The sequence below is a fragment of the Globicephala melas genome, chromosome 14, assembly GCF_963455315.2.
Source record: "Globicephala melas chromosome 14, mGloMel1.2, whole genome shotgun sequence".
Taxonomy (NCBI): domain Eukaryota; kingdom Metazoa; phylum Chordata; class Mammalia; order Artiodactyla; family Delphinidae; genus Globicephala; species Globicephala melas.
In genome coordinates, this window is record NC_083327.1 from 15,663,039 (window position 1) to 15,807,217 (window position 144,179).

General features: G+C 37.6%; 1 long non-coding RNA gene across 1 annotated transcript; it reads right to left on the reverse strand.

The window, feature by feature from the left end:
- Positions 1 to 305: 305 nt before the first annotated feature.
- Positions 306 to 52,816, reverse strand: LOC132593393 (uncharacterized). Its single transcript, XR_009558843.1, has 4 exons — positions 52,654 to 52,816; positions 13,164 to 13,396; positions 2,094 to 2,225; positions 306 to 1,078 (listed from the first exon to the last, which is right to left on the reverse strand). It is a non-coding gene; the product is annotated as an uncharacterized lncRNA (long non-coding RNA).
- Between the last annotated feature and the right edge of the window lie 91,363 nt (positions 52,817 to 144,179).

A 144,179-nucleotide genomic window follows, 5' to 3' on the forward strand; every position in this document is an offset into this window, starting at 1 on the left:
AGGGGTACCTCAGTGACCTTTCTGGTTTCGCCTTTTCTAACTCGGGATTTGGGTATTTTTTCCCTACCAGCTCGGACTCCACCTTGGCGTCCTCTCCCTCCAGACTGTCCCCGACCTGGCACTGATTGTGGCGGCTCAGCTTTTATCATCTGTCCTGGCCAGCAGAATGTTCCCTCTCATGCTCCTACCTTGGCTGGCTGGGGTTCCCTACTTTCATTTTCATCAGGGGACCAGCCATGCACCAGCTTCCACTGGAAACATTTTCCCAGACATTCCTTTAGGATAAGTGCCATTACCATTAACTGGCCACTGGATTCCATCACTCTTCTCTATTCTTCACTATCCCCAAATTTGTCTTTTTCAGCTTTACAGTCACAGTAAAGAGGCTTCATTTTCATTGTTTCCTTTTTCTTCTTATATGAAACAATCATTTGTATTTTGTTTGCCCTTATGTCAGAAAACATATACTTTAAAAAAATTTTTTTCCTTGTTTCTCTTCACATTTCTCCTGTGATTCTTCATCGAGACGTATGTTGATTTGACAAAAGTCTTACTCATGAACTTTAAATGTGAAAAATACATTTACTTAGCTTCTACCACAACGATAAGCTCTTTCCTCTTTTCGAGTTGAAATCCTTAATTTCCAAAAAAAAAAAAAAAAAATAGGTATGGCTCTAAGATTGTGAAATTTCTTCAGGTTTTGAAGACTGATCATCTTCTTTGGTAGAAATTCAAGGTCAATGTTGTCCTTTGATGAACTTCTTGTCTTTGCCCACATTTTTATTCCCGCACAGAATAAAAGTAGGTGTGGGATAAGGTTTGAGTTGCCCCTGGGCTCCATCTTATTTGAAGTGTCCTTATCTCCGTATCTTTGTTTTGGAAACATACCCATTTTTCTTTGAATAAATCGTCTACTGAAGAATCCTTCAGAAAGCCAAAGGAATTAAGTTTCACAAAGCAAGAGAGTATTGTAGAAAGCATTGGAAGAGGTTAAGATTCTCTTTGATCTGTGTGTCTTATGTGCTCTTGGTGTAATGAGTCGTCTGGCTCGAGCTGTCTTGTTCCTTTGCTGCTTCTCCTGCAAGAAACAGGAAAGAGCTTGAGGACTTTCTAACAAGGTATTTATAGGAACATGGAGTTTCTTTTAAATAGCTAATTTCCCTGATGATATTTTGAAGCTTTCAGTAACAAGACATTTTATAGTCTGCCATTTTAGGTTTATAAAAACAGATGCTCAGTTGTAGGGAGGTAACATATCTCAAACCTCACACAGGAAAGCGATTGCAATGTTCAAATCAGAGTTTTGTAGAATCATGCTTTTGAGTTTCACTGTTATCTATTCCTATGGAAAATGCTACCATAGAAAGTCTGAATGTTTTCTGAATGTAAAAACTCCTTCGTGTACTATTTCCGTGATGTTGGATGGAATAGTACTTCATTTATGGATACTGGATTATGTTCTTTTTAAAAAAAATTTTTTTAACATCTTTATTGGAGTATAATTGCTCAACAATGGTGCGTTACTTTCTGCTGTATCACAAAGTGAATCAGCTATACATATACTTATATCCCCATATCCCCTCCCTCTTGAGAGTCCCTCCCACCCTCCCTATCCCACCCCTCTAGGGGGTCACAAAGCATTGAGCTGATCTCCCTGCGCTATGCGGCTGCTTCCCACTAGCTATCTATTTTACACTTGATAGTGTATGTATGTCCATGCCACTCTCTCACTTCGTCCCAGCTTACACTTCCCCCTCCCTGTGTCCTCAAGTCCATTCTCTATGTCTGCATCTTTATTCCTGTCCTGCCCCTAGGATTTTCAGAACCATTTTTTTTTTTTAGATTCCATATATATGTGTTAGCGTATGGTATTTGTTTAACTAAAATCTGTTCATTTCATTTATTCTGCCCTACTAAATTTCATCCTAAAAACAGTCCATTTTAATAATGTGATTGTTCTGGGATGTCTTTCTTCAAACAACTCAAACAACTTCTATGAAGACTTTAAATATTCCTATGAAAATGAGGTCAAATAATTTGCTGAAAATTCCACTTCTCTGCCTTTTTTTTTTTTTTTCTTAAAAAGGTGTTACCTTATGAAATTCTTTCTTGGCATCAGGAGAAGACCACGACCCATATAATGAGTAGATGTCTGTGTGTCTTTCGGATGTGAAGGGGTCATGCTCAGTTGAATTAGCAAGGCAGCAGGGAGGGCAGCTGTCCTCCTGTGGAGAAAGTATTGATAAACTAAGGCTCACATATATTTAAAGAGCCAACCATACATAAAACTTGACTCTACTCGTGGTCTTCCTGTGAGAGAGAACATCTTTTAGTCACAGTTTGTACACAGATGGTTGAATAACCCACTGCATTTTTATAATTGTTTGTGTGTGAATTGCTGCAGCCATAATGGAAGACGATGGTGACAAAGTTGGTAGTCAAAGCAAGACTGAAAAAAGAATAATGATCATCAGTCTATGGAAAGTTTTCTATCCCAGAACTAGGCAATTTGGGGTTTTTAGACCATGGCAGTGAGTCCAGGACCTGAATGTAGGCTGAGGATTTTTGCAGAAAACTACAACTAAAAGTGAAAGCTAGCCGAAGCCTCAGGGATTTGCCCCACCTCTGGGGAACTGGTGAGTAGATCAGTTTAGCAGTGGATTTTGCTACGAACCATATATAAGATTGCTAGCTCCTTATTTTCAAAATCTACCCATATTTCGAGTTGAAAGAACTTCAGTTGTGGTTAATATTTGTATAGTGAGCTTTGGTTTCCAAAACCTTTTCTCATCAACTATGTGAACTTTGTGGGTGCAAAGACCTTGTCCACATCATTCATAACTGAGACCAAAGTGCCCACAGAAAGTACCTGGCACATAATCAGTTCTCAATAAATATCTGTGACCAAGAAAGGACTCAACAAAAGTGTTTCACTCTCTTTTTTTCTCTTTCGACTCAAAATATGGGTAGATTCTGATAAAGCGCTAGCAGTCTCATACGGCTCATAGCAGAAACCACTGGGAACTAACTTATCAGCACTTGGAAAATCGTGTCTATTTCTTCATACCAAAAGCTATTAAAGTTTGCGGAAGTGAAGAATGCGATTAAAATTAAAATTATATATGTGTGTATGAACTCAGCATACTCCTCATGTTTATATTTGAGAACTTCATAGTAACTAATATTATCTTCTAAAGCTATCAGACTGTTTTACTACCGCTTTCTCATGGGTATTATTATTTTTCACATTGACTAATAAGGAAAGCAAGGCCAGGCTCGGTAGTAGGACTTGTTTAAGATCACGCCGCCAAAAAAGTGGCCATGTTTCTACTGGAATCAATATTTTTTGGTCCTAGGGCTCCTGATGTTTCCACTATCCACGCTGCCTCCAGGATAGGTACGGATGACTTTTAAAATGCTGAAGGAGCATCAAATGCCTGTTCTTAATTCATTAAAATAAAGGGCATACACAGCAATGAGAAGCCCACGCACCATAATGAAGAGTAGCCCCCGCTCGCCACAACTAGAGAAAGCCCGCGTGCAGCAACAAAGACCCAATGCAGTCAAAATAAATTAATTAATTTTAAAAAATTTTGTACATTTCATTGAATGTAAATTTCAAATCAAAAGAAAAAATGTAAACAAATATCCTACTCTCAATAATTACATGCACGCTGATGTATTTTAGGGCAGTTAAAGGATGCCTGCATTTGAAATGTGTCCAAAAAAATAAGAAGGATTGATGGATGGGTAGAGAAATGGATAGATGGATAAATATGTAATAAAGCCAGAAAAAGTAAAATGGTAATGGCCAAATCCAGGTGGTGGATATACGGGTGTTCACGGTAATATTCCTTCAATATTGTTTATTAAACTGTCATAATCAAGTGCTAAAGGAAAACCAAAAAAAGGTCATACACAGCATATGCTTTCCTTACTTGGAAAGAGCTGAAGTCCTTTTGTTCTTCCTCCCTCTCTTGCCCCAAAGAAAGTTTACACTTAGTCAGACCACACAAGCAAATTTTCAAGAAAAACAGGCATTTTTAAAGAAAGATTTAAGTAGTGGAAAGCAAGGATAAGAATGGAAACTATCTTTAAAAGTAAGTATATCACTTAGCCTTTGGTAAGCTAGGGTATACATACTCACACCCATCGCATCTGACAGTTTTCAGGCTTAACGGAATTGCTTGTAAAGCAAAGCTAAGATTCAAAAGCAAGTTGGCACACACAAGTATATGAGAGTACATAAGCTCTACTTAAATCTTTTCATTTTATTATTGCCTTGTAAATTGTTGGCCCCGTAATCCAACTTACAAAATAATGAAAAGTGCCATTCATTCTGTCTTGTGGTTTTCTTAGAGAACTGCGTAACTCTTTATAAGACAGTTTCAAATGACTGCTGATTGAAAGTTCATGTTCTAAATCAAGTATATACTACAAGAAGATACGGGCTGCAAAATTAAAAAGAAATATGTTATTATGAAGCCTATTATATAGAGTGTATATATTTTCAAACACTTTCACATACATTTTTTTTTTTTTTTTTTTTTTTTGCGGTACGCGGGCCTCTCACTGTTGTGGCCTCTCCCGTTGCGGAGTACAGGCTCCGGACGCGCAGGCTCAGCGGCCATGGCTCACGGGCCCAGCCGCTCCGCGGCATGTGGGATCTTCCCGGACCGGGGCACGAACCCGTGTCCCCTACATCGGCAGGCGGACTCCCAACCACTGTGCCACCAGGGAAGCCCTCACATACATTTTATCCTCTCTTATTAAATGAAGAAAACACGTTTGTTGAGTCTTCTTTTTTTAAGTTCTTTTCTACAATTTCAAAGGTTTCTTTCCATTTACAGTTTTTACAAAATATTGGCTATGTTCCCCGCGTTGTACCATATATCCTTAAGCTTATCTTACACCCAATAGCTTGTACCTCCCACTCCCCAACCCCCTATATTACCCCTCCATTGTTGAGTCCTTTCTTGGTCATAGATATTTATTGAGAACTGATTATGTGCCACGTACTATTTTTAGGCACTGTGGACCCAGTTCTGAATGATATAGACAAGGTCTTTGCATAAATAAAGTTCACAGAGTTGATGAGAAAATGTTTTGTAAACCAAAGCTCACTATACAAATCACAGTTGAAGCTTTCAACCGACTCCCTGAATTATCCACTCTCTTGATTCTCTCTGTAGTAATATAGTGATAGATGCCCATGGTACCCAGATAGTCTTGGTAGTAGCATGTTCACTATGTACTCACATCCCTCTGCTACTGACAGCTGAGCTACTTAGTGCAAATTACTTGAGTTTCTTCTCCAAACTATTTACTCCTGTGACATGTGTCTATAAATATGTTTGTTAACATATATTAATATACAATTAAATATTTTAACTAAATTCTATGCAAGCTCATAAAATCAAAGTGCAAATAGAGAGTGTTGCTTATATTAAAAACTAACTTGAATGCTTTGGAAGAGCTTTCTGCTCCTCTAACTGGATAATTTCATTTGCCCTGTTATTAACTTTGCTGATTCTTTCATCTGTCTGCTCAAATCTGCTGTTAAACCCCTCCAGTGGGTTTTTTAATTTCAACTATTGTATTTTTCTGCTCCATGATTTATATTTGATTCCTTTTCACAGGTTCTCTTTGTTGATATTCTTTGTTTGCTGAGCCTTTATTTTCCTGTTTCCCTTATTTATTTTGTATTGTGTCCTTTAACTTCTTGAGAATATTTAAGAGAGTTGATTTAAAGTCTTGTCTAGTAAGTCCAATATCTGTGCTTTCTCAAGATAGTTTTTGTTCAATTCTTTTTTTTTTCTGTGTATGGGCCATATTTGTTTCATTGCATGCTTCATAATTTTTTTGTTGAAAAATGGACATTTTGACTATTATGATGTGTAAACAATAAAGCAAATAATGAAAAAAAATCACTCAGCAAGTCTTTTCAGATTTGCTCTGGGCTGTGGCTTTCTTTCAACCCTTTCCCTGGCTGTTTACAGCTTCGTCTTAGTTTACACTTCCAGCTTGCCCTGAGCCTAAAAGTTGGCTACATTTGAAAGCTTGTGGCCTCCTCAGGTCTTTTCTGAATATGTGTCCTATCCTGAGCATTTATGTAGCTTTGTAGTTTCCTCTGCTTATGTGGTAATTTTTCAAAGTCCTTCTTCCCCCCACCAAAACCTCACTACTCAGCTTTTCCTCCCAGGTTTTTGGTATATCAATTGTTTACCCCAACTGTTATTTTTCATTCCAGGCTGTTCAGCCCTGAAAGAGTTCCAAGTTAGGCAAAACAAAGGGAAACTCCACGCAGGAGTCCTTCAGGAAAACCCCAGTCAGATAAAAACAGATAACACAATTCCCTGGAAACCATATCTACTCTGTGCCCACACTAGGAACAGGCTGTCATCTCCAAGACCACTGATGCCTAAGGGAAGGGGTGGATCTAGGTTAGCTAATATGCTGCTAAGATCTAAGCTGTTTCAGTAGCCTTTCTCCTCCTATGCATCCTTTTAGTTGATGTAAACATTTGACTATCTTTCTGCATTTCAATAAGGTTAATCTTCACAGTTTTTGATAAATTTTTAGGATTTTTCTGGGGAAGGACAGTCCCCAGATATCCCTACTCCAACATTTTCACTGACCTCATGCCTGTGAGTGTTTTCTATGTACAGAAGAGTCTGAATGCCAGAGTAGACCTTTAGCTAAAGGAAAAGCTTTGATCTAAAATCAAAGACTGAAAAATAAATATAGATTAAATTTTACACTAAATAAAATGTGTACAGTTGATATATAATCTTTATTCCCCCCAGACCTCATTTTTTCAATTTCCCAAATTTCAGTCTTCATTGCATGAGGTGAGAGAATTTTTTTTTTTTTTTTTTACTGAATTATCAGTTAATCCTCACAAGAGTTATATGAGGTTAGCAGAGAGTTAGAATTAGGACCGCTTAAAAAATAAAAAATCAGGAAAAAACAAAAACAACAACAAAATGAATCATGGACTCTAAATTCTTAAGTAATGTGCCCAAGAAAACTTCTATTTCAGGAAGCAGTAGAAGGTGGAAGAAGAGCTATCAATTCTGAGACCCTATTACATTTCAGGCTTTTGTGTACATAACTCATTTATCCTTGTTTGGTTCCATACTACTAACATATAAAATAGTTGATCACCAAGAATACAATTTGTGACTTCTTGGTATGGTATTGATTTATTTCTACCTCTTTTGCTAAAACAGATTAATTCAATTCACAACCATAATATTTTATGCTAGTTTATATAAAAATAATGCTATTGCAATACCACATATGCAAGAAACAAGCTTGATTAAAATAGCATGCAATTAGACTAATAGCTAAAAGTTTGTATTATTTTAAGTTGATAAGACCAATCAATACTTTGTGAAACCACTAATTAATGGAATTTTCTTATTTGAAGCCTTTAGCTCACTTTCTTTTATTAATGAACATATATCATTTCTATGGCAACTAAGTATTTTTCCTATCTGTGAATGGATTCCATTCCTATTATTAAAAAGACATGACGTGAAAAGAAACTCGCAATTATTTATTCTTTCTACAGTCCTGTGTAATGTATTCTGCATTAAGTCATCTTTTACCAATATTGAAAACTTCTGTGTCAGTATGTCAGGCAATATTTGGCATGGGTGCTGTAGCAGGAATCCAACATATCGGTGTCAAAAAATAAGGGAATGTAAAGTTCACTAATGTTCTGGATTATTTCACCACGTACTGGCTACAGAGACAGTGGAAAATGAAGTATCTTCTTTCTGGTTCACTTCCATTTCCCTATGGCTGCATGTTTCCATAAATGAGTAACAGATATTATGCTAAAAGGAAGGTCTGTCATCTGTCATCTAATAAAACTGGGGAAAACTGTGTTGAACAAAATATAAAAGACTTACCAGTGTCTTTAATCAATTAATGTACACTGTAAATCTCTAAGAGATTTACAGCAGTTTCTAAGTTAATTTGACCATGGAAACTTTTTATGAAATAAAATATTTAGAACAAGTAGAAAACAGTTTACAAGACTTATTCTTTGTTTATACTGAAAATGGTTCTTTATTATTGCCTTTGGTTTTTCTACCTTAACAAAGTGTGTTTCCCTCACACATCAGTTTTGTATGCTAATTCATAAAGAAGATAAATGTAAACTAAATTTAAACTTTCAAGAAAATTGTGGTCTTTCAGCAGTTTTTAGTGGTGGAATTAAAATAAAAAGAAAATCATAAGTGAAGTTCCAAAATGTACTAGAATAAAGTGGATTTGCCTTTTTTGATGTGAGGATTAAATCCACCACCTAACCTTCCACTTCCCCCATACCCCACTATTCACCATTCTGAGATTTTTATGTGGAAACCTAGATTTCCAAGTACCAGGCCAATAAAGCAATGAGGTAATCCAACTTCTTCAGTTTGGGTTTAAGGAGCTCACATGTTGAGAGTGACTTGCAACCTGCATCGACCTGCAGTTCCAAATGGAAAATATTAATGGAGAATCAGGACCCCAAGGAAAGGAGATCAGTTAAAAAGCCTGAAACCACTTTGGGAAGAAAACAAGGGGAAGAGACAAGAGAGAATATACAGATCATTGGCAACTAGGTGGGAAAAATAATTACAGTATACCATGACTCAGGACTGTCTTAATAGACTAGTAACAGATTGCACAACGGTTGATGACCTGGTCTGTATTATTATGTCCAGTTACGCTACTTGCTCTCAGCTTTTACAATAACCACACGCAAGTGAAAGCGCTACTTCTGCTTCTAAGTGTGTTAATGTTGAACTGAATGTTGGAAGACAAATACTTCTCATTTGAAATATTGTTTTAGGCAACTAATACACCCAAAGGAATTTAAACCATCTAGACAGAAAAAGAATAAAATGCTAACAGTTTCTTGCCGCATTTGGCAGAAAGTTTTCAGTTTGGTGGAAATGGATATCGCTGCCCCTGAAAACTATTTCATTATTTTGACACTTTATTTGCTCTTTCTCCTTCTCTTTGCTCTTTCAAAGACAGTTTGTCTTTTTATAACCTTGTTCTTTTGTGGCATTTCTCTTATAATTTAAATTGTGCACTTTACTCTTCACCAGAAACAAACTCTCCATCACTATGGATGTCATTTAGTTATCATCTCTCAATATGTTAAATAACTACTGGTCTTGAGTTTCCCAAGCACTCGACTTTATTGAACTAACTCTGCATAATATTGGGTTTTTTCATTAATAGTGTTATACAAGTTTATGGTGTCTAGGGCAAATTATCTTTAAAGGAATAAGCACTATGATGTGAAATTTCAAAAATGAAATTTTTGTCATAGTAAATGTCTTAATTTAACAAAATGGAGTTATAAACCTAACACTGTGCTGAACATACAAAATAATTAAATTGTATTATTTTTATACAGTTGTATAGAAAAGCAATTCATACTGAAAACAATAAGATCCACTAAAAAGCCATGGGAAAAACTTCTTTCAAAGATCTAATTCCATTATAAATGTATAATTAACGCGTTTTTAGAATTTGCTAATGCAAGATAGTGTTTTGTGAAAGTTACCTGTAAGTTTGCTTTGGATTGAGATCTTTTTTAGCATTATATTTATTATAGCATGCCAAATGCTGAACAGGAGATTATTTGAAAAACCAATTCCTATTTATAGCTTTCTCAATTCTATAAACAGTTATCTTCCACACTTCAAAACACATTCTTAGAAACTCAAAAAAGACTTCATATTTGGGATCTTGGTCTAGAATCATGACTCTAAAGGGACTGTTACCTGCATTCTACAGCATTAACTATTATCTTGTCTTCATATTGAGGTAAACTGAAGAGAAGACTTTTCATTCATTCGTTTACTCAAGAACAATTATGAGAATATATTAAGTGCAACGTATGAGAGAAATCCAAAGATAAATAAAGTAGCATTCTTGACTCAATAGTAAAAGAGCTGAGTCATGAGCATAATAATCCTGACAAAGGGTAGAAGATGTTAACTGCTGTAAGGGATGCAAATGCCAAGCTCTCTGGATGGTGGGGATTGTTTCTGGCTGAGAGTTTCAGAGACTACTGCCATGGAGGAGGTGAGGTTTGCGGAAAGACATCAATAAAGACAGAGGTGGAATGTTTTAAGTGGAGAGAGGTCTTGAGCAGAGTCACAGGGACAAAAGACTTGAGAATATTTAGGAAAGAACAAATTAAAAAAAAAAAAATGTCAAGGGCTTCCCCGGTGGCACAGTGGTTAAGAATCTGCCTGCCAATGCAGGGCACATGGGTTCGAGCCCTGGTCTGGGAAGATCCCACATATTGCAGAACAACTAAGCCCATGCACCACAACTACTGAGCCTGCCCTCTAGAGCCCGTGAACTGCAACTACTGAGCCCGCACAACACTACTGAAGGCCACGTGCCTAGGGCCCATGCTCCACAACAAGAGAAGCCAACGCAATGAGAAGCCCGTGCACTGTGACTAGAGAAAGCCCACGTGCAGCAACGAACACCCAACGCAGCCAAAAATAAATAAATTAAATAAATTAATAAAAAAAAGTCAAATAGTGCTTTGGGGTTATTAACAGCAGGTGACAGATTGTATCTAGAGTGTGGAAATTGCTAAGAGGTAGCCTAGGGAGAATGAACTTTTACTTTTCTAGGTAGTAGGGAATGACTGAAGGTTGGAGAAGAAGTGGGAGAGAGCTGTGCTTTAAAAAGATGACTCTGGCTGCTGTGGTCTGGCACATAAATAAAACCATGTCGACCCTCTGATTTGAACACTCCAGGGGCCTCCTGTCTCCTACCATGCTCCTCTTTACTCACTCTCCTCTTGATTCAGCCATACTGACATGCATGCTAATACATCAACACACCTGCTGCACTTCCAGCCCAACAGCTTTTGCTCTGGCTAGTCCCTCAGTCTGGAATGTTCTCCCCTCTTATAGTCACATGGCTCACTATACCTATTTGCAATTTTTTGCTCCATTACCTCCTCCATGAGCTACTCTGACCACTTTATGAAAATTACAACACTCGTCCTTACAGGTATCCCTGTCCTTAGGATCTGTACTGTAGAAGGCCCCACATATCACAAGCACATGCAAAATAAATTTATTGAGATGCCCATGAGTGTCTCTGTCACTCAGAATCCAGCACTATGGCTGGTACACTCTGACCCATAACTAGCACAATTCAGGCTAGTAACTGTGCCAGAACGAGAGCTGAAAGTTTGTGGGTTGTGTCACAGAAAACTTCAGATACCAATGTTGCTTCAGAATGGGAAGAAGACTTCAGCAGATGTCTCAATAAAAGACAAGACAAGTTCACTAACTTGTCAAAGCCTTCCTTATAAACAGTGTGAATGCTCTTTCTTGCATAAGAAACCAGCATCCGTTTAGTTTTGCGTTTTAATTTGTGGCTCCAGAGGTACTCACAAATTATCATGATTTTAAAAAGGGCAGCTGAGAAACAGGCTGCAATACTAGATAATTCACATTACTCTAAAATTTTATGTATGTATTTGTACAGATATTTTATGTACATATATATAATCTAGACAATATATTTGAAGTGTGACACTTCTTATATATAAATGGAGACACTGCTTTAAGAGTTTATGAAAATCAAAGTTGTAGAAAATTCTATGATGCAATCAAAATATCTTGTAGTATTTTCTGCTTGCCAATAGTTTAGCATCTATGATCCCATTATCAAGACTGAACACGACATCTAAAATCCTTTGTTTATTTCAAATTTAAGTGTGGTTTTAAGAAATTCATTGAGAGGGGACTTCCCTGGTGGCAAAGTCGTTAAGAATCTGCCTGCCAATGCAGGAGACATGGGTTAGAGCCCTGGTCCAGGAAGACCCCACATGCCACGGAGTAACTAAGCCCGTGCGCCACAACTACTTAGCCTGTGCTTTAGAGCCCGCGAGCCACAAGTACTGAGCCCACATGCCACAACTACTGAAGCTCACGTGCCTAGAGCCCGTGCTCCGCAACAAGAGAAGCCACCGCAATAAGAAGCCCATGCACCGCAACGAAGAGTAGCCCCTGCTCACCACAACTAGAGAAAGCCCGTGCAGCAACAAAGACCCAACACAGCCAAAAACAAACAAACAAACAAAGTTTATGTTTTTTTAAATCACCTTAAAAAAAAAATTTCATTGAGAAATCTAGCTGCTTCTGTTTCAACAAAGGAAACTTTCTAAAAACAGAAGCTCATCAAAAAAACTATCAAAAAACTTCAAAGATTTAGTAACGATTGCCTAATTAGGCATTACTATCAATAGAACAGAACATAAATTATATAGAAATCTTGATTTTTACCAACATAATTAGCGATTTTGTTGAAATGAAGGCAATAAAAATAAATTTTATGGAACAAACATATAATAAACTATGAATTACATCTCTTTTCTTTAATTACTCATCCAAACATCAGTACCTCATCAACAAAACATGCAGACATGTGCAATAAAAATTAAATTCAGTAGTTTTTAACATTGTCCTTAGTTTTAATCATATAAAATCACTGGTTAGTGCATTTAAAAATTTTTTATTATGAAGATATTTTATCAAGGCATGAAGATAGAACATAATTCTTATAACTGATTGTTGGTGTTTATGAATTTTAGATAGTTAGATATAAGGTATGTAAGCTTCCATTTCTACCCTTGCACTGGCCTTGCCAAAGAGAGAGACTGGTCTGTGTACCTCCTAAAGAATTATATTTCATTCCTAAGAATCTTGAGGGATATGGAGGTATATGGGGTCTTGAGAAGAAGTCATATAGCTACAAATCCACCAAGGCAGTATATTATCTGTCTCTGTGTTTCCTTTGAAAGAGAGATAAAATCACAAGACTCCACAAAGACTTGAGCTTTAAAATAAGTGAATATCACCACCAAAGGTAGGCAGATCAAAAAATGAGCATTTACTGGGGAGAAGGGAACTAATATTTATTGAAGCACCCAGTACAATTCAGTTCTGAGTTATTATGTGATAGAAATAATTCTATATGCAATACCCATGTTATCTACATAATTTAACATCAAGGAAACGCTGTGAAGTAAGAGCAATTATTCCCATTTTAAAAAAGAGGGAATTCAGGCTTGACGATCGTAAGTAATTTTCCAGGGGCACAACCTATTAACTCACATGAGCCTTGTTATTCCTTGGTTCCTTTCCTTTCTTTTCTTTCTGTTTCACAGACTGTGATGACTCATTTCCTTCTCTCCTCCTCCATGTAAGTGACTCAATCCCAAAAGATTGCTCTCCTCCATGCCTGGCCGTTGAAATGGAAAGATGTAATATCTCTGACTCCATTCTTTCTTCTTGTTCTCCCAAGAGACCACTTTCTTTTCATGTTTTAAGGGCTTAAATGTGAATCACTGTGGAGAAATAAAAAGTTGATAGCAAAATGAATAAATGTGGGCTGTCTACAAAATTTATTAAGATTTTTACTATCTTATTGTCATAGTGTCTGGCTTATAGTTTTTGATATCCTATAAGACATGAAATATTAAGCATCTGTCCTTTTTTTTTTTTTTCCTGAAGATGAACTTCAACATTCTTGTCTTCCCTCACACTGTTCCCGTAACCTCCAATCACTGCTTTTTGTTTCAAATTTAGTAGGAAAATGAGAGGGATACTTTGAACTGTTAATTATGTTTTCTTCCTTTTAGAGGTAAGGTCATTAAGTATTTCTGTGAGTAGCTTTTTTCAATAATAAAGCCAGACTATAATATAGTAAAAACAACAAAACACATTGATTCAGAGAGGCCTCGGTTGAATTTCTGGCCCTGTTCTTATTATCTGACACTGTGTAACTTATATTCTAATGAATCAGTTTCTGTAGCTATGAAATGAAAATTATACAATGAATGGAGATTTTATAAAATAACATATCAAAGTGCCTAGTATTCTGTGTCTAGTAAACATATTAGTCAAGTCTGAATCTGACTCTATTCTGGAGATAAATTAAAATAAAATATTTATAATGAACCAGCATGAGCTAGGCACTGGGGTTCCAAAGATGGAAAGATCGTGTTTAATATCTTGAAGTTCATTACAGTTTATAATGGAGGGAAGACCTGTAAACCATTAACTACAAAAAGGAACTACAAGAGATGAAAACTATAGCAGTAGATAGGGGCCAGTTCATGGAGGTTTGGTATGCCTTGTCAAAGAATTTAGAGTTTGTCTAGTGGGCAGAAGGACTTACTGAAAAATGATAAGCAAGCAAAGGATAAAAGCAAGTATGTATTTTATACAGACAAGCTTGCAAAAGAGGGACAGGGACAGGAGGGAGCTGAAATGAAGACAAGGAAAATGGTTATTGCTATATTCCAGGTTGAAAAATCTCGAGGATCAGAGCAATAGTTAACATTCTGAAGGTCACAAAGCTAGCCATTTGCAGATCCAGGACTTACATCCAGTTCTTCATGATCAAAAATTTTTTAACTTACCATGAAGTTTTCAAGGATGAACCAACATCACTAAAGATTCAACTATGGTGGACTTGACCAAGAAGGAGTGGGGGGAGAGACAAATCAGTAGTCGACGCATCCCAGAACCATGCAAACGTGGAAGACATCTTTGACTTCTTCCTCTGTTTCACTGTATCACAACCCAATCAGTTACTCTTTCCTATTAAGTTTACCTACTGCCAAGCCATGTTTTAAGAGAAAGGATGATTGCCTTAGACCCTGTAGCCTGGGAATGCTACTTCATCAGATCCTATGGAGACCGAGGCAGTAGCTGACCTTCGCAAGGAGCCAAGGCTTTGCCCACACTGTGTTGACCCCTCTATCAGCCAGCTTAGGCTAAGTGATGCTTGATAGTAAACAACCGCAAAGTCTCAGTACCTTACGAAAACAAAGTTTCTTTTCTAACTCTTGTCTTTTGCGGAGCAACTTCAGCTCTGTTCTTTATCTTTTTCACTCTGTGATGCAGGCTAAGTGAGCTACACCTTCCTGCACATGGTGGTCTTGAAATAGGGAAAATAGATCTGACTCCTCAAACTTCTAGTCCAGAAAGGCACCTACAAATTCCTATTAAATTCTATTGACCAAAGCTGGTCACGCGAGCAAGCATGACACCAAGGGGCAGGAAGTATGGTCATTCAGCAGGGGCAAGGCCAATAGAGAGAGGGCCAGGATAGAGCAGCAGCAAATCTTTTCCAAAATTCAGTCTACTAGAATTATTGAAATTCGGGCTTGGCTGGGTATTCATGGAGATGCCAAGGTGGTTCTGTTTTACCAAGAATCTATTTTCCTGAGGGATTGAAAGAAATCATATTAAGAGGTGAGAGGTCTCCAGTAACAGATTACCTGGAACAAAGCAGCATAATTGTTCAAATACAAACACACTTAATTCAGATTGCTAGCTGTAAATCATATCTCTTGCACTTCCATGCTACGTAATCGTTGACAGTTTACTAAATTACACAATTTTCTTCTGTTAAATGGGAATTATTTTAAAGGAAGGAACCTCTTCATGCAAAATTTTTAGGAGATGGAGGATCCATAAAACAGTCTTCCATTTGGTGCCAGAACAAGAGAATGTAGTTGCTGTTCCAAGCTCACTGGTGGCAGAGGATGGCAGTGTGGCATCATGACACAGGGGAGCTCCAGGGAACAGCCACGCTGCCTCCTCCAGACTTACTGCAATGCTCCCCACACACACTTTCAGAGTTTTAGCGGTGGCCGTATTGTGGTCACTCTGATCAGCACATCAATAGGGGCTGTGCCTACGAAGGAATTTTGCAGAGGAAGCATAACTAACATGGCAGATGAGACTTGCTGTTGCGCCTATGAAATACATCCTAGGTACTCCAAAAATAAGTCAGGGTGGGGCAGGTACACAATTTCTAGAGAGATCTGGAGATTCAAATATTTCACCAATGTCAACCTCAGTGAGAAAATATGTTCCTGAAAATTTGAAATCTTTCATGTTACTGAAACGTTGTACTCTATCGAAACGTTCAGCTGAAACATGGTTGAAACTCATTTAGTTTCTATTTTAGAAAGATGGTGCCTGCCATCTTCACCATAGAGGCACTATTGAGCTGACAGTCAATTAAAAGTTGAGGAAGTCTTGATGCTAAAAACAACTTGATCCCCACTGTCAATGAAGCAACCATCTCCCACTAAGGCATTCAAAGAACAGATTGTTTTAAAATTGCATTCTTCACTCATAAACTGTCAGCTTCCCAGGTGTCTGGCCTGGATCTCTTGACCAGGGCCCCTGGGGTTAGGCCACTTTGAAAACAAGAAAGATAAGTTCTGAGAGCCTCTTCTTCAGAGTTCTAATCTGTCCATCTGGTCTATCAGCCCCTGTAGGAACCTCAGTTCTGAGTTTGGAGGTCACCTTCTTTGACGATATTCCCTTTGAACCCAGCCTGACACTGAAATCATCCTGGTTTAGTTCTTCATCCATCTACTCTGGTCTCCTTCCCACTATTAAATGGCCAGCCGGGTTTCTTGGACCCATAACAGAAATCCTGCTAGGAAAGCCCTCAGTTCCCCTCTCCTGAATCTTGGCTGACAAAGCATCCAGCTCATTCTAAGATTAACTCTTTGAAAGGTGGCAGCCCCTGGGATATACCTGCTGAGACTATAGAAGATCTTGACTGTCATATGTTAGAATCTCCAATTCTATTCTGCCCTGCTTTTAGGATTCTAAATATATATAATGGAAATATAAAAAATATATATTTTATATATATATATATACAACTCTAAAATATATAAGTATAAAAATATATATATATATTAAAACAACTCTAAAGAGACAAATTTTCAGCATAAAAACAAGGATATTTACAGAGCAAACATGAAGGCCATTTTATTGGTAACATCTCTCAGGTGCCATGTCCATGTGAATACATAGAACGTGCAGAGGTTAATGATTACGATGATTCTATTTTACTGACTGGTCTGAATTAATTGTGTATATAAATCATGTGTCACAGAAGGGCCTCAGGCTCTAGTAAATAAGCAGTCACTGAGAGACCATTATGTATAGGATGGTTGCTAGTACTTTCTGAGCTAGTAAACAGAGCACATTAAGCTTCACTTCATGACCAGTTTTCAATTTCAATGTAGTGATATACATATATATCCTTTACAATATGGAACGTGTCCTTATACTTATTTGTACTCTTTTAAAATTGTTTAAATTTACCAGTGTGGCTTGCTTTAATTAAAATGTGCAAATCAAGAACTTCTGCTGATATTATTAATTCCCTTTACAATGCCACTAAAGTTTAATTTATTCGGTCATCATCTTAAACCAATAAATCCCTAAACATTAGCAGCCATTTCTGTTCCATTAATTAAGTGCTTTATAAATAAGAAACTGCTCTGGGCTGAAGTTCATGAAATAAGTCACTTAGATAATACATCCAAAGGAGCAGAAGACTGACTCAAGGACAACATAATTATATTTGGTGTTTATTATAGGTCTAACGTCTGGATTTAATGTTATGAACTTTCATTTGAAATTAAACGTTAAGTATAGACATTTGATTGGTAGGGTGTGCTATTTATCTGAGCCTTGAAAATGGCCTTTCTCTTGAAAAAGCAATAAAAGTAGTCATTTATTTAGAAAATATGTAACAAATACCTATCATATGTGTTGTGGTATATATTCAGGAATAAAAGTAATCATAATCTAGTTGAAAGGATAGGAAATAACTAAAAATAAAGATCCTGAGCCAATCTCTGAAAAGTATTACTCTCCATGATTAAAAGCATTTTCCTTCTACCATGATCAACAGGAATAAAATCTATCATATATATTAATGTCACCACAGTTTTCTCATTAATCAGAATAGCCCTTTATGATAAATAATATACATTTATAACTACTAACATAAGAAAGGAATGAATAAGACTCGAAAGTGAAAAAGGAAAGAAGGAAAAAGCTCATATCTTGCCTACAGTGGACATTCCACAGCATATGTTAACTCACTTATTCTTGCTTCCTCCATACAAATATTTATCAATTACATCATCATCCATGTATGTATGCATTTACAACTCATCTTTTTTCTTAGTCTCTAGAAGTTGTTTACAAACTCATTTTTAACAATTTAGCCTTGTCAAATTTGCTTCTGTATTTATTTTTTAATGTTGATTTGATTGCCATTTATATCACTCAATATGACCCATACGAAGTCACACAATTGAAATTTTTATTAGAATTTAGTACCTGAAAACTGTTTCTTGAAAATTATAAAGGTCTTAATTTTGGCGATAATCTCTCTTACTCTTTTTGCCTTAAATTCAAGGAAGCTGAGTCCATCTGAAGCTCAATCACAGAAACCACCTTACACTGAGGCTTGACCTATTTTCCTTCTTTTTCCCATTCTGATTGGTCTCCTTCCATTTCTTTATTATTGACCTAAGATATGCCTTTCATTGAAGATCTCACTCCTAAATCTGTTTTTGGAAATAAAATTATACAAATAAACTAAACAGGAATAGATTTTTTTAATAGAAAATAGACAAGAATTTAGCAGAAGTGTAAAATGGTCACATTCAAATTTAATTTATTGGTAGAAAAAAAAAAGGGAAGAGAAGAAAAAACGGAAAACAAAAAGGCCAATATACTTTCCAAGAGTAACAACATGAAAACTGGAATTTATAGTCGTTGATGAACTGCCCTTTCAGGCCCTACTTCTTTTCTGAGGCATCTGCTAATATTAAGACCAGTCAAATTCTCTGAAATGTCACGTACTATGAGAACTTTATTTTAACATCACTTGAGACGTGTGATATGAAAAAGTTTGATTTATATCATGCTTTCCCATGTATTATTCAAAATCAAAATCGTATTGGAAGAAGATGAAATCTCCAAGTCATCTTGTTAGAAATCAGAGAGTAAAGCATTTCACAAGGCAAATTCTAACAGTAGAAATTAGCATCAGAAAGAGTCAAGTGTCAAATAACAGTATCTCTTTTTCAAAGACAGAGCAATAGGGCTTGTGTACCTCAAGACAAATCACTTCCCTGCTGTAAGCCTCTGTGACTCCCCATTACCGATATTAAAAAACAAAAACAGGCAAAAACCCCCTGATTTCTTTGGTCGATATATAAAAAGGTCTATCATCTGACCTAGTCTGACTTCTAGTCTTCTTTTCTTCTCTCCCGCATCCCTACCAGCCTTTCCATGGACTCTTAGGTTCTAGAAACAGCACACACTGCTCATTTCTCTGGTCACACTGCATGCATCATTATCTGGATGCTTTCTCTTAATGCCTTTCATTTTTCAGGGAATGCTCACTCACACTCCCTCCACCTATGCTGAACATCGGCCACTCTTTGGATCATCGGGCATCTGAACTCCCTAGGAATCTTTTCAAGATGGTCAGCCTTCCTCTCATTGCAGAAGAGAAGGACGTCAGATACTTGTTCTTCTTTTCCTTTGCAGCATGAATATGGTCACTTGTGATGGTCTCTGCCTTTTTAGTCTGTGGGTATTGATGCAAAAAAGGGAACTAGGAAGAATTTTCTCTGGTGGTAGAGGTTGCAGAGGTTTTTCTCTGGTTGCAGCAAGAAAAAGTCTCCAAGATAAACTCAAAATGGATTAAAGACCTGAATTTAAGGCCAGACACTCTAAAACTCTTAGAGGAAAACATAGGCAGAAAACTTTTTGACATAAATTGCAGCAAGATCTTTTTTGACCCACCTCCTAGAGTAATGAAAATAAAAACAAAAATAAACAAGTGGGGCCTAATTAAACTCAAAAGCTTTTGCACAGCAAAGGAAACCATAAACAAGACGAAAAGACAACCCTCAGAATGGGAGAAAATATTTACGAACAAAGCAACTGACAAAGGATTAATCTCCAAAATATACACATAGCTCATGCAGCTCAATACCAAAAAAACAAACAATCCAATCAAAAAAATGGGTGGAAGACCTAAATAGACATTTACCAAAGAAGACATACAGATGGCCAACAAACACATGGAAAGTTGCTCAACATTATTAATTATTAGAGAAAGGCAAATCAAAACTACGAGCCATCACCTCACACTGGTCAGAATGACCATCATCAAAAAATCTACAAACAATAAATGCTGGAGAGGGTGTGGAGAAATGAGAACACTCTTGCACTGTTGCTGGGAATGTAAACTGATACAGCCACTATGGAGAACAGTATGGAGGTTCCTTAAAAAACTAAAAATAGAACCACCATATGACCCAGCAATCCCACTCCTGGACATATACCCAGAGAAAACCATAATTCAAAAAGATACATGCACCCCAATGTTCACTGCAGCACTATTTACAATATCCAGGACATAGAAGCAACCTAAATGTCCATCAACAGAGGATTGGATAAAGAAGATGTGGTACACATATACAATGGAATATTATTCAGCCATAAAAAGGAATGAAATTGAGTCATTTGTAAAGATGTGGATGGACCTGGAGACTGTCATACAGAGCAAAGTAAGTCAGAAAGAGAAAAACAAATACCGTATGCTAATGCATATATGTGGAATCTGAATAATTGATATAGACAATCTTATCTGCAGGGCAGAGGTGGAGATACAGATGTAGAAAACAAACATATGGATACCAAGGGAGAAAGGTGGGTGCAGGATGAATTGGGAGATTGGGATTGATATATATACACTATTGATACTATGAATAAAATAGATAGCGAATGAGAACCTACTGTATAGCTCAAGGAACTCCACTCAATGCTCTGTGGTGACCTAAATGCGAAAGAAATCCACAAAGGAGGGGATATATGTATACGTATAGCTGATTCACTTTGCTGTACAGTAGAAACTAACACAACATTTTACAGCAACTATATTCCAATAAAAATTAATTAAAAGAAAGAAGAAGTCTCCAAGGTTTCAGTGACAGCAGTATACATGAACAGAAACTCATTCTCAGAGCATGATTTGAGGTCTTATGCCTGCTTGTATCACATTGGAGCAGAATTCTCGAGCCCTCCTAGAGATCCTCTGAGCAACTTAATGTCCTTGCAATAAGTTCCTCTCCTGCTCAAATTCACTAAAGTCTAAGATTCTGAAGCTAAAGATCCTGGCTTATATAAAGTCCATCGAAATTTTTTCCAAAATTACTTAGGGCCCAGATCAAATTATCCCAACTCTTTGAATCTTTGTTTTATGCTTCTAAGTGGAAAGAATGTCTCTATTTTATGAAAAATCTGTAACGTTTGTTGACTGAAAAATATTGCACAACCTAAAAGGGGAGAATTATGGTTTATTCAGTGGACATACTGAAGACTTGAGATAGCTCTGAGGGGCTGTCCTGAAGAAGTAAGTGAGGGTATATATAGGAGTTATGCAGGAGTTTTTGCAAATAAATAAACAAACAAACAAATAAGATGGTCCATATCAAAAGATTACTTCTAATTAAAGAAAAACAGACACCTCAAGTTAATAGATTTAGTACTTTTCTCTATATGGAAAGATGCAAGAGTCTGGGCTTAGTGAAATTACTCCTTTGATCTGCACCTTAAACTATCTAGGGCCAGTATCCTGTTTTTCTGCACCCGGAATCCCCTCAGGGTGCACCATTAGGGGTGGCTGCAGAGGCTTATGACTTGATGGCTGCAACACACCTCGTTTACTGATATGGCAGGTGACATTCTTTGTCCACACATTGTGCACATTTTCTTACAGAACTCATTACTTCCTGCCCAATAAATATTTGTATATAAGGTTTATCTCTAGAACTATTCAACATACAACCTTGACTCACAAAACAATCTTTCAGATGGTAAGCGCTTACGATTGGTGGAAGTGAGAGTCTCTGCTGATCTGACAAATGAATGTTCTCTGTAGCCCCTCTTGGTTAACGATGTTTAAGAAAATGATATTTGACTTTAACTCTACCTCCACAGCATCAACATTTGAGATGAAGCTATCACAGTCGTAACCATTTAAGGCAAATCATTTAACAATCAAAGAGGCAAGCAGAGGAGCATATATCAACACACCCCTATTAATTCCTCACAAGAAATGAGTAAACAACAAAATTACGATGATTAGACATACTATGAGAGTATGATTATATATACTATCATTTTAGATTTGGGGATTTGAGGATTAACATCTCGCTTTTGGAGTACTTGGATTGGGGGAGGAGAGGAGAAAGGGAGGCAAACACTGTTCTGGTGCTTTTTCTGGGTCCAAAAGCCAGTGGAAGAGAGGCAAAGGGCACAAGATGGGCGCCTCCTTGTGATGCCCTGAGGAAGAAGCAGCACCCGCCCAACTGAGCCTCACCTCTGTGGACCTCTGTCCTGGTAGGTGGAATTCACACAACATGAAAAATGGTTGATTTTGACTCCAGGAAATATGTCAGTTACAGTTAATCAAGGCACTTATCAACAAGAACAGTGCATTCTTCTTGTTCACAAAATTACCCAGAAGCACTGGGAGTTTTCACAGGTCCTTTAATAGAAGGTTTTGAATGCCCGTTTTCAACATAAGTCTCATTCCAGTAGTAGTTTTAAACAAAAGATACTTTGCAGTTGATACTATTATAGTGAAGTAACATGAATTAAGGAGATTCCTTAAGAGAACTTAAAACCATATATAATGACCTTCCCATGGGTCTCCCTTCCACATTTTCTGCACTCAGGATCTCATGGTATAATAAAGGAGACACAAGCGAAAAGATAATTGCAGTGTAGTGTGAAAAATAGCTCAGATGCCTTTAAGCTATTTGGGAGACAGGGAGGGGATCTAAATAAAGCTTGGGATATCAAACAGGACTTTACAGAGAAGATACTATCTGAGCTAATCCTGGAGGGTGAGTAAACCTTAGCCACAAGGGAAGAAGCCACAAAGGAAGTGGTGTGACTAAGACCCATCAGGGAGAGAGAATGCAAAAGCATGGTTGGGACACATCTTTTGAAGAGGATGGGTTAGGGATAAGTTTAGAGAGGTGAGCCATTAAGATTACTTACCATCATTAGAATTTAATTTGGGGAAATCGTGAAGAATCCATTCAATGTGGATTTTGCATTAAGAATATCGTCTTCGCTAATAGGTGGAGGTTAGATTGGAGATAGAAGTATTGGAAACCATATTTTAGGAAAATATTATGGTGTTCCAGATTATGGTGGCTGTGGGGCTGGAGGGTGGTAGATGGAAATGAGATGCTTCTAGATCAGGGTTGTACAACAGCAACATAATGGGAACGACATAAATGTTTTAGTAACCACATTAGGAAAAAGTAAAAAGAACAAGTAAAACTAATAGATTTTATTTTACTGAGTGTATACAAAATATTATTTCAATATGGACAAAATATTTAAAGTATTGAGATAGTTTACATTTTCATGCACAGTTGTCAAAATTCGGTGTATATTTTACACTTAGAATACACCTTGACTCTTATATTAAGTATTTTCAGAAATACTTGAACTTCATTTAAGTGAGGCTTCCAATCTTGGGGATGCACAGACTTACCCAAAGCAAACAAAAAGACACCCACCCCATCATCTTAGTAAATATGGGAAAGTTTACTATGAATAGATAATTTAATAAAGTCCAGAAAAGGATTTACATTTCCATTTCAAGAAGACTTCCTATAAGTTTTGATAATAAAAATTTTATTTTTCCCTCTAAAAGCAAACATCTCTAAGTATTTCTTTTCTACTTAGACCACTGAGAGATATCAAAATCCTTTACATATAGGAAAACATTTGAACTAATGAAAAATAAGCTATTGTATACATACATGTACATCATTTTTTATACCAAACATTGTGTTCAAAAGCAGGTTTCTTTTAAATATAATATAATTAAGATTAAGGATATATTATTTTCTTTAATTTAGAATAATATATTTCCTAATATAGTCTTAAATATATATAAATAACTGATGTCATTTTTAATTTTTCTCTTTCTTCGAAGGCTTCAAAAGAACATATGATACCTTTTTATGTCACATTTATGTACTTTATAACCATTTAAAACTTAAAAAAATGGAAAAAGTTGGATTTTAAAATGATTAACTGCAGGCTTAATTTTTATTCTAGGTATACTTTTAGAATAAATTATTAATCCCATGGTTTATTACCACTGAAACAATTAAATTGATGATTGGTAAGACATTGATTCACAAAAGCTGATATGTCAGAAGAATGCTAAAAATGTAGGCTTAATTTTGGTCACTATGTTGTGTTTATTATATGTCAGGTATTTTCCTTAGTACTTTAGGCATATTAATTCATTTAATCCTCACAACAGTCCTATGTACAGATTCTTTCATCATCATTATCATCATCATCAGATCATCATTATCATCTCTACTTTAGAGGTGAGGTAAGTGAATCAAGAGAAGATAAGAAAGGCCAGCTCATGCAGCTGGTCATTGGCAGAGCCCAGGTTTGAACCCTGGCACTCTGGGGCCTGTGTCTGACAACCTTACCTCCATCACCTTTCACTTGAAAGCTTGATTTTTAAACGATTTGAGGAGGTTCCTCATAAGGTAATAACTTAGACTTGACTGGTCATACTCAAAGTGTATATATAAATTAGTGACTGGAGAAGGATCCTTAATAGCAGGGGTTCCCAACCCCTGGGCCGTGGACCGGTACCGGTCCGAGGCCTGTTAAGAACTGGGCCACAAAACAGGAGGCGAGTGGCAGGCGAGCGATGAAGCTTCATCTGCTGCTCCCCATTGCTCCCCATCGCTCCCCATCGCTCCCATCACTTGTATTACCACCTGAACCATTGCTCACATTACTTCTTGAACCATCCCCTCCTCTGGATCAGTGGAAAAATTGTCTTCCATGAAACTGGTCCCTGGTGCCAAAGAGGTTGGGGACCACTGCTTTATAGCAGGCTACAAGACTTCTAAACACCTGTAGGATTCCACAGGTCTTTTTGATTCTGTCATGTTTAACTTTTCACCTGTGAACTTTGTGACAAGAAAGCCTTATTTATCAAACTTGCAGAACTCCAAGCATGAGGATGATAGAGAACACACAAGAGAATAAAATTAAGATTCAAAATGGCCTTAGTAGCACCAGAAGTTCGCCTCTTTAACACTCAATTCAACACTCAATTCCTTCTTGGAGATCAAAAGCGATAACAACAACAAAAATGCAGACAAACAAAACAATGACAAAGACTGTCTTGACAGCAGTTGACGAAAAAGAGATCGGAGTGCTTTAGTTGACCACAGCAAGAAAACCCAAAGATGATGTCATCAAACAACAGCCACCACCACCATCCCCTTATCCAGCATGCTAATTACATGTTTCTATGTTGCATTAAGAGAAAAACACCATTCAAATCAACTAAGCTTTCCTCCAGCATTGTATTCAGCACTAGTCAGACCACATCTAGGAGAATGAATCCATTTCTAGATGTGATTGTATGGCACCAAGTAGAGAGGATTCAGAATAATTTAACTGGGATAGTGTGGAATCTGGCCTGAGTATCATGTCCTCAAAGAATGGTTGAAAAACTAGAGAAGTTAAGATGTAATTGGGAACATAAAATCATTTGTAAATATTAGGAGGTGGGGGGAGGTGCATCATTCATGTGCAGGAAGGAATAGACTTATTTTCTCTAATATTTCAAAGGGAAAATATAAAACCAATGGGTAGGATATGCAGGAAGAAAGATAACACAATTTCAATAATATAAATGCATTGTCTTGTGAAGGAATGAGCTCCCCATCCTTGAAAGTAAGCAAGCATAGGATGAATAAATGTCAGCCTATTTTTGTGGAGCTCTCTGACTTAAGAAAGAGGTTGGATTAAATGACCACTGAGGTCCCTTCCAATTTGAAGATGCTATTAACGAACCTCTATTCACATCACAACTCTGTTTTATTCTGTACCTGAATTTTTATTCAATGTTACTTCAGCTTAATTAAGCAAACTAAATATTTTTCTTAACTCAGTACCTTTTAATCAATAATAACAGCATCCCATGCAAATACATTATTATTAGAGGAAAACTTAAGTGAAATAATCAGTGTTTGAATAAATTTTTGTCTACAGTTAAGATTTTGTGATAATCTCAAAATTTATTTTCTAAATCATAACACAGTGGAAACTTTTATGATACAAATTTAACGAATGGGTACAAAGAAAAGATAATGGGATTTTAGTATGCCTTTGTACCTGAGGGTTTGTCACTAACCAGAAAACCCATTTAATTAAAATAATTGACTATAGGAGAGTCAGGCTGTAACATAATACCACTGTTTTCAAAGTGTACTTTTGAATAGCCACTGGCACCTCATCTTTTTCAAGTTCTTATTAAATTTTAGTTATGAAACATTTTACTGGATTGACACTGCCCATTTAATCTTTGCTAAAGGGACCAAAGGCTCTGAAAGATAATTATTTCAAATGCAGATATTCAAATCTACATCTCTGAATTGACAAGTGATTTTTTAACAGTTGCTGAAAGCTGAAAACAAACCAACCAACCATGGAGCTTTTTCACAATGCACAAGGTGACTGCTACATAACGCATTTTGATTTAACTTAGCTTCTGCTGTCTGATTTTCCTATATCTTAAATGAGATGGGAAAAAAATAGTGCTTTTTCCCCCTGGGACCAAGAGACAGAGTTGTGTGGCTTAAAAATTCCAAATCTAATTTTAATAATGTCCTAACAACCTAAAAAATACAACCACTGTAAATAATGATACATAGGGACATTTCCACATAGACTGAAACTTAAGGTAAAAATGTTTTCTATGGCATTTAGAGTGTTTGAATTTTATCTTATTAAATCCATAAATTGATGAATGGTTTGGTGATGTCTAAGACACACAGAATCATTTTCGTAGATAAAGAAACGGTAGCCCAGGAATTTTAACATTTATCAAATCACTAAAATGTTTTTGTTTTGTTTTTAATTCTCTCTCTCTAACCTGGGATGCCAAGTTTAACTAAGGATGACATACTATGAATGACAAATTTCAAAAGGTCATCACAGCCGGTGATTGGAAAAGCCCTTCATTCTCTCTTCCTGCTTCCCTGCCCCCTCACCCCCTTCTTTCTCTTCCTTTCCTCTTGTTCTCTCTCCTTCCCCTCTGCCTCTGATCATCCTTCCACTCCTTTTATTCTTCCTCTCCTCCTCCTCCCTTTTTAGTTAAAAAAAAGCATGTTGTGGGCTTCCATGGTGGCGCAGCGGCTGGGAGTCCGCCTGCCCATGCAGGGGACACGGGTTTGTGCCCGAGTCCGGGAAGATCCCACATGCCGCGGAGCGGCTGGGCCGGTGAGCCATGGCCGCTGAGCCTGCGCGTCCGGAGCCTGTGCTCCGCAAGGGGAGAGGCCACAACAGTGAGAGGCCCGAGTACCGCAAAAAAGGAGAAAAAAAAAAAATGCATGCTGTAAAAAGTTTCAATACCAAAGTATTTTCCTTTTATAGTTTTTTTTTCTCTTGCTCCACTCATAAAATATTCTTATGAAGATGTAATGTTAAATGCAGACCCAGACTAAAGTTTGTCTTTTACTTATTTTTGATCCTATATCGTCACAGATGTACTTGTGCATGTGTATAGTTTAAATCTTTTTAATAGGAAAAACTATATATAATATATAAATTTGAAAATAGTTTTAAATTATTAATTTTAAATGACTCCCAATCTCAATTTCCTTAATCTTAAAGCTTAATCTGGTTTTGAAAATTGCAAACCTATTTTTTTTCCACTTAAAAAATTCGGTTACACATTCTTGCTCTACAGCTCATGCTGTTTGCATATATGTATCTGTGTGTGTGCCTCTGTGGATATACTGAACAAATATTTAGTGATGAAACTTTCAGTCCAAGAGTTGTAGCTCTAAGCTTATCTGATCATACTGATGAATGTTTAAATTTCCATTGTATTGATCAAAGATGTTAATTGGCAAAAATGGGTGAACTCCAAGTAATTACCATTATAATTACTATAATCACGTTCATTATAGTATGACAAAATAAAATTAAAAATTGAGGAACAAAGCAAAGAAGAAGTGAGCCCTGTCCAGTTGAAATACTTCATTCAGGACTCATCCAGCTGGGATCTCTCTCAGTTTTCCTTTGGCGTCGTTCCATGGCAGGAAAAGGGGGGAAAAGCAAAATTCTGTCACTGCAAAGGTAATGTGTGAGGACAGCCTATCCTGCCAAAAAGGCCACAGACCAGTGCCACCTTGATTCTCTTTAATGACCGAGGCGGTTATTCTTTTTAAAGAACATTCCAGTGACTGGTGGAGAAGAACCAGAAGAAGAAACTCAGAGCGCACTCAGGAAGATTTTTTTAGACGAATGATTGGATGCGAAAATGTTCTCAGCCAGGAAATTTTTAGCCTTTTTTTTTTTTACAGCTCCCCAGGTTTTCCTTCCATTTTTCAGTCATGTGAACAAACAGCTGTGAAACCAGCCTGAGACTTTCTCTGATGCAGGAGGGAATAACAGGTCACCGGCCATGACTGTGTCTGTTTCCATCAGTCCAGAACAACGGCTCTCCTTTCTGAGCCTGATCACCCCATCCAGCCAATTCTTTACTCAGCAGATGGACTGGCAGGTGGAAATCTTTACAGTTAAACAAGCTCAACTGTCTGTGTGTGGAGGATACGGGACTTAAAAAAAAATTAAGAGCTTAAAACCTGACACATATGGATTTCCAAATAAGCGTTTCCCATTTCCAAATAAAAATATTACACTGATCTCTCCAGCCAGTTAATGCCTAGGTAAGAAAGCATGACCTGGCCCTTTAGCATTCACATGTCCTTTTCACTTGAGAGCTGTATATGTAGATGAGGGACCCTGAATAAGAATATATGCAATAATTGAGAAGAAATCAGTGTGAGGCTTACAATTAAGCAAGAATGAGATTCCTTAACTGTCTCCAAGTCCTTAGCACCCAAGGGAATTGCTTTCATGATACAATCATTCTTTTCAAAGTGTAAGAGGAACACTTAACACAAACATACAATCATTCTTTTCAAAGTGTAAGAGGAACACTTAACACAAACACAAACTGGCAATGTTTGCTTGTAATTACAGGTCACTCGGCTTTTCTAAAAGACATAAAATAGACAGGGCTAGACTGTGGATGCCTACAGGAAATTGTGTGGGGCAATTTGCGGGTGGTATCACAACTAAGTTTGCATTAAATAACAGTCTTCTACAGTCAAACTTCTTATTTTTTGTAAAAGGTAAATATACTTGGAGGAACAGCCCTACATGATGGCAGAGAAAGTGGTTTGCTTATGTGGTAAGATTTGAAAGACATCTACCGACTTATCCAAAAATATTTCTACCACCAGCCTGTGGTGTTACCGGAAAATGTCTCACCATTCCTTTGGGACATTATCTCCAAAATGTATGTTGAAATGGACTACCTCGCAGCTCTTACAGATTAATCCATTATCACTCAGCACACTAGCAAGAATCTGTTTATTGGGATTCAGGAGCAAAAAAGTACAAGAAGGAGCAAGATGCACTTTGCAGAAGAGCCCTGGGGACAGTCAGTGTCTAGAGAAAGCTGAGAGGGACACGGGCGAGTGAAGGGGGCAGGAAAAGAATGGTCCAGGGGATGCCACTGCAGATTTTCTCCTATATCCAGCTCTACATTCCTAAACTCCAGAACGATGCAGTTTACCACCCCTATGAGAGGCATCCTACGCTTCCTTGTCTTGGTGGTGGTTACTTGTCTGTTTGTCCCTAGCCTACTTTTAATTCCTCAGGCTCTGTCCTTAAGATCTCAGTATTCCCATAGCTTGTAGCAGTGGCCTTGTCCGTAAGTGTTGTAATAAAACTTATTAAATAAATGAATAAAACCATTACACCGGTGATGGCTACACCGGGATCTTAGCAAATGGGGAATCAGATTTTCTCACTTTCATACAATCCAGGCAAGGGTTTAAAAAAATTGGTGATCAAATCGCTTACCCGACTAGTTATCCTGGCACATTCTATGCACTCACAGGATACTATTACTTTGTCCATTTATAGGTTTTTTTGTTTGTTTTTGTTTGCTTGTTTGTTTTGCTTTATATCTGTCTCCCTGGTTGAATGCTGTGCTATGGAATGAATAAAACCAAAACTTAGTCATCTTTTTATTATCTCATATCATTAAAAATAAATCTTTCCTCCCTTTCTCTGCAACCCACCAGATGCCCCAAATCCCCACCTCACCATCTCTGACCATATCAGCCACACCATACCAAAGAGGCATGAGTGCTTGAAGAATGAAAGGAGAGAAAAAGGAAGGGAAGGATGAAAGGAATGAAAAAGAGAGAGAGAGAGAAGCAGTAAGAAATATATGTACAATCACTTATTTTTTTCCTCCAAGGAAAGCTGTGATTAAATGATCCTCACATAGTAACAGCATGTTGGTTGCTTGGCCAATTCATGAGGAAGGGGCTGCACACTTGAGTCATTGTGCTGAGTTGTCCAGGCTGGGGGTGGGAAGCAGCAGTGGCAAAGGGGTAGTTTCAGGGTCACACCAGCAGTTTGATGTCTCTTTCATCTTGTTTCCACTCTTCCAGAAGGGAATTCTTTATATGATTGTATCATGCCAAAGAATTCTCTTACTTTGTAGGTGAAACAGGCTCGGATATGAATATGCCCTTCTCCCGGGGTGTTCTACAAAAGATTACTGAGAAATTGGAGCTACATTTCAAGAAGGTCTTAATTCACATTTATTCAGATAACGTTATACCACCTCAAATTCTGCTTTTAGCTACAGGAGTTGAACGAGTCAGTCTAGTCTTTCAGGGATACTGTTGAGAAACTATTTACTTTGTCAAGGTCCATGGTTTCATGGGTCATTAGCCATGCCTGCAGCTACTGTACAAAAACTGCCCAGGCAGCAACTTTTCTAAACAGGTCTCTGGAACAGTTCCATTGTCTTTATGGTCTTTTATGGCAGCTCTGTTTCACTTGTTCCTGAATGCATGGCCTGGAAGCCTGTGTTTTGACTCTGGAAGACGTCAAGCTTCTGTACATAGGGCCACTTCTGTCAGTTACTTTTCTCAGCCTACAAGAGCACACGATGACCTATGTATTAGGTAAAGTCTTTGTGTTATTCATTTTTTTTTTATTCTCCAGGACATAGAGCCTAAACAGGAGAGGCATTCATTAAATGTTGAATGAGTGTACTTGTCATTGTGAATAAATCAAAACCTATAGACCTTTTTCCTCACCAGTCTTGTAGTAGGTTTAAAAAGCATGGATTTTCCAGTTACGTTTGGAAAATTCTCACCAAGAGAGAACTGAGAGTTTACATATCAGTACCAGTAGTTTTTCAGTATACGACAGGACTCAGAGAGTGCAGAACAATTTTAGAATTATGAGGTGAACTGCTCTTCTTGATTTTGGTGAAGTGTGTTATAATTGGGCGGGGAGGAGGGAGACTCCTGAGCTCTTCGGAGCCCTGAAAGGGTTGAGAATCATACCATGGGAGTGGTTTTGGAGAAGTACAATTTTATAATTTATAAAACCTCTGTTGCTTGATTCCCTACATCCCAAGAAACCTGAGGGAAATGAAATGATAACTGGAAAACAAACAAACAAACACACAAAAAGTGTCTAAGTTTCTCAGCAAAACAACATTAACACTGGTACACTGTTTCAAATGTGCCTCTGAAATTTTAAAAGATTCATGAAAGTGCAGAAAACAGGCCCCTACCTTGGCAGCAAAGATTCATGTGATGATTCATCACTTTGGGGCTCCAGTAAAGCCCAGACTTCATAGCCTTCTGTAATGCTTGTGGTCATAATGCATAAGAAAGATGAAAAATAAATACAGTGTTGTATAACTATAAAAGATTGAGAAGACTTTCTATCGTTCCCTGGAGTTTGAGAAATCTTCTGAAGTTGGATACAGTAGAATGCCGTTGTAGAAATTAGGCTTCTCAGAAACTCTTGTGGCATTTCAGTTTCTCGTAAACAATTAAGTGAATTTGTTTTCTGTTTCTCAACCTGTAAAACTATGGTCACTCTCTCCTTCTCAATTAGTTGTCCAACAAATGAAGTAGAAATCTAGTAATAACATGATTAAAGAAAACAGTTTGATTTTGTGTTTAGTAACAAAGGGCAACAGTTGTGACGAGAGCAAAGTGCCCTGAAGTTTCAAATGGTCTCTTTGGACAAAAAAAGGAGTGTTGGTCCCAAATCAGCAATCATCCAGCTCCCTAAAGGAAGGTCTCAGGTAGTCTCCTTGTAACAATTTTTTTGAAAAGAAAAGTAATTACTGTGTCCTGCTCCTACTAGATATCAAAGTGTAATATAACACATGATAATCAAAACAATATAATTTTTGTAGAAGAACTGGTGGCCAGATTAAAATGGACAGAATAAATATAGCAGAAGATAGCCTATTGTAGGCAAAACTTCAATGTATAATAAAGGTGAGATCATAACTTTGTGGGGAAAAAGAATTATTAAGTGGTACTGAGAAAAGTATTAGCATTAGGGAGGAAAACAGAGCCTTACTTTATAATTTATATAAAAATATTTATATGAAGTGAAATGTATAATACAAAGTCATTAAAAATAGAAAGGGTGTGTGTGTATGTGTATTTATCAGAGCTTGGGTTAGAACATTATGAACAAAATAATTAAAAATTATAACAGTAATTTATCAAAAACCTGGATGTCAATAAACCTGATTAAAAGTAAAAGAGAAAATACTTAGAAAAAATGCATAGTATATAAAATGAAAACATAATCAATAGGAAAAATATATCCTAAAAGAAGCCTGATTAGAGAAATACAAAAGAAAAAATGTCAATGTCCAATGTATATAAAAATATTTAATCTCATTGATAATATACACTTGGTAGATATGTAAGTTTATATAACTCTAAGAGTAAAAAAATATGGCAATATATACAAAAAGTCTTAAAAATTATCCTGTCCTGTGATTAAGTAATTAATTTCTAAGGATGTATCTATATAAAAGAAATAGAGATGTGGGTAGAAATTTACATTCAATGACAGCCCACTTTTATGTTAAAAGAAACTAGGAAAAAATCTTATATCCCCCAAACCAGAATGTTTACAAACCCTATAAAATACTATACAACAGTTAAAATAATTTTTTCACAGAATATTGCATAATATTAGAAAATGCTCATGACAGAATGTTAAGAAATGAAGGATATAAAATGGCTCACGTGATAAGGTTTTCAATAGTATTTTTAAATTGTATACATACTATATAGATATACATACTATATATATACACATACATACATGTATATTTACTTATATATGCATATACACATATATATGTATCAAACTTACAACTTACAAAAATACACACTTGCACAAATATTTGTTGTTATGACACAAATTGTGTCCCCTCCCCAAGCGGACATGTTGAAACCCTAAACTGCCAAACCCTAATGTGACTGACTGCATTTGGAGATGGGGCCTTTAAGGATGTAGTTAAGTTTAAATGAGATCATCTGGTTGGGGCCTTAATCCAATAGGGCTGATGTCTTCATATGAAGAGCAAGGGAAACCAGCGATCCCTTTCAACGTGTTCCAAGAGGAAGGGCCATGTGAGGGCACAAGGAGAAGGCAGCTGTCTGCAAGCCAGGAAGAGAGCTCTTACCAGAAACCAACCCTGCCAGCGCCTTGATCTTGGACTTCAAGCCTCCAGGATTGTGAAAAAATAAATTTCTGTTGTTTAAGCTACCTAGCCTGTGGTATTCTGTTATGGCAACCTGAGTGGATTAACACATCTGTCTACAAGGATTTTTCTGAATTGCTTTTAATAATGAAAAACTGGAAACAAATACAAATTAAGTATTCATAATTTTACACATCTTAATAAATTCATTCATAAACTGGAATATTCTGCAGATGTTCAACAGAATGAAGTATTGTCTTATGTACTGATAAGACAAGACCTACAAGATAAAAAGAAACTCAGAACAAATTTTCCTATTTATGTTTTTAAATGATATGTTATATATTTAAATATATAGTATGCTCTCTTATGCAAAGAAAAATAAATATGTGGAACTATAAACACCCTCTTGATAGCATGGGTTCAATCTGGGGATATGGGGAAGAATGAGGGATTCATTATACTGGGAAAGGAGGCAGTTAAGTGTAAATGGTTGCTTTTTACTAAATATACTTCTTCATTTGAATTTTTACAACACCCTTACATTAATTTTATAACTACAAAAATTGTAAAGTCTTAAAATTAAAAAAAAATGAAGTGACAGTTTTTGGGTCATGAAATTAATTTTTTTTTTTAGTTTTTTTCATTGTGGTTTCTGTATTTTAGATGAATATATTCTTTTTTTTTTTTTTTTTTTTTTGCGGTACACGGGCCTCTCACTGTTGTGGCCTCTCCCGTTGCGGAGCACAGGCTCCGGATGCGCAGGCTCAGCGGCCATGGCTCACGGGCCCAGCCGCTCCGCGGCACGTGGGATCCTCCCGGACCGGGGCACGAACCCGCGTCCCCTGCATTGGCAGGTTGACTCTCAACCACTGCGCCACCAGGGAAGCCCTAGATGAATATATTCTTACTTGAACATTTTTTGAAATACAGCATTCTTAAATATGTGTGTATAAGTTTATATAGGTTGATAAATTTTTCACAGATGAGACATGTCTATGTAATCAGCACCAAAATCAATGAACAAAGCATTACTAGTTCTGCTCCTATTTCTGTGTCATTCCCTTTCAAGGATAACAACCATTATGACTACTAAGAGCAAAGATTAACTTCAAATTTGTACTTTGTTAGAGGTGAAATCTTAAAATATCTACTTTTTATGTTTGACTTCTTTTACATTGTATTTCTGACATTCATCCATATTGTTGCAATAAAAGATATTTTATAATAAAATATTTACCTGTATTTCAATAAAGCATTAATTCATTAAATCCTAAAATAAAATTTTAAGAGCAAAATAGTTTTGCTGCAGAAATGCAGAGCAATGGAATTGCCTTTTGTTTTGAACCAAAACAACAACAAAAGATTGTCCTTGCCAACTCTTAACAATTCACTTCTTCCTGAAGCTTTCCCAACATCAGATGATTTCGGTGCTTCTAGAAATAGTGCCTATGCTTTCTTCTCACACAAAAATAACTTTTAAAAGCATAGATCTTGGGTAGACTTATTTTTTGTTGTCATTGTCTTTGGGAGTTAAAAAATTCTACTTTCTCTTGGTCCACGACAGTATAGAACAAAAAGTGACCGACATCTGCAAGCCAAAGAAGAACCTGACTGGGAGAAATCATTCCCAAGTCAATTATATTATAAATCTAACCTTTTTTTTTTCAGATCTAGGATGGAGGATAAATAGCCTGAGAAATTTCTTCCAAATTACTTGAGGTTTGTCCAACAAATATTGGAGACTAGCTGTGAAGATTCATATCCCATTCAAGAAATAGATGTGACACAAACCCAGTGTGTTCAGCCTAGGGAATTCATAGAGAAGGTTCATTCTATACCTCAGGCCATGAGAGTGATGGTCTGAAGTTTCAGAGGTGGATGAGTTTCCTCAAACCTCTATGGCAGGGGAACTTAATGAGGTATATTTTGCTGTGTACTTGTTATTGTAGGAGACCACGGAAAATGAAAATGTAATTATCATCTTTTTATACCGCCCCCCCCCCGGAAAAACCAACCTTCATGTTCTGGAAGTCTGCCTTTTTTTTTTTTTTTTTTTTTTTGTCAAAGCCTAGGTTCAGAATGGTGAGAAAACTGGCCTTCCAAAGATAAGGGCTCCCACCTGGGAAGGAAATGTGGGTAATCTGGGCTTTACAAGGGGTGGAGAATACCGTCCTGTTCAGATCAGCTCCTGGGAGGAGGAGGATCCCAAACGGCTTTTTTCCGCTGCGCGTAGAGCAGCCAGATGATCTTCCTGTGAATCCTCCCAGAATCAGAGGCCAGGATGGTATTAAATTTACATTAGAGAAAATGCCTGAGTGAAAGGAAATAAGGAAGGGGGTCAGGTAAGGCTAGAAGCTCATCAGATCCCAGTGCTACTCCAAGGGAAGGAGAGAGAAAGACGAGGTTTGGGGGAAGTACACAGATGCCTGGCAATCTAAGAAAGGCTCAGAATAGCCTTCTGACAGTCACTGAGCCAAAGACGCCCTTAGTTTACCTGCTGTAGCTGGTCGGGTCATGGGCACCATAGCAGCCTGACTGGGTGATGAATTTCAAAGCACAGCAGCTGGGGCTGGTGAAGGTCAATTGCCTCTCTGTGCTGTGCATTCTCATAACCGCCACCCCTTCAAAGCCAATGCATAATTCAATTTTCCTGAAGCTTCTCAACACCTCTGGATAGAACTACTTCTTCCTTTGAAGCACTGTAGATATTTCTGGTAGTACATTTCTCCTCCCAGGTAGAAATATTTGTTTAGGAGCTTCTCTCTCCTACCAGGCTGTGAGATATTTGAGAAGATCTGTTTTTTCATCCTCATAGCCTGAGGCCATGCACAGTGACTAACACTTAGAGACTGAATGTCACTCATTTGGTGAAATGATCTCCTATTGTTTTGTTACTAGTTGAATTTATACACTATTCAAGTTTATAGGAGGTCCTATAACCCCAACCTGATTATAAGCTCTCTGAAGACAGAAAAAAGAAGATTGTTTTAATTTTATAATTGGGAAATAATTGTAAATTTACAGAAAAGTTGCAAGAATAGTACAAGGAACTCCAGTGTACCCTTCACCTACATGGAATGTTAACATTTTGTCTCATTTGCTATTTCATTCATTTTTGTCTTCTCTCTCTCATATATATTTATTTTTATGAGTGTGCATATACATATAAATAACATATATATTGGCAGAGATAATTATTTTATATATAGACAGAGATGATTATATAAATAGAGAAAGAACTATTATTATTTTTTGAGCTAATTGAAAGTTGCAGATTTCTTGCCCCTTTACCCCTGACTACTTTGGTGCATAGTTCCTAAGATAAAAGACATTCACTGTTACAAACACAGTAAAATTTCCAAAGTCAGGGAATTTAAAATTGGTTCAATGGTAATGTATGTATTTTATTCAAATGTCACCAATTGTCCCAGTAATGATTCTTATAGCAACTGTTTTTGTGATTCTGGATCCAGTCCGGGATCACATATTGTGTTGTTTTCATGTTCTTTTATCTCTTTTAATGTGGAAGTATTCCTCATTTTTTATAGTAAGAGTATGAGAATTCTTTCTATGCCTCACTTCAGTGTATACAGTGTTACAGCAGGTATATAATAAACATTACATATCAATATATATGGTCATATATGAGATATAACTCATAGAGAGATATAAGGGACCATGCCAAAATTATTTTCTCCCTTACTTGTATTAAAATCAAGAACTCAATGGTGTCCATCAATTATATAACCAATATCCCTACATTACCTTTTCAGAATATGACCATGAGAATTCAAGTATATTGCATTCTCATTCTACAGAGAACATCTTCAGGGAAACTCAAATAATTCTACAAGATGATGCTATTAGCCTATTATAACCTCTTCAATTGACTAAAAATCAGTATTCATGTGCATGGAAACTCTCACATGAGGTAGATTTAATAGAAAATGCACAAACTGCACAATTTAAAAATGTTTGCGAAGCATTCATTCAGAACTGAAATACTGATAGACCTCTACATAGCTTTTATTTAATAAATTATATTTTATGTCATCCATGCCAAATAGCGCATTTCAAGGTGTAAAATTAATTAAGCAGTTAAACAAGATGCACAGGAAAGAAGACATATAGTGAAACACCATGGAATTGGTTTCCAATAATAAGTAGACTTGGGTAAAGAAGTTAGAATTATACTGGAGGTTCTAGCCAGAGCAATTAGTCAAGAAAAAGAAATAAAGACATCCAGATTGGAAAGGAAGAAGTAAACCTTCTATACATGCAGATGATATAATTTAATATATAAAAAATCCTGATAAGAAACTTCAATCCAGAATACACAAAGAATTCTCAAAATAAAAATACAATTTAAAGTGGGCAAAAGATCTGAATAGACATTTCTTCAAGAAAGATATACAAATGGTCAATAAGTGCCTGAAAAGATGCTTAACATCACGAATTTCTAGGGAAATAAAAATCAAAACCAGAATGAGCACTTCACATGCACTAAGGTGGCTATAATTAAAAAAACAGATAAGGAGAGGATGTGGAGAAATCAGAACCCTCAATACAGTACTGGTGGGAATGTAAAGTGGTACAGCTCTTTTGCAAAATAATTTGGTATTTCCACAGATGATTAAACATAGAGTTGCATGTTTATCTAAACACAAATAGATAAACATGTGATCCAGCAAGCCACTTCTAGATATACATCCAAAGAAATAAAAGCATATGTCCACAAAAAAACTTGTACATAAATGCTTTCATCTTTCATAATAGTTAAAAAGTAGAAACCCCAATGTCCATCAACTGATGAATGGATAAATAAAATATGATATATCAATGCAATGGAATATTAGTTGGCAATAAAAAAGAAATAAAGCACTGACACATGCTACAACATAAACAAACCCCCAAAACCTTATGCTAAGTGAAAGAAGTTAAGGACCACATATTACATGATGCTATTTATATGAAGTTTCCAGAATAGGCACAAAAAGTAAAGACGGAAGCAGATTAGTGGTTGCCTAGGGCTGGGAGGAATGGGAGATTTTGGGGATGGCAAAGGCATTTAAAGTTTCTTTCTGGAGTAATGAAAATTTCCCGAAATTGATTGTTGTGATGGATACACCACTCTGTGAATGTACTAAAAGACATTGAATTACACATTTTAAAAGGATGAATTGTATGATATGTGAGTTATATCTAAAGCTAAGAGACAAGCAAAGGAGGACCCTGCAGGGTACTAAGAGGATGTTATCTAAATGAGCCAAAGATGGTCTCTGTGTTTTAGTCCCTAGACTGTCTGTTTCCTCACTGCAGGCTGAGACTTGTTAGCTCAAAAGTTGACCAATGTTAAACTCAAACTTCTGCACATCTAATTACTTTAAAAATAGCTCAAACACATTTTTAGACACTTAGAGCCTGCCTGCTTTTCATGTCCAACAAAACCTCACCCAACAGCAGCTCCCTATGAATAAGATAGGACCTTGCGGTTGTGAGGTTCCAAGTCACTGCTGCCCTTTGGAGCTCTGATCCAGAGATCCCCACTGTGCTGCTGAGTGACATCACCCAGATATATAAGCTCCCTCTTGGATCTCCCTCTCCCCCAGGATTTCCCAGGATTTCCCTCCCCTTCTAGATGGGAGCCTTCTCACCATAAGCCTCTGGATTGTCTCACACTGTGAGAGACTTCCCTTCTCATGCAAACTTATCCAAGCATCACTCAATAAAATTTGTGGTATATTACTGACCCTCATATCATCCTTTTCCATGATCAGACCCCAAATCCCTTGAATCCCCAAAGAAGGAGATCCTTCTGGAGATCCCCTTCCTGGGATCCCAGGACTACAGGAACAGCACAGTGAACCCCTATCTGATAAAAGAAGGTCACCCAGACCCTTCATTTCCCAACTCTCAACCTACCAAAGGAAGGCAGCCTAGGTAGGCTCATTTTTCTTCCAGGTCACACTAAGGTCTGTCTGACAACACTGGATGAGCCTGACACCACCAGCAAGGGGGATGGATTGAGAGTCCTGCTAGTAATAAGCAGCTAGTAGCAGTGCTTTCTCCCCTTGCCATTCCTGAGACTGCCCCCTTCCATCAAGAAATGCTGTAACATGAGCAGGCAAAATTGTCAAGATGCCCACACTTCACTTGAAGTGGTTACGTTTTGATACCAGTAACTATTATAAGTCACATGTGTATATTGTCATACCCAGAGCAAGCATTACAAAAAATATACAAAAAGATGCACCCCAAACACTATATATAAATCAAGATAGATTGTTTGGATTCAAGTAATCTGCAGAAAGACAAGAAAGGAGAAACAAAAGAATGATAACCTAAAGGAACAAATGCGAGACAAATAATAAAATAGAAGACTTAACCCCAACATAAGAATAATTACATTAAGCATAAATACTTTTAATATACCAATCCAAAAACTGAGATTAGCGGAATGGATAAATAATACGATCCATTTATATGCTGTTGAAATTCAATGACATAGGTATGTTCAAATTAAGAGGACAAAAAGAATACGTCTTATAAATATAATTAAAGGAAAGCATGACTGGCTCTATATTAATATCGATAAAGTAGTCTTCAGAGCCAAGGAAACTGTAGAGACAATGAGCCATATTACATAATGATAAAAGGGTCAATCCACCAGAAAGATAATGATCCTAAATGTGTACGCAGAAAACAGCAGACCCTCAAAATACATGAAGGAAAACTGATGGAGCTGAAAGAATAAATAGATACATCTTCAATTTTAGTTGAGGACTTCAAACTCTCCTCTCAGCAACTAATAGAGCTAATAGACAGAAAACAACAAAGATGTAAAAAATCTGAACAAAACACTCAACTAATAAGGTCTAACTGACATATATAGAACACTCCACCTAACAACAGCAGAATACACTCAGTGGCCATGAATCATTCAAGACAGACCATAACCTGAGCCACAAAGCCAAGCTCAACAAATTTAAAATAATTTAACTAATACAGAGTATGTTCCCTGATCATAATGGAATCAAATTAGAAATCAGTAACAGAAACACAGGAAAAATCTCTAAACATGTGGAAACTTAATAGCATACCCCTAACAATTCCTGAGTCAAAGAAGTTAAAGATACATCAGATGAAAATGAGAACACAAGGTATCAAAATATATGGTACATCACTAAAGCTGTGCTGAGAGGGAAGTGTGTAGCGCCAAATGCTTACACTAGAAGTGGAAAGGTTGTTAATAGATAATCTAAATTCCTATTTTAAGAAACCAGAAAAAGAAGAGCAAAGCAAACCCAGAGCAATTGGAAGAAGGGGATAATAAAGATAAAAGAATCAATAAAATTGAAATAGGGAACGATAGAGAAGTTCCTTCAATAAAACAAAAGGCTTGTTCTTTGAGAAAAATCAATAAAATTGATAAACTTCTAGCAAGACTGACAAAAATAGAGAAGACACAAATCATCAATACAAGGAGTTAAATGCAGTATACCATTATAGATTCATCAGCCAGTCAAAAGATAATAAAGGAATACCTTGACCAACTTTATGCTCATAAATTCAACAACTTAGAATAAACTGACTATTTCCTTAAAGATCACAAACTACCAAAACTTAACCAAGGTGAAATAGGCCATCTGAATAGTCCTATAATCAGTAAAGTAGTTGGATTTGTAATGTTTAAGCTCCAAAAAAAGAAACCTAGAATAAACATTCAACCTTGCTGATTTTGTATATTAGTTCCAGGAGAGTTTTTTTGGTTTTGTTTTTGGTTTCTTTGGTAGATTTCTTGGGATTTTCCACATAGACAATCTGTATGTGTTTTCTTTCTTTTATTTGTCATATTGCAGTGGCTAGAGTTTCCAGTACTATGTTGAATAAAAACTATAAGAACAGATAACCTTGCTTAGTTCTTGATCTTAGGAGAAAACGTTCATTCTTTTATGATTATTAATGTAAATATCATATTAGCTGTGTTTTTTTGTAAATCCTCTTAATCATGCTGACATAATTCCCCTCTATTAATTCTTCTTTAAATGTGTGATAAAATTCTCCAGTGAAATCATCTGACCCTGTATTGGTTTTAACAACTGCATGTTAATGTCCAATTATCTCAATAAAAATTTCAATTAGAAAATAAAAAAGCCTAAAGTTGAAATTTAAAGGAATACTGAAAGCATTTTTCTTTTTCTTTAAAAGGAATAAAAGAAAAAGTTTAAGGTAAGTGAAAATAAGTAAAGACGAAGAGAAGCAGTAAGCCTAAGATTAAAGCAGTAGGTTATATATCAAAGTAGAAATAAGAAAAGAACAGCAAGGAGCATGCTTCAGGGCAAAAGAAAGTTTAAAACAACCCCAAGATAGTTATTGACAACATAAGCTGCCTATGTAATAAAATAAATAGGAATATGGAAAGGGGGACAAAAGGTAATAGAGATACAGAAAAAAATGTAATATAGATGTGATGTTACATTTGGAAATCACTTACATTTGGCACCAACTTAAGAGAGCTTGGGACAAGTTTTAAGACCCTTCCTCTTTTTTCCACCCTCATGGACCTAGCTTGGGGGGGTCATTTCCTGTCACAGACAGATTCCTATTGACAAGGCTAGGATCCATAGCCACAAATATATCAAGAAGAGAATAGACAGGCCTCATATGTCTCCCCAATTCACATCTCTGGTCTTGACCTCTATTCTGAATTCCAGACCTATATACTCATTAGGCCAATCAACTCTTTTTTTAACTAGGCATCTAGTTATATAATGTTTTTGACATGAAAACAATAAATAATTTTATATAAATTCTTGGTCTTTTTTTAAATTCCAGGAAGAAAATAACTGGGACCTTTTCGGAGAATTATCTTGTTCTAAATGCTGTTTCTTTTCCTTTTTCTTTTTTTCTTTCTTTCTTTTTTTAATGTATACATATATCTATTCTTTTCAAATTCTTTTCCCATTTAGGTTATTACAGAATATTAAGCAGAGTCTCATGTGCTATACAGTAGGTCCTTGTTGGTTATCTATTTTAAATATAGTAGTGTGTATATGTCACTGCAGTCCAAACAAACCTTCTCTTGCTTTTCCTTCAAACGTTGTACGAGAGCATCATCTTCTATTGATCTTTCAAGTTTGAAACCTGGATGTCATTCTTGATCCTTCTCTTTCCATTATTGCTCACATCCAAAAATTTACCAAATCTGATATCTTCTACATCTTTCTTTTTTTTTCTTTTTAACATCTTTATTGGAGTATAATTGCTTTACAATGTTGTGTTAGTTTCTGCTGTATAACAAAGTGAATCAGCTATACGTATACATATGTCCCCATGTCTCCTCCCTCTTGCGTCTCCCTCCCACCCTCCCTATCCCATCCCTCTAGGTGGTCACAAAGCACGGAGCTGATCTCCCTGTGCTATGCGGCTGCTTCCCACTAGCTATCTATTTTACATTTGGTAGTGTACATATGTCCATGCCACTCTCTCACTTCATCCCAGCTTCCCCTTCCCCCTCCCCGTGTCCTCAAGTCCATTCTCTACGTCTGCGTCTTTATTCCTGTTCTGCCCCTAGGTTCTTCAGAACCTTTTTTTTTTTTTAGATTCCATATATATGTGAAATGTAAATTGATATAGCCACTATGGAGAACAGTATGGAGGTTCCTTAAAAAACTACAAATAGAACTATCATACAACCCAGCAACCCCACTACTGGGCATAGATCCTGAGAAAACCACAATTCAAAAAGAGTCATGTACCCCAATGTTCATTGCAGCACTATTTACAATAGCCAGGACATGGAAGCAACCTAAGTGTCCATCGACAGATGAATGGATAAAGAAGATGTGGCACATGTATACAACGGAATATTATTCAGCCATAAAAGGAAACAAAATTGAGTTATTTGTAGTGAGGTGGATGGACCTAGAGTCTGTCATACAGAGTGAAGTAACTCAGAAAGAGAAAAACAAATACCGTGTGCTACAACTTTCTTTCCGCTCAGTCCTTGCTTTGGTTTAGGTCACCACTATTGTGTCTTACAGAAGCCTCCTAACTGCTCGTATGAGCAGTTTCCGCCATACCTAAGTCTACTCTTCACACTGAAATCTATAAAGTTTGCTTGAAAACGATGTATACTCAGAACACACCCTTGCTTAAAAATATCCTTTGGCTCCTGGAGCGGCAGAGTGTGGTATGCTCAAATTAGGACACTATAAAGTGACAGGAGACTCCAGTAAAAATTGGATGAGACAACAGTATAAACTGGGCCTGTCCTGGAGAATCTGTGACATATGATCACCTTAATTTGTCTAATGGTGTATTCAAGGCCTTTCACGATCTGCTCCTAACATCTCCTGATGGCCACTGCCACTCAAGACAGACTACGTAAGTTGGAGGTCTCAAGGCAAGATAAAAATATGATGACCCTTGATCAAAGGTTAAGAATTTCAACTTGGCCACAGCAAAGCATTAAACCAAGCATGGGGCTCTTCGGAGCATAGGGCTATGTGTTAGTATGCAGGTCACATGTCAATGAAATTTCCCTGTCCCCATCCCTAGAATTATACATTTCTACTATTTAGAAATTCTCACTGCTTTGCAGATATACAATACCCTTTCCTAACTACTTATCTCTTTACTCTCTATTACACCTTCTTAGAATGCTTTTCTATGTTTCTTCTGTTTCTAAACATAGCATAAGGCATAACTGAAATCATACCTCTTGAATCAAATCTTCCCTATGTTTCTCTACCAATTCAGTGATTCTTTCCCATATGTTCATTATTATACATCTATTATAATATTTACCATTGTTGAGTACACTAGATTGCCTTTCATGATATCTTTTTCAACATATCTTTGAGCAATTTTATGCTAACTATTTTAAAGTCTCTGATAAATCCAAGATCTGGACCATCTTCGTGTCTACTTCTATTGACTTTTTCCTTTATTGAGCATGGGCCCCATTATCTTGTTTTTTAATGTCTCCCGATGTTTTACTATATGAAAGATATTTTGTATAAAAGAATAGTGGAGGCCTAAAATAATATTAAGTTCCAAAAAAAGTTATTTCCCCTTTTTTGCTTGGGTGCAAGAGTGGAAGACTGCGTCGGTATGATATGCAGTTGAGCTAGGCTGACTCTGAGCACTGGCTTCGTGTGTTTTGAGGAAAGATCTAGACTTTCTTCTCAGGATAGCTTAGGGTCTGAGCACTGGTGAGATTAGGGAGTTCTCTTTGTGCCTTAGAACTGAGCCGCCATCTCTCTGTACCATGAATGATAACTCTCTGTTTCACAACTCAGCTGCCAACTTTTTGGATTCACTGGGAAGAAGTCTTTTCTCTCTGGCATCATCCCTGGATTCCAACTCTGGAGATCTCTTTCCACCCTGACTCCCATTCTTCAGCCTTATTAGGTCAGCAATTTTACATTCCATGAAAGACGGGTCTCAAACCTTTCCTTCCTGTCCTGCCCCAGCCTATGTGGCTGAGAGAGCTGCGTGTCTCAGCTTTCCTACCAATCGTCCTCTTCCCCTCTAGTGGGTGCTGTCTACTTAGAGGAGGCTCTGTGTACCTCAGGGGTACCTCTCTCAGCTCTCCTGACTTATCCCCAGCTTTATGGCATAGTACTCTCAAGCACTAGGTGAAGATTTGTGGGAAATATTTGGTGGGTGGGTGCAGATTTGCTCTGTGGTTTAGGCCCCTTGGAAATCTAATCCCTCGCGCCAGCCTACACACAGCCATTAAAAATTTATTAAAAGTTTAGCTGGTTTCTCCTTAACCCCTTCTATGGCTTGTACCTCCTCCTCCGCTACTTCGCTTGAAAAGAGAACAGATATGGAACTCTTCTTTCTTGTGAAGAGCTTGTCATTTTTCTGGAAATCAGTTTATTAAGGTTTCATCACATCCTCAGCTTTCTGAAGGATTAAGAAAAGAACTATGTGTTTTTGAAGGTTATCCAGGTTCTTTTGGTTGTTAGGATGAAAACAAGGATTTCCTGTGACTTTCTATATCATAACCAGAAGTAAAGGTCCCATGAATCTTTTTATATCCCCTTAGTAACACATTTAAGATTCTGAGATGTGAAATAATTGCTATTCAAGAAAAGAATTCTCTTATACGTGAAATGCTTCCTTGTACAATCATTTTCTTAGATAGCAAGTTGATTTTTTTCTTTTTTTTTTTAGTTTAAAAGACGAATGGTGATAGAATATTAGATTAGGTGAAGTGAAATTTCAAATTTACTATTTCTTTGACCCATGGTTGACCTTCAGATGGATACCTACATCATTACCTACCTCTCTTATTTCAGAGAATAAGATGACCTGTCCAATTTAAGATTTTTAAAGAAGAAAGTTCCAAAGCTTTCCCTCCAAATCGGTACTTATTCTACTGCTTTTCTCACTGCACTGTCAGAAATTATAGGTATTTGACCTTATTACTTTCTGGCTTTTGGAAGTGGAACCTCAGTCTTAATAAGAGAACTAGGTGGAGAAAGAAACTGGTTTACATATTCTTTTCCCTTCTCCAAATATATCATGCTGTTTATTTCTGGAGAATGTAATCTCCCTCTATATCTCTTACAGTCTTCTTATAGTCATGGTACCCAGTCACTATGCAAAAAGACAAATTTACTCCAGTTAAGGTGTGAAATGGGTGGCAAATTGTTTCTCGAGCTTCATGGGCAGAGCACAAACGTATACATTTAAGATTGTCCTGTGAGCTTCCTGATAACCCTCTGATCAAGTTTCCACGCTATGTTCAGTGGATCCCTGTTACCTAATGAACAACGTCTCAACTAGTCAGCCTGTCATTAAAGGATCTACATATTTTTATACTGCCTGCCTTTCTAGCCTTTTCAACTTCCACAAGCCCCTTATATTCTGGTCCTATCAATCCTTTTACTATTCGCTAAACATGAGGATGAACCTTGATGGGTGAAGAAACACCAGACTTAGCGTAGGAAAACGAAGTTGGGGAATTTATATAACCTTGACAAGTTTCTAAACCTGCTTAGACCTAATATTGTTATATCCTTGTCCATACGAGGAAAAGGCTAGAATTGAGGATATCAAAGTTCTCTTCAAATGCTAACATTTTTTAGTTAAGTGCCTTTTTGCTGTTCCAACTTTATTTCATTTATTTACATTTTGATATTGAAATAGTCCAAATAAGAGGCATTGGCATAATTACCTTAGGAAAGAATTGCCCAAGGTAAGATAGTATCATGGGTAAATATGTCTTGAAATACTCAATGGTTCAACTTAGAAATCTAATTATTTAAATTTATTTTAATAGGAATGCAATACAACATTTGTTTCTTATTGGTTTGGAGGTTAATAAACTGCAACAAAACCATTTTTAAAATTTAAGTTCTCAACTTTAGTTATGCTTTTAAAGAAAAGACATGAAGAGAAACATTGACTTTGTTTATAATAACACTTGGTACATGATTCCACCTGGATTACAGGACTTTTCACCATATTTCCATATTGAGGGAGTGCATACAAACTGTTTCCAGAAGTTTCTCATCCTCCAGTCTCGCTAAGAAAGTAGCTAGACCATTTGTCAACAAAGGAGAGTGTTTTCTGCTGAGGTAATTTACTAACCAGATGCTGAAATGGTCATTTCATGCCAGGGTACATTCTGCAGCCAGAGACTACACTTCTATTTCAGAGTTTATGACGAATCTTCCATGTTTTTTGAGCATCTCCAGACACTGAGAGTGGTGAGACACTGTTTTTAAACAGATAATATATCTGGATTGGTTCCCCTCAAAGTAGGTCTAGGAGACACCTACCTACTTCACCCAGACACTAAATCTAACACAGGTTTCCTCTTTGGGTCCCTCTTTGCTTTCAGCATCACTCATGCCCACCAATAACAAATGAATGCCTTCAGTTAATTTCTATAAGCCAATTTAGAAGAACTATTACTGGTAATTTAACTGGATATAGAGTGGCTTCTTCTGAAGATGTTCAGAGCCAACAATCTATGGGTTTTGCTTGAAAAGAAATTAAGTCCTTGATCCAAAATTTTGCTTGCATGGGATTCTTTTGGTGCTTTGGCTGTAGTAACAATTTCAGATCACTGAATATCTACTCCACTGAAGTGGTCACCGACTGATGACACCAAGGAGTCAAGTCGTATTCCTTGAACATATGTTATTCATTAATATAACCACAGTCACTTAGAAGTATAGGCATTGACAAAATATTAAATGAAAATGATTTTAGCATTTTCATTGGAAAGGGTTAAATAAATGAAATATGGAATTCCTATTTTTAAGGAGGACCTACAATATACATACTCTGTATGTTCTCCAGTTAGATTTAATCTCATGATAGCCTTGTGAGAGGATCATTCACCTTTTAAGAACAACAGAAATGAGGTACAGAAATACCTAGCTCCTTCCCCAGGTCACTCAACCAGGTCTGACTCTAAAGCCCTGAGCTCTTTTTCAAGACAACTCGAGACTTCCACCTAAGTCATTTCTGTCCCTTAGGAAGTTCCCTTTTAGTTAAACAATTAAAGACACCTCAATTTCATCTGAGAGTTAGGAGAAGGGGTTAAGATGACTCAAAAGCATCAGGAGAGAAAAAAATTATTTTCTTCCAAGACTTCAAATGTCTCTCCTTGAAAATGGTTAACTTTAATCAATTTAAATCAAACAAACACTTCAGTGTTTAAAAAAAAGTAAAAGGCAGTGGAAGGAAGAAAAACTTTTTTTTAATTTAAATAAAACGACAAAGATACAAGAAAGTTACAGAAGTGAGGGATTTGTTCACCCATTTTCTGTGAGCCTCTATTTTTTAAAAAAAGTCTTTTCTTTTTAGTAAAGAAAGATAAGGCAAGGTTAAAGATGCACATCTAAGCAAAGACGGTAGAGTATATGGATGGAATTTAAACTATCTTAGCTATCTAATTCATGGCACTGAGGTAAGAATAAATTGAGCTTTAGTCTGTTTTGAGCTATGGATAAGTGCCCTAAATAAATTTTGGTGAGTATATATTTATGTTTCTCTATTAAATTAGCTCTTATTTCTCTATCTTGGCATATATAGAGATGGGTCCTAATAAAATTAAGAGCTTGACAGAGAAAATAAATAGTTTCATTCATTTACAATTAGGCAAACTCATGATTGACATATGGATTTGTTTATCTTATTAGAGTTATGGACAGAGCTGGACATGAGAAGAACAAGAAAAATCTTCTAGTTTTGTCTACCTGAAGGAATCAAAAACGCATCTCCTAAAAGTCAGAACCAAAAAGACCTAAAAACAATGAACAGAGAGGAGTGAATTAAACACAAATTATAGAAATTCTTAAGCATCCCAGACTTATTTTTTGCTTTAATGGCAAGCAGCAGTGTAGGATATCAGTCCTTTCTACAATCTGGATGTTCCCTAGTTTCAGGTTATGCTATGAAACTGGAAGCTCCCCAGAAGCTGTGGGCACATAGTTTCCCTGGGCAGTGAGGGAGGCATGAGGAGGGATCATTATTCTTTCATGTGCCACTAATATTCACATCACTGGTGTCATTATTCACTGAGTGATGAGTAAGAAGAATCACTTTTTCTCCAACTCATTACACACAGTCTGGCATTGGGAACATTTCATTTTCAACAAGAAAGCAAAGGCCCAGGTGTTACTGAAAATGCAGACATTGTAACTGTGGACATAAATCTAATTGTTCCTATAAGTCTCTTCAATTACTCAATACCAAAAAGAAAAAAGAAAGTGCCATTCTTTGAGCCACAGCTACTATAAACTGTAGATGAAACATACTATCCTCTAAGTTAGGTACAAATTACTGCTTACACTTTCTTTTACAGAAATGTTATATATATATAATTTGTATGTGTGTGTCTGGTATACAACTCATTCTGTGTAAAGGATACAGAAATTGAAGTATTCATGTAAAATTAATTCTATATCCTATATTTGCTCTATATGCGTAGTAAATTGTAACTAACTGCTTAATTTCCTAGAGGCAAATGTAAATCACTATACATACAAGTGGGGCTATTTTATGTTAGTTAGGAAACCATGACCATAGATTCTTCACTGATTTTTTGGAAAGGAATAAGTGGTAGATGAAAAATCCTTTCTAATCGCATTTAATATCCAACCTTAAAATCTCATTGTAGCTCCTCTCTTAACTTGACTAGTTTTAGATAATAAATTAATACATAGGACTTCACAGAGAGAAGCAAACCTTCCATAAGATTTAGTTTTATAAAGAAAAATGAAAATGATAAATTTGTCAATTTAGATGTCCATTTTTCTCCTTTATTCACACTTATATTTAATAGCTAAGGGAAAAAAGAGATGGCTTAAACATGATATGGCAGTAAGCTCATGAAAACAACTTTGAAAAGTATGAAGTAATCTATCATTTACCTCAGAAAAAAATCTAGACATTTTACATTATCAAAAATAACTAAATATATGCCTTTCCTGATTTCTATTACGTTTGCGTAAAATACTGTCCCAATTGTTTCAGTCATGGTGAGAGTGAGGTGTTGTGTGATAGCCGTTGAGACCTGACCACAGTCTAAGATACAACCATTTTTATTATTTATTATTTTTTTTGAGATTCCAGATGTGTCTCAGCTGCTTCTTAAAAAAAATTTTGTTGGAGTATAGTTGCTTTACAATATTGTGTTAGTTTCTACTGTACAGCAAAGTGAATCAGCTATATATACACATATATCCCCTCTTTTTTGGATTTCCTTCCTGTTTAGGTCATCACAGAGCACTGAGTAGAGTTCCCTGTGCTATACAGTAGGTTCTCATTTATATTTTATACATAGTATCAATAGCGTATGTATGTCAATCCCAATCTCCCAATTCACCCCACCACCCCACCCCGGCATCCATAACACTTGTCCTCTGTGTCTGTATCTCCACTTCTGCCTTGAAAATAAGATTGTCTATACCAATTTTTTCAGATTCCACATATACACGTTAATATATGGTATTTGTTTTTCTCTTTCTGACTTACTTTGCTCTGTATGACAGTCTCTAGGTCCATCCATGTCTCTACAAATGACCCAGTTTCGTTCCTTTTTATGGCTGAATAATATTCCATTGTATATATGTACCACATCTTTATCCATTCCTTTGCTGATGGACATTTAGGTTGTTTCCATGTCCTGGCTATTGTAAACAGTGCTGTAATGAAGAGTTACAACCATTTTTAAACTGTGGTTCCTGATCTTGGTTTCTAATTTCCATTTCTCTGAGACTTTTATAAAAATGACCAATGATCAGGCTGCATCCCAACTAACTGAATAATAATTTCTGGTTCTGTATACCAGGCATCAGAATTTCCTATAATGCCCCAGTTTTCTACCTTAAAGCCAGAGCTGAAAAGTCGCACTGTCTTTCAACAATGTAAGAGAACAGCAGCAACGTGGACGGACCTAGAGATTGGCATACTGAATAAAGTAAGTCAGACAGAGAAAGCCAAATGTCATATGATATAACTCATATGTGGAATCTGAAAAAAGAAGGTACAAGTGAACTTATTTACAAAACAGAAGTAGTCACAGATGTAGAAAACAAACTTACGGTTACCAGGAGGTAAGGGGGGAGGGATAAATTGGGAGATTGGGATTGACATATACATACTATTATATATAAAATAGATAACTAATAAGGACCTACTGTTTAGCACAGGGAACTCTACTCAATACTCTGTAATGGCCTACTCAATACTCTCAATACTCTGTATGGGAGAAGAATCTAAGAAAGAGCGGATATATGTACATGTATAACCGATTCACTTTGCTGTACATCTGAAACTAATACAACATTGTAAATCAACTCTACTCCAATAAAAATTTAAAAAAAAAACAACGTAAGGGAACAAAGTTGTTAAAGGGTAAAATACAGAGGAACAACAACAAAAATCCCTCTGACTTGTACAGTGCATTGAGTTCCAACAGTCTTTCAGATAAATGAGGAACTTTTCCATTACTAGCCAATAATAACAGTTGACCATTTTTTCCCCTTAGATTGAGAAGCCATTTAAAGAATTATATTTAGATGGAAGAAATCCAGCAAATAAGCTGCTGCATGTTTAAGTAGCTTCTCCTACACTGCATCCAAGGGTTGGCAAATATATTCATTTATTCATCAAAAACTTTTGTGGGTTTAATGATTATGTGCCAGGAATCATTCCCAGATGGAATCATGGAATTGAGTCAAACATAATCTCTCCATTCAAGTAATTTATAGCGTGAATTGGTGTGTTTATTCAACCTATATAATTAAGTCTTGTTATATACCCAAAACTGTTCTAAGCTCTAGGAAACCTCGGAAAACTGCATAGAAAAAAAAAAAAATTCCTACTCTGTGGAGCTTAGTTTCCAGGGGGAGCAATAAGAAACAAAATAGAAAATATTAGTTGTGAAGAAAATGAAAGCAGTGAAGGAGGATAGGGAATAAGTATAGGAAAAGAGTTACGTACAAGGTCAAATGGGATGGATCGTTGAGAATGGTCTCAGTGAGAATGTGACATTAACTAAACGCCTGGAGGGGAGAAAGTGTAAGCCATGTGATTACAGTTAGTGCCATACATACGAGAGAGTTCTGTTCAGAGTACGTTTGTAAGTCCAATTTGTTCGTAAGTCCAACAAAGTTAGCCTAGGTACCCAACTAACACAATCGGCTATATAGTACTGTACTGTAACAGGTTTATAATACTTTTCACACAAATAATACATAAAATACAAACAAAAAACCAAAACATTTTAATCTTACAGTACAGTACCTTGAAAAGTACCGTGGTACCAGCTACATCACCGCTGGTTTTACACTTGCTTCCAAACATCCTGGGCTTGAAATAAAGATACTGTACTACTGTACTCTATACAGTACTGTACAGTAAAGTACACAAAATCACAACTACTTGTAGAGGACGCACACACACGACAATGTACACCAGACATGTGAACTAACTTAACATGATTGGGCACGCGAATGCACATTCTCATCTTTGAAAGTTCGCAACTGGAAGGTTCTCACGTGGGGGACTTACTGTATTTGGAGAAGAGTTTCAGGTAGAGAAAAAGATAACTGCAGATGCCCAGAGCCGGGAACTTGTCTGAGGAGTCCAATGAAGATCGAGGAGGCCAGGCGCTGAGGCTGGAGCAGAGGGAGAGGAAGATGAGTGTGAGAAGAGAGAGGCCATATGAGGCAAGGCTTTGTCGGGACTGAATGAGCTGGGGAGCCCGGGAAGGGCCTTGAGGAGAGGATGGACAAGATCTGACATTCCACGCATGGTCACTGTGCTGAGGATTGAGTGAAGAGAGCAAACATGGAAGAAGGAGTCCAGGGAGGCTATAGTAAGATTCCAGGGGTGATATGCCCTCTGCAGAAGCATTCTGGAAGTGTAAAGAAAGGGGTGTATGGCTCTACCAAAGAGTGCAGGGGCACCTTCATATAGATTTTGTGTGTCCTGTGAGCCTTCAAATAATGAGTAAGAATAGACCGTCTGGAAAGGAGGAAAAAAACATTCCTCAAAAAGGGGAAATAAACAGAAGTATGAACCATTGCAGTGCATTTAGGTGCTTGCTGTGTATGAGGGTGCAGGAAGCACGGCGTGGGTAAGGAAATTGGGCTGGGAATGGAGAGTGAAGAACCTTGGGTACCATGCTGAGCAGCTGGACTTTATAATATAAGCAAGCAAGGTATGTTGAATGTTTTTAGGTAATCTGGAAACAATGTGTAAGAAACATTAGAACGAGGAGCAGTTGGAGAGAGACACCAACGAGAAGATTCTTGCCACAGGCACTGTCTAGTAGAGAACTCAAATAAGTATTTGCCATTATGGAAAAAGCTCTGACAATAGTGCGTACAGAATGCAAAGGGGTTGGGGGAAGAGGAAAAACGTTAAGTTAAACAGAAGCATCAAGAATGGTTTCATTGGGGCTTCCCTGGTGGCGCAGTGGTTGAGAGTCCGCCTGCCGATGCAGGGGACACGGGTTCGTGCCCCGGTCCGGGAGTATCCCACATACCGCGGAGCGGCTGGGCCCGTGAGCCATGGCCACTGGGCCTGCGCGTCCAGAGCCTGTGCTCCGCAACGGGAGAGGCCACAACAGTGACCGGCCTGCAAAGAATGGCTTCATTGATACTATTTACAACAGCCAAGGCACGGAAGCAACTTAAATGTCCATAGACAGAGGAATGGATAAATGTGGTCACTTATTTGCAGAATCTTAAAAAAAAAAAGCTAAAAATGAACTCATTTACAAAATAGGAACAGACTCACAGACATAGAAAACAAACGTATGGGTACCAAAGGGGAAAGGTTGGGGGGAGGGATAAATTTGGAGATTGGGATTAGCAGATACACACTACTGTGTATAAAACAGATAAACAAGGGATGGCTTCCAGGAAGATGGCGGAAGAGTAAGACGCGGAGATCACCTTCCTCTCCACAGATACACCAGAGATACATCTACACATGGAACAACTCCTACAGGACACCTACTGAATGCTGGCAGAAAACTTCAGACCTCCCAAAAGGCAAGGAACCCCCCCCCCCACGTACCTAGATAGGGCAAAAGAAAAAACAGAGACAAAAGAATAGGGACGGGACCTGCACCAGTGGGAGGGAGCTGTGAAGGAGGAAAAGTTTCCACACACTAGGAAGCCCCTTTGCGGGCGGAGACTGCGGGTGGCGGAGGGGAAAGCTTCGGAGCCGCGAAGGAGAGCACAGCAACAGGGGTGCAGAAGGCAAAGCGGAGAGACTCCCACACAGAGGATCCGTGCCGACCGGCACTCACCAGCCCGAGAGGCTTGTCTGCTCACCCGCCGGGGCGGGCTTCGGTCGGAGCGCAGGGAGAGGACTGGGGTTGGCGGAGTGAACACAGCCTGCAGGGGGTTAGTGCGCCACGGCTAGCCGGGAGGGAGTCCGGGAAAAGGTCTGGACCTGCCGAAGAGGCAAGAGACGTTTTCTTCCCTCTTTGTTTCCTGGTGCGCGAGGAGAGGGGATTAAGAGCACTGCTTAAAGGAGCTCCAGAGACGGGCGCGAGCCGCGGCTAAAAGCGCGGACCCCAGAGACGGGCATGAGACGCTAAGGCTGCTGCTGCTGCCACCAAGAAACCTGTGTGCGAGCACAGGTCACTGTCCACACCCCCCTTCCGGGGAGCCTGTGCAGCCCGCCACTGCCAGAGTCCCGGGATCCAGGGACAACTTACCTGGGAGAACGCATGGCGCGCCTCAGGCTGGTGCAACGTCACGCCGGCCTCTGCCGCCGCAGGCCCGCCCCGCACGCCGTGCCCCTCCCTCCCGCCGGCCTGAGTGAGCCAGAGCCCTCGAATCAGCTGCTCCTTTAACCCCGTCCTGTCTGAGCGAAGAACAGGCGCCCTCGAGCGACCTACACGCAGAGGCGGGGCCAAATCCAAAGCTGAACCCCTGGGAGCTGTGAGAACAAGGAAGAGAAAGGGAAATCTCTCCCAGCAGCCTCAGGAGCAGCGGATTAAAGCTCCACAATCAACCTGATGTACCTGCACCTGTGGAATACCTGAATACACAAGGAATCATCCCAAACTGAGGAGGTGGAACTTGAGAGCAAGATTTATGATTTTTTCCCTTTTCCTCTTTTTGTGAGTGTGTATGTGTATGCTTCTGTGTGAGATTTTGTCTGTATAGCTTTGCTTCCACCATTTGTCCTAGGGTTCTATCCGTCCATTAAAAAAATTTTTTTTCTTAATAATAATTTTTTAATTTTAATAACTTTATTATATTTTATTTTATTTTACTTTATCTTTCTTTCTTTCTTTTTTCCTTCTCTCCTTCCTTCCTCCCTCTCTCCCTCCCTCCCTTCTTTCTTTCTTTCTTTTTTTCTTTCTTTCTACTTCTACTAATTCTTTCTCCCTTTTATTCTGAGCCGTGTAGATGAGAGGCTCTTGGTGCTGCAGCCAGGAGTCAGTGCTGTGTCTCTGAGGTGGGAGAGCCAACTTCAGGACACCGATCCACAAGAGACCTCCCAGGTCCACATAATATCAAAGAGTGAAAATCTCCCAGAGATCTCCATCTCAACACCAGCACCCAGCTTCACTCAACGACCAGCAAGCTACAGTGCTGAACATCCTATGCCAAACAACTAGCAAGACAGGAACACAACCCCACCCATTAGCAGAGAGGCTGCCTAAAATCATAATAAGTCCACAGACACCCCAAAACACACCACCACACGTGGACCTGCCCACCAGAAAGACAAGATCCAGCCTCATCCACCAGAACACAGGCACTAGTCCCCGCCACCAGGAAGCCTACACAACCCACTGAACCAACCTTAGCCACTGGGGACAGACACCAAGCACAACGGGAACTATGAACCTGCAGCCTGCAAAAAGGAGACCCCAAACACAGTAAGATAAGCAAAATGAGAAGACAGAAAAACACACAGCAGATGAAGGAGCAAGATAAAAACCCACCAGACCTAACAAATGAAGATAGGCAGTCTACCTGAAAAAGAATTCAGAATAATGATAGTAAAGATGATCCAAAATCTTGGAAATAGAATAGACAAAATGCAAGAAACATTTAACAAGGACCTAGAAGAACTAAAGAGGAAACAAACAACGATGAACAACACAATAAATGAAATGAAAAATACTCTAGATGGGATCAATAGCAGAATAACTGAGGCAGAAGAATGGATAAGCAACCTGGAAGATAAAATAGTGGAAATAACTACTGCAGACCAGAATAAAGAAAAAAGAATGAAAAGAACTGAGGACAGTCTCAGAGACATCTGGGACAACATTAAATGCACCAACATTCAAATTATAGGGGTTCCAGAAGAAGAAGAGGAAAAGAAAGGGACTGAGAAAATTTTTGAAGACATTATATTTGAAAACTTCCCTATTATGGGAAAGGAAATAGTTAATCAAGTCCTGGAAGCACAGAGAGTCCCATTCAGGATAAATCCAAGGAGAAATATGCCAAAACACATATTAATCAAACTATCAAAAATTAAATACAAAGAAAACATATTAAAAGCAGCAAGGGAAAATCAACAAATAACACACAAGGGAATCCCCATAAGGTTAACACCTGAACTTTCAGCAGAAACTCTGCAAGCCAGAAGGGACTGGCAGGACATATTTAAAGTGATGAAGGAGAAAAACCTGAAACCAAGATTACTCTACCCAGCAAGGATCTCATTCAGATTTGATGGAGAAATTAAAACCTTTACAGACAAGCAAAAGCTGAGACAGTTCAGCACCACCAAACCAGCTTTACAACAAATGCTAAAGGAACTTCTCTAGGCAAGAAACACAAGAGAAGGAAAAGACCTACAATAACGAACCCAAAACAATTAAGAAAATGGGAATAGGAACATACATATCGATAATTACCTTAAATGTAAATGGACTAAATGCTCCCACCAAAAGACAGAGATTGGTTGAACTGATACAAAAACAAGACCCACATATATGCTGTCTACAAGAGACCCACTTTAGACCTAGGGACACATACAGACTGAAAGTGAGGGGATGGAAAAAGATATTCCATGCAAATGGAAATCAGAAGAAAGCTGGAGTAGCAGTTCTCATATCAGACAAAATATACTTTAAAGACTATTACAAGAGACAAAGAAGGACACTACATAATGATCAAGGGATCGATCCAAGAAGAAGATATAACAATTGTAAATATTTATGCACCCAACATAGGAGCACCTCAATACAGAAGGCAAATACTAACAGCCATAAAAGGTGAAATTGACAGTAACACGTTCATAGTAGGGGACTTTAACACCCCACTTTCTCCAATGGACAGATCATCCAAAATGAAAATAAATACGGAAACACAAGCTTTAAATGATACATTAAACAAGATGAACTTAACTGATATTTATAGGACATGCATATATGGTCACCTTATCTTTGATAAAGGAGGCAGGAATATACAGTGGAGAAAGGACAGCCTCTTCAATGAGTGGTGCTGGGAAAACTGGACAGGTACATGTAAAAGTATGAGATTAGATCACTCCCTAACACCATACACAAAAATAAGCTCAAAATGGATTAAAGACCTAAATGTAAGGCCAGAAACTATCAAACTCTTAGAGGAAAACATAGGCAGAACACTCTATGACATAAATCACAGCAAGATCCTTTTTGACCCACCTCCTAGAGAAATGGAAATAAAAGCAAAAATAAACAAATGGGACCTAATGAAACTTAAAAGCTTTTGCACAGTGAAGGAAACCATAAACAAGACCAAAATATAACCCTCAGAATAGAAGATATTTGCAAATGAAGCAACTGACAAAGGATTAATCTCCAAAATTTATAAGCAGCTCATGCAGCTCAATAACAAAAATCAAACAACCAAATCCAAAAATGGGCAGAAGACCTAAATAGACATTCTCCAAAGAAGATAAACAGACTGCCAACAAACACATGAAAGAATGCTCAACTTCAATAATCATTAGAGAAATGCAAATCAAAACTACAATGAGATATCATCTCACACCAGTCAAAATGGCCATCATCAAAAAAATCTAGAAACAATAAATGCTGCAGAGGGTGTGGAGAAAAGGAAACACTCTTGCACTGTTGGTGGGAATGTAAATTGATACAGCCACTGTGGGGAACAGTATGGAGGTTCCTTAAAAAAGTACAAATAGAACTACCATAAGACCCAGCAATCCCACTACTGGGAATATACCCTGAGAAAACCATAATTCAAAAAGAGTCATGTACCAAAATGTTCATTGCAGCTCTATTTACAGTAGCCCGGAGATGGAAACAACCTAAGTGTCCATCATCGGATGAATAGATAAAGAAGATGTGGCACATATATACAATGGAATATTGCTCAGCCATAAAAAGAAATGAAATTGAGCTATCTGTAATGAGGTGGATAGACCTAGGGTGTGTCATACAGAGTGAAGTAAGTCAGAAAGAGAAAGACAAATACCGTATGCTAACACATATATATGGAATTTAAGAAAAAAAAATGTCATGAGGAACCTAGGGGTAAGACAGGAATGAAGACACAGACCTACTAGAGAATGGACTTGAGGATATGGGGAGGGGGAAGGGTAAGCTGTGACAAAGCGAGAGAGAGGCATGGACATATATACACTACCAAACGTAAGGTAGATGACTAGTGGGAGGCGGCCGCGTGGTGCAGGGAGATTAGCTCGGTGCTTTGTGACCGCCTGGAGGGGTGGGATAGGGAGGGTGGGAGGGAGGGAGACGCAAGAGGGAAGAGATATGGGGACATATGTATATGTATAACTGATTCACTTTGTTATAAAGCAGAAACGAACACACCATTGTAAAGCAATTATACTCCAATAAAGATGTAAAAAAATAATAATAAAATAAATAAAATAGATAATCAGGGCTTCCCTGGTGGCGCATGGTTGAGAGTCAGCCTGCCGATGCAGGGGACACGGGTTCGTGCCCGGGTCCGGGAAGATCCCACATTCCGCGGAGCGGCTGGGCCCGTGAGCCATGGCTGCTGAGCCTGCGCGTCCGGAGCCTGTGCTCCGCAACGGGAGAGGCCACAGCAGTGAGGGGCCCGCGTACTGCAAAAAAAAAAAAAAAAAAAGATAATCAACAAGGACCTGCTGTATAGTCCAGGGAACTCTACTCAATATTCTGTAATAACCTACATGGGAAAAGGAATCTGAAAAATAATAGATGCATGTATATGTAAAAATGAATCACTTTGCTGTACACCTGAAACTAACACAACGTTGTAAATCAACTATACTCCAATATAAAATAATTTTTTTAAAATAAATGAACAATAAACAAATAAATAAATTGAACTGAATAACTCTTTAAAAAATGGCTTAATTGAGAAAGGAGTCCTTAAACTGGATCTTGAGAAATCCGTAGATGTTTTTCAGTCATGCAGGATAGAGAGGAATTCCAGGCAGGGAGAGCATCCAAGGCACAGAGACCTGAAAGAACATGGTAGATTAGAGGATGGCAAAGGTGACTGGAGCCCAGGGCATAGGTATAGAAAGGGGGATGAGAGCTTGAGGCAAGGGCAATAATTCCATGCAATTTGGACAGTTTTATAGGCAATGGAGATCCAGTGAAAGATATTAAGTGTGGTTATAATGTGCTTAGGTCTGTACTAGAGAAAGCTGCTTAATGGCAGTGCTTAGGGAGAAAAGAAATTTGGTGACACAAAGAGGAAGGAAAACTGGAGAGTAGATTATCGGAAGAGTCCAGGACAGAAAGAAAGGATTGCATTAGACCAGGAGTAGTTGTATTGAGAAGTAGGGGATGATTTCCAGAAGCATATCAGAGACTAAATCAATTGGATTTGGTGATAAATTCTATGTAGGAAAGTAAGGGAGAGGAAGGAACTTCAACGATACCTAGGGCCTCTCTTGGGCCTCTAGTTTTATGGCTGGACATTTATTAATATAATAAGCAGAGAAAAAGAAGTATGAGGGTGGGAAAGAGTCAGGTTGATTCTGGACCTACTAAATTCTATATGGATCTCTTAGATTTAACTATCTCATAAGCAACTTGAAATACGTGTAAGACCTGAATACTTGGCAGAAAATAGGCATTCAATAAATATTTTTTGAATTGCAATATCTTAAGTGAAATGAAATTAAGCCAGCCTAATTTGGCCACTTGCAATATGCTTTAACTCTTCAAAGAAAACTGTTCCAATTACATCACATATTATTTATGCATTGGATAATACATTCTGTCTCCTAGCCCAGCAGCCAGTGTTAAATTCTATGCTACATACCATACTTGTTCCCGAGACTAAAATCAACAGTGCAAGGAGAGAGAAAAAGGCTCTGAATTGTCTTCTTGATAGAGTCCCTTTTGGGTTTCCACTTTCCTTTGGCATGATTTTTAAAAGCTTACTTTCACTTCATTCTGATAAATGTTTAACTGCTATGCTCAAATTAGAAAATCTTTCATTTGGATGTAATCATGAAAGACATCATATGTAAAAGAGAGAGATGTGGTGGTGAGAAACCATTCAACCATGGGCCTGGGACAAGGAGAGGTATATGTGTCCAATATTTGAGTTAATACTTTGTTAGGGTTCTAATGATGTGTAGCTCCTGTGTAAGGTGAATGGAAAAAGTACTTATATATAGCTTTTCATTAGGATAAAATATAATTCTGTTTAGTTCATTTAATAATCATTATATAATTAAATAATCCATACAAATTAAAGAACTGACTGTGCTTTATAAAGTCATATTAAAAGAAACTCCATGAAAACCTGTTTTATAAATGAAAGCAGTTCCTAGCAGTTCCCTACTCTTTGAGCTAAGAAAAAGATTTTGCTGTTTCTTGTTCATTGTGAAAAGACTCATAACACAAATGCATTCTGAAAATCTTTTTTGACTGATGAGAATTAGTGAAAGGATTTCATTAATTCTGTATGACGTTACATTATAAATTAATAGAATATAAAGTGTGCTTTTCTTCCCATTTATATATTGATTCATTGCTTTGATACCAAATGTATCATTAAATAATGCAAACATAATTGTAATACAAATAGTTAAATGATATTAGTTGCCTGTCAAAAGAAGGAAATTATATGTAAGGATAGTTAATTCTTATGTATACAATTTATGCATCTCTCTTAGTGTGTGTATCTAGAAAGAAATGTTACATATTAAACTACATTATGTCTAAGATTCTTAGTCTGTTTCCTATTCTTATTACTAATAGCCATAAGAAACTTCATAGAGAAAAACTTCATTATTAATAGCAAGACAATTTACTTATATAACATTTAAGGTGGACCATTTATTTCATGTACTCTGCAAATCCCACATAGTAATATATAACTGACCCTACTTTATAGTCAAGAAAAGTGAGAACTAGGAAAAAATAAATGCTTTGTCCCAACATCACATATCTATAATTGACAGAGTCATTATATTGGCTCTAAGTGTATATATTAGTTCAGAGTTTAAATCTTAATATCTGATCCCCACCCCCAAAATGTGCCAAAAAAAGAAAAGGATGCTGATGCAGGATGGTCATACTTCTGCTCTTCCAACAGTTATGTCATGTTATGTCATGTCATGTCACATGAATGAAAATGACCTCTCCGTGACCATGCACGGTCTCAACTTACTTCCTGCTAGCCACTAGCCATCCAAAGCTCAGATTTGGAGGTGGTGTCTGTCACATTGGAGCAGAATTGCTTGTAACTTAGGGGAAAGAATAATGAGACGTCAGAGTCTCCAAGTTCTACACCTGTTTCCATCACATGACCTCGATTCAAATTTGGACGAATCAGACCAGCTGGCCTCTCTGGATCTTTCTTTCCTCAGCTATGACGTGAAGGATGGATAGCTGGTCTCTAATGTCCCCTCCCAGCCACTGATGTTTCTGTTTGTACAAATCTAATTGGCCAGACCAGGATTCAATGCATGTCTTTTGCCTCACCCTTGGAATGAATAAAGAATTTCTATACATTAAGTGGTTGGCACGGTAAAGGAAGACAATGGTATATTCCAAAGTTTATCATAGGTGTGAAATAATTAAAAGAAAAGAGGTTTGGTTTTAAAAGTTGGATCCTGGGTCAGGATTTAGATGGTGAATATTTCCAAACAAATTTATTTTATTCATAATATCATTTTAGTTAGTCCCCATACATAGCCTCGTATCAACTGAGACCAAAGGGTCAAGGGTCATGCCCACCATCAAAACCAGTGCTCAAGACATCCTAACAAACTTAGGCAAGACTCAAAGTAATATGTAGCTGGGGCTGTTTGTGAAACACAAATATTTGGTATTAGGCTGCATCCTGGTAGAGAATCTAAGTGGAATGTTGAGGAAAAGGCCCGTTTCTTGGAAGTGTGGGTCGCTAGCTCAAAATCAGGAGACCAGAGCTCCTAATTCCATCTGCGACCTTTGACTGTAACTGAATGTCTTGGAAATGTTCTTATAGTTTCTTTAGTAGAAAATGGGCTTGCCGTTCATGTAGTATCACAGGGAAATTTTCTTTCTGCAGTAGGCATAATAGTAATGTAATATAGGAAAATGTCAATAGCTGCAAAATGTTTAATATCACTTATTTAGTTCTATTTAGGACAGTTTATTTGAAACTTTAAAGAAAAGTAAAACTTTCAGAGTTTCATTCATGTGAGCATATCAAGGCAACTATAAGTGACAGGACTTCTTGAATATAGAGGAACAGAAATTAAAGTAATCTTTTCAAGAGGAATGTAAGAAGTGATATTCAAGAACCTGGCCAGGTACGGTTTTCGAAGGACTTGCTCTATGTTCTATGAATTTATTCTTAGTAAATATTTAGGTAATGCTTTCCTGTGTTCTCTGAAGTTTGTTTCTAATGGAATATACATACTCACCATGTAGATGGCTGCAAAGGTTCTGACCCTACCATTGTGATTTCCAGTTTAGTAGGAAAACTACCAGTTAACTGCTTTGCTCAAGGATCCTGGAAATAGGGTTGACCATCAAAAGACGAACAATAGTATCATACATAGCTGGGCAGAGAAAGCATATTTCAGAAATGCCATTGATTTGCGAAGAAAATGAAAAATCAATAAGTTTTAAGGACATTCCCAAGAGGACTTATTCTTGTTCATGAAATAGTAAATGCTAGAGCAATAAAGCAATTGGTTAATGCTTAGTTTTTGAGGACCTAAGGGCAAGGTATCATTCTACACTGCTCCCTAATAAATACAAACTGATTAAATTTTAGTGTTTTCACTGCCACTAGTATCCATTTTAAACTCCCAAATTGAAACAGTGATATGTATTCAATTATCAGACCAGTAAAAATTTGTCATCTAAAACCCTTCATACAACTTGTATTTTCCATTAATTGTTCTTGCTAAAAAGGGTACCACAGTAGGGATCCAAGCCAACATTCTTGTCTCACGTTCCCTTGACCCTGTGATTGCCAAAGATCTTAACTCCCCTTCCATTTCATCAACTCATACAGCATTTCTTACAGGAGCGCTGTGGACACTTTACATGGGAGCACTCCATGGTCCCCACATTGCTCAACACAGTGGCTGGGAATCACGCTACCATATTTCTTGTGACGCTCGCAAGGCAGATCCAAAATTATTTTCTCTTCTGTAGGTTTTTCTTTCCTCCTTGTTCCTCTGTCAAATCCAGTAGGATGTATCGGCATCTTTCTTGCCACACTCTGCAGGGTGTTTGATTCATTCTTTTTCTCTCTTCCTTTTCCCCCTCCCTCTTGCTTCCTCTTTTTCTCTCTCTCTCCTTCCCTCCCTCTCACTCCCTCTCTCTGTTTCTCTCTCTCACTCCCTATTCTTCTCTCCCTAGTCTCTGTGCCAACTGAGGACAAGAACAAGGTGTGTTCACCTTGGTATCTGCAGCAAACACCGAAGTGTCTGACACAGAGTGGGTATCCAATAAGTATTGTGCAATTGAATTAAATTGCTTTGCTTTACAAAGGACCGCAGGATCTTCCAACCCAGAAGTATTTTAATCACACCAACTGGCATCCGTCTAATTGCAGCTGCTAAGCCAAACCTGACAGGCACCAAAATCACTTAGAGAACGTTTAGAAATATGGATTTAAAGGACCCGCTCCAGAGCTACTGAATCAGGATCTGCTGCAGAGAAGGCTGAGGAACAGTATTTTGAAAAAGTTCTACAGCAATGCCAATCCTCTTCTCAAACACAGCTTTTAGTAGAACCTTTTAATTTCATTGTACTATTAAGAAAACAGGGAGATACTCCTTGGGAATATCTCAGATCCTTTTCTATCTCATAGGGCAACCTGCAAGAAAGTGGGGTGACTTGAAAAGCATTCACAAAACAAAGGCACTGAGCTATCATGTATTTTTGACTATATCAAAGTATACTAAAAAGCTGCTATCGAGACAGAAGCCTTAAATTATTCAAAGATGTGGGGAAAATGCTTGATAAAGACACACATTCTAAAATATATTTTCTCCTTTTTTGTGAAAGGTTTTAAAAGTAAACACACTTCTAACAATCCCAATACTTGGCAATGATTTCCAGTTATATCTATGTTTGAAACACTCCTGTCGCACAGCCATTTGTATATTGTTCTTTTTGCTGCGTCAAATAGATTTCCAAATGTCAATTCGGGTCATGCAATTTGCATTTGGACTTGGACTGTTAGAAATCTGAGTCACTCTTTTCCTTCTCTTCCTCCTTGGAGGATGCTCTCTCTATTCCTTCCGTTAAGGTGCCTCTAGGGTAATCATGTTTATACACAGTAATGATCGGTGGGGAAAAGGGAGTGAGATTGGAAGGCTGTTGGGGGGACTCTAGGCTGGGAAAGCCAAGAGGGTCCAAATCCTCCCTTGGCCCAGCAATCTCTCCTCCAAGTGAGTTCCCCAAGGGAGACATACATACAGGGAAAGTGGTAGTAGATTAAAGCAAAACGTCACGAGTTTTTTTGAGGACGTATGGGACAGAACAGTATAAGGGATGAGAGTGATGGGCTTACAAATGAGAAATGACCTGGCCTTTCCCTGGATGGAAGATATCATCCACCAATAACCACAGTCCGTAGAGGAAGGGGAAAGAAGTTAATTGGTGATTGTCTGGGCTTCTTTGTGACTAAACGAAAGGAGAGGATAAAGAAAAAAAAAAAAAGAAAAAAGACAAATAGACAAGCTCCTTCTAATTTAAGAGAAGATATTACCAAGGAAAGATGAACTAAGCAGCGTGTGTGTGAACTTTAATGAGGGAAGTAAACCACCTCTCTGGGGGACTGGAGGTAGAAAGCTGGAAGATGAAGACCTCCTCCAAGGTGAGGAGAGAAGCGTCTAGCTCTTCTGTCTTCTGGAGGTCTGAGGCTGCCATTCACTAAGCCCTCACTAAATAATAGGCACTTTTCATAAGCCACTTATGTAGAAACAAACAAAGGCCAACCAAAGAATAACAAGCAAGGGCTTTCTACGCAGAGTTTGCTATAGCAAGGGAGTCAGCCACCATCACTTGCATTTTGGCAGAGACTCAAAAGCAGGCAGAGTAGTGGAATAGTTTTTAGTGGAAAACAGGGAAGGCTTCGGGTGTGCCCTGATTGGAGGCTCTTGGCATGGGGATGCAGGGGGCAGGCTAACTAGACACGGAGCGCCCTATATGATTGGTTAGGGATGCATATTTGGCTTTGTCTAGTAGGTCCTAACTTGGAAGGCTAGACAAAAATTAGGGAAGCTGTCGGTTACCAGTCAAGTCCCGATTTTGGTCTGATTGCTACAGAAGTTATTGCTTGGCTTCCTGAATTATTACAACAGATAGCAGTCTGACTTCCTGCAGGTCTGACTTATTGTTGGCTGGCTTTCTGGGCTACTTATTAAAGATAAGGGGTTGGCTTCCTGGGGAGGTTGCTGGAAGTTATGGGTCTAAGTTCTATTTTTATATATGGTTGGCTATTATCTATTTGTATATTCAGGCACCACTTACAATCTTCTACCACTCAGAGTGTGATCCACAAACCAGCTATGTTAGGGATCAACTGTGAGCTTGTTAAAATCTACCAAGTGACTCTTATGCAAATTGACACTTGCAAAACACTGGGTCACAATTCACCTTTACTGTACCACAGACAGGCACTATCCTCATTTGAAAGACTAGGAAATGAAGGCTTGGAAGGGTTTAGTGACTCACCCAGGTATGTGTCTAGTAGGTGGCAGAACTAGGATATGAACCTGGCTAACTTCCAAGCTCTGCTTTTTGTCCTGAACCTAAATGCGAATACTAACTTTTCTCAACAGATGTCAGACTAATAAGGCCGTCTTCTTAACAGGAAGCATTAGGCAATGAAATAAAATGTCAGTGCAGACTTTGATGAGGTCTTATTCAGGGACATCAAGACTAGTGCGCATTAAGTCCCCAAGGCAAGGATGTTCCTGCTATTATGGGATATCTTAAGAGGGCCCTTATTGGAGCAGAGACTATTGAGCTTTGACGTGGGACATTCCTTTCTTTCCACAGGAAACAAATGGGATTAATGATCTGTGACCATTATTCTTAAGCAAGGCATGTCCCTTCACAGAAAATATAATTATACAGATTGCAACAAAGGTAGAATCATGCAATGTACACCAAGTTCCTGAATCCCTTCTTTGTCCAGAAATAATGCTTTAGCTATTTTACTCTATGTTTTACGGTGTAAAGAAAAACTTGCCTATGACGTCCCAACGAGTAGGAAAGTTGTGATTATAGGTCACTATTGAAACTGCTTCAAATACAGTTAGGAAAATTATAAAAGTGTGTCACCTAGGATCCCCAGTTTGTGCATCCAGTGAGGCTATGGTAGGCACGAAACCATTTTCTTGCCTCTGAAACAAGAAGTTGTGCTCAAGAAGTCTGGCTGTGGATAGCAGGATTTCCAGGTTCTCAATGGTCAGGTGAATTACAGCAGCTCCTGGAAACAACACAGGTGAGTGTTAAAGATTAATTAACAAAGACTGATATCACTTGAAGTTTAAAATGGAAGTGATGACCATTGTACTTAGGTTTTATCCTTGCTTCTGGTAACCTCTCTTTGCCTATGTTCTACCTACAGTGAGGCAAGGAATGCAATCAATCAATGCTTTTGTTTTGGATAAAGAGTTACATATTTTATAGAAAAAAGTGGGGAAAAAAAGACTTTTTCTCTAAATTTTTGTGTAACCACATTTGGGGAAGAAATAAACATCTTTATCCATTCATTCTCTTTTCAACACATTTATAAGCAAGGCACCATCCTTTACCTGATGACAACCCTCAGAACAGTAGGTATAAAGACTATAGAAATAAGTAATGCAAACAGGGAGGGGTCACAAAATCCATCATCTGATGGCAGATGCCAGTTTTTTTATTCTCTTCTCTATGAAAAAATATAATCAAAGATACCTTAAATTTTTATTTAATCCCAGTAGAGAAAAAAAAATCTGATTTTGAATAAAGATCCCAATGAGCTTAACTGAATTGTCTATTTAATAAAGAAACAAAAAACACAATCCATTGGGTAAAATGGAATGCAGCATAACTGATACACCAGTTTAAGTAAGAATTCACCAGTAAGAGTTATAAAAGAAGAGAAGAGGAAAGTTCTAATATATATGTATATATATATTTTTATTTTATATATATATATCTTTTCCTAAATACAGTTTTGGACTTTCATATTTTCTGCATGGGATATGCAGTCTCATCCTTGACTTACAGGAAAAGACATTAAGAAAAAGGAAGCCATTTCACTTCCTTTTGAGACTTCAGACCTTCCCTAGGACATTGTGTTCAGGCTCATGTTTTATTTGTACAGAAGGCGAAATGCTATGTGGTCATGGAAACTTTGGGGGTTATTTCTCATGCATCAGAATACTAACCTATAGAGATAACAGACTTAGAAGTGAACAGAGTAGAAAAAATTCTGTTGGTTATGTCTTTCAAAGTCTACTAGAGATGTTTCATGGAATGCTGGGCCCAGAGGAGGCTTAGTTTAAAAGTGACAAATCAATGTAGTAGCTGAAAACAATGGAGTCCTTTCATTTATAACTTTTTGTCACACAAAAAAACCCTGCATGTATTCTTTAAAATTTGTAAATGCCTCCAAAACATTACAATATTTCTTTCTGATACACTTTTTCATAGTTCACATCTTTTTCTAAAAGTTAAATATACATATATATGAACAAGACTGTTGGTAAAAATATTTTCCCAAAGCAGACAGAACAGTAATGCAATTGTAATATGGGACACACAGAGAGCCAGGGAGAAAAGCCTTAGATCCTGGAATCCCAAATGAAACCAAGCAAAAGTTATGGCCACACTCATTCCCAACTGGAAACACTATTATTAATGGGGAGGAGAGTGAATATAAATATAGCACAGACATCATTCAGTATTTAGGGTCCCCAAAATGACAGAAAGTATTTTAATTATAAACTCAGTATACATCGCTTACATTCATTAAAGAAGCCAAACTGCAATGTTATTTTTACTTTATGAATTTTCCTTTTGGTATTCAAACCCAGAGAAGGCATCGTATTTCCACTTTGACTGCAAATTCAGTAGTGCTGAAGTATACTTAATAGGTGCTGTGGTGTTTTCGGGGTAAATTCAAAGAAAGTTAAAGTCTTGGGTGAGTCACAAAACAAACATCTTCAAGTACAATGGAAAATGCTTTACATATGGTGTGCATTTTTCCTATTAAGAGGAACGACATCTTAAGGAACACAGAAAATAAGTAGATATAATGTTGATTCATCTGTGTCTATAAAGCAATAATTCATCCATCCAACATCTTTTTTTGGCCACACTGTGCAGCTTGAGGGATCTCAGTTCCCTGACCAGGGATTGAAACTGGGCCATGGCAGTGAAAGCCTGGAATCCTTACCACTAGGCAATCAGGGAACTCTTGTTTGTCCAACATTTAACATAATGTCTAGTCCTCTAAGCAACAGGTGTATAGTAAATTGGGCTATAAAGTTATGATAAGAATTAGGTCCAATTTGGAGAATACATGTTTTGCAATGGTCGCATTCTTTTCTACTTCTCAAAATAAAGTAATAAGTAATTAATAATTAATAATAATAAGTAATTAATAAGTAAGTAATTTTAAAAAAAGTAATCTTTTTTAAAAGATTTTAAATCAAAACTTCTCATCGTTGCATTTAAAGCTTAACCAGATCCACAGACTATATTGTACCTCAATGGAATGAAAGAATACTGACCACCAAAAAATACTGCAATTGCTTCCAGTGGTACAAGTTTTCTTCTTTCATCTATTTCTCAAAAACACTCTTGTTGAACTGAGAAGCAGCAAGACAAAGAGAAACACTGGAAAGAGTCAGAAATCTCAGGTCCCTCTACTAACAACTGATGTGATTTCAGGCAGGTCACTCACTTCACCTTACAACCTCAGGAAATGATGATGTTAGCATTTATCTCCAAAGCCTCTTGCAGTGCTAGTGTTTAATGATCATATTATCTCTTGGATGTTTCATCTTTATCATAATAACAATATTAACAGCAACAATATCAATAATAGCAACAATATCAATAATAACAACAATAGTAAGATGAGAGAGGCATTGGGGAATAGTTGGGAGAACAAAACAATGGGAGTCAGGCAATGTACATTCTAATTACTTCTTTGTCGGTAGATTGTGAAATAACCTAGAAATAACCTTAGCTTATTTTTCTTTTTACTTTCTTTTTTTTTGGATCTGGAGGACAAGAATGATGCTTTTCCAATGAAATTCTACATAACTCTAGGATTTCACGTAGGCGCTTCATGCAAAAACACACACACACACCCCTGCATATATAATGGTTGAAAAGAATAATAAAGCAACATGGCTGCCTCATTATGTATTTCTTTCTAATTATAATATGATGGAGCCCATCAACCCATTGATTAGTGCTGTTACATTACTTTGTTTTATATATATTGACCCCCAAAGAAAACACATCCTGGCATTTCTATTTAATGGGAGAATATCCTGAGATTTTTGGAATTTGGCTTTAAATATATGTTCCAACAAATACTTTTATGAGCCATGTGAAAATGAATTGTTTGATTTCAAATATTCATTTTATCAAAACTGGCTCTTTGTTTTTACTGACCTCACAAAAATTACAGAAATTGAACTAGTAAAAAAAAGTGATACTAATAATATTGCTTTTTGTTTTATATATTAAAATTCCATGGAAAATTTCATGTGACTTAAGGATTCATATTTTTTAAGCTTGAATATCTCGAATAAATTATTCTGTAAGTTCTCTTCAATCTCGAATCATTTTAGACAATTGACCAGAGAAAATATCTAAAAGTTATCTTAGACACAGAAAAAGCAATGTTTGTATTACCTGTCAAAGGTGGTTGCCTGCTGAGTTTCTTCTAAGGCATCTTTGAATGTAGACAAATGTCATTCTAATCCTGGGAAAGTCCTGACAAGAATCCAAAGTCCTTATTGACAAAGAATACTTTTTAGTCCATAATGCAAATTCTGTTCATTCTAAATTAAGCTAGAAAAAGTGGAAGCAGGGAAGAGGTGAATGGAAATCAGCATTTCCTTGGGGAAGAAACATGACCATCAAGCCAAGGATATCAGTGGGACCAATTCCTTTACGGGAGCAAGGGGTGATAAATACCTTCCTATGCTGCTGTTTCACTGGGACAAAATGGCATGACTGCTGCTTCCTTTAGCTCAATAAAATCACCAAGTTCATTTGTCTGAGGTCTTGTACACTTTGTACTTGGTCATAATATATTAATAATTTTGTACTACCTCTATCTAGTAAGTAGACAAATTCTCACAAAATGGGAGACAAGTTTTAAGGTAGAATGGAAACAGAAGAGAAGGGATGGACAATAAAATTATTTTTTCTCTTTTTTAGAGAAATTGGGGAATAAAGTAAGAACAGTGTAAATGATAAGCTACCAGATCAACATTTAATTCTCCATTGGATGGGTCTAATCCTAGGAATTTGTAAATGAAAACACTTGTTTGCCTGGCCTTTCTTAAACCAGACAGTTTCTTCATTTGTTGTTTCATTATTGCTAAGAGGTTGCCTTGCAAAGCCATTCGGGGTCCATCTCTGACTTTTGGGATGCCACCTCCTTTTTCAAAGCTCAAGTACCTCCTCACCTGTTAAGGTTCTTTCAATCCTCCCAGTGGTCTCATTTCTATCTCTTTTACAAAACCAATCAAAGCTCTAGTAGTGATAGTAACAGGTCTTTCATGTTTTATAACATTATTATTTTAGGACAAAATAGAGGAGCTTTTTCAAAGAAGCTAACTATTTTCTCATAAAAGATGAGAAACGATGACATATGGAGTGGAAACAAAAGAGCTAAAATAGCAATTATATATTCCAAAGGAAGGAATATTACAGACAGAAGGAAAGAAACCAAGGAATAATCGGATAAGCAAAATAAAGAAAGTTAAGATTCAAATAATTTTCAAAATGACTCCCATTTCTGAAACAGTACATGGTTAGGAGTATTTCAGCAGGTCTTTCCCAAGGAGTAGACAGTGTGCGCTCTTATGGAAAAGTAGTGACTGCAGCTGGCGAGGAGTCTCCCTGTGACTACAGCTACCAGCATGCCCACTGCAGGGCACTGTGCATGGCTCTCCTCTAAGCAGCCTGAGAACTCCTCCAGTGCAGTTGATACTATAGGAATCCTATGCAATAAGGGAAAAGAAGAAATGAATGAATGAGGCAATGGTGAACATGCTCATTATTCTCAGTATCTCACTTTAGAAAGAGTTCGTAAAACTTCCCATGCTCATGTTGAGTTGTTTAATGAAATACCTTATTTCAAAAAGTTGTTTGTTACGTTGTGTCCAATCCAAGACATACCTTCACATCTGCTACCCTGTAAATAGCTTTAGAAGAAGTTGTTTTTCTGATTTCCCTAGGATTAAGGCCTGGGGATGATTTCTGTCTCCAATCTGTTCCGTTAATATGAAACTGCAGTCTATCACTGCAAATTCACGTCTCTCTGAGAGCAGGCAGAGGCAAAATAAACCCGATGGACTTCAGGCTGCTTTTATTCAGTCCATTTTGTTTGGTTCTTAGTATCCAGATTACCTGGAGTGACGTGATTCAGGCTGAAGTTCTCGTGTGATTTTCTTCTCAGACTTGAAAGCCAGAAGCATAGCAACATGAAGCAAATAGTGGTTACTGACCATGATTCCATCGACAGCCTTCTCACTTACATGCAAATGAAAAAAAAAAAAGAAAGGAGGCAACTCACCTTTGTGATCTTGCACTATTAAATGTAGCTATTCCAGGAAAGGTTGAGAGGAGGTGAGTAAACACCTCATCAAAATCTGTAGATGCAATCAGTGCAGAAAGGCTTTGTCAAATGTTATGTGATCACTTCCCCCTCAATATCTTCTACTTGCTAAGCTCGCTCGTAGCGTTTAGAGCGGTAAGTGGCTTGAATAGCAATGCATCCCCTTGTCGTGGTAAGGCTGGCAGTGCAATGGCAAGGATAATGGTCTGCCATTCCAGCTTATAGATGCTGTTAACCCCTAAGCAAATCATTCAGTCCGTCCTGCTGTGAGTTATTACATAGAAGTTTGACACTCAACCCCTAACCAAACTCTGTAACTATATCCTACTGTTATTTTTTACTGAAGTTCAGAATTCAACACTATGTTACCTTTTTTTTCTGTTTTCCCCTGACGATTTCTCAGTGTCTAATAATTTCTTTTACCCATAGTAGTCCACAAAGTGTATTTCAAATGCTTAAATGTTCATGTCCCCTGCAATGTGTGCACATGCGCGCGCGCACACACACACACACACACACAAACTCATACACATTGACATTTGCTGTAGCCCCTTGCCCTATTGACTGCTTCTCAGTTCCAAGAGATACACCTGAAACATATAAAGAACGAGGTTGTCACTTTTGCCTCAACCAGTAGTTTGCAATGTGAGGTCTGTGGACTATGTGCCTTGGCTTCGCCTGGGGTGCTTATAAAAAGGTAGATTCCCTAAGCCAGAGCCTTCAATTTCACCGAATTGAAATTGCTGGAGGTGGTGCTAAGGAATCTGCAGTTTTTGATAAGTCAATTTCTTTGGGTGATTCTTCCATGAATTACATTTTGAGAGACACTGAAAAATGTAAACAAGAAATCTTCATTCTCTGTTTCCTCTCATGTCTCTTTACGAAACTAACCAAGGTTGCACACACGGGGCAGCATCAAATTTCACACTCTCCTACTGCCTGAAGTCTGGCCCACAGATGTCTCCAGCAGTACTCACTAAGCCCTGACACACCATCTTGCTGCTAGCCACTAAAGGTGCACTTTTACTTGACTCCGTGGCCAGGGGCCACTGGGAGTGAAAGCCATTCCCTTGCGTAGTAAAGATAAGTGATCTCCCCCACCCCACATAGTCACTGGAAGAATAGACCATAGGTGTCTCACAAGCTTCATCACCAGGTGTTCATTCCATCATCCCACTTCACTCAGGCCATCAGCTTGCAGCTTGTATGACTCCTGTAAAGAGAGGCAGAGGTTGGAGGCTGGGAAGTCCTGGTAAGTAACAGAGAGAGTCCACAGCATCCCTTGGGTCAACATGTTACCCTTTTCATTAAAAGTCATGATTCTCCTCTTGTTTAATTACCTATCATTGAGATTATCGCTCATGCTTTCACTAAACTCAATAAAAGGAAAGATAAACTCACACGCTCTAGTGGGTGGGGAGAAAATTACTAAAATAATAAGATGCATTGAGCAGAGGTTAAGGGAGAAAGCCCATGGTTTTTAATAGAAACCACTTACGGCTTAAAGGATTCATTATGTTACCTGTTTAGTCAATTTTAGAACATTATAGTTGAAAGAGTCTCCTAGGTAATTAAATGAATTTCTTCACTGACTTCTACCCCTCTCTTTGAAGATCTCAGGATTCATGAAGCTCATATTAAAAAGTACCACATTCCAATACTTTAATTATTTTGCCAGAAAGTTCTTCCTTCGGTTGAACCAAATTCTTGCACTTTCTAATTTCCACAGAGGGTTCTGGATCTGCTCTCGGGTGCCCCATTATCAATCCCAATCCTAGACCTGTAGGATAAGCCCTTTATATAATGAAGACAAGCTCATGACCACATCCTTGAACACAGCAATCATTCCTTCCCCGGGGACATTTTCAAGTTCCCTGGATCTTCACTGCGTTTGCCTGTGGAGAAATGCATGTTTACCCATGTCTCTTCGAATGCAGTCCTCTGAACTGAACAGGATACCCTAGGTGTGGCTGGACAGCTAGTTTATCATATAATTTGTACTGGACGCTATGTTTTTATAGTACAACTTAAAATTTCATTATTTATTTATTTTTGCAATTATCACAATAATATATTCACATAGAACTTAGAATCAGCTAAAACTTTTAAGTCTCTTCTTCACTACATGCCACCTCCATGCTGGTATTTAGCCAAACCTCCCAGATTTGATACTCGTTTCTATTTTTTAATGTTTAATGCAGAACCAAATGCATTTTCTGATAAAATCTTATCTTTTTTTCTTGAATAATTCATTTCACAGAATGAACATAGATTATTTGTCCCGTATTTAAACTCTTCTTCCAAGTACCATGTCATCCTCAAATGTAATAGACTTGTTCCTTTGGAGGAATATATTATGTAAAGTAATGTTATTGGCAAATTTCTAGATTTTAAAAATATTTTCAAGACCTATTTATTACTAAAAAATAAATAGACCAAGGTGTTATTTATCAAATCATCTGTACATGTACATATATATATGAATTGTAGAATGTCTATGCTATGTATAAGGACAAGTAGAAATTACATTATATGTTATATATATTAATATATTATTATTAATATAATTATATATTATTTTATATATAATATTATATATAGGTATTTATATATAATATATAAATAATATATACACATTACATACATATATATGTAATGTATATATATTACATATATATACATTACATATATTACATATAATTACATATATTATACAATTACATATTATATATAATTACATATAATATATATTATTTTACATATTATATATATAAAATTTATATGGTATATATATTCAATTAGCTATATCTATCATATCTAGAGAGCAAGTTTATATAATCCAATTTAAGTCTATCACAATTAAATACTTATGAATGCTTGTAGTTAATCTACTTAACAAATACTTATTCAGCACCTAACACAGTGACAGGCATAGGTGTTGAGCACATACTGGTGATTAAATAGTCTTGGTATCTGGTCTCATGGAGCACATAAGTTACAATCTAGTGGTGAAGACAGAAAATCAGCGTATATGCAAACAAATATACGTATAATTACAATGTGTGATAAATGTATTAATGGAAAGGAACAGATAGAAAAAAGCAGGATGGATGACCTATTTAAGTAGGGTGGTCTCTACAACTTTTTTAACCAACTCTGTACCAAGTATTCATTACCAATAAAAAAAATGAACTCCATTTCTGTCATAGTTTATAAAGGCTATTTGGAACAATGTATCTATTCAAAGGTTTTTATGGCGATTTGAGTAAGCTTTAAAACACCACTATTATACAGTTTTGAGCCACACAATGTATTTGGTTTGAAAAATGGGGAAAAAATGATGGTTGAAATTATTCTACTGCCTTAAGTTGGATTCTGAATTTTCAGTTTTTGTGTGGAATTCTTAGGAACAAACCTATAATTGTAATCCTTTTTGGTTTGTCAAAAATGTAGAGCTATTGCCAAATGATATCCATTTAGGAAATGCATTACAAAGTCTTGAAAAGAGAGCTGTGCAATTATGTGTTCAGAGTTACATCCTTTGATAGTATTAGGTTTGCTAGGAATTTCCAGGCTGTAAGCAATAGCAGTTTTCTGAAACTCTGTAAAGCCATCATTTGGCTGTCTCACATAGAGCTTGCTCCCAGTAAAATAAGATGAAAGAAATAGTATTAAGTAATTTCATCTATTTTCATTAATGAAAATAGATGCGTTGTGTCCGTTCTTATTGTGTCTGTTACTGTGGAGGAGCAAATCCCTTGCTCTGAGTTTAATTTCACCTGATCAATAGCAGTGAACCAAGGGTCATGCCATAAAGATGAGCCACAAAATCACCTTTACACGTCAGTTCTGTTTTATTCTTCAACATATCCCCTAAACCAAACTCTGATTTCAATCTGTTACTCATCCTCTAGAAATTATTAGTTTGATTTCCAATGGAATTTGTTATTGATTTTTTTATAATTACTATAATTCTTCTTATTCACAATTTGTGTTGAATAATATATTTCCATGTAAATCTAACTTTAAACAAAAACCTAAAACTAGGAAATGTCATTTTAAGTGGTAAGTTAATCCATCTCCAATTAAGAAACCAAAGCGTATGGGCTATTACGCTTCACTGGTTCTATTTATGGTTTCAATATTAACACTGTGTTCTCCAGACTTTCTAAAATGTGTTCAAGATAATGGCATAAGTCCATTTTGTAACTTCCCTTTTATTAAAAAAAAATAGGAACAACCAAAAAGTCTGTAGTTTTCTTGTATTGAACTGCATGAAGATCAAGGCTAGGCTTCCCTGGTGGCGCAGTGGTTAAGAATCCGCCTGTCAATGCAGGGGACACGGGTTCGAGCACTGGTCCGGGAAGATCCCGCATGCCGTGGAGCAACTGGGCCCGTGATCCACAACTACTGAGCCTGTGCTGTAGAACCCGTAAGCCACAGCTACTGAAGCCCATGCACCTAAAGCCTGTGCTCTGCAATAAGAGAAGCTACCGCAATGAGAAGCCCGCGCACCGCAGCGAAGAGTGGACCCCGTTCATGGCAGCTAGAGAAAGCCTGCGTGCAGCAAGGAAGACCCAATGCAGCCAAAAATAGAATAAATTAATTACAAAAAAAATTAAGGCTATGACTATGAGAGTTTGTATAATGAATGACCTCTACATCAATCCATTTTCTATATAAAATATTGGAATGTGTATATTGGTAGACTTTTAAATACTTGAAGAATGCTGAAAAGAATTCCTGGTGTTTGTGGACCACCCTTTTAGGAAAACTGAGTCTGTTCCCAACAGCTGGTTATCAGAACACGTCACACCTCAATCATTTTGGCAAGAAGAAATCTCCTCACATTTTGATTACATTTAATAGGATTTATTCTTGCAATGTCCTGAAGAAAGCAAGTATTGCCAGAATAGCGTCCCAGCTTCTCCAGAGGAATACATTTCAAGAAATATAATCAAGGTGTCATAAAAATTTATTTTCTTCTTCATTTTTCTTTTCAACGTTCATTTTCTTCCTTAGAATCATGAGTTCATAATGACCAGAGGTCATGCTAATCATTAGAAATACAAAAGAAAAACAGATGTCTCTGAATCCAACTGTAGCACTTTATCTGTCTTTGTCCTAGCCACCTTCTGTCTCTGTCTTTTCACCTATTACCCGCTGGCCTTTTTTTTTTTTTTTCCTTTTCTGATATGATGTGATCTTCATGGGGTTAGGTCCCTGAGTAAACTTTGGTGTTAAGGTAGACGTTTCTACAACAAGGGCAAAATCATTAACAACAGTGTAGTTATTGGGGGTGGGGAGCAATTTTCCAGTCTTCTAATATTTCCTTTCACGTGAAGGAAATTCCAGTAGAGGAGAAGGAACTTAACCGAAGCTGTACCTTTAGACGAAGAAACAGCACTTGGAGGCTTTCTGTGCTTTCTCCTGGAAGCCAGCCTGCCAATAGAGAGCTGGGATCCTCCGAGATGTGTGGTCTGCCAGCTGGACACCATGCGTCATCAGGGGCAGGGTGGATGGTAAGAACCTAATGCTATCAGGAGCTAAGTCACATTCTCTCATGTCACCTTTATCAGGATGAAGTTAATTTTTGGCCTCATGTATCAATTGGTGGAAAAGCTGTGTGGGCCGAAAGCAGTGGAATTTATTGAGCTTCCTCAAATTCAATATTTTTTTCCCTCGTGCGTTTCTCCCTGACCTTCAACCCTACCTCACCCCATCCCTCTTCAGGAGTTGAGAACTAGGGGTCCGAAAACTAGCTTCATTTGCATTTGGGGAATACCCAATTAAAAATGCAGTCTTTCAAAGTGAGATTATGTTACAATTCAGTACCAAATTCTCATCTGCTGCCCTTTCCCCCCCCCAAGATTCATAAGTATCCCAATTACTCTTTTTCAGGCATAAAATCAGTCGAACTCTAGCCAGCCATGGTATCTCATGAAAGAAAAATATGGTACAAAAGATTACTATTGATTGACACACTTACTAAATATTTACTTCACAGCATTGGCCCAGCTAGCATACATTTAGGTGACCTTCTGAGCTCTGGAGTTCTACCAGTTGCAGTTTTCTACTGAAATAGCAAGACACACATGCAAGCAAGTTAATCTTTATTCTTTTTTGTGCTGTTTCTTTTCTGTTTCCTATTCTATTGAAACAACGTCCTACTCCAGAATTAGTACCCAGAATCTATTAACACAAATATTAGATCAAATAGACCACAACCAAAATTGGGAGTGTGAGGCAGAATCATCACTTTATAGTCACTAACCTATGGAAACTGGAAGAAATGAGAGAGGTTGATTACAGGTACAGTACTGATAGGTCTGCTTATTGATAAGCAAAGCTCTTTCCTCACTGTCATGAAAGCATAACAATGACTCTCTAGTCAGGAGGGTAGAACTATAATGGAGTTGACAAGAGAAGTAAGAGAAAATTCCATCCCTCTGGGTTAGGGAGATTATGGGAGAAGAAGCTAAAAGGGAAAAGAGAGTCAGGGATGAGATATTTCTTACTGGATCACCTAATTACGCTTCCAGTAGCTATGTTTAGAGGAGCACAGTAGGGGTGGGGGAGAGTGGGAAGGAGGACGTTGGTCTGCTGTGAATGTGTGACACAGGCAGGAGATGGCCTCATGAGCTGCCTCTTCACCAGCTAGAGTTCAGGCAGGAGGAAGAATATTAAAGCACACTCAGAGATACGGTTAGGTAGGTACTTGTAAAATCTGACCTAACCTTTCTAGGCTCTCTTCAATTCCCTTGTGGCATGCATGGGACACCGAAATTCTCTCTGTTTCCTACATAGATATACCATGTCACAAGTTGTATTTTGTATTTATTTGTTGTTATTTATCTATCATGTGTTGGTTTGATTTTTATTGACCTGCTAGCTCAGGGTCACAGAATTTCAACCCAAACGGGCAAATCTGGGCTTGGTGATGGTTCAACAACATCTCCCTTCTCATCACCTCACTCTCTCTACCAACCAGATGTTTATCCTTATCTCAGCAATACTGAAGAGGAAGGGGTGTCCAATCTAGAGTCCTCCTGGGTCACTCTCTGGCGCTTTCTGCACTCAAAGCCAACTCTTTCTGGGCAGGGATCCTTCCGTTTTCTCGAAAGCACACATGCCCTCATCTGCCTTGAGATTGTTAGTCAGAGGCATAATGAGAAATGGCATTCAGAGCCAGTAGCCCCTTGAATTCACTAGGATGTATACAAGCACCTGTAGTTCATCAGCTACCCTCTCAAACCTGACGACTCAGTGAACGCCCCAGGAGGGCAGGAGTCACATCACTTTACATCTGGACGTTAGGGACCTAGGAGAAACCCTTGCCAGCAACAGCCCTGGGAGGGATGTACAAACTGAAGTTTACCAAGAAGAGAATGAGAGCTCCTTGGCTTCCTAGAGGCAAAGGCCACACTCCCAAGCACTCAAAAATGCTACATCTCCCTTTGCAGTGCTATTTCTTGACAAGGTCCTTTTTTTTTTAATTTAAATCTTTATTGGAGTATAATTGCTTTACAATGGTGTGTTAGTTTCTACTGTATAACAAAGTGAATCATCTATACATATACATATATCCCCATATCTCCTCCCTCTTGCATCTCCCTCCATCCTCCCTATCCCACCCCTCCAGGCGGTCACAAAGCACTGAGCTGATCTCCCTGTGCTATGCAGCTGCTTCCCACTAGCTATCTGTTTTACATTTGGTAGTGTATATATGTCCATGCCACTCTCTCACTTCATTCTTTAACATGTATAAATAAATGCCACCGTCCTCACAGCACTTGGTGAGGAAGTACTTTGAAAATTCATTGTGAAACCTCACTTTAAGCTCTTTAATAAATTCTTCCCTGTTCTGAGTAAAATCTACAGAGAGTTAAAAATAAAAAAATAAAACAAAAAAAAAACTGAGGAATTTCGAAATTTTACATACTGTTTAGAAAGGATTTGGATGATTTAAAATACTAGTTTCCACATGATGAGTGTTTCAGTGGGGGCAGGTGGAAGTTTTTGTGAAACCTTGACGATTCCAACAGTTTCCTGGCTGGTTTCCCCACGTGTCCTCCTCCTGACTGTTTTCGACTAGCCGGAGTGTAATTTTTAAAAATATATCTCAGATTAAGTGATTTTCCTACTCAGAACCTCGCCATAGTTTCCCATCACACAACAAATTCATCTCCTACAACATTCCTTCTTACTCACTCTGTTCCAGTTGCATTTGCTGTGCCTTTGACACAAACAAAGCAGACTCCCCTGGGGCATTTGCACCTGTCATTCTCTCTGCCTGGTATTCTCTTCCTCCAGATATGGACATGATTACCCCATCACTTTTTTAGGGTATTTGCCAAAAATCAACTTCTTGAAGAGGGAGACTGACCAATGGCCTTATAAGAACACCCTATAGTCATTCTATCTTCATTCTATCTTCTATTTTGCTTTATTTCTTTCAAACCACTGTCTGATATTACATTACTTATATGTTTAGTTGCTGTCTCCCTAAAATAGAATAACTGTTCTGTAAGATCAAGGAATGTATTTGGTTTTCAGGGTATGGAATAATGCAGTATTAGCCACTCAAAAAATATTTATTGATTAAGTGAATTTTATTTTAGATATTGTTATAAATAAAATCAGTATGTTTATGTGATGTGATCTTGTTTGTTACTTGGTTTTTACATTTTCAGGCAGGTGTGTAATTGATAGACATAAAACCATAACATCTGCACCTCATCAAATTAATTTTGTGTGTCATAAGTGGCAAGCCCCCTTGCTGACTGTTTTCCAAAATTCAAACCATGCTGGTCTTTTTGATGTGATCAATAAAGAACTGAAAAAGGATATTTACATAGATTGTCCATGAAGAGATAATCTAATTATGTCATTTGTTATAAAAACCATGAATTGGAGGCTGCATTTAATACTTACTGGTAAAATCCAAACCAGAGAGTACTTGGAAAGAATCATTCCTCTTGGATTTTAACATAAATCATTTAATATCTTTTGGCGGAAGAGTTCCTTCCTTTTTTTTGTTTTGTTTTGTTTTGTTTTGTTTTTTGCGGTACGCGGGCCTCTCACTGTTGTGGCCTCTCCCGCTGCGGAGCACAGGCTCCGGACGCGCAGGCTCCAGATGCGCAGGCTCAGCGGCCATGGCTCAGGGGCCCAGCAGCTCCACGGCATGTGGGATCTTCCCGGACCTGGGCACGAACCCGTGTCCCCTGCATCGGCAGGCGGACTCCCAAGCACTGCGCCACCAGGGAAGCCCAGAAGAGTTCTTTCCTCAATTAATGTAAACAAAATATATTTTCCCAAAAACATGATAGTGTATATAGAGCAAAGACTTTGGAGATAGTCTGATATTGTATTAGGGCACCCATCCCAGCATTTATGGGTTGCATGTTTCCATTTTCAACTTCAGTCTGTTTTTCATCTCTCCGATGGGGGTTTAAATACCTACATTACAGTGTAGGTGGGAGGAGTTATTGTTTTAATAATTTATAAAGGACCTAGCCTAGTACCTGACACATGGCTAAACAATTTCCTTTCCCTTCCTTTTCATATCCCTCACTTCTATCAGTGGTTAAACCAAAATCTGGTTGAGAAAGTAAGGCCAGACTCACCCAGATTCTTTTCAAAGAATCTAGAAAAGTTACTGCATTTGTTTGAATGATATGAGAGGTGTGTATTCCTCAATCGGTCGAATCATCTGTTCTCCTATGTATATGTTTGTAGAGTGAGAAAATTGGCAGGTCGACATCAATTGTTTTTTCCTCCTCCATCCTTGCAAATGCAGCATTTTCTGTGGCTTTAGAGTTATCTGCTGATGTTACAGTAAGAGTTGATATATTGGACACATTTGACCATGGCCAGCCAAATCTAATTCTGATAAATTTATCCTGGCTAGTCCCTCATCTCTGTTTACTGCTTAGAACTTGAATTCCAAGCACATGCTATTCCATTGCATGCCTCCAAGAGATTCAAGGGATTATATTTAATTACAGACAACATAAATTATCAGTGCTGTTGTGGTTGTCTTAATCTGTTGAAGTTTTGTCAGATATCTTGGATCAATTGCTTTGAATATGGATTTGGATATATCCAAACTTGACCTTAGTTAATAAAAATGAAGTCTGTTAAGTATTAATCAGTTATCTTCCTTGTTCTACAAAAACAATATCTGCTAGTAGAGCATTAAAATTGAACTAGGATAGTTTGATGTACATCAACAAAAAAATGCCATAACATTTCCCCTGGCTTGTATCTATTGGACTACATTACTTTAACCTAGAGACACACAAAAAAAATGAGTTTGATAGACATTTTTGAAGAGAAAGGGGATATTCCTATAGGAATTTCCAAGCATGGTTTAAAATGGCTCTAAAATCTATTCTAAAATTTAGCTGATGTTTCTTATAGGCTCTTTCAGGGCCACAAGATTGCTCCACTCCAAACAGCAATCACAATAATACTGGATTCATGACACTTGATACAGGACTTGATTTTTCTAAATTATCAATATTTTGAAATAAAAATGCAGATATAATTGCTGCTTTCAAATTGAGTATAATTTTAAACATCTTAAATCACATCACGAGTTTTTTAAAAAAATTTTCATAGCTAGTCAACAATCTATACTTTAGTGACACATCTAAACTGAAACAATTCTTCCAACTATTAAGTCATAAAATCACAAGAGAGAAGTACACTATTAAATTGGTCTCCGGGGAAAATGATATTGAAGTTATTACTAAATATAATCAGTGTCTTTACTGACCCTTCATGTAGAAGGTGCTAATATGATCTTCTTAAAATTTTTAATTTAATTTAATTAATTTATTTTTTATACAGCAGGTTCTTATTAGTTATCCATTTTATACATATTAGTGTATATATGTCAATTCCAAACTCCCAATTCATACCACCACCAACAACCCCCTGCTCGCTTTTCCACCTTGGTGTCCATACTTTTGTTCTCTACATCTGTGTCTCTATTTCTGCCTTGCAAACCGGTTCATCTGTACCATTTTTCTAGATTACATATATATGCGTTAATATACGATATTTGTTTTTCTCTTTCTGACTTACGTCACTCTGTATGACAGTCTCTAGGTCCATTCACATCTCTACAAATGACCCAATTTCGTTCCTTTTTATGGCTAATATCCCATTGTATATATGTACCACATCTTCTTTATCCATTCATCTGTTGTTGAGCATTTAGGTTGCTTCCATGACCTGGCTATGGTAAATAGAGCTGCAATGAACATTGGGGTGCATGTGTCTTTTTGAATTATGGTTTCCTCTGGGTATATGCCCAGTAGTGGGACTGCTGGGTCATATAGTAATTCTATTTTTAGTTTTTTAAGGAACCTCTATACTGTTCTCCATAGTGGCTGTATCAATTTACATTCCTACCAACAGTGCAAGAGGGTTCCCTTTTCTCCACACCCTCTCCAGCATTTGTTGTTTGTAGATGTTCTGATGATGCCCATTCTAACCTGTGTGAGGTGATAGCTCACTGTAGTTTTGATTTGCATTTCTCTAATGATTAATGATGTTGAGCAGCTTTTCATGTGCTTCTTGGCCATCTGTATGTCTTCTTTGGAGAAATGTCTATTTAGGTCTTCTGCCCATTTTTTTTTTTTTTTTTTGTGGTACGCAGGCCTCTCACTGTTGTGGCCTCTCCCGTTGCGGAGCACAGGCTCCGGATGCGCAGGCTCAGTGGCCATGGCTCACGGGCCCAGCTGCTCTGCAGCATGTGGGATCTTCCCGGACCGGGGCACGAACCCGTGTCCCCTGCATCGGCAGGCGGACTCTCAACCACTGCGCCACCAGGGAAGTTCCTGCCCATTTTTCGATTGGGTTGTTTGCTTCTTAATATTGAGCTGCATGGGCTGTTTATATATTTTGGAGCTTAATCCTTTGTCGTTGATTCATTGGCAAACATTTCCTCCCATTCTTAGGGTTGTCTTTTTGTCTTGTTTATAGTTTACTTTGTTGTGAAAAAGTTTTAAATTTCATTAGGTCCCATTTGTTTATTTTTGTTTTCATTCCATTAATCTCGGAGGTGGATCAAAAAAGATTTTGCTGTGATTTATGTCAAAGAGTGTTCTTCCTATGTTTTCCTCTAAGAGTTTTATAGTATCTGGTTTTACACTTAGGTCTTTAATCCATTTGGAGTGTATTTTTGTGTATGGTGTTAGGGAGTGTTCTAATTTCATTCTTCTATGTGTAGCTGTCCAATTATCTCAGCACCACTTATTGAAGAGACTGTCTTTTCTCCATTGTATATCCTTGCCTCCTTTGTCACAGATTAGTTGACCATAGGTACGTGGGTTTATCTCTGGGCTTTCTATTCTGTTCCATTGATCTGTATTTCTGTCTCTGTGCCAGTACCATATTGTCTTGATCACTGTAGCTTTCTAGTATAGTGTGAAGTCAGGGAGCCTGATTCCTCCAGCTCTGTTTTTTTCCCTCAAGATTGCTTTGGCTATTCGGGTTCTTTTGTGTCTCCATACAAATTTTCAGATTTTTTGTTCTAGTTCTGTAAAAAATGCCATCGGTAATTTGACAGGGATTTCATTGGATCTGTAGATTGCTTTGGGTAGTATAGTCATTTTCACAGTATTGATTCTTACAATCCTAGAACATGGTATATCTCTCCATTTGTTTCTGTCATCTTTGATTTCTTTCATCAGGGTATTATAGTTTTCTGAGTACAGGTAGGTATTTTACCTACTTAGGTATGTTTATTCCTAGGTATTTTATTCTTTTTGTTGTAATGGTAAATAGGATTGTTTCCTTAATTTCTCTATCTGATCTTTCATTGTTAGTGTATAGAAATGTCAGAGATTTCTGTGCATTAATTTTGTATCCTGTAACTTTACCAAATTCATTGATTAGCTCTAGTAGTTTTCTGGGGGCATCTTCAGGATTATCTATGTATAGTATCATGTCATCTGCTAACAGTGAGTTTTACTTCTTTTCCAATTTGTATTCCTTTTATTTCTTTTTCTCCTCTGAATGCCATGGCTAGGACTACCAATACCATGTTGAATAACAGTAGCAAGAGTGGACATCCTTGACTTGTTCCTGACCTTAGAGGAAATGCTTTCAGTTTTTCACCATTGAGAAAGATGTGGTTTTGTCATATATGGCCTTTATGATATTGAGGTAAGTTCCCTCTCTGCCCACTTTCTGGAGAGTTTTTATCATAAATGGGTGTTAAATTTTAAAAAGCTGTTTTTTCATCTATTGAGATGATCATATGGTTTTTAATCTTCAGTTTGTTAATATGGTGTGTCACATTGATTTGAGTATATTGAAGAATCCTTGCATCCCTGGGATAAATCCCACTTAATCATGGTGTATGATCCTTTTAATGTGCTGTTGAATTCTCTTTGCTAGTATTTTGTTGAGGATTTTTGCATCTATATTCATCAGTGATATTGGTCTGTAATTTTCTTTTTCTGTAGTATCTCTGTCTGGTTTTGGTATTAGGGTGATGTGGCCTCGTAGAATGAGTTTGGGACTGTTCCTTCCTCTGCAATTTTTTGGAAAAGTTTGAGAAGGATGGGTGTTAGCTCTTCTCTAAATGTTTGATAAAATTCACCTGTGAAGCTGTCTGGTCCAGGACTTTTTTTTGTTGGAAGATTTTTAATCACATTTTCAATTTCATTACTTGTGATTGGTCTGTTCATATTTTCTCTTTCTTCCTGGTTCAGTCTTGGAAGGTTGTGCATTTCTAGGAACTTGTCCATTTCTTCCAGGTTGTCCATTTTATTGGCATAGAGTTGCTTGTAGTAGTCTATTATGATGCTTTGTATTTCTGCGGTGTCCGTTGTCACTCCTCCTTTTTCATTTCTAATTTTGTTGATTTGAGTCCTCTCCCTCTTTTTCTTGATGAGTCTGGCTAAAGGTTTATCAATTTTATTTAGCTTCTCAAACAACAACTTTTAATTTTATTGATCTTTGCTATTGTTTCCTTTGTTTCTATTTCATTTATTTCTGCTCTGATCTTTATGATTTCTTTCCTTCTACTAACTTTAGGTTTTGTTTGTTTTTCTTTCTCTAGTTTCTTTAGGTGTAAGGTTAGATTATTTGAGCTTTTTCTTATTTGTTGAGGTAGGATTGTATTTCTATACATTTCCCTCTTAGGACTGCTTTTGCTGCATCCCATAGGTTTTGGATCGTCATGTTTTCATTGTCATTTGTCTCTCGATATTTTTTGATTTCCTCTTTGATTTCTTCAGTGATGTCTTGGTTAATTAGTAACGTATTGTTTCGCCTCCATATGTTTGTGTTTTTTACAGTTTTTTTTTCCCTGTAATTGATTTGTGATTTCATAGTGTTGTGGTCAGATAAGATGCTTCATATGGTTTCAGTTTTCTTAAATTTACTGAGGCTTGATTTGTGACCCAAGATGTGATCTATCCCGGAGAATGTTCTGTGTGCACTTGAGAAGAAAGTGTAATCTGCTGTTTTCGGATGGACAGTCCTATAAATATCAATTAAATCTATCTGATCTATTGTGTGACTTAAAGCTTGTGTTTCCTTATTAATTTTCTGTTTGGATGGTCTGTCCATTGGTGTAAGTGAGGTGTTAAAGTCCCCCACTATTATTGTGTTACTGTCCATTTCCACTTTTAGAGCTGTTAGCATTTGCCTTATGTATTGAGGTGCTCCTATGTTGGGTGCATATATATTCATATTTGTTATATGTTCTTCTTGGATTGATCCCTTGATCATTATGTAGTGTCCTTCCTTGTCTCTTGTAGCATTCTTTATTTTAAAGTCTATTTTATCTGATATGAGTATTGCTGCTCCAACTTTCTTTTGATTTCCATTTGGAACATCTTTTTCTATCTCCTCAGTTTCAGTTTGTATGTGTCCCTAGGTGTGAAGTGGGTCTCTTGTCGACAGCAGATATATGGGTCTTGTTTTGGTATCCATTCAGCAAGCCTGTGTCTTTTGGTTGAAGCATTTAATCCAATCACATTTAAGGTAATTATTGACATGTATGTTCCTATTACCATTTTCTTAATTGTTTTGGATTTGTTTTTGTAGGTCCTTTTCTTCTCTTGTGTTTCCCACTTAGAGAAGTTCCTTTAGCATTTGTGGTAGAGCTGGTTTGGTGGTGCTGAATTCTCTTAGCTTTTGCTTGTCTGTAAAGCTTTTGATTCCTCTGTCAAATCTGAATGTGATCCTTGCCAGGTAGAGCAATCTTGGTTGTAGGTTCCTTCCTTTCATCACTTTAAAAATATTATGCCACTCCCTTCTGGCTTGTAGAGTTTCTGCTGAGAAATCAGAAACTTTGTTATTTGTCATTTTTCCCTGGTTGCTTTTAATAATTTTTCTTTGTCTTTAATTTTTGTCCATTTGATTACTACGTGTCTTAGTGTGTTTCTCCTTGGGTTTATCCTGCCTGGGACTCTCTGTGTTTCCTGAACTTGGATAGCTATTTCCTTTCCCACATTAGGGAAATTTTCAACTATAATCTCTTCAAATATTTTCTCGGGTCCTTTCTCTCTCTCTTCTCCTTCTGGGACCCCTATAATGCAACTGTTGTTGCATTTAATGTTGTCCCAGAAGCCTCTTAGGCTGTCTTCATTCTTTTCATTCTTTTTTCTTTATTCTGTTCCATGGTAGTGAATTCCACCATTCTGTCTTCCAAGTCACTTATCCATTCTTCTGCCTCAGTTATTCTGCTATTGATTCCTTCTAGTGTATTTTTCATTTCAGTTATTGTATTCTTCATCTCTGTTTGTTTGTTCTTTAATTCTTCTAGGTCTTTGTTAAACATTTCTTGCATCTTCTCGATCTTTGCCTCCATTCTTTTTCCGAGGTCCTGGATCATCTTCACTATCATTATTCTGAATTCTTTTCCTGGAAGGTTGCCTATCTCCACTTCATTTAGTTGTTTTTCTGGGGTTTTATCTTGTTCATTCATCTGATACATAGGTCTATGCCTTTTCATTTTGTTTATCTTTCTGTGAATGTGGTTTTCCTTCCACAGGCTGCAGAATTGTAGTTCTTATTGCTTCTGCTGTCTTCCCTCTTTTGATCTTTTAAACTATACTAAATCTGGCCATTTTGTTGCTATAATAAGAAGGATCAGAGCAAGAACCTAAGTAGGTACAGGGAACCCCCTATGGCCTAAGAAATGGTAATAGCTAGATGTTGCTGAAACTTATTCAAATATATTTACAATGATAGTATGCAATTTTAAAAGAATTTAAAAAAAGAGCAAATAACAATTTTTAGGAGTACTGTATTATCAGGCGCTATAAAAATCTTACCTTTCCCTTCATCTCTCTGTCTTTTCTTCTCAAATGAGATCTTCAAATAGCAAGAGAACTACAAAATGGAAAGTAATCTTATGATGTCACCTATTATAAGCCTGTTGAAGAAAGGAAGGAGAGAGAGATGTCACCAAAAGACCAATACATATATATTAGCCTGGTCAGACTGGCGGTTTACTTCAACTCTCATTTATACCCCTGAGAGTTTGGCATTTCTTCAGTTCTTTACCTGAATCTATGTCATTTCATATTCTATCTGTCTTTTCAATTAATTTTGCCTTAAATTATCCAGAGTCCCCTGATACAAGCAACTTGGAAAAATGGTGTTTTGACTGAATACTGAAAGGATAAAGACAAAAAGAACTATACATAAACATTGTGCTCTGGTTGGTAAATTTCCTTCTCACAGGGTACAAATTAGTAATTCTGAAACCACTTTATACGCATACTAGCATTGAATAACTAAATAAATTGCTTTTAAGGGAGCCAGGTTTCTTACAGACAGTCAAAAAAGTTACAAATAAACAAGGGGGGAACCTGGAATGAATTAGAGTCAGAGATACCAGTAGGAACTTATGTTTATTTAAACATGCATACAAATAGATAGATATAAAAACAAATATATATATATATGTGTGTGTGTGTGTGTACATGGGTTACTATATATATGTGTATGTGTATATATATATAAACACACACACACACACACACACACACATATATATATATATATATATATACACACACACTTATATTTTTTAGTTCTGTTCACCAATAGAATTTAGAAGCAGTGACATCCCAGGAGCACATCTATACCCAGATCTTGGTTTCTAAATACTAGTCTCCAGTAAAAGGAACCAGTGCTCCTTGGGAAATGACTGATCCTAGAACTAAGGTAGGGAAAGTACAAGATGTTCCTGGAGCAGCTTACAACTCCAGGAATTAAGGATGTGGAAAAAAATTAAAAGGTGGATTCAAAAGACACAGGAATCCACCCAAGTTTTCAATGGCCAGAGGTGGAACAATTTGAGCAACAAAATAAATAACCATGGTATTGAATTACTATTACCCAAAGAATGAAACAAATATCGATGAGTCCACATTAATGTAAAAAAAGATAGAAGAGAAAGAATAAATGATCCTTACAGAGGAATCCCAAATAGCATATATTCCCTGCCTGTAGAAAGTGGAGCCTAATTCCAATCCTCTTGAATGTGGACTGGACTTAGTGACTTGTTCCCAAAAAATAAAAATAGAAAAAATAGTAACTTGAGGGTGGAGAAACATGGAAGACACCGCTTTAATTAAGTGGTCAAGGTTAACCTCACTAGTGTTAAGTCATCTCGATATCATACATCCCTTGATATGATGCAATGAGAAAGGCACCTCACCTCTGTGTTATTCTACCCTAAACCCCACAATTCCAGTTTAGTCATGAAATTGATCAAACAGATTGAGGGAAATTACACAAAACACCTGATCATTACTCATCAAAAATCAAGATCATAAAAAAATAAAGGAAAGACTGAGAAACTGTCACATATTGTAGGAGCTCAAGAAGATACAAAGACTAAATGCAATGTGCTACCTTGGATTTGGGTTAAATCCTAGATAAACAGTGGACTTCAGTGGACAAATGGTGAAATCTGAGTAAAGTCTGCAGTTTAGTCAATAATATTGTATTAATGGTAAATTCTTAGTTTCGACAAACACAGTGTGGTTATGTAAAATGTAACCACATTAGGGGAAGCTGGATGAAGGGCATATGGGAACTCTCTGTACTATCTTTACAATTTTGCTATAAATATAACATTTTTCCAAAATAGAAAGTTAAAATATCCAGTTCTTTTTCTTGCTGATTTCTCCTTAATTGATGCCTGGTGCTAATGAACAAATTTTTCACAATCTCATTTAACAATGGAACTAAGATTGTACTCAAAATTGGAGAATTTTTTAGTACCTGCTGCACTAAAAATATCATCTCAAATATTCTGAGTGTTTACCCTGATGTTGGTATATGGATAAAAATAAAACGTAGGTTGTTCCCTGAATGCTTTGTAGACTAAGTGTCTATGCAAATTCAAAACAGGTATTGAAGCCCCCCAAGACACACCATGCTGAAGAGGACCTCATTGTAATAGTACATAAAATAAAGGGCAGACATGTTGTAAATACTTGAATTTCTCATACAACTAATATTTATTAAGCATCTGTAATGTTTCAGCTACTCTGCTAGGTAGTATGGATACAGTGTTGAATGGAGGTTTACTGTTTGATGGACTGGTCATGAAGATATTCATCCCTTTAGATTCTAAGGACAAAAAGTAGTTTTCTTCATGACTTTCACAGTCTTACTAGCTTTCATCAGGAGCATCTATTTGAGATTAATCAATTTCAAACCAGAACTAGAAATATGAGGAAACTGCTTTTTCATTAAGCCTATTCAGAGGGCTCAGAGTCAATCTTTGCTTCATCTCCTTTCCCCAAATATGCTGATAAATAGAATATTTATTCATGCCCATCCAGCTTATTTCAATAGAAAGGCTACTTTGGGTGCTGCTTGGGTGAATGATCTAGATAGTAGAAAAAATCTGCATGTTAAAGTCAGCTTTTACTTTTAAGGAGAAAGATCAATATCAAACATCAAAGAGAAATATTTGATGCCAAGCACAGTATTTCTTTACATGAACAGTTTTCTTTACAATGAACAAGGTTTCATTTTCACTACATCATTTTTCTCTAGCAGAAGAGTTTCCATAATTACTAAACATATATAATTGGCTTAATTCTAAAGGCTTTAGACTGTGCTGCTATGCTAGTATTTATATACCATTGTATGTTACCTTTACAGTTTTCGGGGAGAAAGTCAGGAAAAGCAGGGCTGACTAAAATTCCCAACCTCCTCTTAAAGACCAAGATTGAGTTACAATATTTCAGTATAAAAAGCAAACAATAATTACTCTGTGTTTATATGTAGTATTTTATAACAAATATCAAAGAGCTTATTCTGGAATTAATTATTAGAAAAAAAATTACACTCATAAAAGCATTTCATGTTTTTTCTATGACTTGTGTATTAGCTTGGACTTTTAGCTGCCAGTAATAAGAACATAGGTCAGACTTCCTACAGGTTTAAAAAAAGAAGGCGGGGCAGAGAGATTTATCATATCTGAGTGTCTCAAACAATCCAAGGACAATTTCGGTCTGGTCCTGAGGATGTCTGCTTCTTTCTGCATGTCTGTTTCCTCTCTCTCTTCTCTAATCATGGTTTTCAACGGCATCAAGCTTGCCTTTGAACTTGGTGCTGCCAATTACTAGCTTTTTTTTCCCCTTAGAGAAATTATTTAATCTTTCTGTGTCTGTTTGTTAATATATGAAATGGGGATGAAAATAGTACCTACTTCATTGAGTTGCTGCAAAGATTGAATGAACTGCCTTGTGTAAAACACACAGAACAGTGCCTGGCCTGGTAAACATTCTCCAAGTGTTAGGTATTATTTGTACTGTAAGGTCACCCTGAAAGCTTTCTCCATAGCCGTTAATTAAGAAAATAAGGCAAATGAAGATTTTCCCAAAATAGTCCATTAAAAAATGAAGGTACCAAAACCACAGCAACCTTTACCACCTAATTAAATTAGAAATATTAAAGCGCCATTTTGTAAAAAAAGATTCTATGAAGGCCCTGTGCTCTAGAATTTTTACAGAGCCATTCCAGATAGTTAGGCCACTGTTTTGCAGATAGCAAATGCCTTGCATATAGCTCTCTGAGTTATAGCAACCTTGAGACACCCCTGAGAGCCTATGAAAGTCTGGGTGCTAAAGTGTCCACTGGAAGTTAACTGAAAGAATAAGAAGAGGAAGTAGACAATAAGGATGTGAAACAGATGTCTCGTTTGCTCTCGCCTCTGCCCAGAATGAGAAACTGGGGAGTAAGAATAAACAGAAGCTGATGTTTGTTCTGTTTTGTTTTGCTCCTTGTATTCTCCCCAGTTTTCTCTCTTACTGGTTCCAGTTCTTAATTTCTCCCATTTGAATAACCCTGCAGGAAAGACAAATAGGGCCTTAGGTTATCTCATTTCCAGTCTCCTAGCCATTGTCAAATCTTGCATTTGACCATATTGTTTGACCCTTAGTTTTGAAACTAAACATATTTGAAGTATAGCAGAAAGAACGAACAAGTGAAAGAAAGAGGCTGGATGAACAAGTGAAAGAAAAAGGAATTTCAGTACAAGGTACTCTTAGGGAATAGCTGGTTAAGAGAATAATTCTAGGTGAGAAAAGGCGGTGAAAGGAGGATAGTATGGTTGTTGCAGGCTATTTCAGATGTTTCATAAGATTTGACATGCCTAGGTTTTGAAGGGAAAGTTATAAAATTAACCACACTTACAATAACAAGGTACTGTTCAATCAACCTCATATGTGTTAATTTATTTCACTCACAATAACCTTATACATAGTATCTTATTCCCGTTTCATATAAGGGAGCTGAGCCCAGAACAGTTAAGTAAGTTTTCTAAAGTCACACAGCTTGTAAGAGGCAGAGCCAGGACTTGAAAATCAGATAATCTAGTGAGCCCAAGACCTTTAACACTACCCATTACTATTCTGCTTTGAAAAATAACTGAATTAGAAGCTTAATTCTACAAAGCAAAACTCAAGAATTAAAATAAACACATTAAAGTAAATGTCATTAAGAAATTTTACAAAGTTCTATATCAGAATGAGAACATGATCTGTATGACTATATTTGCCAATATAAAAAGGGAAATAATTTGATATCACTACTGTACTTTACTGCAAGTTCTGAGATTAAAAGAGTGCTTGTGAAAATAATAATTAGGGATTGTTCTCTTATTTAAAGAAATAATACAGAATATTTTAGCCTTTGAGAATGAAAATATTCAACTAAACTAAAGATTCAGAGAAAATTTAACAAATGAAGACAAGGTATTCAAAGTTCAGCCTTAAAGAAAAAGACTAAATACTTGAGGAAAAATAGCTCTCCATCATGACTAAGTAGCATTTATTTCAGATATGGAAGTCTGGATCAAAATTCAGACATCTTTTACTGTGATATTTTATTGCTAAGAATCTATAGTGAAAACCAATAACCAGTCTCATTGCTAACAGTGAAAATACCAGAAGTGTGATGAACACTTGAGATTGTATTAAAATTAGGAAACAATTAAAGATGCCCATCATGATATGAAACAGAAACTAGTCATATAACTTTTGAAAACTATAGACATAAAGGTGCTAGAACCTCACCATCACCCACCAAATCAAGTAAAAGCTTTTAGAATTAATAAGATAATTTAGTAAATTCGTTGGTTATATAATATACAAACATCAACAGCTATCTTCTATTTCAGCAGGAATCTGTAAGACCCATCTCACAATAGCGACCATAATCCTAAAATATCTAAGATAAGCTTTCTTCAGAGGCCTGTAGGGGAAAAACTATAAAACTCTACTTTAAGAGAACACTTTAATAATTGGAAGAATATGCCAAATTTCTAGAAAATAAGGTTGAATATTTTGAAGATATCATCTAAGCAAATTAATTTTAGGTTTCATGAGTCTAATAAAAATTCCAATGAGATTGTTTTTGGAACTTGATGGAATTATTCTAAAGTTCATATGCCCGATAACACATAAAATGTTCTAAAACATTTTTAAAAAGATGATAGCTAAGGGGGAACTTGCGCACAGGTATTAAAAGATACTGGGCAGTCATATTGCTTTTTATGGCTGCTCGAATTTTGATATTTAGTAATAGTTCATATATTTTATACTTATGTTTTGTTTATTAAAAACATATTATCGATGAAAGTTTATCTAAATGATTCAAAAATATTGAAACAAAGTGACCAAAGATATAGCATGTAGAAAATGAGAATTTCAGGCATTATTGACTCACCAGATTATAAGTACATGGCACTTAGGGATAGTACATAGGGATGGGTCATGGCTGTTATTGCTGCTGCCACAGCTCAGGCATCCACCATGTCTCAGTCGACTATTTTTTTTCCATGGAAAGGCATTTTATTTTAAATACAGCAGTGTGTACATGTCAATCCCAAACTCCCAATATATTCCTCCCCTCCACCCCTCCCCCCGGTAACCATAAATTCGTTCTCTAAGTCTGAGTCTGTTTCTGTTTTGTAAATAAATTCATTTGTAACTTTCTTTTCCTTTTTTAGATTCTGCATATAAGTGATATCATATGATATTCGTCTCTGTCTGGCTTACTTCACTTAGTATGATAATCTCTGGGTCCATACACGTTGCTGCAAATGGAATTATTTCATTCTATCTAATGGCTGGGTAATATTCCATTGTGTATATGTACCACGTCTTCTTTATCCACTCCTCTGTCGATGGACATTTAGGTTGCTTCCATGTCTTGGCTATTGCAAACAGCTGTGCAATGAATACTGGGGTGCGTGTATCCTTTCGAACCATGTTTTTCTCCAGATATATGCCCAGGAGTGGGCTTGCTGGATCGTATAGTTGACTACTGTAACACCTTTCTAACTGGTCTCCTCAGTTCCTCCAATACATCGACCCCATAGGTGAGAAAGTCATCTGCACAAAAATTAAAATAAATCCTGTTGTTTGCAGGCTTAACAACCATCGCTGGTCCCTACTGGCTACCCCACTTCAATTTATCACGATGGCTCACTCTGTGGCTCTAACCTCCTTCTTCACACTCCAGCTGCACAGAATATCTCGTCCACATTCTCCTCTTTATGTCTGAGCAGTAATACCACTGTTCTGTGCACAGGATTTTTCTTCTGCCCAGAATGTGATTTGCAATATGCTATTTAAACACATCCTGGTGCTTCAGGTCTTCATTTAAAGATCAAATTTTTTGATATTTCATGGGAGGTCCACGAAGGCAGAGTCCTGATGACCACTGCATGCCCAATACCTAGACCAGTACTTGTCACACAGTAGGAGCTCAATAAAATATTTGTTACGTGAATAAATAAATGAACATCTCCTGTAGGTGTATAACATTGTATTATAATCACTTGCTTATCTTCTTTTATCCTAATTTACAGCAGGAATGTGGTTTTTTTTTTTTGGAGGGGTGATATTTGTTTCCTTGTTTGTTTATTTTAAATTTTCCATCAATGCCTGGACATGTGGTCAGGGCTCAAAAAATATTTGTTAAATGAGTGAATAAATAAATAAATGATATAATGTTACAGCAAAAGGACAAGCATTATTTACCTAACACAACACTACGTATAGTAATTGCTTGCTAAAAGACCAGAAACATATTTACATATTGTTTTAGAATTAATTTATATTTATTTTCTACTGCAAGTAATTGTGTTTAGTCAATTCTTTCACAGTCACCATTCTTTTTACATATTACCTTTGGAATGACAATTTTGACTTTTTAGCAGTCATTTTATACTGTAATGCAGATGTTGCAGGCACTGGTACCACATAACTTATTGTTTCATCTCTTGGGTTATCATTTTGAATTAATAAGGACCTTCTGGAGAACAGCCTTTCCTAAGAGCCTGTTTACTGGACAGAATCTTGCATGAATTTTGATACTGCAATCATTTGTCAGGCACTTAGTATTACTTGTATACCTCCCCTCCCACCTTGGAATGCGTTTTCTGAGTAAACAAATCTATAAAGGAGAAATTGGGGAAACTCCTAAAACTAGCATTTTGTGAAAACTCTCCATCATTTAACATATCTATAAATATAGACAGTCTAGTTACAAATCCCACATATGTCCTTTATAGCAATTTTCCTAAAATCTCCTATACAGAAAGAATGTATATGTTTGCTTCCTTTCTGTATAGTTACTTGAAAATAATATGATTGGATGTTTTTTCAAAGGGCTCTGCAATTAAAATTTGTCCTGAATTCAGACTACTCAAATCGGTCCAAATTACTGACATTTACTGTATTTACAGGACTTGTGTAGCTTAATCATACTCTGATACAGATTGCTTTTTTATGTAGCAAGCTGTACTTTAAATGAGTGGCTTCAAAGATTTAGATGTTTTTGTTTTTAAAAGTTCTTTTAAAGATAGGCACAACCATAATACGAGTTTAAATTTGAGATTAAGTTTGCTCAGTGAAGTAGAGAGAAAGCAAATACACTTAGGAAATTTTACATGGGCAGACAGGAGTGTCTGCATTCTTTTATCTCAGATGAATGTGAATTCTCACTTAACACTTCCATGATGATAAAATTAATCAGTAAATGCCTTCAAATCATTACCATTGACATATACCACCTTCTCACCTAAAGTTTAAGAATCTGGTGCCTATTAAAAATGAGAGGGAAAAAGACCTTCTGGAAGTAGCTTATGTTCTAAGAACAAATATAATGGAATGTAGCATATTATCCAGCAAAATCCTTTGAGGACACTAACACTTGGTATTGATTTTATTTATTTATCGACCTATTTCTTAATTTTTCCCTGTTTTATTAATTTTTTGAAAAATACTTATTTTCCTATGCATGTGCCTTAAACAGCTAGAGGACTTGGGCTCCCTATGTCTATTACTTTACAACAAACCCATTTTTGCCCTTTTTCTAGTTATATAAATGGATTTAGCATAGAAATACACACAGAATACACAAACACAGTCACTACAGAAAATGCTTACACTAACAAGAATTGAACTAAAGGCATCTATTTACTTTTTTAAAATGCAAAATGTCATAGGAATTATTAACTATTTCAAATGTTGCTAACAGCATACATACAACTACTATTCCCTTGAAGAAAATGAGAAGTACTAGGCCTCTTATCTTCTGAAATTATGAAATGCCATTCTCAGCCTTCCTTGGTGTCTGTGTCTGGCCTCTATTTTCGCAGCCCTGAAAGATTGCTACCCCTCAAGCACTGAGTCAGTTGAACTGAGAATTTATTTGAACTGAATTTATTTATATTGACTTTTGTCACCTTAGCATACGGGAAAAGCAAAAACTACCAGTAGCTATCGACACCAGAAGCCTTGATGACAAATCAGAAAAAAATATATCTGGTAATGATCAAAGAGCAACTTCTACCAATATACAAAAAATGCCTCAAAGTACGGTAAAGGTTTCTTTTGCTTTATGTCCCTATTTATCTGTACATGGTAGCCAAATCCCCTAAATGGATTATCTGTGTGGAATGAGTTAAATCCTGCAGTGTTCCTATTTGCCTTGACTCTGATTCTCTTGATAATTTCTCAGATTCATACCAATTAAGAATCAAACGTGAACACAAGGATAATGCAACAAAATTCTGTTGCACTGATGAATTACATTGATTTCAAATGTCACCAAAGGGGCCAAAAACAAGACAGTATGTGACAACATTCAGATTAATCCAATAGGGTCGATGAACCTGCACCTGGGACCAGGTGACATATTCAGGACTTGTCTGTGCTGAAACCAGGCGTCCTGCCTCATTTCTGTTACAGAAAAGCCAAGACGAAGAGCTTGGGATTGTGTTCTGCTGGAGCCTACATACCTCAACACGGTGGCCGCAAACCCCTATAGCAATTTCAAATAGTGACAAATCAGCAGATCTCAGAATGGGGCTTAGGACCAAGGCATCAGCACCAGCTGATTCGACAGATTCACATCTGAACTCAAACTGATGGAAAAATCCGATTTAACCCCTTGTGAAAGAGTTTCTAAGATTTCATAACAGCACCTTCTTCTAAAAGCTAGAAAAAAAAAAAAAAGTGCCTGGACAAAGTTTTTGAAGTAAGCAGTGAACGTCAATATTGCTAACAGTCAAACCCCCGCAACTTGAACTTGGCAAAAAACTTTGTTGAGAAAGTGAGCATTGCTGAAAAGGGGTTTTGGCTGCTGCACAAATTTCTTTTTTCTTTTTGCACTTGATACACTGAAAATAGACATAGAAAACCCTTGGTTGAACCAAATAAACCCTGTATATATCAGATTATTAGTCTCGTGTGTGCTTTCTGGGTGCATTTTTGAGGGTAGCATCCATCTTAAGGCATTTGAAAATTAGGACTTTCTCGTGAATGTGGTAAAAATGGAATTTATAACAAGGTCACTAATGGAATGTATTTGCATGATTCATTTATCCTTTTATAGGATATGCATGGCCAGACACAGGGTGTTATCTAGAGCGTTTCTAAAATTACTTCTCTGGGGTTTTTGTCCAGCTTTAAGGAACTTCAAAGAAAAAGTAAGTAAAATGTATTTCTTCTGGGTGACTTTAAAAACAGGTAAATGATTTTCAAATGAAAGAAAGATAATCTCTTGGGGATTGTGTTTATGAGTCTGCACTTTAACAAGTATTTCAGATGGCAGTAATAGAAAAATTAGGGAAAAAATCAAATTTACATGAAGACTTTAAACTTATAAATCTCCAGAAAGATGTTTTATGTATTAGGAAAACATAAGGAACTATTCCATTATATAGTCTATGTTTGAATGGTAACTATAACTGGAAAATAAAACAAACTAAAACCTTGTTTCAATTTTAAGAAGCAATTTGAGCTGGCAACGCCTTCTTCCTTATAATGAAGCCAGTTTCCACCCCCCACCCCTTCCAGTTAGTGAGTTTCAAGGAAAGCCTTGAGCCAAATATATAAAACTTCTACAGGCTACTTAAACATTTTATAATCTCTTAAAGAATTTATAACTCTAAATTTATAATGAACGAAAGATAGCCTGTTGGTGCTTTAACTCTCTAGGTGTAAGACAATTCTCCCTCTGCATTTTAATGTTTTACTTGCAGCTGGACAGTCAGTCATCACCAACACTGACCCTACCTATCATCATTCACATGGAGAAAATGAATTCATGGCCCAAATTATAGGAGAGCCCAGGCAAACTGCTGATTTTCTTTATCAAATTCAGGATCGTATTTTATTTCCTTCTTAGTATGAAAGTTTGGTTGCTTTCCCGTGATACGAAGCTTGAGAGAGGAGGTCACAAAAAAATAAAAAGAAATGAAGGTGACGGTCAAGTTCAAGTTCAACTGTACTTCAAAATGAGTTGGGCGTGTGCCTCAGGCTCTTGGGCATCTGATAAACCCGGAATAAGGAACGTGGGTCCTCCCAGTTCTTCAGCGCTACTGGGAGCAAGTCTCAGTAGGGAACAACCTTGACAGATGAAAGTCACAGGGAGGGAAGGGGCTGCATTTAGCCTCACCTCCACAGCCTAGCGGAACATCAGAGCCCTGGGGCATGTCTTCAAAAATAACTGAAAATAGGATAAGGGCAGATCGAGCTACAAAATGGAGATGGCAGATGGTAGGGGTCTTTTTTGGGGGGGGGGAGGGCGGTGCTTTCTAGACCCAAAGTCGACCTGCAAATATTCATGATGTCAACTTTGCCATGTGTACTTCTGGGACCCAAGATGTGTGGCACCTACTTTTACCCACGACAAAGAATTTTGGTGCTGTTGGCCCTGGGAAGAGAGTTTAAATACTGTTTGCTATTCGGTCTTTGCCTAAAACTTGGTTGAAACATTTGATATCTGAAAGCGTTGGTTGAAAGGATAGTTAAATATCCATTTCTCCTGCTTTACCTCTGTTTCAAGTTCTATCAGAAGAGAGCAATGTTCCTAGATTACCTTAGCTTCTTGCGGAACCGTCTTCTGAAGGTTAAGATTTAACGTGATGCCCTCGGCTTTTGTAGAGGTGGAATTAAAACCTTGGGTAATTAACTGCCTACTCATTGTCTCCTTTGTAAGAATCCCCATGATAAGTTCCTCCTAGGCTTCAGTCAGGAATTATTTTTCTTCAGATAGATCTTAATACTATTTTTATGGGGCAGAGAGAAATTAAATAAACCAATCTGCTTCTCTTTTGAAACTGGCTTCCAAATTCACTGTGCAGCCACAGTAACAAAGCCATTTTAAACTCCTGTTATAATGGACTAGCTCTCTCTCCTTCTCCCTTTCCACTGTTACTCATACCTGAGATCTATAGATTATCTGTCTCAAAGTTACCTAGAAGGCCTTTGAAAAACACAGGTCCCTGAACCACACCCCAGAGATTCTGATATAGTAGTTCTCAAAAGGGAAATAGTAATGTGCAGTTTATTCAAACAGGCCTCATGCCTTAAGATGTAATGCCATTCTCCCTTTGCATCTTGATGTTTCATAAAAACTCAGGTTATTATGTACTCCTGAGTTTGAACCATTTCTAAGTGGTTCTGATTGGTCTCTTAGTAATGTTAGAGAATTGTTCTTTATTTTTTCCTAATCAAAACAATATGACTGATTTGAAATATTCATGCACACATATACAGTCTTTTTTTTTTTTTTTTTTTTTGTCCAAACAGGTAAGAAAGATGATGAGGTAACAGATGACCAGAGGGAAGGAATAAACACACAAAAAGAACTGCTGTGGAAATGTGTAAAACTCGCACAAAAATGAGTTGCTTATCAGTAAATCCAAATTAAGAAAAATACATACATAGAAAACCAAGGAATTCTGCAAAGAAATCTAGCATGTCTTTTGCAGAAAGGGATAAGACTTCAGACCTCTAGTTTTCAGGTACTTAAGGCCAGGATCTCTAATTATTTTAGTTTTTTTTTTTTTTCTTTAAAGCTTTTTCATGCAAATGGTTTTGTTTGGCTTGTAAACTAATTGCAGGGGTTTGATTACCAGATAGTTTCTAGCTTGCCTCTGCAAATGGTTTTTACAAACATGAAAACCAGGGTATAGCTGATTTAGTGAACCCCATTGGTAAAAACCTGAGATATCTATACAACAGCGTATTTTTTTCTAGCACAATTAATGATTCTTCCCAGTTTGAACACAATCTAAACATATAGAAAGTTAGTATATAATTCACTTGGCCAAACAAATCTTTAAAATTTGTTAACTTTTAAACATATTTTCAAAATCAACCAAGGGATTGTGTTAAAGAAATGAAGGATTCTTTATAGCATTGTCAAAAGTATAAAATAGGTAATATAGACTAAATTTATTTTTAAAAATATGTAAATGCAATCTGATATATTCTTTATCAAACTAACCTTTCTATTTTGTAGACTTCACATACCAAAACATCTCACATGTCCGTAGAGAATTACATAAAATCAAACAGCCCTAACTTGTGGTCACAACTTACCAATTGAGTTTGAAAAGGCATACAAAATAAAAAGGTGGCAGTTAAATGGTTTTTAAATCTCTATTTAGACTTTTGAAAAGTATGGTAGATAGGCACAAATATTCAACCTCCTTTGATGATAACTAACAGAAATAACCAAAATGGTAAAAACATACTATAATTATAATTTTTAAAACTCCAGTGGCACTGAAAACTAGGGAAGGTGCCACCTATAGGCCACAGAATTCAAGAAATTTCTGCTTTATATAGTGTAAGTGGAACCAGGTGGAATGAAGATATTTAGAAGCAACTCAAAACTCACTTTCCTACGAAAGCAGTATAGCCTCACAAGCAAACAGCAGGCAGACCAGGAGAAGCCCAATTAATTTTCCTATTTTTAAGAGGCAAAGGTCAGGGAGCCCTTAGAGAAGGAAGAATTCCTGTCACTGCTGTAAATCAGCATCAGCTGAGTGAGGAAATGCCCAGGCAAGCCCAGCTATGCCTCAAGGAAAGCCAGCTCCTTGCTGGTTTGTCAATGGATTTTACTGTTGGATGAAGCCATTTCCTAAAACAGAAAGAGCTAAAACTTATAATCAGGGAATATTTAGAAAATAACAACAATGAAAAATGTTCCACATAAAAATGTTGAGAGGCAACCAAACTTACTCTCAGCCAAACTAACTAACACACACTATTTTCATGGTTAAACAAGGAGGAATAAAAAAAAAATTAACTAAATATCCAACTCAATAAATTAGGACTGGAACAAGAAAATAAACCCAGGATATGCAGGAGAAATAAATAGCAGCTAATATTTGAGTTTATTCTTCTAGTTTTTGTATATAGGATTTCAGTTAATCTTCCCTACCACCCAAGAAAATAGATACTAATAACATTATGTTAAAGATGAGGAAACTGAGATGCTCAGAGCCAAATTTTAAAAATGCAGAAGTGGAATAATCAATAAATAAAAATACTTAGTTATTAGTAAAAATAAACACAGAAATAGAAATTATAGATACCCATTATTAGTAATACAAAAGATGATACAATTACAGATACAAAGCTATTCATAAAATTTTAAAGATGTGGTACACATGTACAATAGAATACTACTCAGCCATAAAAAAAGAATGAAATAATGCCATTTGCAGCAACATGGATGGGTGTAGAGATTATCATACTAAGTGACATAAGTCAGAAAGAGAAAGACAAATACATATGATATGACTTATATGTGGAATCTAAAATATGACACAAATGAACTTATCTACAAAACAGAAACAGACTCACAGACATAGAGAACAGACTTGTTGTTGCCAAGGGGGAGAGGGGTCAGGGAGGGATGGATTGGGAGTTTGGGATTAGCAGATGCAAACGATTATGTATAGAATGGATAAATAACAAGGTCCTAATGTAGAGCACAGGGGACTATATTCAATATCCTGTGATAAACCATAATGGAAAAGAATATGACAAAGTATTCATATATATATATGTATAACTGAATCACTTTTACTGTACAGCAGAAATTAACACAACATTGTAAATCAACTATACTTCAATAAAATAAAGTTTTAAAAGATATCTATAAATTTTAAGAGGATATTATGTTTAGAGGGCATAGTCAAGATGGTGGTGTGGGAAGACACCGAGTTAGCGTCTCCCCACAACTAGGGCGCCTGCCGTCCACTGGTGGGGGACCCTGACGTCCAAGGAGACGGAAGGACCCCCAAGTGAACTGGTAGGATGTGGGGAGATAGAGGGGGGAGGTGAAGTGGAGGCCAGACAGGATCAGTTCCCTTGAGGCCAGGGAGATCAGGAGAGGTAGATGGAAAGGGCCCTCTGGGAGAAGCGGGAGAGGAGCAGAGGGTGCTTACCCCACCCACTCGGCCCCAGGATCCTGCTGAGCTTCCAGGCCAGTCACCTGCCTTCAAGGCTCCACCCTCCCCCCCCCCAGCCACATTGGCCCTAGGGGCAGAGGAAGGAGGTCGAGGGGAGTTCAGTATAGGCAGGCAGGAGGGGCCCTATGGGAGGAGTGGGAGAGGAGGAGACGGTGATTCCTCCACCCACTTGAGCCCTCAATACATAGGCAAATGCTAACAACCATGAAAGGAGAAATCAACAGTAACAAAATAACAGTAGGAGACTTTAACATGCCACTTACAACAATGGACAGATCATCTGACCAGAAAATAAATAAGGAAACACAAGCTTTAAATGACACAATAGACCAGATAGATTTAATTGATATTTATAGGAGTTTCCACCCGAAAGTGGCAGAATACACTTTCTTCTCAAGTGCACATGGAACATTCTCCTCAATAGATCACATCTTGGGTGACAAATCAAGCCTTGGAAAATTTAAGAAAATTGAAATCGCATCAAGCATCTTTTCTGACCACAACACTATGAGATTGGAAATCAATTACAGGAAAAAAACACAAATACATGGAGGCTAAACAGTGCGCTACTAAATAACCAAGAGATCACTGAAGAAATCAAAGAAAAAATTAAAAAATACATAGAAACAAATGACAACAAAAACACGATGACCCAAAACCTATGGGATGCAGCAAAAGCAGTTCTAAGGGGGAAATTTATAGCAATTCAATCTCACCTCAAGAAACAAGAAAAATCTCAAATAAACAATCTAACCCTACATTTAAAACAACTAGAGAAGGAAGAACAAAGAAAACCCAAAGTCAGTAGAAGGAAAGAAATAATAAAAATCACAGCAGAAATAAATGAAATACAAATGAAAAAAACAATAGCAAAGATCAATAAAACTAAAAGCTGGTTCTTTGAGAACATGAACATTGATAAAGCCTTACCCAGACTCATCAAGAAAAAAAAGGAAAGTATGCAAATCAATAAAACAAAATGAAATGAAATGAAATTAGAAATCAGAAATGAAAATTAGAAATGAAATTAGAAATGAAAAAGGAGAAATCACAACTGACACCACAGAAATATAAAGGATTATAAGAGACCTCTACAAACAACTATATGCCAATAAAATGGACAACCACAAAGAAATGGACAAATTCTTGGAAAGGTACAGTTTTCCTAGACTGAACAAGGAAGAATCAGAAACTAATGAAATTGAAAGCATAATTAAAAATCTTCCAACAAACAAAAGTCAAGGACCAGATGGCTTCACAGGTGAATTCTATCAAACATTTAGAGAAGAGCTAACACCCATCCTTCTCAAACTCTTCCAAAAAATTGCAGAGGGAGAAACACTCCCAAATTAATTCTAGGAAGCCATCATCACCCTGATACCAAAACCAGAAAAAGATATCACAAAAAAAGAAAATTATAGGCCAATGTCACTGATGAATATAGATGCAAAAATCCTGAACAAAATACTAGCAAACGGAATCCAACAACACATTAAAAGGATCATACACCATGATCATGTGGGATTTATCCCAGGAATGCAAGGATTCTTCAATATATGCAAATCAATCAATGTGATACACCATATTAACAAATTAAGAAATAAAAACCATATGATCATCTCAATAGATGCAGAAAAAGCTTTTGACAAAACTCAACATCCATTTATGATAAAAACTCTAGAAAATGGGCATAGAGGGAACCTACCTCAACAAAATAAAAGCCATATATGACAAACCCACAGCAAGCATCATACTCAATGGTGAAAAACTGAAAGCATTTCCAGGAACAACACAAGGACATCCAATCTTGCCACTCTTATTGAACATAGCTTTGGAAGTCCCAGCCACAGCAATCAGAGAAGAAAAAGAAAGAAACGGAATACAAATTAGAAAAGAAGAAGTAAAACTGTCACTGTTTGCAGATGACATGATACTATACATAGAGAATCCTAAAGATGCCACCAGAAAACTACTAGAGCTAATCAATGAATTTGGTAATGTTGCAGGATACAAAATTAATGCACAGAAATCTCTGGCATTCTTATACACCAACAACAAAAAATCAGAAAGAGAAATTAAGGAAACAATCCCATTTACCATCTCAACAAAAAGAATAAAATACCTAGGAATAAACCTGCCTAAGGAGGCAAAAGACGTGTACTCAGAAAACTATAAAACACTGATGAAAGAAATCAAAGATGACATAAACAGATGGAGAAATATACCATGTTCTTGGATTAGAAGAATCAATATTGTGAAAATGACTGTACTATCCAAAGCAATCTACAGATTCAATGAAATCCCTAACAAACTACCAATGGCATTCTTCACAGAATTAGAACAAAAAAGTTTTAGTTTGTTTGGAAACACAAAAAACCCCGAATAGCCAAAGCAATGTTGAGAAAGAAAAACAGAGCTAGAGGAATCAGGCTCCCTGACTTCAAACTATACCACAAAGATACAGTAATCAAGAGAGTATGGTACTGGCACAAAAACAGAAATATAGATGAATGGTACAGGATAGAATGCCCAGAGATAAACCCACACACATATGGTCACCTAATTTTTGACAAGGGAGGCAAGAACATACAATAGAGAAAGAAGAGCCTCTTCAATAAGTGGTGCTGGGAAAACTGGACAGCTACATGTAAAAGAATGAAATTAGAACACTCCCTAACACCATACACAAAAATAAACTCCAAATGGATTAAAGACTTACATGTAAGACCAGACACTATAAAACTCTTAGAAGAAAACATAGGGAAAACACTCTTTGACATAAACCACAGCAAGATCCACGAGGCCTCATTCAGCTCTCAGTGGCTTTATTCCTAAAGTATGAATGGATAATCCACAATCATCAGAATCTGAAAAAAGAGATGTTTCAACAACATGAAAGAGAAAGACCGAGAGACACAAACTGAAAAATTATAGCAGAGGAAAGAGCAGTAGTTTGGAGAACGGGAGAGAAAAAAAATTCTCAAAATCAAGTTCTTCTATAGATTCCCTATAGAAGGTCATGTAAGTGCAAAGTCCTCAACAGTCAATAGATAATGTCTACGTTAATGAATGAGGAATATTATTCAGCAATATGGAGGAAACTTTGAGAAACTGAAACAGAAATGGATAAAAGAGGTTGCCTCTGGGAAAGAAGACTCAGGAAGAGGAGGAATGAAAAAGGAAATGGGCAAATTTTATTAAAAGCCCTAAATTTGTGTCTGTGCCCTTGAGTTAGTTTGATAAAAATGCAATATTTGAAAACCTATTTAAGAAACATTAAACAAGGTAGGAAGTTTTGCAATACCTTTCTGAAGCTAGAATAACCCTGACATTGATAAAGATGAAGTAATATTTAAATTTCCAGCCAGTACACTTATGAATATAGATGAGGAAATCCTAAATAAAATATAGTATTGCTAAATTGGGACTCAAAATAGTATTTTAAAAATTAATATAGTGTGACCAAACATGGTTTCTTCTTGAAATGCATGGTTGATTTAATATTTGAGAATATATTAACACAGTGTATCATATAAAGAGGGCAAAAGAGAAAAAAGAGCAGGTCATCTTGCAAGATTACAAAATGGTATTCGATAATATTAAATAACTTTTTTGATAAACAAAAGATCTCTCAGGATAATAGAGCAACTACAATATCACCTAGCTCAGGTTAATCATGTGCCCTTTCATTTCCTTATTCAAAAAATACAATTTTGTGTTAGTTCCCGCCCACTTGGACCTCCCTCCCATTCTCCCCCAATCCCTCAATCCCACCCATCTAGATCACAGAGCCCCGAGCTGAGCTCCTTGTGCTACACAGCAGGCTCCCCCTAGCTATCTATTTACACATGGTAGTGTATATGTGTCAATCTTAACCTCCCAATTCTTCCCACCCTCCCCTTTCCCCCCACCCCATGTCCACATGTCTGTTCTGTACATCTGTGTCTCTATTCCTGCCCTGCAAATAGGTTCACAACGTTGTAAAGCAAGTATACTCCAATAATAATTTTAAAAAATCCAATGTCTAATTGTTTAAAAATAAATAAATAAATAAAATGTTACATTATGAAAAAAAGATACAATTGAGTATAGTACCATCCTGTGGTGGTGATTTAACAGTGAAGGAAACAGACTAAATCCTTGAACTTGGGGAATTTACCTTCTAGTGAGTAAGGTGGCAAACCATTAAGTAACATAATTGCTGGTTGTGCTAAATTTAAAATAAAATACCTAAAACAGAGAGAGAGGCACTGAGGTTTCTATTTCAGATGAATTGATGAGGGTCTGATTTGCTGAAGCAGGGACACTTGAGGAGTGGGTGTGCCATGTGATTACCTAGGGTACAAACATTTCAGGCAACTGCACAGCACAGGCTCTTTTGGGATGAATGAGGGGAAGAGTGACAGTGAAGAGATTTGAGAGAGATCCCGGTGCCAGATCATGTACGGTCTTAGTACCACACTGAGGGGAACTCCCTCGTGGTCCAGTGGTTAGGACTCGGTGCTCTCACTGCCAGGGCCCGGGTTCAATCCCTGGGTCAGGGAATTAAGATCCCGCTAGCCACGCACTGCACCAAAAACCAAAACCAAAACAAAACACCACACTGAGGACTTGCTGATCAATTACTCCACATTCCAAATGGCAGCACAGCAGCCCTGCCCCTCTTACGAGAGGTCTCTTGATCTCCAAAGAGTTTCTCTTTAAAAAAAAAAAAAGCTAATTAATGCTTTTGCCCATATTTCTGCCTTCTTTCTGTTCCAGGTGTCTCTCTCACTTGTTTCTCCCAAACTATGCCTAATGTCACCTGTCTACTGCTTTAAAGTCACCTGTGCTGTCCCCCCAACTCCCCACTGCCAGCCTGCCCAATCTGCACATAGCTACACTGACCCACACATCACCTCCATTCCCATCACCGTCACCCTCTCCTCTGCATGGGCATCGCTTTGCTGTTAGCTGCAGTGGTCCTGCTTCCCAGGGGCTACATAAACCCTGGTGTCTTAACTGATAATATGTGTAGGTAAGACTTTCGCTACGTGGAAAACCTACAAAAATCAAGAAAAGTTGTTAGGATTCTTTGGGAAGTTCTGCAATGTGGATGATTTAAAAACTCAACATTCATAATCAGTAGGTTTTCTAATGTTGGTAACAAACCATAAAAAAAAAAATTCCATAGCCATAAACAACTACAAAAGACTTAGGTATCAATTCAATGATAACTATGCAGGGTATGTGTATTTACAGTCTGCAACATTTTACTGAGGTGAAATAGAAGGTAGGTGTGAGTAAAGGAAACACAAGTCTTCCTGGATAGAGAAAGCAAAAGCTCAAAAATATTTTTGAATTAGATTGAGTCTAAATGTTATTTGGAAGGAAAATAGGCAACGTAGGGAAATATTCATAAAGAACTTGCTTCAGACTGAGTTTCTCTTTTTCTTTCTTTCTCTCTGAATATATACACATATACACATACATATTCATACACAGATGGTATATATATATATTCTTATATGCTATGCTAATTTCCTAATTAATTAATTAGTAATTTAAACTGTAAAACCAGCCAAAGAGCACATTAATAGATCAGTGCCATTGAATAAAAACCAAGGAGGAGACATGTCTCCTGACTTGTTAGGAGTTATTTCTAACTAAGGATGTGGAAATAGTTAACTGGTAAACCGGAGTATTGGTTGGACTCTCCGGGAAGCAGACACTGAGATGGATCTTTGGAAGCACAGAAGTTTCTTGGAGACTGACACTTGGGAAGGTAAAAGGGAGGAAGCAGGTTGGGCGGGGTGAGCTGTCAGAGCTTGAAGCAGACCTGACCTGATGATGTCCAAAGGGGAGGGATGGAGCTCCATAGCACTGGGGGAGTCCCTCATTGACTGGAAAAAACCAGGCCTTCTACAGCTGCTTGGCCTGGTTACTGGCCAGGGGCCAGCCCAAGAAAACTGTGACCTTGGCTTGAAAGCAGAGGTGGACTCTGGAGGGCCTAACAGCTGGAGGCTGGCAGCTAACCACAGCCCTCACAGCAGAGCATCAAGTTTCCTTTTCAAGGTGGATGCTCATGCTGTGTCTCTGTGTCTGTCACAGCCAGTGAAAAGAAAAGGTTACATTTCTACCTCACTCTCCAGGCTGAAATCAATTCCAAAGGATTAAAGAATTAAGTGTGAAATACAAAACAAGAAAAGAAACAATTTTTTTCTAGAGTTGTATAATCTTCAGCTGGGGAAAGGTATAACATAAAAGACAGAAGTAAAAAGGGAAAAATAATAAATGAATTACATAAAACCCACAACCCCGTATATCTTAAAACAACATAAAAACTTAAAGGCAAATGATAAGTTTGACCAAGATAATCGAAACAAAGTTTAAAGATAATGGTCATTTATTTTGCATAAGGAGTTGTTACAACTCAGTGCGAAAAAAAGATAAATACTCCAATAAAAATGGCTAAGAAGATGAATATGCTGTGCAAGTAGAAAGGCAAAGGTGATCAACACTGAAATATGATAAACATTATCATAATAAGAGAATGCAAATTAGACTAAGAAGGCACCTTTTTCCTACCAGACTGGCATCATAACACCCAGAGCTGGCAAAGATGGCAAAAATGAAAACTTGTTTTCATTTCATTAAATATCATTTAAACATTGTTTTTTTGGGTGATAACGTACCCAAACTAAAACGTCACTCTTTGTTCATAACAAAATGTGTTTATGGAGAGTCACGCTAATAGCCTGAGTGAGAGCTAATGACCTCTCCTTGACTAAAACATTTTTTAAAATAATAAATAATTATAAAAAGCTAACTTAATAATAAATAGGAGACTTCCCTGGCGGTCCAGTGGTTAAGACTCTGTGCTTCCACTGCAGGCGGCCAGGGTTGGATCCCTGGTCCCTAAGATCCTGCATGCCACGTGGTGCAGCTGGAAAAAAAAAACCCACAATAATAAATAATACTCATTTGAAAAATAAATAAACTTGAAGTTTAGAGTATATGTTTGGACAATGAGGGAGATCCTAGTGACCTAAAAAAAAAAGATCGGGCTTCCCTGGTGGCGCAGTGGTTGAGAGTCCGCCTGCCGATGCAGGGGACACGGGTTCGTGCTCCGGTCCGGGAAGGTCCCACATGTCGCGGAGCGGCTGGGCCTGCGAGCCATGGCCGCTGAGCCTGCGCGTCCGGAGCCTGCGCTCCGCAACGGGAGAGGCCACAACAGTGAGAGGCCCCTGTACCGCAAAAAAAAAAAAAAAAAAAAAAAAAAAAAAATCAACTGATCCTAAGAGGCTTTATATAAGTGATAGAAAATAGTCGTTCTCATTGCAACCTCGAAGGACCAAAAAGAATCTGTGGAAATCAGTTGAGGAAAAAGAAAAAAAGGAAAAACAATACATATGTATAGAGAATACATATATATATATATACACATATATATGTATATATAATACTTCATTAGGAAGAACTGGGGCTGACATAAAAGGAAATGCAATGGAAGAGGCAGTGTGGTGAATTGGAAAGGACACTGGGGTGGGCGTCTGGCCCCCATTCTAGGACTAGGAAATTTCCTGGGAAAATCTCTGCAGCCCAGTTAGTTCCCTCAGCTGTCGCTGCCTAATGTCCCCTTGGCCGCTCTTCTCTGCTTTTGTTCTTCCCACCACTCACCCTTCATTCTGCTGTTAAAAGGTTTCTCTGACTTCACCAAAGAAGAAACTTCCTCAGAATCTGGCTTCTTTGTAGCTACATCCTCTTGCCACAGAGAACTACTTCAAGTTTCCTCAATGCACCAGAAACTGTCTTTCATGACCTTGCTCATGCTATTTGCTGTCTGGAATTTCCACATTAGCAATCTATTAAATTGCTACTTATCTTTCAAAGTGCAGGTCAAGCATCCCCTCTGATTAAGAAGCTTCCTAGATTATCCACTATGAGTTTGCACTGGACAGTGCCTCATCTATGTATTTAATTTACCCACATTCTGTTACATGCATTCAATCAAATGAGAAAGTTGAGATAATGCAAGTAAGTGAACCACCAGCCATTCTGTCTACAGGTATAATCCCCACAGCGACAGTGACAGGGAAGACTTGAATCTGCTCTCCTTTGTTGGTCTGCTCCTATGTGTCTATCCTAGGAAGGGCAACCTGCATTGCTTATGAAACTTTTAAAACAGGCTTATTTCATAAAACCTAGTGGTTGATGCAAGCCAACTGCTTCATCTGATACCCAACTGAAAAAAAAAAACAACAATCTTTTCTAAATGCTTGAAGAAAAGCAGGCTGGTTTAGAGTCATTGAGAAATAGTATGGAAGCCTCCAGGCTGATAGCTTCTTTTGGGATTTTCAAGGATAATTTTGACTACGTTAAATGTTTTGCCTTAAATGTTTACTTTATATTCTAACCCCGTATAAAATGTGACTTTTCTTTACCCATCTTGTAATTTTGTTTTCTCATACTCCAAAATTTTATTTATATGGTTATAAGCTCATTGAGGAATATGTCTAGAATATACCAGGTGTTCAATAAATGTTTGTAAAATGAACAAACTGTGTGGCTCATGAGCTCAAGGATCGGCCCTCTGCTTGAAAACAGCTACCAAATCTGACTAGTGACTACATCAAGATGTGAAGTGATGCCACCAAGCAAGTTCTTTAGAAAGCTCAGAGATAACAGAAGCTTTCAAAAGACATGACCCCATAATTGACATGATGTCAAATGTTTAGGTCCCGGTAAAAATATTTAGAGTATGTGATGGTTTGGGTCCTCCTTAAGCCAATCAGACCAAACATTCCCCTATTTTTTCTGGATTTAGACAGAGTTTACATATAATATATTTGCTTGGTTCTGTAAGCTGCTTATAGATGATGACAATGATCTTTCAAAGTATTTAACCCATCATTTAATGAAAAGTTTATTTGCAACTGTACTGACAGCTCTGTATATATAGCAGGATGAGTTTTTGGAATTTTCCAAAAAAAGAAATGAAAATTTTATTTATTTTCTACTTGTTTTGTATGTGTAATGGCAAGTCCAACTGGGATTTATGACTATGTATATCTATGATGAAGCACCTTTAAAATGTACACATATGCTACATACAAAGGTGTGTGTTCTTTTATGCTAGAAAAAAGAAAATGATCAAGAAATTAGGTTATAAAAAACAATCTAATTCACAAAGAAATGTTAGATGAACCTTGTTTCTGGAAAAGTAACAGTTACCTCTTACGGTTATCGTAAGAGACTAGTTAACCAATATTTGTGTATATTATTACTTCTTAATAATTACTTAGAGCATTGAGTAGCATAAGTGATCAAATATTGAATATTTTATTAACATTATTAGCATTTTACAATAAAAACAATTCTCTGCTCGACACATATGGAGAGGACTCAAAGTTTGAGCCTTTTTTTTTTGACTCATGTCAATAAAAGTTATTTGCTTTTTGTCTGACAAGACTTAGGGGTGTCCACACGACATTTGAGACGTTAAATGCCAAATTACATATTAGCCTTTATGATGTTTCTCTTAATGTAGAAGAAAGACATGTCTTCCAAAAGTCCTGTTTATTTGTTCCATTTAAACTTCATTAAAACACTCATGCCTCATTATATCACCATTTATTCAAAATTGAGGCAGGTAATATCACGAACACCAGGTTGAAGTAAAGCTAGCAACCATGTACCTTTTCTAGGATGTCAAATGTGTATTGTAAATAGCCAGCAGAAAAGTCAGATGCAAAAGAGGATGTTGAACTGTGGGAGAGGCACATTTCACAATGGACAAAATGGAACTGAAAGTAAGGTTGAGGGTGGTTCTTGTCGAGGGACACTCGTCCAGAGTGAGGGGTTCACTTTCTTAGTCCCACAAGAGTGACTCCTGTACCCAGAATGTAAATGCTGGCATTCCTCATGTTCCTCCTTGGCCTGCTCTGCCCCGTTACATGCTCTCCCAGGTCATTAAGGCCCCGAGTGATTCCGGTTGTTCAAAGAATTACTTGTAAAGTTAGGAATAGCTTTAAAGCTATTCCTTATTCTTGGAACAGTTGCAATGGTGTCTGGTGCCCCGTTCTATAATTAAGGAACACCACTTCTGTGAACCTTCCCAGCACTAGACAAACATGTTTTTTCTGACCCCAAGGCATCTGCTAAATCTCTTACTGAACAAAAGAAAATCACTCATTGAATTTAAGGCCACTCCAATACTACATTTGTATGGTGCAAGTTCTACTCATAGCTTATCTAAAGATCCTTGAACCTTATGGCTGTGAGAACAAGAAGGATGTTGTAACAAAAATTGGGGTGGGAGTGGAAGATGGTCATTTAAAGTAGATATGGTGGGGGGGAGCTGGTGTCCACAGCTATGACATGGCACTCACAGTTCTTTCTATTTTTTGAAAGTTTCTCCCTTAAGGAGAAAAATACCATTTTTAATCACCAAACAAACTAAGGCAAAAAATTATTCTAGTTATACAGATAGTTTAATGTACTATCATTTTTCTTGAGTTGTGTGAATTATTCAATACCTCCTAAAACATCATGATATGCTATTACAACAAGGCCAGGACAGAGTGTGTTGTGTGTGTGTGTGTGTGCATGTGTGCACGCACACATTTGTGTAGGGGTAGCATTCTGATAGAGGGGGAAGGCAGAAAACATGCTTCCCAGAACCCCTAAAACTATTAATTTAATGACAACTCTATTTCTCTCCCTCCTTTGGATATTGGCCCAATAAGCAAGATATTAATTGAAGGAAGAAAATGTCCATTTTTTTTTCTCTAAAGCATCTGGTCCTAACTGCTACTCACAGTAAAGAATAATTCCTGTTTCTTCTCTTGCTCACACACTAATAAAAAATAATTCTCCAATGACTAGCTTATTTATCTTTGTACCAATCCAATCATAGTAGCACATTGTTTATGTTTACAAAAACTGGACAAAATTAAAAACAGCTATTTAAAGGCAATGAAAAGCATCCCAAAGCAGACAGAACCAGGGGATAAGTTCACTCTTAAGAAACTGCTATTGTGACAGGTAAGAATTGGGTGTGGCCTTTTTTCTCAAAGGTGCTCCTCATGGAAAGCTGCAACCTTACTAGCTCAACGTGGCAGGAGGCAAAGTTCAAAGACTTCATAGATAGAACAAAGAAAGCATGAACTATAAAAGAAATATTTGATAAACTGGAGTCATTAGCACATGAAAAGATGCACATTATTATTCATCAGGAAAATAAAAGTTAAAACACAAGGCAATGAAAGACTTGCAATGCCAAATGTTACCAAGGATTTGGACCCACTGGAACAAAGTGGGTCACTGGAAGCACAGAGCTCGGGGGTGGGATGGAGGGACATTGATGACCAAGGCTCACATGAGAGTTTTGGGGATGAGACATCTGTATCTTGACTGTGATGGTGGTTACCTGGTTACCTTTGTCAAGGCTCATTGGACCACACACTTAAAATGGGTGCAGGTTATTGTACATAAGTTGTACCTCAATGGAGTTTCTTTTTAAAACAGTGAGGAGGTGGGAAACATAAAACTCAGATCGATTTTGAATACATATAAAAATGGACCAACAGAGCCTCCTAAACCTCCCAATGAATATTTTATACAATCCCTCGAGCTGGGATCTAGAGCCCAGGGGATAACCTGCAGCGTTACATCCATAAACGCAGCTCTGCCTGGCACCCTGCTTGGGTCTTGTTTGGCAAAATTCAGGTGACAATTCTGTCTTCTGCTGGCCAGGTGAGTGTGCTCTTTAGTCTGTCCCCTCATGTGTGGAAGATTTAGACTTAGGGTTGAGTATAAGAATCCTGATTTTGGCCTCAGACCTAAGCTAATTTCCCCAGCCCAGCTTTACCAGTTTAAAAGATAAATGTATAATGCTGGTGCCTAAGTGAAGCCTGAGTCCATTTAAACTGTTTAAAAGTCCTGAGTGTGATGGTTAATTCTGTGTATTAACTTGACCGGACCATGATATTTGGTTAAACACTATTCAGGGTGTGTCCATGAGTGTATTTCTGGATGAGATTAGCATTTGAATCCACAGAGAGTAAAGTAGATTGCCTTCCCCAATGTGGGTGGACATCACCAATCTATTAACATCCAGACTAGAACGGAAGGCTGAATAAGAAGAATTCGCTCTCTCTCTCTGCCTGACTGTCTTTGAGCAGTGACACTGGTCTTCTCCTGCCTTTGGATTTGGACTTGAACTGGAACTAAACCATTGGCTGTCCTGGCTCTTGAGTTTGCCTGCTGATCTGGGAGGATCTTCTCAGTCTCCATAACTGCATGAGTTAATTCCTTATAGTAAATTTCCATACGTACATATATATGTATACAATATGCATATGCGTTATCTCTATATCTTTATACAAATGTACATCTTCTAGATATTCATATATATGTATATATAAAATTGTTTCTGTTTCTTTGGAGAATGCTAATATGCGGACCAGGCCCTCTGGAGAGGTCTGGAGAGCCTATTAGCGTATGACACATTACACCAATTGAAAATCAGTGGCTAGAATGTTCTGAGGCCTCCATCCACAAGGAATTTTCATATTATGCATTTGATATTCTTTGGTACAAACACTGAGAAAATAGAACCTTGAATAATATGAACAGAAAGCTCTAAAAGCAAAAGAATGAGCAACCTTCATTCATCTGCATGTTAGACCTGGTCTATTCCTTGGAAATAAGCCATAAACTTAGGATAATTTTAATTCAGAAATGTAAGTATTTTGGACAGGGCAGATTTGCCTTTAGCAGAGTCAGTAAAAAGAATTTCAGGGTCACAATTTTAGGCTCTACAATACACTGATAAACTGGCTGATGTTTTCTGTTTCCTGTACCCCCATCTCTATCCACCTACTTCACACACACTGTGAGGGAAAATTCCCAGTCTCAAATAAGTTTGTATATTGTTTCCTTTCTCCCTTTATGAGTGGCTTTATCCTGAAATAGGCTCTAGGAAAGAAGTAAGAGTCATAACAAAATACATCATAAAATAGTCCACACAAAAGAATCAGCATTAGTTGTGAGGCATACGTATATTTAGCTCAAAATATGTAAAATAAACAAGGAAGCCTTTGTATTCGTCTAATCTGTTCTAAAAACGCCTTACCATACATAAAAAGTTACATAACTCTAAATTAGACATATATTTCAAATTTTCCAAGAACCTTGGGTAATACATTCTTTTATAATATTTAAATCATGTACAAACTTTATTAAGAATTGTAAGCAATTTCTCTATTATTCAATATGCCCTTTCTACTGGGCAATAGGAACAATAGCCTTTCTGATGGCTGACAGTCAACTGTAAGGGACCATGTGTTTTAAGATGCGGGGCCTCTGAAGGACCCTCTCAGGCTTGAAGCCTCATCTGTTAACATTCATGGAACTGCATAATAGCTCCTTCTAAAGTCCCTTCTTGGTGGCCAAGGTGACTGTTTTTATTGGTAAATTCAGAAATAGTAATAAAATAGAAGATTTGAAAATCCTCAAAGAGAACTAGAGTGAACAGTCTGCCCAATTCAACCGCTGTTTGCAAATATTTATTTTTTCATCTCTAAACCTCCGAGTGTGTTTGATTTGAAGCATTAAAACAGCAATTGCTCTGACCCACAGAAAATGTTTATGCTGAGTAAACCACCTCCTAAGCCGAAGCTTAAACACTGAGTATGGATGTCTTCACACAGCAGGCCCCTTGTGAAGCATCTGGAAGTTTGGTTTTCAATTGACTTAATTGTCATGTCACTTCAGAAAACTTCCTAGGACCTTGAGAAATGCAGGCCTTATGTTTTAAGGGGTGGGTCCTCATGAAACAAAGAGTATGAATTGTGTTTCCCTAGGATGAAATATGAAGTGTTTGCTCTTTTTTGATCTAATTTTAAAAGGGGATATAGATACGGCTGGGTATGCCTTGTCTCTTCAGATGCAAAAGGCAAGGTAAACAGTTGTACTGTTCTCTCTACTTCAACTTATTTCCCACAACTATAGTTTTCATTTTTTGAGAAAGCCTATTTTACTCTGGTCATCATATCCTCCTCAATGAATTAAAGAATAAGAATACATTTCCATTGATGCATTAGAACCAACTGAATCTACACACTAGTTTTAATTGATTTTAAAAATACAGCTTTTATATCATCAGCATTCATAGTAACTAGCTGAACTAAAGAGCTGGGGTGACTTCAGAATATTTCTTCTCTCAACTTCAAAATTTATGACTTGATTTTCTACCACCTCTGCAACATTGTCTGAATTCTGTTAGTGTTCACCTTTGTGATGACAGGTATATTTCACAGGAAGAGACTGAAACTGGATCAGGTGACCAAGTGATTAAAACATGATCAACTCTGTCAGCTGTGTACCAGCCAGCTAGCAAGTTAGCAGGGACACATTTGGAAGATCAGGTCTAAGGACTCAAATAGCTATTACGAGGCATAACAGAATTAACAGCATCAAAGGAAGATATTCAACTATCTTTATAGAACCAGGTTGTGGGTTGGAATGCTGTTCTTCCTGTAAGTCTTATGGCTGTCATCTCTCATCCTCTTGCCTTCATCTGAACTGTTAGCTGCCCTGTAACACCTCCCTTAACCACCCCAGCTAAGTATGTCTTGCCCTAACTCTGTTATTCTCAATCATGGCACTTTTTTTTTTGTTTATTTGTTTGTTTCATATCAGTATTACAATCAATAATACTAAATGCATCTTGGTTTACACTTTGGCCATCTGTGTTCCCAACTACATTGCAAACTCTGTTAGGAGAGAAACACTTTTATTCAGTAGAGTAGATATTCTGATGGTAGTACCTGGCTCATACAGGCATACAGTGAACATTTGTCGATAAATTATTTTAAAAAAATTATGAATGTGTACATCTTCTTCAAAAAAATTGAAAGGATATACAACAATCTCTACTTTTTGTGGAATTTTAATTGATTTTCATTTTTACCTTTATCCATGTCTGTATTTTTTTCAGATTTTCTATACGAAGATATATCTATCATAACAACATTTTCAAAGACTGTAGAAAGTAATAGAAAAAAACAAATATAAATACTTCCCTAAAATACAATTTATCTCTCCAAAAGAAGAGCAGAATTTAAATAACTTATGGTATTTTGAAAGCATTTTTTTTTTTTTTTGCGGTACGCGGGCCTCTCACTATTGTGGCCTCTCCCGCTGCGGAGCACAGGCTCCAGATGCGCAGGCTCAGCGGCCATGGCTCACGGGCCCAGCTGCTCCGCGGCATGTGGGATCTTCCCAGACCGGGGCACTAACCCGTGTCCCCTGCATCGGCAGGCGGACTCCCAACCACTGCACCACCAGGGAAGCCCGAAAGCATTTTTTTATATTCAGTGAGCATAAAGTATATATTTGCTGACTAGATGAATAACTCTATTATTTTGCTTGAACAAATGTCATTCTGCACATTTTATTGCCCTTTCTGACTCCTAGAAACAAGAGAATTATTCCCCAATGTTCCATACTTATAGAAAAGGACAATTGTCTTAAGATAAAATGACAGCTATTTCAGCAGGGACAAAGATGAACCTGGCTTCACGTTTTCAGCTTCCTATTCTTGGAATGAGGACAGTTTGGGGATGCATTGAAATGAGGTGATCAAAAGTAAGACTCTCATTAACATTTTATACTTAGGAAAAGTTACAGGTAACTAACTTGCATCACAAGCAGTAAAAACCAACTGACACTAAGAACTGGATGGAAATGGGTTCAATCTTCAACATTTAAGAATACAGATAGGGCTTCCCTGGTGGCACAGTGGTTGAGAGTCCACCTGCCGATGCAGGGGACATGGGTTCATGCCCTGGTCCGGGAAGATCCCACATGCCGCGGAGCGGCTAGGCCTGTGAGCCATGGCCGCTGAGCCTGTGCGTCGGGAGCCTGTGCAAAAAAAATACAGATAGTGATTAGAAAGGGTTCATAAAGATGAATAAATAGCGCTTATTAAAGGAATAAAAACAGGTACATGGACTAATAAACAAAAACAAAAATTCTGATTCTTTGAGGAACAGAGATGTATACGTTTTTATTGATAGTTTCATGACCATTTCTTGGAAGAGGAAGGATTATTTTGAAGAAAACAATAATCCATTGATTGTTTACTTTATCAAAACTTAGATAAGAAGGAGTATTAGTTGCAGAGAATTCAGTCAGATATAAGGAAAACATCTTTTTCCTTATATTTACCATTCTTGACAGTTATTTTTCAAGGTTTTTTCAGGAGGAATTTCCTGATGTAGGATGAGTCAACACTGAAAGGAGATGCATGCAAAGTCATGGTGCTGTAGACCTTGGAATTCATTGACAATTTGAAAGTTGATTACTAAAGCACAGAAGCTAATACTCTGCTGATGTTGTGGCCAAGAAAATCGACACGGTGGATACTTCCAGCTATAATATTCTATTATATCCTGCCAACATGGGCGAAGGCTAAGAACTTAGAAGAATCGAGGACAAATTGCAACTAAATTCCCACCCAACCACTTTCTTGCACCCATATACCCTGCCCAGGACCATCTGTCATTTTCCTTCAAATCATTTGTCTGACTCTCAAATAATCAGTTAAGTTCTGATTATTTGAATGCTAATATCCATGAAAGATCAAGTAAATGTGGTTTTAATATTGATTTGGCAAACCGTGTACCAAGAAAAGTAGATAGGGTTCTCCCAAAAATTAATCACGGATTATTGGGTGACAAAGAGTACAGTGCCGCACTTGCTTTAGTTGAGTCAGACAAAGCACAAATGTTTGACGTTTTAAATCTACAGTGATACAGAGCCCAGAGATATATGCAAGAAATCTTACCCAGTTGGTGGTCCTTGTTTTACTACTACCGTTGTCAGGGCAAACACTGATGATTTCACGTACTCTGCAAAAGGCCATAAATTTAATGTTAAGAAAATATACACTGAACAGAGAAAATTATTTCAGGTCAATGAGACCAATGAGCATGTTGTCATTCTGATATGTTTCAATCACCAATATTGCCGTTCAGATCTCTTTCAGTTGTGGATTGGTTTCATACCGCATATCCTATTTCAGACCAAATGACATCTTAAGTCAAGCTAGAAATGTTTAAACATTTTAGGACAGGTGTTTTCCCACAAGACTTGCATCAAGAAATTATAGGTCCTAAAAAACCAAAGAAACAAAATCCATCTGTGAAGTGTCTATGCAGTTGATATACTTTATGGCAAAGAGCGAGTGTTTTCTCATTAGGTCATTATGGTTTTGATTGGTCAACCATATGGTCAAGTTTCTTTACAGTCTAAGCCAGCTCTTACAAGATACTGCATATTTCCAAAGTAAGTATATACCTGCTATTTCATGGAGGTCTGGCTTTCCTATAAAATGAACCAATGGTAATTCTTCAGTCTTTCATGATGAAAACAGTGCTGAGAACCTTTATTTACAAGAGAGGAAAGAAAAGACATAGAAAGCCATCAAAGTTCTGTAAACCAACCATTCTTATATGATGAGTTCTACTCTGCATCCACTGAGAGAAACTCATACTAAAGGCTATTATCAACAAAACAAAACAAAACAAGCACTCTTTCAGGACTGAGATGGAGTTTCCCTTCATGCCAGATGTATGAGGAATGTATTCTCTACCAAGAGAAAAACAAACTCAGGAATTCCCAAGTCGTTATCATTACCTAATTCTACACGGATTTCAATCCATCCTAAAAAGGATGTATTCTTAATAACTTTAAAGATTCAGTCAGATTTATTCCTACTTGGTCTGCAGTAGCCAAACCCTGTCTTTTAAACTTCTAAAATAGGGTCCGATAAATATTTTTCAACTTCCCTAACTGCAGAATTTCATTTTCTAATGCTAGAGTGTTCTCATTTTAGGATTTCTGATTACTCTGTCTTCACTGATACAAATTCAAAAGAAAAACTTATTGTTTCTCTAAAGTCTCTGACTGAAGAAGAAATGTCAGTAAATGAGTATTTGCATCTAATGTCACCAAATTATCAAAGACCAACCCATGTAGCTTTAGATAATGCCCTTATCTTTCACTTACATATCACTACATGCAAAATATATCAAGACATAGTTGATCAAAATATTGACAAATATTTACTTTACTGAGAAAAAACAGAATAAATACTCTTTGAGTAGAACATTGGCTAAAAAACATCTATATTGGAATAGGTCCAGGTTTGGGAAGAAATTAATGTATCAGAGAGTATCTGTATTTACTTAGGTACAGACTTTCATGGGGAGAAATTTGAGAAAATCTAAGCGCTTTTGTTTCTTATCAAGACTTACATATTTTGACATCAGTTCTCATGGGCCCTCCTCAACATACACAGAAAGGCAAACAGTTCTGGGGCCCTTGTATCACTTCGTAGTTACTCAATGAGATTAGACCTTATTGTTCTCTACTCAAAGACTCCATGAAAACCAAAAAGGAGATTAAACTATTTCATAGATAAAGAACTGGAATGACAGAAAATGTCTACGTATGACCAATGTTACACCCTTAGAGCTTTTTACAGCAGTAAGATTTAATGACATCCTTCCACCGTCCCCCACCAAAGTGTTAGGTTTCCTACCTTCTCAATTCGCTTTGTATAATGGTAAATTCCCACCATTCAATACAAAATGCTGTAGCTCCAACTCTTTTTCTCTAGTTCCAAACTTTAGTTGGGTCCTATTAGTAATTTATATATGTGTATGTACTGACACCAAACTATGATTTTCCTTTACTCCTCAGCAAATGACTTCTCTTCCACTGTCGTAATTCCTTTTTCTCCCTTCTAGTGTGAGTGAGAAGGCTCTGGCATCAGACCCTAGGCCAGTTTTCCATGTCCCTGGATGGATTCTGAATATCCTGAACGTTAGGGGAGGCACAGTTCTGACATGGTTCTAAACATCAGAAAAAGTTGTTAACTAACCAGAGTACAGACAGGCCACAGGAACCACCTATATATTCACACATACATTCAATCAATTATTATTGAAGCCCTCTGGAACAAAAGGACTTGACAATTGGGATTTGGGCCCCAGTTTTACCTCTTACTAATTCATGAGCAAGTTCATGAACATGAGCAAGTCACCTCTGTCCATCCTTCCATTTTTTTGCTGTGGCAAAGACATGCGTTCCGCCTGAGACCTCACAAACATCCAGCATACCCAGGCCCCTGTAATGTTGTTAGCTTAAAAGAAGACCATGTTCCAGAAAGTATTTGGAAAATATTAGGTGCAGTACCAGTGAATGCGGGATTGCTTTGCACAAATCACTGTTCTAGATGCTACAGTGGGTATAAGGAATCCCTACCCCATAAGGGAGATAATGCATGTATTCAAGGGTGATGCACAGCAATTAGCACTACAATGGTACCAACCAGGGGGACAGTGCCAGAATATACCAGGAAAATATCAGCCCTAAATGAAAAATCATAGCAACGTATTATAAATCACGGAAGGTCTTGATTTTCAGGGCAACCTGCTCTTTTATACAGTGTACATTGTCACTCCCATATTATAGTGGCTAAATTCAAAGTTTCGGATGAAGGGTAAACAATTAGCATTTGCAGCTAACGCATGCTAGTCAGTGGTCCAATTCAGTAGCGTCACATCTTTGTATAGCAATGCCTATTTGTTCAATTATTATGATTTTTTTTTTTTTTTTGCGGTACGCGGGCCTCTCACTGTTGTGGCCTCTCCCGTTGCGGAGCACAGGCTCTGGACGTGCAGGCCGAGCGGCCATGGCTCACGGGCCTAGCTGCTCTGCGGCATGTGGGATCTTCCCAGACCGGGGCATGAACCCGCGTCCCCTGCATCGGCAGGCGGACTTTCAACCACTGCGCCACCAGGGAAGCCCAATTATTATGATTTTTTTTAAGGAAGATATATTGTATTCAACTTTTTCTCTCAACATTTTATTATGAAAAATTTTAAACGTACAGCAAAATCAAAAGAATTTTATAGTGAACACTTGTATACCCGTCACTTATATTCTACCCTTAACATTTTTTTAAAATAAATTTATTTATTTATTTGTTTGTGTATTTAGTTATTTACTTCTGGCTGTGTTGGGTCTTCCTTGCTGTGCATGGGCTTTCCCTAGTTGTGGCGAGAGGGGGCTACTCTTCATTGCGGTGCACGTGCCTCTCATTGCGGTGGCTTCTCTTGTTGTGGAGCACGGGCTCTAGGCGCGTGGGCTTCAGTAGTTGTGGCTGGCGGGCTCTAGAGCGCAGGCTCAGCAGTCGTGGCGCACGGGCTTAGATGCTCCGCGGCATGTGGGATCTTCCCGGAACAGGGCTCGAACCCGTGTCCCCTGCATTGGCAGGCAGATTCTCAACCACCGTGCCACCAGGGAAGTCCCCTATCCTTAACATTTTATCATACTTTTTAATCGCATATTTACCCATATGTCCATCCTTCTATCTATCTATCCACCAATCCATAATATTCAAATTCTGTTATATTTGAAGAGATTTGAGCTATATATTCTGTTTTGATTTTAGGTGAGTTTTATTTTTCCTTTATGTAGTAGTAGATAATTCTTAGGAATGAATTATAACTGATTTATAATGTTCTGCAAACATTTGGATTTCAGATGCAAATAAATCTATTTGTCTTCTCTGTCTCTAGTTCCAAAAGATCAGTCATGGATATTCAGAAAACAACAATTTCCTAAACAACCAAATGGTGTTGGACATGATCCTTACCCATTAAGTGGAATCCACCAGACCATCAACTGGGAAACTGTGGCAAGGCTTGTGCCTGGATTAACACCCAAAGAGGTAAATAACCGTCTTCCAGGTATCTACTGAAACGAAATCAGAAAAAGTGATCAATTTAAAGGAATAACTGTTATACTAAGAAGAAATATTTGAGTTTTACATATTCATATGCATATATAAATACTGAATATGCATATGATGCAAGTTGGATAAATATAATCTATGTAAATTATATATTAACCCACCTGGTATGTTTATTATTATGATTATTGTGGTATTTAATTGTGTTTTAACTTATTGTTTCATAACAAGTGGTAAAGATTATTTTTTTAGTGTAGAGAACCTAATATTAAGAATTATAGATCTCACTTTTAATAAAGTTGAAAAAAAGATATTACTGAGTGAGTCAAATTTTTCAAATTATAGCTTAGACACTTATGAAATTAAGTATCTTAAAATTAAGACATCAGACTATATGTTCAATTGATAAGTGAAGAAGAAGAAGTCTTGGAGAGTATTATCAAAGACTACCTTGTACTAAAGGGTGGGGTAAGTATTTAGATTTTACCATTTATAGTAGTATTTTTAACACACAAAAATATTTGAGCATGTTATTTGGCTTCTAATACCTTTAATTCTTCAACAAGTTTTCAGGAATGCATTATGTGTAGGAGAAAACTGATAGAAAAGTGCTGTGGAAATTGGCAGGAGAAAGAAATTTCTAGATGGAAGGATAATTGCTTAGTTTCAAAGAGAACTAGAATCTGAACTTATAAAGATGAGAAGGACATTCTAGAACTTGATCAAAAGCCGGGGCTTATGCGAGGAATGGGCAATCACTGTTCCTGACTAGAGAAGGTGACGCCTTCTGAAAGGCAGTGGAAGATCATAGTTGGGAAATTAGAAATCGTTGCAAAATATTAAGCAAGATATCAAACACTCAACCTATCTTTTTGTAACCATTGTTCTCAATTTTCCCTACCTGTTTTCTTTTTCCACAGCTAAAGACACTTGACCATCAAATGTATGCTCTGCACTCCACTCTCAGTCTTGAGATACAACTCTTAATCTGAGCAGGAAGAATTTAGGGAACTCAAGTCCAAAACGCTGAGGCTGACAACAAGTTATAGTTGCTGTTCAGGCATAAACACTTGCTATTTGTAAACTAGTCAAAAATGTACATTTTAATTTGGGGATTCTGATTTGGTCCCTGCTAAGTGGGTCTCAATTATGGTAACACGGACTTGTCTTATTTCCTGGCCAGCCATGTTTTGAATTACTTGCCTATTACAACTTGACTAGTGTTCCAAACCATTTTGGAATAGAGTCATATTTTCCCTTTTGTCCAGCCCAGTGGTTAAAGATCTTTCCATGTGAATCAACTTATTTCCAGTACTAGCTGTCTTTTTGTACCCAAGGATCTCTAACTATCACCAGACTCTTAGTTTCCCATCGCTTTCCTCTGTCCACTTATTAGACCCCCAATTGAGCTCACTTGCTTGGTCAGTGTGACTATTGCTTGCCCCTGGGGGGAAAATGTTCTTCCTGTTGATCTGGTCTTTTTCCTCGTGATCACACAATTAACTGACTCCTATACTAGGTCCTACCATCCTAACCTTTTAATAAGGTCATTCCCAGCCAGGAACTGACAGATGATACATTTCTTTTCCCCTCATTCTGACTTTTTGAATTTTGTAAAATATAACCAACACACTGTACCTTTTCTCAAGGCTTCTTCATGAACCCCTTGCCATTTGTGGTATAGGCACTAATATAACCATTACCTTAAAAAAAAAAGTAGTTGAGACATGCAAGCAGGTGTATATGATTCCTCAGTAAAGAATCAGAAACTTAGGTATTTGGGACACCGCCACTGATGGCACCTTGCTTCTATCAGTGCCAGGAGGGTCACTGCACTTGAGTTTCTGGGGCCAGTCCATACTTACCATGCAGAGGTGGACAATAATTGATCACATGAGTTTTATAAGTATGTGATCACACAGCAGGGAGTGAGGGTGGATCCGTTGCTCAACCAAATTCCTGAACCTGCACTATCTGAAGAACTGATAGTAGCGCTAAGGGAGTGGCAAGGAAGAAAAATACACTGCCTACTTCCACACATATCCAAGAACAGTGGTTGACAACCCTGGTGAAGGTCAGGAACAGCTGGGAAGCTTTTAAAAACAAGAGAACCCCAGGCTCCACCCCTGGGGTGGAGGGGGAATTCTGATAAGAAGCCAATGTTGGAATCCACTGCTGTAGGGTCAAATGGGGGAGCAGGCAAAGATTTATGGAATCAACATCTAAAGACAGGTTAATATGCACAGCAGCTAGCAATGTTTGCTTTTAACAAAGATAAACCAAAGATAGTAGGATTTTAAGAAATTCTACTATGTTACAGTTTGCCATTTCTCCACTTCCTGTTTTTCGTATCGTTTCAGAATTATCCAAACCTTGTGAAAAATCGATGAATCCCAAACAACCCTGATGATAAAAAACACCTGGAGGTCTCTTTAAAAATGCACATTCTAGGGCTTCCCTGGTGGCGCAGTGGTTGAGAGTCCACCTGCCGAGGCAGGGGACACGGGTTCGTGCCCCGGTCCGGGAAGATCCCACATGCCGCGGAGCGGCTGGGCCCATGAGCCATGGCCGCTGAGCCTGCGCGTCTGGAGCCTGTGCTCTGCAACGGGAGAGGACACAGCAGTGAGAGGCCCGCATATCGCAAAAAAAAAAAAAAAAAAGCACATTCCAGGGCCCTATCCCAGTCCCACTGAATCAGACGTTCCAAGGAAAGAGCCTGCGAAGCTGAATTTTAGCAAATATTCCAGGTGATTCTTATCATCAAGGATGTTTGGAAAACACTGATCTGGGTACTGAACACTTTAGGTGGACTTTGTTTATGATACGGGGCCTGTGAGCACATTATGAGAGGCACATGCAAGTGTGAAGCTCTCCCACAGTCTGGACTGCAGTCACTCGGACGTCTCACAGTTCCTTGATCTTTCCCACATCAGAGACTTTGTATCTGCTGTTTACCAGTTTGGAAACTCCCTACCCCAGTTCTTCAACAGATGGGATCCTATTCATCCTTTGCCATTTTCTCAGAAAGGCCTCCCCAGCTCTGCTCAGCTAAATCAGGTGCCCTATTAAAATCTCTTTGCACCTTTTACTTTACTTCATGGTAGTCACTAATGTTTTGGGTTATCTATCTCTGGTGATAATGTTTTCCTACACTAGATGATAAGCCCCCGTGGAGTAGGGCGTGTCTTACATGTTCACAGCTTTTTCTCCGGTATTTTACAACAGCAATGCATGCATAAGTAAAGGAATACATAAATGAATAAAAGTGCTCGGTGGTAGCATGTAAAGATGGAGCAAGGTAGTGGGGAGAGACCTGCTGGGGGGAACAGAGATGAACTTGGGCAACGCCAGAAAGCCTTCCAGAGGGAGGCAAGGATTGTGCCCGGCTCTGAAGCAAGCAGCCAGGGAACTGGCATTGCCGGAGGAGCGGAAATATGCCAGGTGGGAGGAAGGCTCTGCGAATGCCCTGGAGAAGAGAGACAGCGCGTGTGCGCTCCGAACCAGCCAGGCAGCTTGAATTAAGCAGAGAACAATCAGCCTATGATGAAAGTGGAGGACAGTTAGATAAAGAGTGACTCATGATCAGTTTTGATTTGACGTCAGCAGAAACTCAGAGATCCTGCAGGGTTCAGAGAAGGAGAGAGATGATCAAAACAGACCTCTCAGGGGATGACTCATGCTCTTTGTGTAGGACTGAATGAAGGCACAGGACTAAAGATACATGAAACCAGCCAGGAGGCTGCAGCAATCAAATTGCAGTGCCATTAGGAATCAAAATGGGTGCTCTATTTTATTTGGGTATGTCCTACCCAGTTTCACAAAAAGTTTGACGCACCCGGGTAGAAATAGGATAACAGCTGTTGACTGGAGGAAGGGAAGGGGTCCTAGGAAAGTATCAATAAGATGTGGACAAAGTTTCATAGAGGAAGAGGGAAGAGAATCAGTGAAGATACTAATTGAGAGACCCAAAGGCTACATGCTGCAAAATAGGATGGAGAAATCCACAGGCAGGGAAGTCTGAGAGCCAGAGGAAATCATGACCTGCCTTCTTAGCATGGAGTCATGGTGTGACATTTAAGGAAGCTTATCCTTTATGCAGGGAGCATTACAGGACATGAAAAAGGGGTTGGAGAATAAGAAAACCTCAGTTACCACATGACCAAGATCTCTGAAACTTGAAGAGATACCCAGGTTATCAGGGTGCTGGAGGGAATAGCAATAAATCCCAAAGGGAGTTTTCTAGAATCCCTTATCTTTCTAGAGTGTTCCATTGTACGGATGCTCTTGACAACTCCCTTCTATTTATCATTATATTTTTGGCAATTGCTGAAATCCTCCCCTATTTACTATTACTGTTTACTATTGACTAGTACTATTGCACTATTATTTTTACTATTGCTATTTTCTCTCTCCTCTGTAGAATGCCTCTAGCTTTACTATTTTTAATTTTTTAATAGCTCTACTGAATATCCAGTCATTTGAATGAGTCCCTAAAACACTCTCTGCCCCTATACAGTGTTGCTTCATCCCGACCATCCTGATTTGCTTACCCAGATCATTGAAAACAGCCTCCCCTCTGGGCCTCCCTGCCTCTAATCTCCTGTTACCATTTCATACTCACCCAGCAGCCTCCTTTCTAATTAAGATATAATCATACCTCTCCTCTGCTTAAAATCCTTAATTGACTCTTTCAAACCTTCACGATGAAGGGCAGATAGATTTGCTAGGACAAGAGGTCTTTTATGATGTGTCCCCTGCCCCTCTCTTCTTCTTTTTCTCTCTCCTTGGGCAGCTTGTAGTTTTCCCTGCAGTCACACCAGTAATCTTTTCATTTCTTGAATGAGACTTTGCCCTCCCTCCCTCCCTTTGTAAGTGGTGTTACCTCTAGCTATGTTAACTTTGTCATCCTTTTGTTGCCTGATAAATTTTATCCTTTTTCAAAACTTCAGTCATCGTCTCCTGTAGGATATTTTCCCTAGATTCCCTCCGTGGCTCTCCCATGTGTTCAGACAGCTGATTGTAGTTTGCCCCAGAGTGGAAAACTCTAATTTGTAGGCTTACTTTTTTTTAATTCTAACTAAAATATTATCTTCCTAAGGCAAGGATGGTGTCTCTCATACCTCTATTTTCTATGCCTGGCACAGTGCCTGGTACATTGTAGAAACCGATAGACCATTTGAAGAAGGAAGGAAGGAAGGAAGGAAGGGAAAAGGAAGAAAGAAAGGAAAAGAAAGAACTAAGGAAGAAAGAGACAGCTTCTCCTTCCTCTAAAAACAAACAAAAGAAATTCTTCCAAAAGTCTGAGAAGAAAGAGGGAGAGAGAAAGCAAAAGCCACGTCAGCTGGTATAACCTAAATTGAAGAAGACTGAGTGAATTAAATGAGTTTGGCAGTTTTTATAATTTCTTCTCATTTCAATAATTCCATGTGGAACGCTGCATTAATCACCGATGCCAGGTACTGTGCTCATAAAGGGAGGGGATATAAAAAAGAATGTTTCAGTCTCTGCCCCGAGGCTCTCACAGTTCCCTCAAGGAGACATTCAGACATACATTTCATTGGTGCCTGACCAAAGTACACACAGTACAGAAGAGGGAGTAGCAAAACATTCAGAGAGCAGCGTGGTTCATGGAGGTTTCAAAAGGCCAAAAAGGATGAGTAGAAAGGTACCACGGATGGAAAGGGAGGAAATGCATTCCAGAGAGAGGACCAGGGCATCCTGGGGAACGGCAGAGACTTTGAAATGACTGCATTTAGCTAAATGCTCTTCCTTTGTTGCTATCAGGGCTTGGAGGTAGAAAGATATTAAAATACAGTTTTTTCGAAAAGATACATGAACCCCAATGCTCCGAGCAGCACAGTTTACAGTAGCCAGGACATGGAAGCAACCTAAATGTCGATCAACAGACGAATGGACAAAGAAGATGTGGTACATATGTACAATGGAATATTACTCAGCCATAAAAAGAATGAAATAATGCCATTTGCAGCAACATGGATGGACCTAGAGATTATCCCATTAAGTGAAGTAAGCCAGACAGAGAAAGACAAATATCATATGATATCACTTATATGTGAAATCTGAAATATGATACAAATTAACTTATTTACAAAACAAAACAGACTCATAGACAAAGAAAACAAACTTATGGTTACCAAAGGGGAAAGGGGAGAGGGAGGGATAAATTAGGAGTCTGGGGTTAGCAGATACAACCTACTATATATAAAATAGATAAACAACAAGGTCCTACTGTAGAGCAGAGGGAACTATATTCAATATCATGTAATAAAACGTAATGGAAAAATATATGAAAAAGGGTAGACAGATAGATAGATGTATAACTGAATCACTTTGCTGTACACCAGAAACTACCAAAACATTGTAAATCAACTATACTTCAGTAAAAAAATAAAATATAATTTTATCTCCTTTCTCAAGTATTGTCAGACATGTTAGTTCTCGCACTGTCTGTCTCTTTTGTCCCATGACCTGCCACCCCCTTCTCTCTCTTTTCTTCCCACCATGTTTGTCCAGTGGGCTGAGCACCTCTCCTCCCCTCACTCTCCCGTGCTTCCCTCACTGCAGTGTGCAGTGCACTTAATCACCCCCCTACTTCCATCCTTCCGCTGGAACACACCACGGGGATGGGGCTGGGGTCTCACTATTCATTAAACCCTCCTCCTCATACACTCACCCTGAGAGGCCTTCCGGTAAATAAGTTTTCCTGGTATTACGTTACATGATTCATCCTAATTCATCATTGTCACTGAAGGACTCATCTGGTCATTCCGAAAAGAAAAATGCATGCCAGTTTAAGTGAAAGGCCACCCTGCTCAGATGCTGTTAACAGTTTCTCTTGCCATCTAAGTGGCGCGTTAGAAAAGAGGGAGAGGATGCTGCCCTGCACATCCCCAGAGCTGTTTCCACAGATGCCCGGAGCCTCTCTTGGGCATAGAACTGAGTCTTGGGTGGACAGCTGTCAGATCCAGCCTAAGGCTGCTCATGTCTACAGACAGTTTGTGAACCTGGAGGCTCCTCTGGAGGGTTCCGTGGACCTAACACGGGCTGAGCAACGAATAGGCACCCAACTCCACTCGGTGCCCTTGCTATTTCACTTAATCTCATAATTAAAGAAGAAGTGGATGGTAATTATTCCAGTTTTCCATATAACTTATCATAAAGATAGATATCTTAAATATTTCACTCAAAGTCACGAGGACCTCATAAGTGGAGAAGCTTCCATTTAAATTCAGGTGTACGTTACCAAGGATGCCATTTTCCTGGTATGTTTATAGGCACTTACTCTTCTCTGCCTGACAAACATCACGAATAAATCATGACAGCATCACCCCCAGGTTGAAGCCAACCTCAGAAGTGTTACAGGAAGTGCCTCAGGCTCCCTCAACAACTGAGAGCAGTGTCTGGGCTCAACAAGATTGTTTTTTAGAGTCATTGCTCTGGTCTTACCAACATACCTATCATAGAGAAATAAGGAGTTTGAGAGAGCAAGAGAGTAGATTTACCTAAATTGTAGGGACTTTTCAACTTTAGAGCTGAAACAGATCCAAATAGCCTCATTCTTTGAGAAAGTACCCCTCCTACCCAGTCACATACTCTTATTCTGCCCACATTTTCTATCTTGCCTCTTTCTGATAAGTCATAAAATTATGAGCTGCTTATGTGTCAATACCTAATTGCCAATTGTTAGTCCTACCTTAGAGTAGCACTTTGAACAGTCTCTTCTCTTCAGAAGCCATTTATCCAGACATAGTAACTTTATGCTTGAGAATAATTGGGCACTATGGCAGTCTAACTATCCTTGTTTACTTCTTTGCCATTTCCTTCTATTACTATATGGAGAGAAAAGAAGTTGTCGATGCTGAAACTTCTAATCCATTTACTGGCAGTGATTTATTTCACCAGAGAGAATTCTAGAAGCCTTTCTCTTATAAGGCTCAGAATTTAACATAGGGCTGCCTGGCAGTGAGCTAAATGCTCACGCATGGCCATGCTTATTTAATTCTCAAAACAATCTTATAAGGTTGATGCTGTTAGTACCCCCATTACACAGATGAGGACATTGAAGGTTTTAACAGACCAAGTAATTTGCCCCAAATCACAACACTATCCAAGGAACGATGTCAGGGTTTGAACCTGGGAAGTCTGACTGAAGCTTTGTCAGCAGCCCATTTATTGTCTCCCTCCCTTCACCATGTACAGCCCCCTCTGCTTCTTACTGGGGCACCTGCTACCTAGCACTATTGATACCCAGCAGGACCCTGTGGGGCTCCTGGGCACAAAAGCCTTTCTGTGTCCCCCATTTCTTGAATACAGGAAATAGGCTTCATTCAGCTTCCATGACCTTCCCTGAGTTCCAACAGGCAAGTTCAAACAGTTGCTAATTAGGGAAGGGAGGGGATGCGGAGACAAGGGAGGGGCGGTCAAAAAATAATAGTGTGGCCTTGGGACAGGGTCCTGGTTCCCCCTCAAGGGATGTACCAACACAAAACGATATCTTTGCGCTGTTCTGCAGATACTGAAACCCCCAGCAGGTGGGAGAAGTTAACTGTATGCTGCCCACCAGCACGTAGACCCCAGACCGGATGGAACCAGAAGGTTGATGATGCTGACTCCCGATTACCTCACCACCAACCAATCAGGAGAATATCCATGAGCTGATGAGCTGATCATGTCCTCTTTGAACCATTATTATAAAACTTCTCACTACCCCCTCCAGGTTTGGACACACAATTTTGAGGGTGTTAGCTCGCTGCGACCCCCTTTGCCTGGCAAAGCAATGAAGCTATTCTTTTCTACTTCACCAAAAACTATGTCTCCAAGATTTAATTCCATGTCAGGGTACAGAGGCCTGATTCAGCTTCACTATGTGGTTTCCTCATAGTTCATTAGGTCTGTAGTTCATTTATCTATAAGTTTGATTCTATTTCTACACATTTGTAAGAGCAGAAAAGAAAATAAACTTATGTGATTAGATTTTGATATCATAGTGAAACTGACCAGGAGTTTTATCACCTTGTATGATGGCTACTTTATCCTTAATAATCTTTCATCATTAAGGAGTTAAAATTAACATTTTAATACTAAAACTTCATTCAATGACAAGACTAGGTTCATGGATATTACCATACTTGATTACCGTGGGTACAGTAAGCAACAGATAATTTATCATTTATATGTCCTATTAATTACCTAAATTAGAACTGTTATAGCTTTTTAGTTTTTCTGATCTGCAGGTCCATCTAGCTTTCATCCCTAAAACGTTCCTATTCCACTATCTAGGCAACACATTTAAATGTTTAATAGTTCTTTAAATCACTATGGAAAAACCCATAAAGCTTAGGAAGCTCAAAATTCTTAGCACCTGTCATTTGTGGTGAGAAATTTTCATTCATAGATTTCTTTACTGTGGCATGGGATCTCTGAGGGAGGTGACATTGTGTTTCATCATTGGGGAATTGACTCTCCAATATAGCTTACCTCACTGAGGATCCATAGTTTGGGGGTGGCCTAGGCCACTCCCCACTGATTCAGAAGCCAATCCACGGTCTACAGACAGTGGAGACTGAATGGACTCCATTAATAATCATCCATTAATTACCCTCTTAATTAGCCTCTTAGTTATCAGCACCTTCAGTGAATACTTTAGAACTCCTGTAAAAAAAGAAAAAATGTTTATATGATTGGGGGCCTAGAAGAGGCTAAGGAAGAAAGAGGTGCTATTGTGAAAAGCAGGAAAGGACCAAAGACCACTTCACCTACTCCATGAACTTTTCTGGGACTACCCCATCTATGGAACTTCAGTGCAACTTTGGCATGAATAACTTACGTTGCTGACCACCTGGCTTTACATAAAGAGGCAAAGAATGGCATCAGGCTTGTACCATTTGGTATTATTGTTCCTTTTTTGAGGACTAAAAGTAAAATTAAAATACATGAAGGAAAACAACAAAGACTGTAGTTGGGCAAAATGAAAAACACATTTTGATGTTTATTTCACTGGTCTCACAAGGCTAACTTTGTAACAAACAAAAGGATGCAGTAGATTAAAAACTAGCATTAAAATAAAGAAATACAGAAAGGAATCAAGTATTTAGACATGGAAATACACAGATCTTCAACTTCAGTTTGTACAGCTGTTTGTTTTTAAAGCATAGAACTGTTCTTCTAAAATAGAGCTATAAGCCAAAATCACCTTAGAGACCCATGAAATTCTTCTTCTAAAATGGCCCCATATTCTTGGTTGAGGCTCAGATCATTCTGATCACATTAGTTTGTCTTGGATAATTTTGGTTCAATTGGATTATCTAATAATTTTTGCCATCACACTCACACAACTTATTTTGTCATTTTCCCACCATCTAAAAGACTTTTTCATGCCCATGGTATTGTTTATAAAAATAAAGGTCAAAATCATATTTTACAATTGCTTAATCCAAAAAGTTTTGGAAAGAGCTGTGGGTTCTAATCCTGGCAAATCTACAGAAAATTTCTGATAATTCGAGAGGATCCTTTTGGTCTTTTCTCATTTTCCTAGAATACTGTGATAAACAAGGAACACAGGTTGGCACCTATTTTTATGTGTAGAAGGACAAATGACACTTTCAATATAGTATGAACCACAAAATACTGAATTGAGTTCTATGGGGTTATTTGGAGAATCTGTTACAACTTTGAAGAGAGGACTCCTGGAAGAGGTTGGAAATGATACTTCTCTGCATGTTTATGAAGAAAAAAACATTTTTATTGATAATAAAGAAGGAGAATACCTTCTACTCAACATTTCTGGAGAGAAAAAAAAACACAAAAACCACCCTGTGAGTCCAGGATGGATAATGTCTCAGGCCAGGGCAAGAGAAATACAGTGTCAAGGTAGCTCATTTCACTCCCTGCTGATTTTAAGAGAATCAAGATGCTTCATGAAGGTCCTTCAGAAAGTGAAAGTAAAATTCTTCATTCGACTTAACTCTGGTTAATTCCAAGTGTAACCTGTACAACTGTTGGCCAAAATCAGTAAATTATCTGGTAGCATGAGCAGGTTTTTTTAAATGAAAGAAAATACTGTTGTTGTTGTTGTTTTTAATCATTGACCATAGACTTGAAGAACTTTTTCTGGTTGAAAAGGAGTGTATTCCACACTAAAATTTCATTAGTGATTTCTAGGGTTCATCCCCAGTGAAGGGAATGCACACATTCAGTCTGCATCAAAGGCCCTTTCATTAATAACAATTTCTGAATTTCGTTGCAAGTTTTTATCTTCCAGTTTTATTGAGGTATAACAGACACACAGCACTGTAAGTTTAAGGCATACAGCACAAAAATTTGACTTGCATACATCATGAAATGATTACCACAGTAAGTTTAGTGAACATCCATCATCTCTTAGAGATACAAAAGTAAAGAGATAGAGAAAAAAATCTTCCTTGTGATGAAAACTCTTAGGATTTACTCTCTTACCTTTCATATGTACCATACAGCAGTATAAATTATATTTATATACTTATTAATTATATTAAATTTTATTATATTTATTAATTCAACACTTCATGGATCTAGAACTTAAAATAAGAGGATGCCATAGACTGAATGATTGTGCCCCCCCAATCATATGTTGGACCCTAAGCCTCATTGTGATGGTGTGAGGAAGTGGGGCCTTTGGGAGACAGCTGGGTATGAGAGCGGTGGTCCAGTCACTAGTGCTCTTATAAAGAGGCCCCAAGAGATTCATTGCCTCTTCCAACTTGTGAGGACATGGAGAAAAGGCAAATGTCTATAAACCAGGAAACTACCTCTCACCAGACACCAAATCTGTCAGCACCTTGATCTCAGACTTCCAGCCTCTAGAATGGTGAGAAATAAATTTCTGTTCTTTGTAAGCCACCCAGTTTATGACAGTTTGTTATAGTGGCCTGAAGGCACTAAAGGGAGGATGAGGGAGGGGGGAGGTAAGAAACTCATTTCCACGATATTCCAAGAAAAGAACAGCATAATTTAGACACAGTTTGTTAATAAGGATATCCTAAATTTATGAAATCTTGGAAAAGAGAAAGGTTACAGGTTAAATATATATTTTGTCCTTGTTTTTGCTCTTTAAAAAAAGCAATGCCAAGCAAACGGATAGGAAAGGAAGAAATAAGTTTGTGAGTTGCAGACTGTAGTTGGGTAATTAAAATAATAAAGCATTGATAATTGGGTGTATAGTCACATGCGTGCGTGTATATGTGTTTGGTTTTATTGAAAACTATCCCTTATCTTTTTTAGAAGTATGAGATATATATTACAAATAAAACCAAATAACTGGTTGGCATAGAATTACAAGATGATATATTGATATTAGTCCCAAGATTAACATTTTAAATTCTTCTTAATCTTGCTATAGCTAAAATCAAGAAGATTATGCCATTAGAAATAATATAATAACACGTTAGGCATTTCACAAAGCCTTAGTGTGAATGGAGGCCAAAGCAAACATAAACTGAGGTGATAGCCAGCACCAAAATTTCAAACCCTATTAAAAAGAATGCAATGGTGTTGAAAATTCCGTGGCTTGAGACACAGTGATACATCCAGTTGTTTTATTTCATAATTTGTAATTAAATTGGAATTATCAAAATATATTTTGGCTTTCCAAATAATCTGATAAATATTGAAAGGCCTTGAAACATTAATCATAGCAAATAAAATTAGTTATGGGGAGAGCGTTTCCAGAAAAAAACTCATTTGATTGTTTTACTTACACTCAACCCTTCTTGGAAGGCCCGCCTTAAACCGCAACTATCCTCTCAACCTGCCTGCCTTTCTTTCACTTACAAAACAAAGCACACATGCAGTCATTTGATTGTTTGGGCTTTTAAATTTGGCTGAGTCCGTTGGAGTATAATCCTTTTACTGGAAATTCAGTTAAAGGAACTCCTTCAATCTCCAAACACTAGCCAGATAAACCACATTTCCTGCCTTCTCTCCTTTTCTCCGGGGCTCTGCAGATTTGGTACTGATGGCACAGAAGAGTACGGCTTTTGACAGCAGGACAGGTCGACGAAAAACAATCATCTTCAATAGTTTTCAATCATGAAAACTATTTTCCTGTCTTCACTCGTTTCATTTACAACGATCGCCAATCCTGGTTGTCTATTAGACACCTTTTTAAAACCCCTGTCCTTTCCCGAGAGACTTTTATTTAATAGGTCTGGGGTGGGGTCCAAATATCAATATTTTTAAGTAACTTTCCAGGTAGTTCTAACGTGTAATCAGAATTGAGAAGATCCTGTTCACAGGGAGTTAGGATGGAAAGCCGAAGTAGGGCAAGGAAACATGGCTGAGTGTCTTGCTGGTAACCAATCAGGATGCTCTGAGCCTCCTTTCAGTGAACCAATCAGGATAATCCAAGACTCTCAGTGAACCAATCGGCTTGGTGTAGATGAAATAGACTCTAACACAGTGTTCCCTTAACTTGACTGTGCACGGGGAATCACCTCAACATCTGTTAAAGTGCAGATTCCGATTTAGTAGGTCTGCATGGGGCCAGAGATTCTACATTTCTAAAATGCTTCCAGGGGATGCTATAGCTGCTATTCCACAGACTACACTTTGAGTAGCAAGTATTTAGGATAAATACGGCCCCATAATGTAAAAATGTGGTTGAGGTTTTTTCCAAAAGCTATCGAAATGTAATGCAGATACAAAAGTGTACAACACACAGTTATTTATAATAGTGAAAATTTAGAAATAACCTAAATGTCTAATAACAGAGCAAGTATGAAGGGGTAATATTCAATCTGTTTTTTCAAGGAGTTTTTAATTTTATTGAAAAATCAATAAAATACACAATGAAAAGAGTAAAATATAAAATATAAACTATACAAGAGTATCCCAATTACTTCCAAATGGATGGAAATAGACTGAAAGAAAGTAATCCAGTATGTTAACTGTGATTATGACAGGTTTTGCAACTTTAGTGTATTTATATTTTCTGGATTTTTAATTTTATCTAATTAATATGTTTTACCTTTATAATAAGTTTCAAAAGAAAGGCTAAGAAAAATATTGTAATGTATCAGATCATACATTTATTTCTGACATTTGTATCAAGGGACATCTACCAGACTTAATTCCATTAGTTTAACCCTGAGATGCCCTAACTTTATCAAAATTTTCTTTGTATCTATTGATATATTTCTTTTTTACAATTCATGATGAAGTCCTAGTGTACATTATTCACTGTGAAAATGCAGAGTAGTACCTTCTTAGATTTGTTGAAAAAGTAAAAGAAAAAATATATCTCAAACTTCAAGAGGATTGAATATCGACAACTGTGAAACTAATAAAGTTATATTTGATAACCCCAATTTCTTCCTTGTTCAGGAAATTACAGGGCAATCACATTCATGAAAAATAGATCATATATATGTTTGTTGCTATGTTGCTTACGATTTTTGCATCTATTTTTCATGAGTATGATCATACATCATATATCATGACCATACATCATGATCAAGTTATATTTACTCCAGAGATGCAGGTCAGTTTAATATTTTTAAAAATTAATAATAAAAGCATGTGATTCATCATAAAATAGGATCTAACAAGGTGAAGTCCCTCAAACCATGGCAAATTTATTTGTAATATTTAAGTAAAAGTCCTTCCATTCACCAGGGTCAAAGTCTATTCAAAATCTTTGCCCTCATCCACTAAGAATTCATCTAACAAAATAGAACAAATGTTCCCTGAGTAACCAAACTTACAGAGAAACCATCAACACTGCCCTTGAGTCTTAGATTCACCTGCAAGACATACACAAAAATATGTGGGTGGGTGAGAACTCAGTAGGTTCTTTTAGTAGAAAAATGGGTCTTTCTAAGCATATTTGGAGGGGGCACAAGGACTCACCCTCTCAGAAGATGGCTACAAGTTGCAGTCCAGACCTAAGGTGTAAGGACAACTTCAACTAAGATGAAACCTTTCTTGAGCAGAAACCACCCAGGGATCTCCCCATGATTGATGACACAGCAACCAAACCTGTCCTGTGTGTGTTGCCTGGAGCACCCCTCAGCTCAATCCTACACAGTCCGTTGACACGACTGAAAAACTTCCTTTGACCTTGCTGCCCACGTGTAATCCAACCCACACTACAACAAACTAATGCTCAATCCTGGATGCATATAAAATTTACCTAGGGAACTTTTTTGATAATGTCCAATGGTGGGCCCTACCCTGAAAAGCTGAATCAGTCTCTCAGGATGGAACCAAGACATCTGGTAGTTTTTTTGTTTTTAACTCTCTAGGGAATTCTAAGGTGCAGTGAAGTTTGAGATTCCCAGTGATAACCCACCAACTTGGCTCACCATTGCCTTGAACAAAACAAAGCATCATGAGATATTGGCATTTTAATATTGTTCAAAGCCAAAGAAATGATGTTTCAGGCATCGATTATGACCCAAAGAAAAAGAAAGTGAACAGAGGGAAAAGAAAAACATAATTTTGACAATAGTAGAACCTCCTGGAAGTCTCTGAACTCAAGCAAAACAGGTGGTCCTCTTATCTATTTATAATATTAATTCTCTCTTATTTCAGTGTTCTGAGATTTTTTATTCATTTTTTTCCAACCTCAAAAAAGTATATTCTCTTCTGTTCTAAGATTTTTCCAGACAGGCTGGAGCTCTGATCTATGCTGATCACACTGTCTAAGACTGAAGCTAGAGGGGTATGTTTTTATGATATTTGTAACATGCATTGCCCCAATTGCTAATAATAATGAGCAGTTGTAAGCATGAATGTCTCATCTCTGTCAGGTCATTGCCTCTGTTCTGTCAGATCTAACCCAGAAGCTCTAAAATCTTCATCTTTCCACCCCAAATCAATCTGATCTTTGAAATTTAACTGGGCATCCTATTTTTTGTTTTTAGTTTAGTTTAGTTTCATTTTGTTTTTGCTAACATGGCAACCATGTACCAAATATATCCTGAAATATAGTGTGGCATTTGGGAAATTTGTTTGGCATTGGAATTATGGCAGAAGAAAGCCAGGTAGTTTCAGCTCTCTCAACTTAAGACTTACGATCAAACTAGCAAAAGGAGAATCCCAATTTTTAAACTTTTAATTAAAGGCTTCAGGGGAAAATGAATAATCAAGAAATCCTGATGGAAATTAGTCTGAGTCAGCATTGAAAAGATCAATTAAAGAAAAAAAATTCAATTTTGAAAACATTATTATCAACATGACATTTCTTTGTAAAGGTTCTTGTAAATTGCTTTTGCATTCAGTAGAAATTTTCTGGATTAAGTGCAAAAGTCATCTGTTAATCAATGAGATTTACTTTTTAAATTAAACCAAAAGGAAAATAAGACTATGAACATAATATTTCATTCTCTTTCAGCTTGTTTTGTACATGGACACAGTACCAAGATCTTGATATTTAATCATTTCAAGCTCGTAGGTTTTAATTATTTATTAAATAATTTTTCTTACATTTAGATGTTTAGGCCTTAAGTTCTTTTTAGTTTTACACTTCTTTTCTATCATGTAAGATTTGTCTTTTCGTGAGACAGGAATTTGCAGTAAGATTGTAAGTTACATGATGGCACGGAGTAAATCAACTGTTTCCTTCTATCTCCAGTCCCATTGGTGCTGCAAGCTCCCTGCCCATTCACTAACTATCATGGATGGATTTCACTGCAGATGTTCACCTTTCACAAATAGCAAAGAGAAGCTTCAACATTTCTTTATATTTATATAAGAAGGCAGAGACATCATGCTAAGATTACATTCAGCCCTGGGCATGCAGTGAGCCATGCAAAGGGCACACTTGTTTTCAATAACAAAAACAAAAACAAACTATGAGACTTGTATATGAATAGTGAGAGAGGAGTACAAAGATATTTATAGCGGTGCTGTTTATAAGAGGAGGACAAATGGATGTCCAGCAGCATGGCAGGTAGACCAGTTGTGGTGAGCAGAAGTCCATGCTGCCATGCACTTGCACAGCCTCCCCTCCTGCTACCATGATTAATGTGTCCACGAGCTCACTGAGTAGCCTGGAGTTGGCCAAAGATAGTCCTGGCTGAGTATCATCTGATAGCTGACTCATTCTGTCTGTTTGGTTGTTTCATGCTTCTTTTTTGGTGGATGCTCTCTTGTGGGCATGTGATACCAAATTCGACACCCTTCATGCAAGTTCCCCTAAGTCCATCCTGCTTCTGAGTATAGGTTTTCTTATTTTTTCAGATACAGTGAGGCCAACAGATCAGAAGACAACTGCCACTGAAAAAGTAGTTTGTTATCGTCACAGATCCTAAGAGAAGGAGGAAGGCTACACCACAGGGAGTCACACAGGGAAGCCAGTCAGAAGGCAGAAGGGGAGGGGAATCTGTGGCAAGAACTTTTACTATGGCTTCTGCGGGAAGGAGTAGCTTAGACAGGATATGCAAGTTTAGGACTGGCTAGTCTGAATAACTTCTTCAGGTTTCGGGGTGTCTGTTACCTGGACCTGGATGATTAGGGCAGAGGAAGAGACACCCAGAGCATAACAGCCTGATAAAGTTGGTGGTGGTTTTAGATATGAAAGGTGCAATTGCAGGTGAGTTGTTTGCTATCTTTAGAAATTAGCTAGCCCTGGGACAAACAGTCCTGCCAGTGTCAGCCCCAAGATGTCCAAAGGTCAAAAATACAGAATAATAAGACATGAGTAACACAAATACCTATACCTTTCCCCCATACCTCTTGGTCTCTGAGTTTTCAGGCTTTATCCTTCGAAGACCCTCAACAAAATCAACCAAGCTATCTATCACTGCCCATGAGTTGATATATGTTACACCTCAAGATAATTCTCTCCACTGAACTTGGATTACCAGGTACACTGGTCAAAACAGGAAGCCTGAATTCTCATAGGGTTTATCTTCTACCCTCTGGATCAGCTATGTCTTACCAAAAGCCTCATCCTTGCCACTACTCGCTTGTCTGATGAACCTGATGCCATCAGTGTAATGGACCATCTCTGGAATATCCAGATAGATGGTGCAGGCCCTTTCCGCCTAAATGATGACAGAGAGTAGGAGGGATAACATAACCCTGGAGCAAAGCATAAATGCATACTCAGTTGTCCCACGTTAATCCATATTGCTTCTGTTGCTCCTTCTTGCTATGGAAAACACACACACACACACACACACACACACACACACACACACACACAGATTCACCACACTGGTGTACTTAAGTCTGTGTTGATCTGCTTCAGAAGAGATGCCACATCTAATACAGCAGTTGCAATCAGGGTTACTATTTGCCTAGGTTTGTAGTAAGCTGTTAGCATCTACCAAGGTCTATCTATTCTTTAAAGATCAGACTGGTGAATTAAATAAAGATATGATGGGGCCCACCATCCTTGAATTCTTTAGCTTTTTAAGGGCAGTGTTCTCTGATGTTTCTTCTGGGATGTGATTTTATTTTTTTAAATTATTATCTTGGCTGGGGAGTGGCAGGGGTGGGAGAGAAGCCCACTTCAGAGCTCCCATTTGGTCTTTCCTACTGTCTTAGCTCCTACCCCTCAGGACAAGAAACCAGTGCAGGCCTTCTTCCAACTACCAAGTGTATTCATTCCAATTGTATATCTGGGGACTGGAAAAATAACTACCAGATGGATATGTGGACCCAGTGAGCTGGACCTAGGCCAGGATTCCACTTTTTAATCTAATCTACATGTGCCCCCACCCCAAAAGAGGGATTCCTGGTGATATGTTGGATCCCAGGGTATCAACCTCAACCTATACCCCATGTCTAACTGTCCCCAAAATATCTGTGTATTCTCCTTACTGGTATAAATGGCCATAGGTTGCTCTAGGGGGATTGTTAGATATATCTGCTATGGTATTATAAGATGCTTTCTCATGAGGATCCAGGATCTAAGAATCTAAGAAGATTAGATCCAGGATCTAAGGATCTAAGAAGTCCAAAAATTGGACAAAGGATCATGAAGTTTTATTGGGGTGGCTATCCAACAAATCTTTGATTCCTCTGGCTGTATAATTTTTATAACTTGAGCAATACTTTTAGTGGCTGTCCGTTTATCTTGCACCTAGGAATAACATGTCCTATAATCTCTCTGTAGTTCTCTACAGGCGAGCTCCCCTCGGCCATCTTTCAGACTTGCTATCAATCATGATTGTACCTACACTGCTTCTAAAGTTTAAGTTCTGCCACCTGGTCAGTACTATTCCGGAACCCCTCATCCTCATTGCTATCAGGAAACCCAATTCTGTAACAGCATCTCCTATGTCACCCTTGGCCTGTAAGAGACTTCATCACTGAGCTACTCAGAAGTGCTGCAACCTGGTACTCATCAGAGCATCTCTTATCAGTTTGGTAGGTGGAGTTTCCTCTCGGTTCTCCCACAGCGGGTTAAGGTTTTGCAGCCTTACATCATTTACCTCTTCCAACACACTCACTTCTCTGAACATTTTGCTCCACCGTCTGCCATAGTAGTTCCAGCATCTCTCATTTACTTATTGAGGGCCATCACTTTTTCCAGCTTCCAAGAGTGTTAGCACGTTACCACCATTTCCTAAGGTTCTCAAGAGGATAATAAATCTTAGCTCGTGAGACAGCCCTCCCCTACTGACCAACTCTCTCTTATCCCAGGTTATGTTCCACCTGCCTGCTCAGATCCATCACCCTCAGAATTCAGTCCCATATATACTCCCCAGGCTCT